Raw genomic sequence first — 144,179 nt, forward strand, 5'->3', positions numbered from 1 at the left:
AAATTGAATCTTGAACCGTGAACCGGCGGTTCCGGATCTGATTCGCGGTTTTGAACCGTCTTTATTTTAAAATTTTATTTTTTATTTTAAAATAGTCTAAATTCAACAATAAATGTATTTTATTTTTTTTCGGAACATGAACCGTCCGTTCCGGTTCACGATTTTAATAAACTCTAAATATCGAATTTCGATTCTAAATTGTAATTGGAATATTTCGGTTTGGTTGCTATAGTGTTTGTTTAGTTTGAACCAAATTATGGTCATAATTTGTTGGAGAAAAAAATAAATTAAATATTTAGTTTAAGGGTAAATATGTCCATTTAACATTTCAGGGGGAAAAACAGCCACTTCAATAACTTAGGGGGAAAAAATACTATAGGTATATAACTCAGGGGAAAAAAGTGTCATTTTCCCTATTACATATTAATTAGGATACATGGTAATTATTTAGACTCAAATTACCATATTAATATTATCTTAATTAATATTTAATTTGTTTTGGCAAATGGTAAAAATATGGTAATTGTTTGTTTTTGGATGATGCCTTTAAGCCTTTTAATTTCCTTAATTTTGGCATTAAATTTCTTATTAAATTATTATTCACTTTTTGGCAAATATTAAGTTTTAAATTTGCTATTTGAATTTTAATTTAATATTAAAGTTATATTAAATTGCCTGAAGTATTGCAATTTATTTAGGATATATGGTTAATAATATATTAATATGCAAATCCAAGCATGCTATGTATATTCATTAGTATTATGACCTACTAAAGCAGCTTGTTTGGTTTCCCTTTAATTTGAGCACATTTTAGTTTTATGTGTATCTGAGACTTTAATCTATCAATAGTTTCAGGCCTTAATAATAATATTAAATCTTTAATTTTATGACAAAAGCAATATAGTTGTTATATTGATTGTATAATGGTAATTTGGTTATTACCTTCACTTCAGTCTCCCTAAGTATCATAATAGTCATGGTTAATTATTATGTGGTAAATTGATATTAGTATTTGGCATCCCTTAATTACAGTTTTGCCTTTATTGTAGTTATTAGTAATTGGCAATATTAATCACTGTTATTAAGTTTAGGGGCTAATCTCATTTATTACCTTCCATAATAATTATTATTTCATGGTAATCTGCTATATTTGGTACATTGGCACGATTACCACTTCATTTTACATGACTATTAATGTTGGTAATTTAGTCCTACCAATAAATTTTTAAATGTACCATTGGACGCTACATCGAGGCTATTGACACCGACAGTGAAGATGAGAGAATTCTGGAGTTTTTTCTTTTCTTGTGGATCATCATCGTTGTTAGCGCAATGGAGAGATGCGGTTTGCATCATTAAGGTTAGCCATTAATTATCTTTTATGGTTATTATATTGATAATTAGTGCTACAGTTACAGTCAACTGCTAATTTGGACTAGTCACATATTTTATCTTTAGAAAAATAGGAACATTTAATAGGTGCAGAGCCATACTTTAGTTTGTTGTTATTATTAATGTTAATAGTGATTATAATGTTACTTATTGCTATTAATAATTAATTAGTGACAACATTAATATTTTATGGTATTTAGTTATGCATCTGAACTGTTTCTAAATAAATTTATGTGACAATATTCCAGTTAAGGAAATAGTTTTCTTGACATTAATGTTTGTCGGACTTCAAATTTTATTAAGTTTTCAAAATTTAATCCGAAAACATTTATAAATGTTAGCGGTTTTAACCATTGTTTTTCCATATTTAGTCTTTTATTTAATGTGATAATATTATTATGGCTATTTATTGCTATTTTGGTTATTTGCAATTTTGTCATTCATAATAATAATATTATTATCTGGGTTACGGAGAGTGATTTTGAATCAATTTAGTAATTTTGGAAAAACATGTTTTCTAGGCATTTGACTATTGCCATTAACTCCATAATTCATTTAGGTCTTTGAATTATGATTGCCCATATTTGGTTAAGTATGAATAGATGAATATTTGATTTAAATTCATATTTTTTAGTTGGTTCATACTCTTTAGATTGTTTTATGCATTCGATCACATTAAGTGCAAAATATTAAGTTTAATTATGTAATTAGGATTTATGAGATTTTAATTTACAAATGCTAGCATATCCTTTTGGTTTGATATTGTTTGAATTTGTAAATTCAATTATTTCTCATAAATTTGATCTTTATGCATTAAAACATTTTTCCATGGGCTTACAGTTTAAAAAATTTTAAAGTACATTCAGTACATTATTATTCAAAATGTTGGGTCCCTTTTTGGTTTGGACTCATTGTGTTTGAATATTAAGTTTATACTTTGAAATCTCATATAGTAAATTGCTTTAAGTTATGCAAATTATTTGGAATATATGAGTTTAATGTTTAATTTTATGCATATTTGTCCTAAGCATAATATTTTGTTTTAAATTATGCAATTTTATTATGGCTTTAGCAATGCATACTTTGAGATGGAATTATATTAGTTCCTATTTAAGTTGGACTTACGCATAAACTTTAGTTAACGGAATATTCTGTTACTAAAGTTTATACTAACGGAATTTAGGTTATTTAAGGGAAGAAAATAATATAATAGAGGATAAATAAGGAAAATCATTAAAAAAAATACTAAAATCAAAATAATATGATCATTCATTTTAAAAAACAATAGGGCCGACATTTTTAATTTTTTCAGTTAAGGGCCTAACATTATTGGCTCTTATTAGAATTGTAGATGTAGACAATAGGACCGACATTTTTTTTCCCAGTTAAGGGCCTAACACTATTGGCTCTTATTAGAATTGTAGATGTAGATGTAGATGTAGAAATAATAATTTTGTAGCTACAACAAATAATAATAATACATATGCATTTCTTTAATTTAGAATTATGTGTCTACAATGTCTTTATTCAAAAAAAAAAATATTTATTATCAATAAATTAAATAAGAGAAATAATTTATATTATAAAAAAAAAGAGAGAAATAATTTCATTAGTTAATTATATTGTCTTTATTTTTCTCCAATATAAAAATTCTTTACATTCAAATTTGTCAATTGATTATATTTGCTACATTGTCCCTACAATGTCTTTATTCAAAAAAAAAATATTCATTATCAATAAATCAATTAAGAGAATTAATTTCATTAGTTATATTGTCTTTATTTTTCTCCAATGTAAAAATTCTTTACATTCAAATTCATCAATTGATTATATTCACTACATTGTCTATTATCTTTTTTGTGCACTATTTTTTAATTAAATATCAAAGTTATTATACAAAATAATGCTATATATATTTATGAGTTTTTTCCCAAAATGGTCCCTCGACTATCGCTCATTCTCAATTTTGCATTTCGACTTTTAATTGCACCCAATGTGGTCCCTTGACTTTTAAAAACTCCCCCAAATTGGTCCTCCGTTAGAAATTTCGTCTATTGAGTGTTAAAATGAAGGGCATTTTTGTCCGTTTACCTATTATATGCCTAATATACTCTGAAAAATAGTTGAGGGACCATTTTGGGAATAGTCGAGGGACCATTTTGGGAAAAATTCATTTATTTATTTTCATTTTTTAAGACTATCATATTAGAATTTCTATAGATTTTTTTTCTTACAAATATAAATAGATTTTAAACTTTCTCTACAATTTTTCCTTCTGTCTAAACATACAAATTTTTCCTCTATCCCTATCAAGTTTTACATTAAGTTTCGTACTTTGGTAAACAAGTTTAACTTTCAAATTTAAGTTTATTAATATTCATATATAAAATACAAACAAACTTCAAAATGACAAGAACTTGTAATATTGAAAAATGATGAGGCTTTAGGTTTAGAATTGCTTGTTTTGTGCTAATTATTTTTGCATTTGGTTTATTTTACTTGTCCTTTAACACATAAAATTGATAGCCATTAGTTTCATTCCAAAGTTAGTACAAATCATAACTACCATTTCCAAATTCCTATCTACCAAAAATGATGAGGCTTTATTAATATTCATATATAAAATACAAACAAACTTCAAAATGACAAGAACTTGTAATATTGAAAAATGATGAGGCTTTAGGTTTAGAATTGCTTGTTTTGTGCTAATTATTTTTGCATTTGGTTTATTTTACTTGTCCTTTAACACATAAAATTGATAGCCATAGTTGTAGACTCTCTTTAGCATGATGTACTTCTTGGTAGATAGGAATTTGGAAATGGTAGTTATGATTTGTACTAACTTTGGAATGAAACTAATGGCCTTGCAAGTTAAGTTAAGCCAACTTTTAAAAAATATTTTCTAAATATTTTCCCAAAATGATTCCTCGACTATTCCCAAAATGGTCCCTCGACTATTTTTCAGAGTATATTAGGCATATAATAGGTAAACGGACGAAAATGCCCTTCATTTTAACACTCAATAGACGGAATTTCTAACAGAGGACCGATTTGGGGGAGTTTTTAAAAGTCAATGGACCACATTGGGTGCAATTAAAAGTCGAAATGCAAAATTGAGAATGAGCGATAGTCAAGGGACCATTTTGGGAAAAAACTCATATATTTATTTACCAAGTATTTTATTAATACCATGAAAAAATTAAAAAAAAATATAATTAATAAATCCAATCATATTAACTAGTTGAGGGATTTGTTAACAAAAAGAGTATTCAAAACACACAACAAATTGAAGTGGGAAATTAACTCGCAATAATGTCCTTGTTTGACAACTAGCGGTTAGCGTTAGCGGATTTTACCAGCGAAGTATATCAACGGTTGGTAAAAAGATATTTGAAAAAATTAGTGATTTAGATTAACATGTAAAATGACCTAAAGGTATACATATATTTCATAATAATAACAATAACAACAACAACAACAACAACAACAACAACAACAACAATAATAATAATAATAATAATAATAATAGTTTTAAAAATATAATTCTCAAACAACGTGCTCAGAATTTAGTAGCTACAATAAAAAAATAATACATATACATTTAATTAACTTAAAATTATAGTTAAACACATTGTGTTCAGATGACACCTTTGTGGCTATGCTTGAGGGAAGGTTATAGGATCGAACTCTAATGAGGGAAAGTCACAAGATCAAACTCTGATGGTGGGGTATTCACTCTTTGGGCTACAATACGTTAAAGAATTGTTTTTATTCAAAAATAATTATTCATTATAAAAAAAATTAAAAAGAGATATAATTTTATTAGTTATATTATCTTTATTTTCTACAATTCAAAGATTCATTACCTTCAAATTCATTAATTAATATATTCACTACATTGTCCATTAGTTATATTATCTTTATTTTCTACAATTCAAAGATTCATTACCTTCAAATTCATTAACATTGTCTTCCTTTTACACTATTTTGTAATTAAATATCAAACTTATAATACCAAATATGTTATATATTTATTTACCAAGTATTTATACAAATATAATAAATATTAATATTTTGTTCAATACTTCCACACGATAATCTACGACACACATCTCACAACACATGAAACATGTAGAGAAAAACTACCACGGTCAAATATCAACAGGCGCTTGCAAGATAAAGAGTTCATAGGACCAACTAAGATCTCAATCATATACTATACACGGCAAGGCAAATATAAAACTTCCTACACCATAATCTCATTGCATAATGTTGCCCTCTATGCTACCCCAAGTAACCTAATTGCACATGACACACTACCAATAAAAAAGAAGAGAACAAGTACAATGACAATGCTACTCAAAAGATAATTAAGAAGACTTAGAAAAATTTAAACCAAAAGTAATATTTATTTAGACTATCATTTTTAAACTAAGTATTTTGACTAACGTTATTACAAAGTTACAAACATGCATTTATTTTAATTTAGTGACAATAATAATCAATCTCTCATATTATCTTGCATTTATATACTTTGAATTACTGATTTAAATAAACAAACTCAACATTCAATTACCTATCCATAGACGACGTCTCCTATATAATCTTGCATTGATATATTTTGAAGTATATATATATATATATATATATAGGGACTTATATTATGCATCTACGTAATAAATGTATAGTACATACATGTTCTTAGCCAAAACAGATAGGACGAAGCCACCATCTCAAAGGATATATAATAAGGGTGTACTCTTAGCTCTCTCACTTGCACACACTTATTACATAGATAGATATATATATAGAGAGAGAGAGAGATATGATGGGCAGGTGCGTGGAGAGAGCTTTGCCCGTTGTGGTAATGGTGTTGGTCGTATTAACACAAGTGATCAATTTGATAGTAAGCAAAATGGCAATGTCAAGGGGCCTCAACTTCTTTATCCTTGTTCTCTATGCCGATCTTCTATCCACCCTCATCTCTCTCCCTTTTGCTTTCATCTTCTCCAGGTATATATATATATTATGTAATTAAGAACTGGTTTTTACTTCTTTTTTTTTTTTTTTTCTAAAATTTCTTTTGAAAATTTTGTAAATTAATTTTGGTAGGTCAAACAACTGTCCGGTGACCTTTGCTGTCCTCTGCAAAATCTTCCTGCTCGCTTTAGTTGGGTTAGTATTAGTATGTACAAAGAATTATAGGTGTTGTTATATTAATATAATTATATATATAATATATAACTATAACTATAATTATATATATTTATAAATATAATTACAATTATTAGTATTATTTCAGGTGCGTTGTGCAGATTTGTGAATATGCGGGTACAAACTACGGCTCCCCAACACTAGCTACAGCGATGATGAACCTCATTCCAGGCTTTACATTCGTGCTTGCTCTTATACTAAGGTTCTCTCATCTTCTTATTTTTATATTTTATAGTTTACTTACATAAAAGATCACTTTTAATTGATTAATTACAAATTTAATTTAGGTTAACTTTCTTTAAATTCTCAAGTAATGACTGAGAATTTCTCTAAATGAAAATGTAATCAAATTGGATAGGAGTAATTAAGGACGTTGATGGTATTGTGGAATTTTTTGACGACTCGACGGTATTGACAAAAAAAAAAAAGATGGATTGTACTACTACTTGGTGACTTTTCAGAAGGAAAAAACCCTACATATGGGCGGTCAATTAATTAATTAATTAATTCATTAATTTCACTATACACTCAAATAATATACTTTCGGGAAAAGTAAATTATTTGAATACTGAAAGTACATTATTTTATATAATGTACATTCAGTACATGTTTAATATATTTAAAATGTACTTCTTTTGTTATATATGTTCCAACAGCACTGTGTGGACCATGGTCCACACAATAATTTACCATAGTGGAGTGAAGACAGTTATTTCAAATTAAGTACATTCTAACTTCTAATATAACTATATTCTTTACTAAAAAAAAAAAAAAAAAAAAAAAAAAAAAAAAAAAAAAAAAAAAAAACTATATTCATATTTTATCATCTTAACTATAATAAAGCTATATGGTTTGGGTAGTAATTATATTAATGTTACAATTATTATTTTGGTGAGTAATTATTGTTATAATTATTGTCTCTATCCTTATTAATATAAAATAGCCACAACATCCTTTACTTTAAAAAAAAATTGAAAAATAAAATAGCTATATTTTTCTCGCCCATAACAAAGGATTACATTTATTGAATTAATGGAGTTATTAAATGTTATGATATTATGATTAAGGATTCCGATTCTCGATTAATAGAAAATATGAAACGATGCAATATTAATTAAATCTTTGGCTTTACAATGAAAGTCTATTTGATATGCTTTTGTTATTTATGGTGCTTCTTGGGATTACAATATTAATTAAATTTTCGATGAAAGCCTATTCGATATCTGAAACAGTGCAATTAATGCAAGCCTCTACATATAATTTTTCTCCATCTCAAATGCTTCAAAGAAATGGCAGAAGCGAGAAGGGATGAAGAAAGCAAATGTTGCGGGCCGTGGGTCAATTATTGGACTTCAAAATTAAAAAAATAATAATTCATTTGAGCCATAAATAAAAATTTAAATATATATAAATGTATATATCGTATGGGTCTTTAATGTTTTTCTGGATTTCTAAACTTAGAACTTTTAAAAGAAAAAAAATACATTTGAATTATCTCCACAAAAAGTGGTCTTGTGCTTATAGAATGACATTTAGGTTTATGGAATGACATGTGCATAAAGAATATATTATATAATCATATAAAAAAATGTGTTCAATTAGAGTTTAAATTTACTCATACAAAATTTGAAACTTGCTTTCTAAATGTAATTATCTTAGTTATTATTCGTATTGTGAAAATTATAATATATATGAAATACAATTAAGAATAAATCAATGTAATTATGTAAATTCTCTCTATAAGTTTATTTGAATATGTACATATATAATTAGAGATTATATTAACCATACAAAATTTTAATTTTAATTTTAATTGTAATTTTGTATTCTATAAAAATAATAAATACTTGACCAATGGAAGCTCAAAAATATTATTATAGTAAACAATTTAAAATATTTTTATTTTTTCTATTTTTTTATTTATATTTATAATAACATAATTTTTCCCCAAACATCGTGCGGGTGAATTACTAGTATAATATATAATATAATTAAAAATAAAATAAAAACAAACAAAATAATTTAAGTGAAGTGACAAGACAAGATATAACTTGTCTCCTAGTCCTACGTACTACATACATTAATTCTATGTTTTTTCATCTACCAACTACTTTTTTTTTTAATGAAATGTTGTAGAGTGAGCAGTAACTAGAATTGTCAATTCATGTTGGTAAGGATGAGCAGGCCAAAACTCACTATCCGACGGACTGAGCCTTTAAGACCGGCAAATTATGTTGTGCATCCGATGGTGCATACGAATGCAAAAACGACGTCGTTTTATTAAAAATGTGCGTCTCACTTTAAAAAAAAAAAAAAAAAAATCAGTTTCGATTCCCAGCAACAATATTATATTGTGCATAATTTGAACTATATATCCAGAATCAATGAACTAAAAATCCAGAATTGATGAACTAAAAATCCAGAATCTATGAACTAAAAATACAGAATGAATGAACTAAAAATCCATAATGAATGAACTAAATATCCATAATGAATGAACTAAATATCCAGCATGAATGAAAAAAAAAATTAGTTTCGATTCACGTCTAAATATCCATAATCAATGAACTAAAATTCCAGAATCAATGAACTAAAAATCCAGAATCAATGAACGAACTAAAAATTCAGAATCAATGAACTAAAAATTCAGAATCTATGAACTAAAATTCCAGAATCTATGAACTAAAATTCCAGAATGAATGAACAACATAATGCTGTTGAGGGGAATCGAAACTGAATTTTTTTTTAAGTGGGATGCGCGTTTTTAATAAAACGACGTCGGTTTTGCATCCGTATGCACCATGCATGGTGCATACGGATGCACAGCATAACGATCCCTTTCTTGGACATGTCCATATAGCCCAAACCCAGTATACCATCCATAAGCATTAATTCGACATTTTATTTCAAACTTAGCTTGTAGACTTGTAATTTTTTCACCAAACATAACTTATAACCTATTGATAACTTAAAATCTAAGTTATAAACTCTCAAATAATTAATGTCTCCCAAAGAGCTAGTCTTATTAAAAAATAGAAGCATTTGCCCTAAAAGGGGTGATCAAGTGGGTGCGGGAGCATGATTCCCGTATATAATTGACCATTGGAACTTATGTGTGGTATATTCCTAGAATGGAAACTGTGAATTGGAGAAGTTTAAGCAGCCATGCCAAGACCATTGGAACATTGGTTTCCATTGCAGGGGCTTTTGTGTTAACTTTCTACAATGGGCCACCAATTCTCAATAAACCAACCCTCCTCTTCTTATCCTCAAAGCAAGATTGGATTCTTGGAGCATTCTTGCTAGTCATCACAGCCTTATCCAATGCAATCTGGTACATTTCTCAGGTCTGATCTGGACTTCAAAACGCTTAATTGCTTCATTTTAAATTTCATAATATATATATGGTGTAAATCCAGCAGGATTATTAGAATAATTTATTTTTCTGATTGTAATAATTAATGTGGTATATATCTGCAGGCTGCCATTCTGAAGGTATATCCAGCAAAGATGATGATACTATGCTTTATCTTCTTGTTTTCGACTATCCAATCTGCACTAGTCTCATTGGTAACAGTGAGAGATTGGACTGCCTGGAAGATAAACCCTGACATTACATTATTCGCCGTTTTCTATACCGTAAGGTCCAAGCTCTCAATATTACATAATTAAATTCTTTTTCAATCCTGTATAATTAAGATAATCAAGCGCCCTTTCGTTCTCTGTCCAACAATTTCTAGCTCTAGTTGGTACTGGACTGAACCATTACCTCCCCTAACACTTACCAGCCCTAATTGTACTTGTGAGTCGTGAGCTGGCTCTGATACCACTTAAGATCAAGCACTTACCACCATGCAAAAAGTTATAACTTAGGGAATACACAATTTTATTTTCTTATACCATCACATTTTGAAGAGATAAGGTACTGGACTTTACCCTTCAGACCTTCTTCCAACATTTATTATTACAATTTCTTCTGTGAGGCTAACATATTATATATTTAAATTGATTGAATACATTTAAGTGGTGGAAGAGGTTAATGTATTTATAATAAATATTTGTTGGATATATACATCTATACATGCAGGGGTGCAGTACTGCATTTCGTGTGTATTTGATATCATGGTGCATTGAGAAGGAAGGGCCTCTCTTTGTGTCTATGTTCAAGCCTTTGGCCATTGTTGTTGCTGCTGTGGTTGGAGTTATTTGGTTTAGTGATACTCTCTATCTTGGAAGGTATTTAATTAATACCCAAATATATGGTACAATATTCATTACGATTTTTTTTTTTTAATATTATTGACTTGATTACAAAGTAACCATTGTGATTCGAATCTGTGACCTCCAAATTGGGACTGCCAATGAAATGCTATAGAGCTACAAGCTACTTGGCCATTACGCTTTTTAATCTTAATTTCTATAATATTATATTTTATATTAATTCCTATACAACAACAAAAATTGAATTTTCTATTTTAGTTAAATTTTTTACACTAATTTATATTACTAAAAAAAAAACTCAGGTACAATAATATTAACCCTAATGTAGTTTAATGGTTTTGTTGCCCTAAAGACTAAAATGTAATTTTTTTTTTAAACTAAGGATATATTGCAACTACAAAAAGATAATGACTAAAACTATTATTAAGAAAAAGTTGTGTCATTTGTCACAAACCATAGCATTTGTATAAAAAATAAATTAATTAAAATAAATATCTTCTAATAGAATATAAAAATTAATTAGAAAATAAGATTGAATAGTTGTTTGAGTACTATTGACTATGTTACAATGCTGTAGATTTTTTATTTTTTTTTGAATTATACTAGCTCTATTACAATGTAGTATCTGTTCATATATATACTTTCTCAACCTACTGAAACACAAAGAGCCAATAACGCCTCCCGTGACAATGCAGTAGATTAAATAGTTGTTTAAGTTAAATTATATTGCAAATAACATAATTGGAATTTGATTGCAGTATTATTGGAGGAGTGATAATTGTGGTTGGATTCTACGCTGTCACGTGGGGAAAATTTAAAGAAAATATTTCTGAAGTGGAAACGCTGGGAAACTCTGCATCTTCAACCCCGAATGCCCCATTGTTGCAAGTCCATACACAAAACTAGCAATACTTATATTTTTTTTTCAAAATAAATTTATCTTATTACAAATAAAATTAATGTATAAAAATATTTAAAAATTCTAATTGAGATCTTTTAAATTACAATCAAATTGGTATTTTAAAATAATAATGATAATAATAATACAAATAATATGCACTCTATTCAATGTTTTTTTTGGGGTATTAGGATTTTCTCATTTGAACTTTGCATATTTAATGTAATTCTTATACCATGGATCAAAGTTCACATTGCACCGTCGACATTGGTTCAAAAAATGAAAAATTGCCACATTTTTCTCATCTGTTTGATTTGATCTCATCTTATGATTCTAATATATCCTCACGACTGCACAGGAGAATATGATTGCATTTGAACCTAAACATATATCTAATCTAAAAACATAATAAATGTGAAATAAGGTTATACCCTTCATTTATGTCCGTTTTTCCGTTACATTTTTTTAACACTATGCTATAAAAGTTGTACTATACAATATTTTGAACAAACATACCTCCATCATTATAACTTCCGCTATATTTTCTACTATTATATTATTATTACCATGCACATTTGTCCACCATATATTTTCTTATCTTCTTCAAATCTACAACAACAACAACAACAACAACAATAATAATAATAGTAATAATAATAATAATAATAATAATAATAATAATAATAATAATAATAATAATAATAATAATAATAATAATAATAATTATTATTATTATTATTATTATTATTATTATTATTATTATTATTATTATTATTATTATTATAAATTGAAATTATATGTTAGCCATTTCTTAAAATATAAATATCAAATTTATTAAAATATTTTACATTATTATTATTATTATTATTATTATTATTATTATTTACAATAATTTAAATATCTAAAGGTCATGTTCGGTAAAATAGTTAGCTTATAGGTCAATTTTGGTTTATTTAACCACTATTAACTTTTTTATTTAGTTAAAAAATTTATATAAATGTTTGGTTAATTAGTTTTTTGTAACTCTAAAATGCTAAAATTTAAAAAGCTGTTCAAAACAACTTTTTCGATTTGCTTTTTAAGAAAGGATATTATACTAAACACCTATCACCTAACAGTTAATTTACCAAACATACACATTTCTACAATCATCTAATGTTATTAACTAGTTATACCCTCTAAATCTCTAATTAACTCAATCAGCTAACAGCTAACAATCATTTACCAAATCAGGCCAAAATCTAAATAAATTTAGAATTTTACTATAAAGTAGTAATATTGCGCACTTATTTTTGCGCATCGCGCATAAAAAAATACTAGTTAGTATATGTATATTGGGACTTATATTGTTCACCTACGCAGTACATACAAGATACAACACACTGACATACATATATTCTTAGCCAAAACCGATTTGAAAGCACCATGCCACCATCTCAAAGGATAAGGGTGTGTACCCTTAGCTCTCTCACTTCCACTCTTATTACATACATAAATAAATACACCAAAAAGAGAGATAGAGAGAGAGATGATGATGAACAGGTTCGTGGAGAAAGCATGGCCCTTTGTGGTAATGGTGATTGCAGTATTAACACAGGTGACCAATTTGATAGTAAGCAAAATGGGAATGTCAAAAGGCCTCAACTTCTTTATCCTTGCTCTCTATACCAATATTCTATCCACCGGCAAATTATGCCCTGGACCCATGTGGACACGGGCCCAAAACGACGTCGTTTTTTAAAAAAAAACGCGTCATTAAAAAAAAAAATTACACGCGTTTTGCCGTTAACGGTGTTATTTTTTTTTTGGATTATGAATGTACAGTTATGCCGTTATGAATGTACAGTTATGCCGTTATGAATATACAGTTATGCAATTATGAAATTATGAACACAGAGTTCTAATATTATGAACTTACAATTATGAACATATATAGTGATAAAATTATGACCATGGAGCTTTAAAATTGTGAATATAGAGCTTCGAAGATTATGAATGTACAGTTATGGAGTTATGAATGTACAGTTATAGAGTTATGAATCTACAGTTATGGAGTTATGAATCTACAGTTATGAGATTATGAATATACAGTATGGAATTATGAATGTACAGTTATTGATCAAATTATGAACAAAGAGCTCTAACATTATGAACTTACAATTATGAACATATAGTGATAAAATTATGAACATAGAGCTCTAAAATTGTGAACATAGAGCTTCGAAAATTATGAATGTACAATTATGGAGTTATGAATGTACAGTTATGGAGTTATGAATGTACAGTTATGGAGTTATGAATGTACAGTTATAGAGTTATGAACGTACAGTTATGGAGTTATGAATGTATAGTTATTAACATATAGTAATAAAATTATGAACATATACTCTTACAATGAAGCGGTCTGAAATTTAAAAAAAAAAAAAAAAAAAAAAGAAAAAAGAAAAAAGAAAAAGGAGATAACAGTGCCGTTAGGCACTGTTACCCGTGTCCAGCAAGCATGCTGGACACGGGTCCAACGCATAACGATTGCTATCCACCCTCATCTCTCTCCCTTTTGCTTTCATCTTCTCCAGGTATATATATATATATATATATATATATATATATATATATATATATTATGTAATTTCACCCACCAAATTTACTCTAAACATTATACATCAGTTTCATTAAAAGTTCTATTTTTTATTTTTTATTTTTATTTCGCGGCTATGATTAAAGAACTGGTTTTTACTTTCTCTTTTTTCCTAAAATTTATTTGCGAAATTTTGTAAATTAATTTTGGTAGGTCAAACAACTGTCCGGTGACTTTTGCTGTGCTCTGCAAAATCTTCCTGCTCGCTTTAGTTGGGTTAGTATTAGTATGTACAAAGAATTATATAGGTGTTGTTATATTAATATAATTATATATATAATATATAACTATAACTATAATTAATATATTTATAAATATAATTACAATTATTAGTATTATTTCAGGTGCGTTGTGCAGATTTGTGAATATGCGGGTACAAACTACGGCTCCCCAACACTAGCTACGGCGATGCAGAACCTCATTCCAGGCTTTACGTTCGTGCTTGCTCTTATACTAAGGTTCTCTTCTTGTTTTTATATTTTATATAAAAGTTCACTTTTAGTTGATTAATTATAATTTATAATCACATTTTTTTTAAAATTTAAATGGAAATGTAACCAATTTAGATACAAGAAATTGGGGTTGGCAGATACAGAGGAGGGAAGTCCACACGGGCTTAGCTCACTGATCAATCGTTATGCGTTGGATCCGTGTCCAGCATGCTTGCTGGACACGGGTAACAGTGCCGTTAGGCACTGTTATCTTTTTTTTTTTTTTTTTTTTTTTTTTTTTTTAAATTTCAGACCGCTTCGTTATAGGAGTATATGTTCATAATTTTATTACTATATGTTAATAACTGTACATTCATAACTCCATAACTGTACATTCATAACTCCATAACTGTACATTCATAACTCCATAATTGTACATTCATAATTTTCGAAGCTCTATGTTCACAATTTTAGAGCTCTATGTTCATAATTTTATCACTATATGTTCATAATTGTAAGTTCATAATGTTAGAGCTCTTTGTTCATAATTCGATCAATAAATGTACATTCATAATTCCATAACTGTAGATTCATAATCTCATAACTGTAGATTCATAACTCTATAACTGTACATTCATAACTCCATAACTGTACATTCATAATCTTCGAAGCTCTATATTCACAATTTTAAAGCTCAATGGTCATAATTTTATCAGTATATATGTTCATAATTGTAAGTTCATAATGTTAGAGCTCTGTGTTCATAATTTCATAATCGTATAACTGTACATTCATAACGGCATAACTGTACATTTCATAACGGCATAACTGTACATTCATAATCCAAAAAAAAAAAAAATAACACCGTTAATGCTGTTAACAGCAAAACGCGCGCGAATTTTTTTTTTTTTATTATTACTAAATGACGCGTTTTTTTTTTAAAAAACGACGTCGTTTTGGGCCCGTGTCCACAATTCAGTGTGGACACGGGTCCAGGGCATAATTTGCCCTCACTGATTCAGTAGATAATATTTGGGAGAAGTAATTAAGGTTCGATTATTGACAGTCATAGTGTAGGGATTATGTGTAAAATGGGAGTGAATTACCGTGATTTACATATTTCTAAGTACTTTGTTAGGTAGGAATGTGGGGCCCTTCAATTATCGACTTATTGGGAAAGTTATTATGTGGCCCCAGGTTTGAAAATACATAATTTGTATACTGATTGTTCACAATTATTTCACATACTGAATGTTCACAATTTACATATTGAATGTTCATAATTTTACACATTGAATGTCCACAATTTACATACTGAATGCCTGAATGTACACAATTACCTACCAAATGTTCACAATTGAAAGTGTAAAAATTCATTATATAAATTGTAAACATTTAATATGTAAATTGTGAACATTCAGTTTATAAATTGTGTATTTCGATTCAAATTTATCTTACAAGGTGAACCCGAGTTCATGTCATAACTATTGCGACTTGACGGTATAGGCCCGGCAATAATTGTCATGCGGTGGCTCCTACCAAAAAGATCGAAAAGATTGGGGCGACTTTTCAAAAAGAAAAAACCCTACAAAGTACAAATGAATGGTCATATTATTAAAGAAAATGTCTTTTATGACAATAATAAAATTATGAGTTAATACCCAAAATGGTCCCTTGACTATGCCATAATTACCAATTTGGTCCTCAACTACCATTCTTACCCAATTAAGTCCTCAACTATGTAACTTTTACTCAATTAAGTCCTCAACTATACAATTCTTACCCAATTTAGTCCTCAACTATATAATTCTTACCCAATTTAGTCCTCTGTATTAATTTGACTGTTTGTTGACTGTCAAAACTCGGGATAAAATTATAATTTTACAAGATTTTTCCTTCCTCTCCATTTAGCAGCGCCAAACCATGCAGCAATACACTCCGATCAGATTTCGATCGTCAAAAAATCGTTGGAAATCAAATTCATGGGCTATCCGATGCATAACCACTACTTCGATACTGACAGGTTTAGAACCCAACCCGAGCTTATTGCTACATGGTTTGGCGCTGCTAAATGAGGAGGAAGGAGAAAACTTGTAAAATTACAACTTTATTTCCACTTTTGACAGTCAACAAACAGTCAAATTGACAAAGGACTAAATTGGGTAAAAATTGTATAGTTGAGGACTTAATTGGGTAAGAATGATAGTCGAGGACCAAATTGGTAATTACGACATAGTCGAGGGACTATTCTGGGTATTAACTCTAAAATTATTTTACATCTACCTTACTTTACTTTCGTTCCCATCAATTAAATTTCTGAAAAAGTATTTTCAAAAAATATATTTGATGGAAATAACTTTATAAGAAAAATTAATTAATGCGTTTGGTGTTACCTTAAAAAATAAGAATTAAATTACTTAAAAAATTAATTAAGATGTTTGATTCGTTTAATTTTTTTTTAATATCTAATATATTCTTGCTATATACAAACATTAAACAAGTGTAATAAATAAATCATATGTTAAAAAACTCTAGTATAAACCAATCTGGCCAGCACGTTGCCCCTTAATTGGGCCGGCCCAGTGCGAACGAGGATTAATCTGAGTATGATACGGGCTTAAAATGTCTCATACAGTTAGGGCTTGCTCAGGATACCTCGTAGTCTGACCCAAAAAAAAAACTAAAAAAAAACTCTCTAGTCTACAACAATAATATTCAAAATGCAAAATATTACGGAGTACTAGAAAGACAAGTTTCTTCGATAAATAGTATTGTTATACTTACTAATAGTAGGAGGGACAAATTTATTATATTTTATAAGACACTTTTAATTTGTATTTTTTGGTGTCAAAAAGATAAATACGTAATTGAATAAATTTGATAGATTTTAAGAACGCAGCAAAATTGGATTCTTGGAGCATTCTTGCTAGCCATCTCAGCCTTATCCATTGCAATCTGGTACATTTCTCAGGTCTGGACTTCAAAACATGACTTTGCTTCATTTTAAATTTTATGCTACTTTTCTAGTTGGTGCTGGGAGGGAGAATAGAGGGAGAATAGTTAAGCGGAGGCTGTAAAGGTCAAGTCTAGCACTTGGTGGCTGGGAGTTGTTAGACGGAGGTTGGTAAAGGCCAAGTCTAGCACTTAATTGGTGGTTGGGGGTTTTTTGGCGAAAGCCGGTAAAGGCCATGTCCAGCACCGCGTCTCGAAAATGTGTGGTGGTATAAGGAAATAAAGTTGCGCATTTGCTACTACCTATAGCTTTTGGCGTAAGTGGTGAGCGCTTGATCCTAACATTTTCTCTATTGGCAAATCTTGTGTGAGACCTTCTCACAAATCCTTGCCCGTGAGACGAGTCGGGTGGTAGACAACTAGGTGAAATGCTCAATGGAGGTATAATTTGTAAGTATCACAATTTCAATTATAAGTATTACAATATTTATAATTAGTAACAATCAATTTTTTCCTAAAATATTATCACAATTTCACATATAAATAGAGTTAATTCCACCAGAAGTCTCTTGTCTTTGGTAGCAATTCCAAATTTAGTCTCAGACTATCGTTTTTGTCAGTTAACATCCCAGACTATTTTGTTTGGGCACATTTAGTCCTTCGTTCTCATGACTTTTTCTATTTTTAATAAGGGCATTTTTGTCTCTTCATATTTTTTTTTGTTATTTTTTCAGTTTTAACCGATTTATTTGGTTTAGGACATTACTAAAAACCGGTTGAAAAATATGGTCCAAAAAAATGAGAGGTTACCTAAAGTTCTAAACCTATTAAACCTATTGAAATTGGAAGAATAACAAAAGAAAAATATGAAAATACAAAAATGCCCTTACTAAAAATAGGAAAAGTCATGAAAAGGACTAAAAGTGTCCAAAAAATAATAGTCTAGGATGTTAAATGACAAAAATGATAGTCTAATACTAAATTTGAAATTAACTCCATATAAATATTACAATATCTATTATAAGTAGCAGTTTATTTTTAATTCAATATTTATCCTAAGTAACGATTTTATAATTCAAATTAGTATTAACTCAAATCCATCCACAATTCAGTAAGTAATTTGATCACATCCTTAACCAAATGTCAAGGGTTCGAATCTTGATTTTGAGTATGGACCAATTTTAAATTTTCAGACCAACTGTCACACTTAATAGATGTGCCTACAATTCAACCTGGGGGTCATTGTGTTCAATAAGTTAATTTTCTGATGGTAATTAGTGTGGTATCAGGCTGCCATTCTGAAGGTATATCCAGCAAAGACGATGATGCTATGCTTTTACTTCTTGTTTCTGACTATCCAATCTGCACTAGTCTCATTGGTAACAGTGAGAGATTGGAGTGTCTGGAAGATACATCCTGACATTACATTATTCGCCGTTTTCTATTCGGTAAGATTCAACCTCTCAATATTACATAATTAAACTTCTTTCTCAATTAATTCATGTTTAATTAGGATCAAGCGTCCTTTCGTTCTCTGTCCAACAATTCCTCTAGTTGGTACTAGACTTGACCACTACCTTCCCTAACACTTACTAACCTTAACTACACCGACTTTTATACCACTTAAGACTAAGATTTACCATCATAACAAAATATACCTGGTAGTGAAGACGCAATTTTATTTAATTTCCTTATACCACCAAATTTTGGAGAGACAAGATGCTGGACTTCACCCTTCAGACCTCCGTCCAACAAACACATTAGCTACTTGATTTTAGATTTGGCCGTTCACCGACCTCCGCCTAACATTTATTAATTATTACAATTCTTTTATGAGGCTAACATATTAAATATTAAAATTGATTGAATACATTAAAGTGATGGAAGATGTTAATGTATTTATAATAAATCCTAATAAAACTTTTTGACAACATCATCAATAAGACAATAACATGCGTGATAGTATATAGTATCACCATTTTAAATGTATCAAGTTTGAATATATAATGTTAAGTACATGCTATCTTAAAATCCAATGGAAAACATTATACCAATTAGGAAATTAAATTTAATTTGTTGGATATATATATACATATATACATGCAGGGGTGCACTCTTGCATTTCGTTTGTATTTGATATCATGGTGCATAGGGAAGGAAGGGCCTCTCTTTGTGTCTATGTTCAAGCCTATGGCCATTGTTATTGCTGCTGTGCTTGGAGTTATTTGGCTTAGTGATACTCTCTATCTTGGAAGGTATTTAATTAATATCCAAATATATGGTACAATACTCATTACGTTATTTTTTTTTATTTTTTTTTTAGTACTACTGATTTTATTACAATGTATCTGCTGGGGTTCGACATGTGACCTCCCAATAATACATTGTAACAGAGTCAGTAATACTAAACAAATTTAATTCAAATAATATTTTCTAATAGATTATTAAAATGAATTAGGAAATTGGATTGAATAGTTGTTAAATTTAAATTGCAAATAACATATTTGGAATTTGATTGCAGTATTATTGGAGGAGTGATAATTGTGGTTGGATTCTACGCTGTCATGTGGGGAAAATCTAAAGAAAATATTACTAAAGTGGAAACGTTGGGAAACTCTGCATCTTCATGCCACAATGCCCCATTGTTGCAAGTTCATACACAAAACTAATTAACAATAGTTATATCATGGGTGAAGTGTATATATGTTGCTACATATATTTAATACATTTCTATTTTTTTTTTCTTTATATCGTTTTTTTTAATATAAATTTATCTTTTTTACAAATAAAATTAATGTATATATATATAAAAAAAAAAAAACTCTTTAAATTACAACCAAATTGGTTTTTAAAATAATAATAATAAAGCTTGGCATCGTCCTGGCCATCAATTTTCTTATTGAGTTATGGTGATTTACATCCTTTCAAATACTCTATCCGGTCGGAGTATGTGGACCTTTAGGATTGGGGATTCAACTTTTGAGAGAAAGATAAAATAGAATCAAAGCCCGCATGGGTAGCTCAACTGGTCATAGAGGTGAAACTTTGGAATAATGACCATGGATTGAGTCTCACCAGCAGCAGTGTGGGAGCAACCTCTCAAAGTGAGGGGGGCTCCTTGTGCGCAGTGAGCACCGGTCTAGTCTCTGTCGGGCCCTTAGGGTTAGGGTTCAGCCTTTTAGAATAATAAAATAGAATCAAAATATTAGTGGAGAACTAAACTAAAAATATTATTATAATTGAGAACTAAAATTAAAATTAAATTCATTTAAAATTATGTTTTGAATTTTTAATTCGGATGCCGGCGAACATATATTCTCAGTATCTGGACCATGTTATAACATCAGATTCAACTTTTCGACGTTTGACTCAAAGTTCCCAGAATGATACTGTACTAAATCAATCTTCCACCACTTATATATACGTAAGAGATTCCAGTGAAATGCCTAAAATTTGATATGGCTATGGCGGCTAAGGTGGAGGGAGCTTTGCCTTATCTGGGTATGGTTTTAGCCCAGTTTGCTCAAGTGGGGTTGATGATCGTAGGCAAAGCAGCCATGTCTAGTGGAATGACCAATTTCACCTTCGTCTTCTACTCCAATGCTCTTGCGGCTCTTCTTCTCCTCCCCGCTTTCTTCATCCAAAGGTATATCGTACTTCCATTTATGTCTATAAATTGTAACTTTTTCCACCTTATTTATGCTTTTCCTAATTGTGCGTAGGTCAACTCGTCCTCCACTCACCTTCTCTCTCATCTGCTGGTTTTTCTTGCTGGGAATTCTTGGGTATGTTATGTAATTCTGCCATGGTTCATTAACTTTTTGCTCTTGTACTGGAAATCTGGTAAAAATTGTGTGTTTCTTACTTTCTTTACAATCAATTGTTGTAAAAATCTAATCTTTATATTGCTATTCCACTTTTTGTTCTGTAGATGCTCAGCACAGCTTACTGGGTATACTGGAATCAACTATACTTCATCATCTTTTGCCTCCGCAATGCTCAACCTCATTCCAGGTTTTACTTTTCTTCTTGCCATCATTTTCAGGTTTTTACTCCTCTTCTAGCTCTTGATCTTGTTACTTTTGGATATCAACTTGTTTATAGCTCTAGTAATCCTTTGGCTAACAACAGCCCTTTATATGTTTATAGCTCTAGTAATACTTTGGCTAATTGAAGCATGTGCTCCATCTCAACTAAAAGCTTAAGCTGATAGTTGGATTGCACATTAATGGTTATATGCTCAACATGGCTAAACCTGTTAGTTATTTATTACTCTGAATAATTAGAACAGCCCAACAATCTGATGTTTTCTTTCAAAAATTGTGGTGGTTTTAGAATGGAAAAACTGGATCTTGCTAGCTCAAGCACCATGGCAAAATGTATTGGGACTATTGTGTCAATTGTTGGAGCATTCATTGCTACTCTCTGTAAGGGGCCGGAGATTTTCACAAACTCTGCCTCTTCAAGAGCCAACTTTCACCATCTTCGTTTACCACAAGTAGACTGGATTCTTGGAGCAGCGTTCCTGTTAGTTGACTGTCTGGTGTCTTCGGCATTTCTAGTTGTACAGGTATTCTACTTCTTGAAAGTTGGAACGTTCTGGAAATGCGGAAACTAGTGCGAATTGCAGCAATATAACTCTCATTTGTGTATGGTCACTTTCCCAATGTTTTTCTCGACAGGCATCCATCCTTAAGAATTTCCCAGCAGAGCTTATTGTGGTCTTCTTTTACTTCTTCTTTACGGCCATTCTATCTGCAGTCATCTCTCTTATTGTGGGCAGGGACTTAAATGCATGGATGCTAACGCCTGATATGAGGTGGCTTGCTGTTCTATACTCGGTCAGTTATTTGCTTCCTCTATTACACTTATTTCAGGTTACCCTCTTGAAGCAATTCGGTCAAAATTGGGCAATTTCGTTAGAAAATTTAAATCTTGTGTGTAAGTGTCTTCATCATCGAGAGAATTAAAGCAGCCTAAGCTGATAGTTGGATTGCACATTAATGACTATATGCCCTATTCGAACCATGACCTTTGGTCTGGCTCTGATACCAAATTAAAGCATGTGCTCCATCTCAACTAAAAACCTAAGCTGATAGTTGGATTGCACATTAATGGCTATATGCTCAACAGAGAGTACCTCAACTAAACTTTCCAATGTATGTTTCCCTTCTTAATTCTGCTTTTTAGGCGGTTTTTGGCTCTGCGTTCCAAGTCAGTGTAATGGTCTGGTGCGTACACAGGAAGGGACCTGTTTTTGTTGCTCTTTTCCATCCGTTAGGGATTGTGATCGCTGCTGCATTGGGCATCGTCTTCTTAGGGGATATTTTCTATGTCGGAAGGTGTTTGTGATCTCCTTTGTATAAACTTTCTGCTCCATACAAATTGACATTAACATTCCTGCTGATCGAACTCGGGAAATTGGTTTTCCCTTTACACTCAAATGCCTGTGTGCAAGAATGTTTTCTGCTTATTTACTAATCATTAGATTTTTTTTGCAGTTTGGTGGGCTCAGTTATAATTGTTATTGGATTTTACTGTGTGATATGGGGAAAAGCAAAAGAAATGAAGGTGACTAATGACAGTTTGGTGATAAACATCAAGTCCAGCGGTGAAAAGGCTCCTCTCTTGGAAAATAAAGGTGGGGAGACGGGAATTTAGTGCCGAAGTCACTGGACCTTGTAAAATTGGTATGCTTTTATTTGAATATGCATGGTTTATTGCATTTTTTGCTCCACCAAAAATGTGTATAGAACTTGGAGGTAAAAGCATTATTATATGTGCTTCATTGTTGTACTCTAAATGCAACACAGATATCTTGGAGGACTAATATACGACTCGTAAATTACTTCAATGCAATGCTTTTAAATCAAAATGTAGTATTTATGGGTTTAAGAGTTAATTATAAGAGAAAGTGTAATACTTATAAGTAATTCAACCTGTCTCACGGGTGAAAACCCATGTGACGGTTTCATAGGAGTTTTTGCCATTTTGAGAATATAAACTCTTTACAGATTTAGATATGTTTGGTTGCATCATTATTTGCAATAAGTAGATCATTTACTGCTGGTATTTCAGACATACAATATCATGACTCACATTTCTGAACTCAAATGAGACCATAACTGGCCTTATTCATAACCATTCATCGAAATAAACACACAACATTTCTAGTGACCCAGACAGACCTGAAGGTGATTCCATCAAGAACAGTTGAAAGTAGAGCATTTTATGCCTTGAGAAAGGCTTCGAGATCCTTGAATGTCTTAACGGCGGCATCCTTGATGAGGTGGGGATCAGGAACCTCGGCACTAGCCTTCTCGAATTCACACCCCCACTTCACCAGGCTCCCGTCTCCCTTTGGAGTCACAGACAGGTAAGCCTTGAAATCCTTGTAGTATTTCAGGATGTCACCCTCAATCACATGGTAGCTCACTGTCTTCTTCTCATCATCTACTGTGTCTATCTTCTCCTTTGAGAATGTGACCAGTGGAGCTCCTACAAAAACCCAAAAATGTTTCTCAATTCAAACAAGCCCACCTGTTTTATAAACTAGCTAGATGGAATGCTGATTGGCACCGGTGCCTTTTGCATTAGGTTCAACTATGTATGCACTGGTTTGAGCCAGTCAGCTATGAACAACTTAGGTTGGTTTATCCCTTATGGTCCTTTGTCGACTAGGGTCACAATCTAGTGCACATCCTCGGGTAGTGGCTCTGAGTTCCCCTCCCCGGCCTCCACCAAACAAAAGACACTAGCCCTGTGGGGCTAGTTCAGTTGGTTCGATCGATAAACTGGGAACACCTAATGTAAAGAAAAAGAGAGAGACTAGTGGTGTCTTTTGCATTAGGTTCAACTATGTATGCACCGGTTTGAGCCGATTAGCTATGTACAACTTAGGCTGGTTTACCCCTTGTGGTCCTCTGCCGACTAGGGTCACAATCTAGTGCACATCCTGGGGTAGAGACTGTGGGTTTCTCTCCCTGGCCTCCACCAAAAAAAAGACACTAGCTCTGTGGAGCTAGTTCAGTTGGTTCGATCGATAAACTGGGAAAACCTAATGTAAAGAAAAAGAGAGAGACTAGTGTCGATCAACATCGTAGACTTACCATCAACATATTTGATCAAGCGGATTGAGCCAACGGCCTTTCCATCGCCTTCAAGAACCTCAATACTCTTGTAGACATCAGGGAAAGCCTTGGGGAAGAGGGTGGTGGAGTCCCTGATGCTATTCCAGAACTTGTCAGCACCAATGCTAACCTCCAAGTCCACTTCAATCTTTCCTTGAGCAGCCATAGCTAAATACCTTGAAACCAAGCTAAGAATGGGTTAGAAAAGAGATAAGGAAATAGGTAGAGAAGTGTGTGCTTAGGAAGGTAGAATGAAGATGTATATATAGTAGAGGAGAGGGGTGAGAAAGGGGTGGGGGGCGATTTATTGCCATTAGTTCACCCGCCGTCGGTATTGTGCATGCTTCTTTATTAACCGTTCTGACTAGTACGTATTGATTGTTGACTAACTATGACCAGTCGGTGCTTTAAAACTTGTACTGTATTTGGGTGTTCGGTAAATAGTTGTTGGCCGATAACTATTAACTGATTGGGTTAGTAGGTTTGATTAGTTGATAGTATTGGCTGATTGTAAAAAAATGTAGTTTGGTAAATTAGTTGTTAGCTGATTATATGCAAAATGACTTTCTTAAAAAGTTGTTTTGACTAGCTTTTTGAATTTTAACCTTTTAGAACAATAAATTGTTAAAAAAAAAAAAAGCTAATTAACCAAACAATAACTATTTTACTAAACATGGCCATTGTATTATTGTTACCTCTTGCCCACATAAGGCAAAATAATCTCATCTCAAGGCCCTACGCTCTGACCCGACATAATAGTGGATAGGTAAACCATGGTACTTCAACGGTCCATTAGGTGAGAGGATCAGTGTCTGGTGTCCACAAAAAATTCATCACTCGATCTTGTGTGCCCTTACTGACAAATATTGTTTTTTCTTTCTTTCTTTCGGTAATAAATGTATCGTAAATTTAGGAGTACAAGACATTTTTAAAGTGAGTATTAGATGTACAAGTAATGAATATTAATATTTCTGTTAAACAAGGTATTTTAGGTTTTTTTTTTTTTAAGTAATAAAGTGCATAATACATTTTGGGGAGAATTAATTATTAAAATAGTCCCTTGACTATTGCGAAACTACCAATTTAGTTCTCAATTATTTTTTTACCTAATAAAGTCTTCAACTTTATAAAAATTAATCAATATAGTCCTCCGTCCGGAAAAGTGTCAAAAATTGCGTTAAGTCGAGGGTAATAAAGGAATTTGACTTTGATTGGTCCTTTTTTTCCTCTTATTTAGGCAAAATAACCCTAGCTCCGATTGGATCCATTTAACAAAATGGGTTTTTCTCTGATTGCTCCTTCAGGCAATTCTTCTCCTCGCGGATGTTCCAAAGCTCAAAATTCTCTGCTGAATATTCTTTGGATAATTTCAACTATTATATCAGAACCAGAGTATGATGCGAAGAGGGAAGTTAAAGTGTTTGGTATCGACTTGAACGTCGGGTTTCTTGCGCCGCCTGGATCGGGGGCGGAGTCTGATGCTCAGGTGGATGAAGGCGTTAAAAATGGTGGCGCTGCGGCGGATTGCAAAGGCAAAGGAGAAGAAGGGTTCATGGGTTTGCTTATTGAAGCCGCAAGATTGATCTTTGGGGAGTTCAACGATAAGAAATACGGTGGGGCCGTCAGCGCTAGACCAGAACAAGAACCGGAGAAAAACAAGTCGGAATCCTAGAATTTCGACGAAACTAAGATCACGGTGGTCAACTCGGAGAAAAACAACTCCCTTCGTAGCTGTGTCCACCGCACCTCACTCTGATCTCCCAGGACCCCTTCTGGCAGCACACGACGCTGCTGACAAGCTCCTCCTTGCTCTCCGGCGTGAGCAGCTCAAAGAACCTCCTCTACCACTGCTGCCGCCGTCACTCTTCAGGCAGAGAACAAAGCTCTTGACACCAACATCAACTAAACAACCAGAATTAGGGATTTTACATTATTACTAAAAAAAACCTCTAAATTTTGAAGTAAAATACGTGGGCAGCCAAAAAAAAAATTGTGGGCAGCCCGGGCTGCCCGACAAGTGACTTAAAATTCCTTTATTGCCCTTGAGTTTAACAGACGTTATATGCCAAGCCTAGCGAAGGACCATATTAGTTAACTTTACAAAGTTGAGGACTTTATTAGGTAAAAAAAATAATCGATGACTAACTTAGTAATTTCGTAATAGTCAATGGATCATTTTGGTAATTAACTCTTTTGGGGAGGAAAAGGGAAATATCAAGTGAAATCACATTATTACCCCTTGTCTCCAAAGTTCTGAAGTATAATGTTTGATTTTGACAAATTGACCATGGCGAAATCTATTGTGTCACTTCAGTGACTTGACTTACAACTTGAGGACTAATTGGAGTGACATCTGTAATATAATAATTAAATTTAGAGTTAAATTCTATTTTTTTTCTAGATTTATAAGTTATAGTTCACTTTTCATTTTTTATCAAAACATCTCATTTTAGTCCTATTATTATTGTGACATGATCAATTTTGGTCATCTCTAAAAAAAATCGTTAAAATTTTGTTAAATACAAAAACATTTCTATCTTCAATTATGAATTTTTTCAAAAAATCAAACATAAAAAATATAACGGGTCAACACACTTTGTATTAAAAAGATCGAGATGTCCTTCTATTTAACAAAATCTCAACGATTTTGTTGATAGAAAACCAAAATTGATAATGTCACGATAATACTAGGACCAAAAGCGGATGTTCTGATAAGAAAGAATTAAAAGTGAAGTGTCACCTATAAATCCATGATAAAAATAGAATTAACTCTTAAATTTATTACTTCTTCAATTCAATGATTAAAAGTTTAAAAAAAAAAATGAAACAGAAAATATGAAATAGAACAAAAATTTTCAGAAATTTAATGCGAGTGGGTAAAGCATTTATTCTGGGCATCTGGCTTTTGCAGTTATTAAGAGGTTGTCTGCTAACAAAATTTATTGTTGGTGGGTAATGGTTTCCCGCTTTGAAAACTTTAGGGAGCAGTTAATAAAATTGGTTCCTTGAACAAAATTATTATACAGAGCAAATAGATTTTTTTTTTTTGTTTGGCAAATAGATTTCTTAGGATCCCATGAAAACACATCTTAGGAGAAAACTAAGGTTTAAGAGTGTGTTTAGTTCGCACATGAGAATCAAATACTTAGTAATGATAATGGATTTTGGTGAAAGTATTTTGCATGTTTGGTAATATGGTGGAATTGGAATGATTACCAATATTGATGTTTGGTTATGTATAATCTTATAATGGAGATAAAGGTTTTAAAAATACAAAAAACAAAAAAAAAAAAAAACAAAAACAAAAAATTAAGACAATTGATCCTAATATAATGACATTCAAAGCACAAATATGAACAAAAAAATCAAAACAAAAATCTAAAAGTATACATCCAAACTTAAAAATTAGATTACCAATGAGATGGAATGATATACGTTTTTAATTAGGGAATGAAGTTTTTACTTGAAGGAGTAATCAAATTACATAGTTGTGTTTTAAAAAGTTGTCAATCAAACGCTAACGATGATTTTGATTCACATTTCTAATGTGAAAACTCATGAACTAAACACACTTTAAGAAGTAATCTCAACGTTACATTCGTAAAAATCGGATGAATCATATCAATTTTTTTTTTTAAAAAAATGTAATAGCATTTTTGTAATTATCATTCCCTTTACTTTTCAATTTTTAACTTAGAACACTATACTGTGAACTTTGTAACAACTAAATGTGCATTCCTGAATAACTTATAAAAAATATCAATGGAAAAACTAAATTTTAAATCTAAATCGTAAATGTTAAACCCTAAGCAGTAAAAGTGAACCCATAAACCAAATAAAATCAAAAAGCTTAGTCATAAACTTTACCGTCCAAACCCTAAGCTCACATTTTTGTTTTCTTTTTCATTTTTATTAATAAAATCTATTTTTTTATTTGTGGGTATGTACATATAAATTTTCCAAATTAAATAGAACAGCGGGGCAATTGGCTAACACCACCGAAGTAGTTGTTGATGTGAAGCATTAAAGACGACCCATAAAAGATCTGGTCCAGAAACTCAGAACCTCACCTTACAAGAGTTTTTTTTCTTTAAAAAAAATTAAAAAAATTCAAAGAATAATATTTTGATTTTTGGAATTTTTTAAAAATTGAGTTACTTTTAAAGTTAAAAAAATTTGCTTTTATTTTAAAATTATTTAGTTATAGACAAATAGCAATGGAAGTCTCAGCCCAATGTATTCAAAGATATGGAGAGTGAATACACAAAAGTCGTATGTTTAATCCTGAGTGATTATATTTTTTTTTAATTCAATTTTAAATTCTTGTTGTTTAATTTGTAATATATTTCTAAAACTTGTGTGGAATTGTTTTGTGTAAAATATGTAATACTTTTTAGTAAAAGTGTGATAGGAAATGCAAAAAGAGAGACTGAGATACTCTTTCTCGGAGTAGTTGTTATAATTATTTGGACTTAGTATTATTAATTGTTAATAATAATAATTTTAATGTTTATGATTATTTAGATTAGAAAATACAATAGCATCAATTTTTATGATTGTTGTTAGTGTTTAGACGTATTCTCGTGTGAATTATATTGTTGAATGGTTCCAATCGCATCCCAAGAAGTAATAGATAGGAGCAACAAAGAGAAAGACGAGAGAAAAAGAAAGAAGAAGAAGCAAGTTAAGTCAGAAACTTCAAACCCCACTTTCATTAGACAACTTCAAATATATATATATATATATATATATATATATATTGTACTTTATTTTTTGTATAAGCCACGAATGGTAATTCAAGTTTCCAGGCCAGGGTATAATAAAATTGCGGTGAACGTGGATCGAACACGTGACCTTCAGATCTTCAGTCTGACGCTCTCCCAACTGAGCTATCCCAGCTTTTAAAACGACATTCATTCTAGAACTAATATGCATAAGACTGCTTACAAAATCGCTTTACCACATTTGTACAGATGGAATGTGATGGGAGGAATTTAAAATTTGATAATAAATGGGTTGGGTTGATATATTAATTTTGGACTTGATTTGGATTCAATAATCAATTAATTATGTTAATTAAATTAATGTTTAATTCGATTTCGACCAATTAATTATACGTTGAGGGCATACAGGGACAAATTATTGTTTGGATCACAGTCCACATAGTTGTGTAAGAATACAAGACACATTTTTAATATACTGAATGTACATTATTTTGATAGTATATAAAATAATGTATTTTACGCACATAACTACTGTGCTTTTTATTTATGGTTCAAACAGCGGTGTGGACTGTGGACCATGGTCCATGGCATAATGATTGGAACCGGCAAATTATACCATGGATCAGGGTCTACCTTGCATTGTAGACCCTAGTCCAAAAATAACCATCAAATTCTGTATCTGTATCTACAGTTGACACATTCTGTACTTGCAGTTTTTCTGTACCTATAGCTATCATATTATGTGTCAGCAATTATCAAGTCAGATTCTGTATCTATAGTTGACACATTTTATACCTACAGTTGATAGTTTCTGTACCTATAGCTATCATATTATGTGTTAGCAATTATCAAGTTATTTATTTACATGTATAGAAACGGTTAACTGTAAATACAGAATATGCTAACTGAATATACATAATTTTTGTATCAGGGTTCATAATGCAATATGAACCAACATTCATGGTATAACAATTGCTCAGTACCTCACCTTACGTGAATTTTTTTTTTCTTAAATAAATATTTTCAAAGAATAATATTTTGATTTTTGGTAATTTTTTTAAAAACGTCAGAAATTAGTTTTTATGGTTTCCGTCCGGAACCAATCTTTGGTTCCCGACGAAAACCATTGATATGGGTTTGTCTGAAGATGGAGCAGGCTGTGGTGGAAAATGACTTCTCCCAAAAAAGAGAAGTCATTTTTCAAAAAATTAGCTTTATTTTTTATCGACTAGAAATCAATTTCCATTGATTTTAGTATTTTCCCTATTGTCAAACACGGGAAACCCAAAAATTATTTTCATAAATCATTTTTCAACTTTTCAAACATACTCTTAATTGATCATCGGGGTTCGAATTGAAAAAAAGAATAAAATACATTAATTGTTGAATTTAAACTATTTTAAAAATAAAAAATCGAATTAAAAAAAGAAAAGTTTAACAAGCAGATCAAACTGGATCCAAAACCGTGAACAGACAATTCAAAATCAGAACCCAATCGTGGTCATATCTACTTATATGTGAAAATCATAATAAATACGATAAATAACATACACTATTTGCAAATATTATAATTCTAATTTGAAGTTAATGCTAGTAGTTGTTCCGATTTTAAACCGCCGATTCACGATTCAGGATCCAGTTTTTCTGATTCGCAATTTTAATAAATCAAAACCCAAATATTGGGTTCCAGTTTTGAACCATAACCAAAACCTTTCAATTCGGTTGCTACAATGTCCAGTTCGAGCCGAATCGAACCGTAATCATCCTTACATATAAGTATATAACTATATAAGTAATAATTTATTGGAGAAAAAAAAATGAATGAAATATTTATTTTAAGGGTAAAAATGTCCGTTTAATATATCAGGAGGAAGACCATCACTTTTAGAATAATTGAGGGGCTAATATGAATACATAAATAACTCAGGAAAAAAATGTTATTTTCTCTTTTGTTTTTAACCAAAAAAAATAAAAATAATAAACTCAATGCAAATAAACCTTAATCAAATCATAGGTTTACATATTGATTCTCGTTCCTTCCCATAATGAAAAATTCTATAATGTTTACCTAACGGTGTTATAATGTATTAAAAATATACTTTTTATTTATGATTCACACAACGGTATAAATTATGGTCTATGTAATAATGATTGATGCTTTCAGTTCTCTTTTTAGGGTTTAAATATTCAGTTGGTACCACATGAGCATTGCCTGTTTGTTCACATGCAAATTAAAAGGCATGGTTCCATTGTTAAGTTCCTCTCTTTTGTACTCAACAAGAGTCCATTTTGTTTAAGGTTTCTTGCAGGCTATGCATCTAACTTAAAGCTACAAAATGCTTATACCCCCACGCTGACTGTCCACTTTGGGCATAATCCCCACACTACCGCCATCGAGGTTCGAACTTTGATCTCTTCTCCCAAATACTGCCTACTGAACCATTGTGCTAAGTTCGTGCAAGCTGCTAGTCGTTTTTCTCATTTGTCTTCTAAATGGTTCCTACTAAACAAGAATTTTAGTAGCAATTAGCAAACAGATTATCATCAGCACAAGGTGGTCTGTGGCTTAAGGAACAATTTGCAGCAAAACATACAGCCAAGAAACGAATGATTACAGAAAGCTATACGAGAAAACGACCACTCAACAAAAGCCTTCTCTGGTTCAGAGAAACTACGAAAGCAAAAGAGAATATAAGGAGAGACAGCAGTTCCTATTTCCTTTTCAAGCACATCCAGTTACCCCCACCAATCACTTCTCGTTTGAAATTAAGCAACATGTGGGCTACCTTTTTTCTCTTTCGATCATTTTCTTATCCTTCAAGTGATCGAGAAGTTAAAGGTGTGGCAATGGCGGTGGGTGCTGGTTTCGTGAAGTATTTTTCAAAGGCTAACCTTTTTCTCTTGCTTTATCCATACTCCAACCTGGATTCTCAGGGGTCATGCAGTAATATTTTCTGGGCAGTGTCCTCACAGATGCTTCGTTTCTGTTCATTTGATATACAACATAACATCATTTTAATCAGAAAACTAATAATAAGATCCGATTGAAGAAGAAAACGGGAAAGAAATACCATAATGCCTTTTGGTCTAGTTACAGCATGGAACAAACGCAGGAGAAGCATGTCCGAGGGTCAGATCAATCCTTGTATGCATGTTTCTGCTTTCGCTTCATTATATTCATCTTTACAATTTTTACAATGCCATTGTTTCCTTCCAGGGGTATATAAACCTGCAGAAGATTGGCAAATTGAAGACCTGAATCCCCCTGCAAAAAGGCACCACCGATCATCAGTTTATACATTCAAAGAAATGGAGGAGGCAACAAATTCTTTCAGCGATGAAAATCTGCTTGGTAAAGGAGGATTTGGTCGAGTTTACAAGGGAACACTCCGATCTGGAGAAGTATGTTATCACTCACCATTCTGTGTGTGTGTGTGTGTGTGTGTGTGTGTGGATACATATATAAACAAGATTTTGAATTTTTGATAGACAGTTAATAATAACATAGTTTTCTTGGAACCCAAAGATTGTAGCAATCAAGAAGATGGATCTACGACGCCCATTCAAAGAAGTGGAAGGGGAGAGAGAGTTTCGCGTGGAAGTAGATATCTTAAGTAGACTGGACCACCCGAATCTGGTTTCTTTAATAGGCTATTGTGCAGATGGGAAACATAGATTTCTCGTGTATGAATACATGCAAAACGGAAACCTTCAAGACCACTTAAATGGTTGGTTTTTGGCTCAAGTTTTGTTCACCAGCTAAAGTCTCTGTATTTAACTCTTAGAACTGGACTGCAGGAATAGGAGAAGGGAAGAAGATGGACTGGCCTTCGAGACTAAAGGTGGCTCTCGGGGCAGCAAGAGGACTCGCATATCTCCATTCGAATTCTGCTGTTGGGATGCCGATTCTTCACAGGGACTTCAAATCTACCAACATACTTCTAAACACCAACTATGAAGCTAAGGTAAACGATGAAATGGTGTTGTTTTAATTGTTTTAATTGAAGCATGTGCTCCATCCACGCCCCCTCACGTGTGCTCTGATACCAAATTGAAGCATGTGCTCCATTTCAACTAAAAGCCTAAGCTGATAGTTGGATTGCACATTAATGGTTATATGCAGTTTTTACATAGTACTCCTATTATCATCACTGCTATCTTTGCAGATATCCGATTTTGGGCTAGCTAAGATGATGCCAGAAGGGCAGGAAATTTGTGTGACAGCAAGAGTTTTTGGCACTTTCGGCTACTTTGATCCCGAGTATACATTGGTATGACTAAACATTCCAAGAAAACACCCTTTCTTTTCCACTTCCTTATGAACTTAATGTCATTATACCTACAATCTCGCAAGATTTTGCTTCCTAACACACACCAAACAGACAGGAAAACTCACTTTACAAAGTGATGTTTATGCTTTTGGTGTTGTTCTACTTGAGCTATTGACGGGACGAAGGGCAGTAGACCTCAATCTTGGTCCAAACGATCAGAATTTGGTACTACAGGTAACCTTTATCACCCTTCTAATAGGCTCTACAACACTAAGAATCGGTTTTTCAAGAACCAAGTGAAAAAACGGATGATTTGGATTGAAACAGGTGAGGCACATTTTGAATGACAAGAAGAAACTACGTAAAGTGATTGACCCCGAGATGAGCAAGAGTTCATACACAATGGAGTCTGTCACCGTGTTTGCAAACCTAGCATCACGATGTACCCGAATCAATAGTAGTGAAAGGCCATCAATGGTAGAATGTGTAGAAGAACTCCAACAGATTCTATATACAAATACGAGAGGAATCAGATGGACTATGCATGGTTTCAGAATGATTTGAGGAATCGTAACATCAAAATTTATTTGTTCATGATCCGAGATCCCAAGTCACAAAGTTTATAACTTGGCAATAGAATAAACTACCCTATGCATCAACTAGAATACCATGACTTTTCATGATAACTTAAAAATACTTAGAATATATGTGTAAAGAAAAAGTATTTTAAGGTCACAAATGAATTACCTTATTCTCAAGTAGTGTTGATTTTCTATCCTAATGTAATTGTAGATACAAAACATCCTTGTAGATATCATCATTTCTTACATTTTCAGAATAATAGTCGAAGAAACACTTTATTGTTTGATTCATCTTCTTTACTTTCCCAAATCAATTAATTTGATGGTTTTAAAAGATAAAACCACAAACACATATAGCATTTACTGAAGAATGGAAGAACATACCGTAGGACTTTATCCTCTGGTTTGTAGGGCAAGGTCTTAGAACAAGCCCCAAACTTGTCCCATTCCCCTTCATAATGTACAATGGCCCCAACTTGTCAAATACCCATTCCCCATTTGTATAGTCACATACACTTTCATCATCTTTATCTGCACAAGTAAGATCCAAGAGTTAAAATTATGGAATCTTGGAAAAATGAAATTTTTTTCAAATGGTAAAACAATTGTGTACCTTTTGGAGGGCTTAGGGAATGCAGGGGAGATGGAAATGTGGAATTGATGATAAAGGGGTGGTAGAAATACAAGAAAATGAAGACTAAGAGCATCTTCAACCCATCTATCTCCAAAACACTAAATTTTTTCAACAAATGTTACATCAGAAGGAATATTCTCACACCAAATTTTATTTATCTTCAACCTATTTACACCAAAACACCAAACTTTTACACTAAAATAATTTAATTTTTCAATTATTAGTTCGAATTTAGTTAGTTTAATATAATTTAGTTACAACTTAATTAGTTTAATATAAAATATAATTTATAATGTAAATAATAATTTTAATTAACATTAATTTTTTTATAACATTAATTATTTTAAAAAATCAAATTTAACAATATTTTTGAAAATTTAATTTATTCCACAATAATAATACAACATACAACATCTAATACATTTTATTATGTTCTAATTATGTTTAATGTATTTGAGATTTTAATTAATATACATTCAATATTAGTCTTGTTTCGATCGTCTCAATGAGATCTTTCAAATGCTATAATTTATATTTAATAATACAAACTTTAATATAAGTATTTAACAAAACAAAAAATTACATATAAAATAAATAAATGATATATTTATAATTAGAAAAAGAAAGAAGGGCAAAAGAATCAATTTTCTCTCCCTTCTCCATTTGCCGTGAATGAACAGTGTCACGCCAAATATGACGTTCATTAACGCCAAAAAGAATGGCGTTATAGCGATATGGCGCTCCATCTTGGAGTGGCAAAAGTTGCTACTTTGCTGATTTGGCGTTGGAATATGGCGTTATGCCTCCCACATTGGAGATGCTCTAAAGGAAGTAATGCACACAATGGCCAAGGGAATGAGTTATTTTGCAAAAGGAAGTAATGCACACAATGGCCAAGGAAAATTCCAAAATGGTTTTTGTAAGACTATAAAATGCACTATTTTTTAGAAATAGATATATTCCATCCAGGGGCGAAGCTAGAAATTTCATCTAGTGGGACGAAAGATTAAAATAAATGGAATATTTTGGAAAAACAATTAATCAAGTAAGGAAATTCAATCTTTTGACCTCTATTACAACTCAACTGAACATAAACCACAGAGGCTAGACCTTTCACCTCTATGACCAGACATACTATTATTTATACTTAACCATCTAAGCACTTCATCTTTAAGTAATATATATCTATATTATTTAGTTATATCTAAACAGTTAGTACATAACTACATATATACAAGGGTCCCTAATATATAAGGGGTGACGTGGGGTGGGGAAGGGGGGTAGCTGCCCCCACTGCCCCCATACTGGCTCCGCCCATAATTCCATCATTTAATAGTGCATTTTATAGTCTTAGAATTTAGAAAAACTATTTTGGAATTTTCTTTTACAATAATAAATTGAATAAAGGAGTTCCAAGATATGTCATAGGGATTGTAAGAGGACGTAAATTACGGATATGCCTCAATAAAATTGTATCCAAAATATCATATATGTTTAAACCTTAAACTAACTCAAGAATTGTGAGATGAAGTAAATCACAGAATGCGTCCCAGAGAGGCATGACCTGAGTTCTTGTTTTTTGTCATAAAATTGAGATCATATCTTCTCATTGAGAATTTAAACTTTAAATATTTACTGAGTCACTACACTACCAGCTTGAGGGCTTGCAAAGTATCATATGAAATTAGGAAGCATTGAGTCAATATATTAATAGAAATATATGAAAAAAAAAAAAAACAAGAATATAATTTGATTGGAAAATCAGATTTACAAATTACAACTGTGCCTGCTATGCAGCACGCCAGCACTGCATCCAGTCAGCTGCAAAAACTTTACCAGATTTTGAAAAGACCGGACGAATAGTTTCTCAGTAGTACAAAAAAGTTTTATGCAGATAATCTGTGCCACGTGTCAGTAATATGCGCTTGAATTGCGTGGACCCTGAGTATATAGAAAACGAAAAATAACAAGTGTCCGGTATGAATAAAATCTTTGCCAATCATGTTATTTTTATCACTTATTACTCACCTTATAATATAATAATTGTTATAAATATATCATTATGCGAACATTATTATAGATTATATAACAGTTGTAACGGTTATTGTATTTATGTCTCTATTATATTCTCCGTTACGTTTGTATTCTATATATAGAGATGTTGTGATTGTATGATAACATACTGATGAATAAATAAGAGATTTTTCATTTTCTCCCTTATCTCTCTATTATGTTTTTCATTTTAACACATTTTCTTGCTTATCTCTCTATTCTGTTTTTCCTTTTCACAATAATATAATTTTTATTCATTAATTATTGAGAATCGATTGACCCAATTTAGTGTTAAAATTTAAAAATTAATTATTAATCAAATATAAAAAGAATCAATGAATCAATCAAATATTATCTAAAATTGTAAACAAAAATATAACATTAGACCATATGCATCTCAATAATAAGATGGGATTGTAGTCTTACATGGCTTTGCCACATAATTTTTTTTATATATAAAAAATTGAATATTCATTTGGCATGAAAGATTTACAAATTAAGTATACTATACCCAACCAAATGTATGGCCTCACCTTGTTTTAATTAAACCAAACTGAAACCATTCGATTTATAAGATATAAAATCGATTGGTTTTAATAATAAACCAAAATTTAACTGTTCAGTTCTCTTTCGGCTCGACTTAGCTTGGCTCATATTACCCGAACCAAAATGGCCACCCTCAATTTTGACAATCAAATAAAAGTTATGATATGTGACAATTTTTTTTAAAAATATGATTAAATATGACAATAATAAAATAGTTAAGGACTAAAAGTAAAATTTGGTCAATTGTTATAACTCATGAGTCCTGACAAGATTTTTTTTTTTTTTTTTTGACACTCATAATTCTTTACAATAATATATATTTTATGCCCGCATGGGCAGCTCAACTGGTTATAGAGGTGCAAAAGTTAAAAAGAATAACTAAGGATCGAGTTTCACCAGCCACAGTGTAGGAACAACCTCTCAAAGTGAGGGGCTCCTTGTGCCCTTAGAGTAATATTTATACTAAATTACTTTAATAGTGATTATGTGTTAGTTTTTGATAAGCAAGTTGGTACATATTTCAATAGTAATATAAACAATTGTGTTATTCACCAAAAAAATAAAATAAACAATTGTGTTAAATGGAGAGATACTTAACTTACCCAATTACCATTTCTAGCCCGTAGGTCAGGAGTGATATTTTTGGCAAATTTTACTGTGGACCAAGTTCTAATGTTCTATATAGCAGCGTAAATTATGAAGTAAGTATCATTCTAATTACACTTAAGTTTCTTTTGATAATATTATTTTATTTTTAGTTTTATTTTTCACACAACCATACATACTAGTTTCATTATAGCAATATCAAAATATCTTCTTTTTTTTTTTTGAAAACACAAAAATATCATTTTAATTCCACTACAATTTATTTGACAATATGCATTATTGCATGAACACTATTTTTAGTTTCATCTACCCCACACTATAATTTAATTATAGTAATGCTAAAGTATAATTTTAATTACACTTCAAGTTCACTTGACAATATATGTTATTGTATGAATTCTGAATTTTAGTTTTATTTTTTCACACACATTAGTTTCACTATAGCAAGATTAAAATATTATTTTAATTATACTATAATTTCTACTGATTCTATTACAATGTAATATCTGAGGTTCAAATTCACAACCTCTCATATGGGAGTCCAACCCGGGTGCCATTAGACCACAAGATCTTAGCTACTATAGTATCATTTTAATTCAACTATAGTTTCATTTGACGACCGTGATCTACACAACGTTGTGTGGATCTTAGTCGACTGTATAACAATTGGATATTTTTAATTAATTTGTACATAAATTATAGATTATAGAGTCAAATAGACCCATAAACATTATACGAAAGAACGATTAGGCTTCCAAACTAAAAAAAAAATAATAATAATTAAACACTTCAACTTATTAAAATCATTCATAATTATCAGTAATCGTCAAGTTACCAATCAAATTTCGATGATACACCTCCTTCCTTTAAGCTACTGTTAATTGTGACACACCTCCTTCCTTTAGAAAAAATGCGACCACTGGTTGCATTCTCCAATCGACGAAGAAGGCTATCAGACTGATTGCCTGTCAACTTCTCCGATCGATCTGGTCACCTTTTTCATTGACAATGGTGATCGACAACCGTTCGTTAATCGTCGGCTATTTAGTTGCTAGAACTTAATGACCGGTTATTCTAAGTGAATAATTTAGTATTGGGTCCAAATGTACCAAAATAACACGTTAGAGAGTTTAATTATTCTTTTTAAAATTTAGAGATTTAATCATATTTATTCTTGTAATGTTTAGGAGTTTATTTCAAACATTTTAACCGTGTAAAGATAAAAGAAATATGACAGTAGAAATTGATAAAGGCCCGTCAGTAGATGTCTACGCACGCATTGGTATTACAGCTCACTCCGATTTGTCATGCAAAACTGCAATGGCAATGGACGCCAGCGATTGTTCATTTTGTACAGATTTTGACGTTTCACAAATGGAATTGAGAATGCAAAAAAGAATAAAGGAATCTTGAAAATCTGCTGTCGTAAATTTTGTTTGACTCTCAAATTGTTTGTTGCAGGACTCTTTTTTTGTCTTTCACAAGAAATGCCTAGAAGAACTAAAAGAGAAGCCAGTTGGCCGTCATTTTCATTCACTAAACGGGGAAAAATTACTCCGTTTTCAGAGCAATTATGGTGTTTAATGGAGGAGTAAAGAGAATGTTAAAGGAGAAGAAGAGATGCTTTGTTAGTTAGCTTTATCTTTTTCGTGAGCCAAGAGAAAGAGGAAAAGTTTCGTTGATGTCTGCAAACCCAAAGCGTCAAAAATTGAATTTTAAATTTGTAGTGAGAGAAGTTATAAGAGATTCTCTTCTTCCAGTGTACTACTTTGCTCGCTTTCTCCATTCTCACTCCTAGTTTTTGTTTAGCTTTTCTCCACCCCCACCCCACATTGTCTCTCCCCGTCAATGCCACCTTCCTAGTCCACATTTGCTTTTCTTCACGTTTTCTGGGTTTTCTTCAATGAGGGTTTTAAGAATTCTATAACCTCCTGCGATCTTCGTTTCCTGGCATTTCTGGGTTTTATATGATTTGTTCTTTTATTGCATTTTTCTAGCTTCTTGGACCTGCGCTGTTATTATAGCTGGTTTTGTTTAGGGATTGAGATTTTTCCAGGGTGGAGAGGGTATAGGGATTTTTGGGTTTTAGAGAAGTTTCTGAACCGGGAGAAGCTAAGGACATGGCAGGGGGAGGAGGTGCGGCGGCGCCGCCTAAACAGGACGAACAGCCACACCCTGTCAAAGATCAGCTGCCCAATGTTTCTTACTGCATTACCAGCCCCCCTCCCTGGCGTAAGCCCCCAATATCTCTGTTTTGCAGAAAATGTTTTTTCTTCTTTTTAATGGAGTAATAAATTTTGTCTTCTGTTATGTATGTCATTTCTTTGTGAATTTTCAACTTGCATTAAATAATGGTTTCTTGGTTATGGGGTACATTTTGGTAGAAAAGCTGATGTTTCCTATTTGTGTTCCTTTCATGTAATGGGTTTTTGCTAATGCCATGAGTTTTGAAAGCTCAACAAATTATCTAGGGTACTTTCATGGGGTTTTCTGCCTTTGTATCTTAGGCTTTGAACATTTTATGGATGAATATTTTAATTGTGGTTGCAGCTGAGGCCATATTGCTTGGGTTTCAGCACTACATTGTTATGCTTGGCACAACAGTACTCATCCCCACCACTCTGGTTCCTCAAATGGGAGGAGGAAAGGTGAGGTTTGGATTTTAAAAGAACATTATTGTTGTAATGGTTGAGAGGATGGGTTTCCCTATTATTCTGGTGTTTCGTCTACCTGATTGGGAATTGATTGTCGTTCTAATCAGGAAGAAAAGGCAAAGATGATTCAGACACTGCTTTTTGTTGCTGGTTTGAACACACTGACTCAGTCTCTGTTTGGCACTCGGTTGCCTGCTGTGATTGGCGGCTCTTATACTTTTGTGCCTACAACACTTTCAATAGTCTTGGCTGGTCGATATAATGGGATCATGGATCCTCAAGAGGTCAGGTGACTGGAATCCATTAGTGTTGTTGATTGAAAAGTGGCCTTTTAGTAGATTTAATGATCTTATCTTTTCTTTCCCTGTCGCTTGAGCAGAAGTTTGAGAGGATAATGCGTGCGATTCAGGGAGCACTTATTGTGGCTTCAACTCTTCAAATTATTCTCGGTTTTAGTGGTCTTTGGCGAAATGTGACTAGGTGGGTTAATCCTTGTTAGGACCATAACTTTATATTTAGATGCCAATGATTGGGTAATATCAAGAAAAGAAAAGAGAAGGAAAAGTTTTCTCAACTTCAATTCGTCATAATGATCTGAATTGTTGTCTTGACCTTTTTCATGTCATTTTATCTTGTGTAATAGCTCACTGGTCATTATTTTGACTTTCAGGTTCATAAGTCCACTTTCTGCTGTTCCATTGGTAGCTTTATCAGGGTTTGGGCTGTATGAATTTGGTTTTCCTCTGGTATGTTCTTACAAGTGTCATTTGGGAGTTTATAAAAGCAAAAAGAGTGATTGCATAATTGCAATCATAAACTTATTATTGATTGTCAGTTTCTTACTTTCAACTTTTACTTGTAGGTTGCAAAGTGTGTGGAAATTGGACTGCCGCAACTCATCTTTCTTGTAATCTTTTCACAGGTATCTTTTAAGACTTGATGTTGCACTAAACCTCTATGAAGCGCATTCTAAACATACCCAATGTGTGTGTGTGTGTGTTTGTAATTTTTATTTTTTACTTTGTGCAGTACATACCCCACCTGATGAAAGGAGACCGGCATGTCTTTGACCGTTTTGCTGTCCTATTCTCTGTTGCCATTGTGTGGATTTACGCTCATCTTCTCACAGTCGGAGGAGCATACAAGAATGCACCAATTAAGACCCAACTGAGCTGCAGAACAGATCGTGCTGGAATTATCAGTGGTGCTCCTTGGTAAGACATCGGGAAATAGGTTCAACATGATGAAGGGAAATAGGTTCACGTCTTCACTATTGTGAACTTTCTTGTTGGGCGGAGGCCAGTGAAGGGCCAAGTTCAGCACCCTGCCTCTCGAAAATGTGATGGCAGTCTATAAGGAAATAAAGTTTGCTACTAGCTAAGACATCGGGAAATAGGTTCAACATGATGAAGGGAAATAGGTTCACGTTTTCACTATTGTGAACTTTCTTGTTGGGCGGAGGCCAGTGAAGGGTCAAGTTCAGCACCCCGTCTCTCGAAAATGTGATGATGGTCTATAAGAAAATAAAGTTTGCTACTAGCTATAGCTTCCTGCCTCTCGAAAATGTGATGGTGGTCTATAAGGAAATAAAATTCGCTACTAGCTATAGCTTCTGGCGTAGTGGTAAACGCTTGATCTGACATTTCTGCAGGATACGGGTTCCATATCCATTTCAATGGGGAGCTCCCACATTTGATGCTGGAGAAGCATTTGCAATGATGGCAGCCTCGTTTGTTGCTTTGGTTGAGGTGTGCTTTAGAGAATCCCGATTCTATCTCTCTTCTGCTTTACACATTTTTTTTTAGCTCGATATATACTATGCAGAAGATGCGAGTTTTATGACCTTTATTTACTCTGTCGACAGTCCACTGGCGCTTTCATTGCCGTCTCCAGGTATGCTAGCGCAACCCCAATACCACCTTCTGTTCTTAGCCGTGGTGTTGGCTGGCAGGTAAACCCTAACACTCACACAATAATGTTCGACACAAAATTAAGAAGAGTTTATATTCAACTATCCACCTTGTAGCTTAATTGTGGTTAATGTATTTATCATATTCTTTGTAATTTCCTAGCTTTTGAGCACTGAACAATTATTTCAATTTGTTCCAGGGTGTAGGCATACTGTTTTCGGGATTATTTGGGACAGGGAACGGGTCATCTGTCTCTGTGTAAGATTTCTATATTCCTTTTCGAAAAGAAGGTTTATTCTATTTAGTGAAACCAAAGGGAAGTTGCTCGCTCTTTCTATAGGGAAAATGCTGGTCTGCTAGCATTGACTCGTGTTGGAAGCCGGAGAGTTGTGCAAATATCGGCTGGTTTCATGATATTCTTCTCGATACTCGGTGAGTGCTGAATCGGATTAACAACTTCTCTTTACTCCTGCAAAAATTACTAAAATCGTTCTCTCTTTAGCAACACGCTTATTGGTTGCCTCTATTGCACTCGATCTTGCCTGTCCAGGAAAATTCGGAGCTGTCTTTGCATCGATTCCAGCACCCATCATTGCTGCATTGTATTGCCTGTTCTTCGCTTATGTCGGTATGTATCTAAACACGATTTTTTACACCCTTCGTGAGCCTTGACCGCTTAACAAAATAAGGGTAACACATGCTTCTTGCAGGTTCAGCAGGCCTCAGCTTCCTCCAATTCTGCAATTTGAACAGCTTTAGGACTAAATTCATTCTTGGATTCTCGGTTTTCATGGGTTTATCCATACCGCAATACTTCAATGAGTACACTGCAATAAACGGGTTTGGTCCTGTACACACAAAAGCGAGATGGGTAAGCACCCCAACACCCTGTTACAGTGCAGTATCTGTTCATAACTACTTTCTCAACCTACTGAAGCACAAAGAGTCAATACTGTCTCCACTAGGCTCGAATCACAACCTCTCATATGGGAGAGCAACCTGGTGCCACTCGACCACAAGGTCATTGGCAGACCGACTTGGCTATTAAACCTCCAGCATGTGTATGTCTTCCTAGAAACAGTTAAAAACCGAATCTTTACATGTATGTATATTTCTGATCTTTTTTCCAGTTCAATGATATGATCAATGTGCCTCTCTCTTCGGAACCATTCATTGCGGGGGTGTTGGCGCTGTTCTTGGATGCCTCGCTGCATAAGAAAGATAGTGCCACTAGGAAGGACCGAGGCATGAACTGGTGGGATAAGTTCAGGTCATTCAAAACCGACACGAGGAGCGAAGAGTTCTACTCTTTGCCCTTCAATCTCAACAAGTTTTTCCCATCAGTGTAAGGACTAGTAGTTTGGCAGAGTAATAGTGGTATCTCAGTATATCTCCAGAGGCACATTCGCACATCTGTGCAACAATCATTGATTTTTCTTGTTTCTTATGAATTATTCATCGCTTGCTAATTGCATATATATATTTTCTGCTATGCTTTATGTTCTCTTCTCCCTTTGTCATGATATTGTTATCATAAATGGATGATTTGCTAATGTTGATCCTTCTTTTGAGCTAATGTTTTCTAAATGCTTCATCATATATACACATTGTCTAAATGGGAATGGAAGGAATCCTTGAAAGGGTCACTTGGTTTGTGGATAATGGCTTGGGGTTCTGGTCATTTTAGTTTCGTGTGCGTGCGCACACACATATCATCCCTAGCCATACATACGTGTTGCTAGATTCCAAGCTTTCATGCCAAACCATCAATCGTGTGCCACATTACAAAACACGATCGAGGTCCCCATTAACCACCCTTGGAGATCCCACTACCCTCCCCACCCGAACACCCTGCCAGCCTTGCCCCTCATACACTCCGCCTCACTCCTCTGCCGGTCGACTCCTAGGCGTTTTGCTATGGTCAAAACAAATGCAAACCGTCCAACTACCTCCAAACAGCCTGGTCAATCGAGAACCCCCCTTAGTGGAATCGTGTCAAGGCCGGTTTGCCGGGGTCCACCACCCCTGCTGGACTGGGAGCTAGGGTAGGACCCACATTTACTTTCCTAACTGGACTCCCCTCTAGCAAAATCCACTAACCCTTGTTCAATTGTTCTTGGGTCATGCCCCAAGTTTACTGGTCAACCGGACAAGAAACCCCCCCCCCCCCCCCCCCCCCCCCCATCCTGTGGTATCGTGCCAAGGTCGATCCGCTAGGTTCACCACCCCATTGGTGGACTAGGAGCTAGAGCCAAGTGCGATGTCCCACCTCCTAAATAATTACAACCATGCTCTCAATGAGATTTGAACACTTAATGTCATCATGTTTGTAATTATTTATTTTTGATATATTAATAATGTTATTGGTGATAAAATAATTAATTTTAAATATTTATAAAATAATATATGAGTTGAAATATAAATATCATGATGTGGTAGTGATTCTCAACGCCACATAACTAAGTTAACGATAATATTAACACCATTAACTATTGTTTTTAATTGCACCACTTTTTAAAGTATAAGGACTAAATTAAACAAAATAAAGATACAAGTACTAAATTAAATAAAACACTATAGTACATGAACTTCATGTATTTTGACCAATTTATTATCAAATTTTAAATTCCTCCCATCACATTTCACCTGTACAAATGTGGTAAAGCGATTTTGTAAGCAGTCTTATGCTTGTAAATAGAATGAATGTCGTTTTATAAGACAGCATCTATATAGCTTTAAAAGCTAAAACATTCTCAAAGCGGGGATAGCTCAGTTGGGAGAGCGTCAGACTGAAGATCTGAAGGTCACGTGTTCGATCCACGTTCACCGCATTTTATCTACCCTGGCCTGGTTACTTCAATTACCATTCGTGGCTTATATTAAAAAAACGTACAATATTTTTTTTTTTTTTTAAATACCCTAACTTGAATTATTTGTGGCTTAAATCAGACATACAATATTATTTTGTTGTAAATATATATTTTATTGTCAATATCCTATTCTATCAGATCATGTATGGCTATTCTGTTTACTCCATATTGAATATGTATATTTAAGGTTATCTAATAAGAGTGAGGTTTTGGGGTTTTTGATTTGAGTTAACTCGCTTCTTCTTTTTCTCTTTGTTGTTCCTATCTATTGCTTTTCAGCGATGCGATTAAAACAATGCAACAATTCACACAAGAATACGTCAAAATTTACAATATTCATTAAATTATATTCAGAATTCACACCAGGACTATGTGGTCTAATGGTATCCGGGTTGGACTTCCATTTGGAAGATTGTGAGTTCGAGCCTTAGTGGAGGCGTTATTAGCTCTTTGTGTTTTAGTAGGTTGAGAAAGTATATGAACAGATACTACATTGTAATAGAGCTAGTAGCATTAAAAAAAATATATATTCAGAATTCACAATTCTTTCTTTTCAATTCAATGCATTATATGATTAAAAAAATACTCCGTAACAAATTCTATTTTCAGTTTTCAACTATTGTGGCATAATCACATAAAATTATATTCTTTTAATTTTGTCACATTACATCATTGACTTTCATTTGCTTGTCTCTTTTAACTCTCATTTTAAAATTGTCATTTAACATTTTAATAAAGATGACTAACACGTAATTTTATTATTCAAGCTTTTGCCCAACATTGTAATATGACTATTTATATGTGTGTGTGTGGTGTGTGTGTACATACATAATGGGTGGGGATGGGGAGGGGGCAGTTGCCCCATTGCCCCCCTTTGGAACTATCCTTGATCATGACTATACATCGTATACTTTACAAGGTGAATGTTAAATTATATTATATATTTTTTTTTAACTTAAGTTTATTTTTATCTTTTTGTTCAAATGAAATTAATATAAAATTATATTATTAAAAAGTCCAAAATTTCTAATTAAGATATTTCAAATGACACATATTTGTATTTATATTTCAATATTATAAATTAACATATAATTATGTTAAGTCATTACACGCGTTATGTTTATTTTTAATATAATAAAGGTTCATTTTTAATATACTGTAAGTTAATTTTTACAATACTACAAATTCATTCTCAAAATATTGTAGATTCATTTTTACAATTGTAATACAACTACATTATAATAATGGATCTCAAATGGATTTATTTTTACAATATTGAATGTTCATCTTTACAATAATAATGCAACTACAATATAATACAAATGAACCTAAAATATATTCATTAAAAGAATACAAGAGGTTCATGTTTACAATACATGAGATTTATTTATCAACTTTGCAAGTCCATCAATAAACAACTAATATTCAAAATATATTAATATGAGCATCATTCAAAATATATCAATATTATATTTTTAATAATATATTTTGTAACATTGATTTTATTTATACAAAAAAATATATGTAAATAGATAATAGACAAATTGATGTCATTTTAATGAATCTACAATATTATAATAATGAATCATAGTCAATGATACTTTATAATGAATTTACAATAATATAATAATGAAGCATGGTTCATGATGCAAAGTGTATCATGGTCCATGATATAATTTGTCAAAAACAGAGAAAGCAGGCATGTGGCAAATTATAATATGGATTATGAATAAATGTTCATTTTTGATATACTAAAGATACATTATTTAATTTGATATACTAACAAATAATATACATTTAGTATTCGAATAATATATCTTTAAAAAAATAAATTGTTAGTATATTAAAAATGTATCTTGAATTAATGATTTATTTTATAAGGTGGATCATCTTTTATAGTATAATGATTGACAATTAATGTTAGTTGGAGTGGGGTATGCAGCAATCCATTTATGTTGTCCAAACATCGGATGATGACAAAAAACATGAGGCATTGCCTGTTCTACACAACTCCCAATTCTAGAAATTTCATGCCGTTAGTTCGTACATTCATACCTACTAGTTTGGGAATTGGGATTGGCAAATTATTGCGTGGATCATAATAAAATATACATTTTTAATATATTAAAAGTATACTATTCATGTATCGAATGTATTTTTGGTACAAGTTTTATTATATAGACTTTCAAAATTTTACTCCCTCATTTATATTCTCTGAGTTGGCAAATTAAGATTGGTTATTTTCAACATGTTGGTCCACTAAAATGTGTCTATATCAAAAACATATGAAAGCGAGTACGAGTTGGGAGTTTAAAATGGAAGTACACAAAGTATTTTTCTTTTGGTATAATAGTTTCATACAGCTGTGTAAACCGTGCTCCACACAATAATGATTATTTTGGACCATATCAATTCACTTGAAATTAAATGTTGAGAATTCATTCTCCATATTAAATAAATAAATAAATAAATAATTGTCATGTCCACGTACAATATGATGTCAAGAAATGAAGACATATATTGATAAGGATTGTATGGCATTCAAGTGTTGCAAATACTTTTCAATCCATTCTCCCCACCACCTCAATATACTATATACATTTCACTTGCAAGGTGGACATAATTCCAAAACTATTCATAATTATGAATATATAGTTCAAAAATTATGAACATATAGTTGTGCATATAATTATGAATATATAGTTCTGTAATTATGATATAGAGATTCAATAATTGTGAATATAAAGTTCAAAAATTATGAATATATAGCTTTATAATTATGAACATATAATTCAGTAATTATGAACATAGAGTTCTATAATTGTGAATATAGAATTCAATAATTATGAATATGAAGTTCAAAAATTATAAATATATAACTTTATAATTAAGAACATATAGTTCAGTAATTATGAACTTGCATTTGACCCTACCAAACATGAAAACACAACTCCTAATTCCTCTGAGTCTCTGACGCACAGACTAACCACAAAGTGGGTCCACTGAGGCTCGACCTCATGACCATTTTTGGTAGTTGGATGGAATTAGAATGAGTAATCTTATAATGGGAATAAATGTTTTAAAAATACAAGAATAAAAAATTAAGACAATTAATTCTAATATAAAGATCTAAAGCACCAATATGAAGGGGGTAATCAGTGGCTTTGAATGTCTTTATATTAGAATTACCATGTTCAAGAATTACCAATATATTACCAAAGCACAAAAAGTCAAGACATTTAAGTAATTCTTGAAGTCTTTTCAAGCCCGTGGCAACAAGTTGATAAATGAAGCCACTTAAAAAGCTTCATTCAACACCATGCCTTTGTCTCGTATCTTGTTAAAGGTCATCTAGATTTCCTCAACTCGACTTAGCATGGTTTTGGAGTTCACCATTTTATAGTCAATTCAAGGAATTAACCCACAATAAATTTCTTTGCCCCAACATGTTCATTTTATTTATATACTTCTGATCCAAAGGCTCACACAACTTTTTAGTTATAGTTATTCTTAACTTGTTGTATACATCGTACGATGAATCATGCAAACCATTTAACATGTAATTTTAGCAAAGGAAGTTAGACTACTTCCAAGTCTCAACCGGGCTAATAGTTTACACATTAGCTTCAATTCTTGTTCCTTTACATCAAGAACCATCTCAATCAAGAACCTCACAATGCCACGAATATTCAAGTGGGACATTATCTTTTGCTGCCACATCTTAAAATTCAAACCATTAAACTTACCATTTAGCCGATCCACTTAGTACTGTAATAGGCACCTACACCATAGAGATAGACCCTTGGGTGCCAACAATCATGTGAGTACTAATTTGTAAACCACCGATCACTAAAGCACTGATATTAAAGTTTTATAATATAATGTTCATGGAAACATCATTTTCACGTGCCATTAGCTTTATTGTCATTGTTGCCGTTGTTTCCACCATTGTTATCAATTTATAAAATGTTAAAATAAACTCCAACTTAAATCGTCCAATGACAAAGAGATAGCACAAGCCATGTGTACTACTTCCCATGAATGTGATAATATTGTGCAATAAGCAGACATTAATGGAAAGTAAAGCTGAAAAATAAAAAAGCTCAAACCAAACATGAAAATTAAAGGGAAAGAAACCAAATGCCATGGCACAATAAAGGCAAACCAGATTAGAACCAAACACTGAAATGGATAGAAAAAACTTTGGCAAAATGTTGGGGTTGTGGCTATAAAATCACTCCCACTATGTCTTTTTTGATCCATTAATGTCGGTAAATAGAGAGGCAATACATCCAACGATTTGATGTGAAATCCTCCTAATCATTCTCTACGCCAAACACCTCTATATAAACTACCACAATTTCACTTCTAATCATGCTTAACCAAACTATTCTAATCAATCAGCTACGTGGTCATGTTCCCACCTATGATAATGATAGCACCCACATGTTCCTAGTGTGAAGTAATTTTATAAAATTTGTCACCAAGGGACTATATCTACCACTGAGATGATAATTAAGAGGCTAAATGTGGAAGCTCTCATAGAGACTAAGTAAGCTATTTTCTCATGATTGAGAGACTAAAGACAATATTTTTCTAATAATCAATATTAATGCATAGGGTTAAGCTAATGAATAATATTTAGAAATATACCCATATATATATATATATATATATATATATATATATATATATATATATATATATATATATATATATATATATATATATATTTCTAAATATTTATATGTTTTCTCTCATTTTTGTCCTATATTTAAAGAAAAAACTATTGTTTCCCTATGTCAAGTGTTACTGTTTCTCATTTCTTGTGACAAAAAGTGGAATCATCAATTCCAGGCGCCCCACACTCCGGCCTGATAATTTGTAGAGAGGTAAATCATGGTCTCAACTGACTAACAGAGGTTAGATTGCGCATAAGGAGCCCCCATCATTTTGAGAGGTTGCTCCCACACTGTCGCTGGTGATACTCGATTCTTGGTATCTTGTGAAAAATTTCATCTTTGAACCAGATGAGTTGTCCATATGGGCAACCGTTTCTCATTTATTTACTACCTAGGCTCGGTTTGACAAAGCTTATTTAGGAGCTTATAGCTTATTTTAAGCTACTAATAAGCTATAAGTTAAGTTTGGTAATGTTCCCAAAATAAGCTCGTAGCTTAAAATAAGAGCTTATTTTGGAACGCTACTTTAAGTAGCGTTTCAAAATAAGCTAGTTGCTACTTAACTTTTTTTTTTTTCCTATCTTTGTCCTTATTATTTTAAAGAAATGACATCATTTATCCTTCCCAATTAAAATTCTTTTCTCTTCTCCTTTATCCGCAACTTTCACCGCAATTATTATTATTATTATTATTATTATTATTATTATTATTATTATTATTATTATTATTATTATTATTATTATTATTATTAAATTCACAACAATATTGCTACTTCATTATGGGATGCTAAATCATGATTATGCTAATAATTTTATTTCAAAATGTTAATTTTTTTTAAAGACAAAATGTTAAATTTTAATATGTAAACAAACTAATTTAAATTTTATGAAGACGTTATTTTTTGTCGTTTTACATTTATCTAACTTATAAAAAAGTTAATTTTACCAAAAACTTTCAAGCATAACAGCTAGCTAACTTAACAGCTCTTAGCTTATAGCTTTTCAGCTTTAAGCTCATTTTAAGTTTTCAGCTACATTTTCAGCCAGGTTTGCCAAATATAGCCCTACACGTTGATTAAAGCTAGGCTAATGGTGCAAGTGTGTTTTTTTTTTTTTTTTTTTGGGTTTTAGTGTGGCCAGTGGAAGAAAGAGAAAAAGGTGAAAAATATATATTTTTTTTAAAGAAAGAAAGAAAAGGGCGATCGTCGCTAGTTGACAATCACCCAATGCTTCTTACGGGTGTGCATGATGAAAGTCAAGTTAGGTTTAGCCAACGAACCCACACACACTCTCCTCTTTCATCCAAGTAAGCAAAAAAACAAAAAAAAAAGGGTGATCGTCGCTAGTTGACAATCACCCAATGCTTCTCACCGGCGTGCATGATGAAAGTCAAGTTAGGTTTTAGCCAATGAACCCACACACACGCTCTCATCTTTTATCCAACTAAGCAAAAAAAATATAAAAAAAATCACAAAAACCAATGAAAAATCCTTCAATGAAAGTGCTCTTACATCTTCAACAAATTAAAAACCTCATTAAGTAACAACATGAAGTTTTAAATTCAAAAGAACACGTACAGAACTGTTGGGTTTGGAGCCCATAATAACAGAGGTAGGGCTCCAACGAATACTACATGGAATTGAATGGAAAGTGAATGAAACAACTTTTTATCATCTTCTTGCATTTATACAAATATATATGATTTCTCTCCAGTACGTTGCTATAGATTGCACCCTTTTTTCTGACTGAATTATTATAACTTAATAATTGTGTTACCCTTATTCATGAAAAGTGTAGTAATTAAGCATTACAAAAGTGCTCTGATCTGATGATACATGAATTGAACTTTTGCTTTTCATGTTATGCACGTCTTGAGAGTGTTTAACTTGAAACATGAAAGGTGTGGATTGTGGAAATACAGACTATGGGAGTTTGAAAAGTGATTAGAATGGTTTATTATTTTAAATATTTTTTTAAGAAAATTGTTCAAATGAATTGTATTTTTAATTTCATAATTGTTGATCATGTTGAAATGTCAAATATATTTTTTTAATTTATTTAAACGCCGTCTCTCAATTATCAGGTTATTAATTTAATCTATTGTTCGTGTGATGGGAGTTAGTAACATCAATTATTCTCAATTAAGATTTTATGATCTGAAACCTTCCTTGTAAATTGTAATTTCACATTTCTCCCATATTTAAATTTCCAGTTTGTCTGGTGTTGCCCCATGATCTTCTACATTATTTGTTTCCAAATCAACGAGATTTTCCTATAGTTCTACATCCTTGTGGTCCACAACAATGCAACCTATTAAGACAAACACACTAGAATCCATTTCTCTATCTCTATTAGGAATATTACCCTTTACCATTTCTATCCTAGCTGAGACTCTTTGTATCCTTATAAATACATATTTTCATCATGTACTTTATGTCTTCATATCACATAGATTGATCACAATAAGATTATTCTTAGAACTATTGTTCTCATCGGGTATCAGTAGACCAAACGATCCATGACTACAAAAAAAAAAAAAAAAAAAAAAAAAAAAAAAAAAAAAAAAAAACCATGCCGCCGCCACTAATTCCCCACCGTTGGTCGATGACAACATACACATCATCTTCTCGCATCATCTTCGATATTGTCTATCCAACTATAGCCCTAATAAGTACCCTACTAACAACCTATCACTTTATCTCCATTAAACATACTTCCTCAAACCATCTATTCTGGAAGATTCAACTTGTTCCATTTCTCCGTGGTCAAACTCTCGGTGGATACGTTGAAGGCATGTTTCTGTGTCCGACTTCATTTATTAAGGTTCCGGATGAGTGTTCCGTTGTAGCTGCGCTCTGGATGAGTGTTCCGTTGTAGTTGTGCTCTAGATAATTGTTCCATTGTAGTTGCGCTCCGGATGAGTGTTCCGTTGTACCCGATCCCATGGTAAAAAATTTGTCTGGTCAGGATTCTTTTATTTTACTCGTGACAAAGTAGCATCAAAAGAACTACATCTCTACAAAAAGACCAATTGGCAGACATCTCCACTAAGTCACTAACCACAGGCTAAATGATCTAAGGGACAAGCTCAATATTCTCTCTAGAGAACCTTAAACTTGAGGAGCGTATTAGGACTCTGTTTTTATTTTTTATTTTTTTAAAGTTGCACTCTGCATTGTAAGCACACTAGAATTCATTCTCCCTCTCCCTATATTATCAGGAATATTATCATTTATCATTCCTATCTTGGCGGGACTCTTTGTATCATTATAAATATATCTTTTCATCATGTACTTTATATCACATGAATTGATCAATAATAAGATTATTTCTACAACTATTATTCTCATCCAACCAAACCCCTCTACCAATTTGTTAATAGAGCATGAAGAGCTCAACTAAGGAGGGAAAAAGTAAGTCTGTATGAAATGTAATACATTTTAGTTAAAATGCAATACTTTTCTATGCACTCATAAAAATTATTAGGGTGTGTTTGGTTCATGGGTTTACGCATTAGGAATGATAATCAAAATCATGCATAGTTAGTGTTTGGTTGACAATTTTTTAAAACACAACTATGACCTTCAATTTAAAACCTCATTCCCTAGTTAAAAAAAGGTATCATTCCATCTTATTGGTAATATGATTTTTAAGTTTCGATTAGTGATTTTAGGATTTTGTTTTATTTATTTTTTTTTTGTTCATATTGGTGTTTTGGATGTCATTATATTAGGGTCGGTATCATTCCATCTTATTGGTAATATGATTTTTAAGTTTCGATTAGTGATTTTAGGATTTTGTTTTATTTATTTATTTTTTTGTTCATATTGGTGTTTTGGATGTCATTATATTAGGGTCAATTGCCTTGATTTTTTATTTTTATACTTTTAAAATCTCTATTCTCATTATAGGGTCATACATAACCAAACATCAATATTGGTAATCATATCATTCCAAATTCTACCATATATACTACCAAACATGCAAAATACTTTCACCAAAACACATGTCATTATTAAGTATTTGATTCCCATTCCAATTCTGAATCCCATGTATAAACTAAACACACTCTTAATTTTTAACTAAAAAGTATTATATGTCTCACAATGAGATGGTTTCACACAAAATTTATTTGGAAGGAAAAGAATGATAATAAAGTGAAATTACAATAAAATCTTTATGAAACATGAAATTAAATTAACAACTCAAATGATAATTAATAGATCACATTTAAACAATTAAAAACAATAGTTTTGTATTAGACTTGGCAATGTGGCAATGTTAACTAAGCTAAAGCACAACCAATTAATGTGTTATTATACTTAGATTGGGCTAGCACAACTCCATATACGAGACTGCGATGGGCCACCTTAAATATAACATGACAAATTTTGCTGTACACTACAAATACAAAATATATATATATATATATATATATATTTATTATAATATAACAAAGGTACATTATTTATGTACTAAATGTACTGTTTTTTTTTAGTACTATTGAAGCACTGAATCACAAAGAGTTCATACCATCTGACCTCTCATTTTGGGAAGTCAATTCGTGTCACTTGAAATAAAAAATTTAAAAATTATTTAAAAAGACACATGTCAACTTTTTAAAGAAATAACTTTCTAAATATGTCAACTTGAAATTAATTAAATAATTTTACAGATTTAAAAGATCTTAATGAAACTTTTTTTCTTTTTTATTTAAAAGATTCAATTGCACTATTCAATCGACTTTGGGGCCAATTTAGCCCTTTTTCCTATAGATTATGGCATAAGCAACCTACCTACGCGAGTTATGTGCTGTGTGCGTTATTTATTAGGCACACATGACACACTAAAAAGGAGAAGAGAATTTCTTGGGGTGATATTAGGATAATTCATAATGCAATGTCAATTATGACCAAAGATTCTGTTCTCAAAAGCATAATATTATTTAAAATATTATATAATATTATTTAATTTTCTTTTATTTTTTTTTTCTGCCTGTAATCGATTACGTGGTCATTTGCATTTATTTATAAATTTTTCTCGAGCTAATCGCCTAAGGATTTGACCGACCTTTTCTCAATTCAAAGTTTCACACTTTTCATAAAGGCATGGTGACACGTACGGTATGCTAATCAAATCATATTTGCTAAATAATTGAAGCAATTTATGTATATAAGAAAGGGAAAATGACACTTTTTCCCCCTAAGTTTTTTCCTCCTACTTATAACACTTTTTTCCCCTGAATTATTTAAGTGACTCTTTTTCCCCCTGAAATGTTAAATGGACATATTTATCCTTAAAATAAATATTTCATTTATTTTTATTCTCCAACAAATTATTACTAAAATTTTGTTCAAACCAAACAAATACTATAGCAACCAAACAAAAATATTCCAATTACAATTTATAATCAAAACGCGATATTTAGAGTTTATTAAAATCGCGAACTGGAATGGCCGGTTCATGTTCCGAACTGAAAAAATAAAATACATTTATTGTTGAATTTAGACTATTTTAAAATAAAAAATAAAATTTTAAAATAAAGACGGTTCAAAATCGCGAACTGGATCCGGAACCGCCGGTTCACGGTTCATGATCTAATTTTTTTTATTCTTAAATTTAATAAATTGAAATTCAAATATTGAGTTTTAAATCTGAATCATAACTGAAAACTTTTAATTCGATTGTTATAGTGTCTGGTTCAGTTCAAACCGAACCGTGGTAATCGCTACATATACGCAATAATTTGTTGGAGAAGTAAAATAAATAAAATGTTTACTTTAAGGGTAGAAATGTCAATTTAATATATTAGGGGGAAAAACCACAACTTTTAAAATAATTAAGGGGGTTAATGTGCTTACATAAATAATTGAGGGGAAAAAAGTGCTATAAGTATATAACTTAGGGAGAAAAAGTGTCATTTTCCCTATAAGAAATTAATGACTCATTTCGTTGAATTTCCAACGCCAAAGACAGACAAGTATCTGAGAAGATGTAGGTTATGTTTGGCAAATTTAGTTGAAAAGTAGTTAAATGTTGAAAAGTTATAAGTTAGAAGTTAAAAATTGAATAGCTCTTAATAGGACGTTTGGTTGGAAAAAATTTAAATTTCATTCCCATTTAATTTCAAAGGCCACTAAATTTCTTAGTTTAGTTGGAAGGAATTGCAATTTACGAAAATTGCAATTCTCTCATTTTTATGGAATTGAAATCCCATGTCTCCCCCTAAAATTTAATTCAATGAATTTTAGAAAGAACAAAAAGTTAATTATGAGACAAAATTAGCCCTCCATTTTTTTAACTTAAAACTGATGCCCACAACAACAATATGCATTTTGAACTTTATACTACTTATTCTCTTCTAATTCCCATGTATACCAAACATTGGTATTGGAATTCCCAGGAATTCTATTATTGTAAACCAAACACTGCAATTTAAATTCCTACTTTATTCCCAGTAATTCATCTCTCATGAAATTGTAATTCTTTTCCCACGTAATTCCCTCCTTCCAACCAAACGCCTCGTAACTAGCTGATTATGTTTAAAAGTGTTTGGTGAAATTAATTTTTTTTGATAAGCTGATAAATGTAAAAAGACTAAAAATGACATTTTCATAAAATTTAAATGATATGGTTATTATATTATTTTTATATTATTAAATATATGAGATATATTTAATTTATAAAAAAGTTGTCGTTTTTATTTTATATTTGAGATATATATTAAATTAAAACGAAAGAAAAAAAGTTTTTAATTGGTAAGAGTAAATGATATCATTTATTTATGAACGGACGATTAGAGTTAGAACTTGGAGTTGCTGGGTGGTGAAATGTTGCAGAAGAAGATGAATAAACGTATAGGAGAAATGAAAAGACCAAATGTGTTTTAATTGGTAATGGTAAAAGAAGTAATTTATTTAAAATAATAAGGATAAAGATAGAAAAAAGTTAGGAAGCTCTTAACTCATTTTTAAAACGCTAATGTAGCTTTTCAAAATAAGCTATTGTTTTAAGCTACTAGCTTATTTTGGAAACTGATCATTCTTCCCCATCCTTGCTATATCCCTGGTCATTATTCCTAAACATCATCCCTGTGATCAATTGAGTTGTCTATGCGGACAAAAATTAATAATGATGACTGATGAAACACAAGTTCATTTTAAATAAGGCAAATTTTGTTTTGCTTTATTTGTAAATTTTGTAAATTTTAGCTCATTTGACATAGTGTTTATTTTTAAGTTTATAACTTATTTTATTTATAAATAAATTATTGATTATATTTGATAAATAAAAAGGGTTTTTACGGTATGAATATATTTTAAAATTTATGGTCTGTTTGGAAACTTAAAAAAATAATTTTCGAAAATTAATTTTTTGATTTTTTTTTGTGTGTGTATTAAAAGAAAACAAAGTCAAATGAAAATATTAATTCATATCGACTGAAAAAATGTCCAATTTAACAGAAAATGTCTTCCTAAATTTTTAGTCGGGTGATAGTTTTCACATTCTTTATTTTCTTGTTTCTCTCTCCTTTGACATATCTCTCTAGACTAGTTTCTGAATTATTATTTTCACCACACTACACTACCACTACCACGTACTACCACCACCACCACCACCCCACCACTACTTATTACTGTTGTTGTTGTTGTTGTTGTTATTATTATACCAAATAATATAATCATTTTTAGGAAAATAAACCAAACAAAAAAACTACAATTTCTTAACTTTTAGTCAAATAGAAAAGTATTGTTTTCTGACTTTCAACCAAACACTAAAAAATTAAAATATTTTTCAAAAAATGAGTCATTTTCTATAATCGTTTTCTGAAAAATATTTTCCGTGTTTCCAAATGGAAACCTAATTCACAACATTTAGTTAAAGACTACAAGAACAATTAAAATTTTCGTAAGTAAAATGTTGAAATATATATGTACAGAGTATTTTTTATTTTATTATACATAAGGTTTCTTAAGACTTTATGGTATGTAATTGGTTGAATCAACTGAGCCAATCCCGCGAGGCTACATATGTTTAATTTATTAATGGATATATGTAGGTAAAATATTAAACTATGTAGATATTTAAGTTGTAGCTATTTAATATATTGTTACATTTGTTAATATATATTTTTTTGTAGTGACGTAAATTCTAGATTTTTAATTTTTTCACCCATTAATAACACTCTTTCCTCCTTGTTGAGCATATCATATAGCTATAATTTTAGTTATGTAAGCCAAACTTATTAGAGCAAATGTATGTCAAAGTTATTGAAAAAATGGCGAGAGCCTCAAGATCAAAAGTCTTTGTCATGAATATATTTGAATATTAATTGTAATAAAGATTATTTATTTATTATAGTAATGCCTACGTTTATTAATTAGTTTAGACTATAATTATAATCATAATACATTCTTTTCTAAATAAGAGATTTAAACTTTGAACTTTATTTTAGAATTTAGATAGTGGCCTTTTTTTTTATGCTGATGCTCAATATTAGTATTTAATGTTAAAATCATAATTATATCAAAATATTGTTATAAAATAATAGTATATAATTTTTTTTTAAAGTCATAAAAATTATATTTGTAGAATTCATATTATATTACTCAGTCTGTCTCATTTTATCTGTACTACTTATTATTCATTGGTCCCATTTTTAAAGCTAGAAGTCTCTATATATCATATATGTTATTACATCAAGAAGTCATTAATTTTTTTTTTAAGGACTAAAGTAATGTACCATTGATATATCCACTAGCATGAGTGCAAAAAAGATGCTGCATTATAGTCCAAAAAGATCATTGCACCTTATGTTAGATAATATTAAAGAATAATTATACCTTAAAATAGACAATAATAGAGAATATAGTATAGTGTATATGTTGAAGAAAATATTGTGATGATTAAACAAAAGTTTAATCATAGTTGAACGGAAATAATATATTATGCAGCAACAATATAATTAACAAACAAAAAGGTTTTAATTTAGCAAACTTTTTCTCCACTTGGAATAATGTGCAAGATTTGCTTAATGAATAAAATTTGTAGAGTACAGCAGTATACTATTAATAAGTTGGGAAGAAGTCGCCCGCACGGGATTAACTCACTGGTTCAGTAGGCAGCGGCAATGTTAAAAGATCAAGGGGCAATGTGAGAATTATACCTCAAGTTGGCAGATCCTTGTGCACACCAGCATTTGACTCTGTGTCTCTACCTATCTGTTGATCCATTGATCAATCACCATGATTTACCTTTCTAACTTCTCAAATTACATATAAAAATATAAAATTTATTTGCTGATAGGTCATATGTGTATGACACAATTTTATTTATTTATTTAATTTGAAATGTAAAATGAGATGATTGGCACAATTTTATTCTTTAATTTTCATAATTTTTAATATACATTTCGAAAAAGAGATGATTGGCACAATTTTATTCTTTAATTTTCATAATTTTTTAATATACATTTAAAAAAAAAAAAAAAAAACTTAGCATTGTAAAGAGCATAAGAGGGACTCCAAGATCATTGGGAATTTGGGATTCAAATCCTAAGAGAATGTCGTATTTTAATTTTTACTAATTTGTGATTGTCTTAGTGAATAAAAAAAAGCTAGTAAAATCTTTTGTGGTTCCCTTGAGGGAAGGTCACAGGATCGAAATCTCTGGTGGTAGGGTATTAACTCTTTCGTCTTTAACAGTTTGAGAAAGTATAGAACAGATACTACCTTGTAATAGAGTTAATAGTAGTATTCAAAAAAATCTCATATTTAACTCTCATTTTATGTATAAAATATAGTGATCATGTTCAAAAGAACTCTTATTTGCTAAAAAAAAAAAGCTAGTAAAATTAAATAATCAAATAAATAAACACATAAGTCTTATAAATATTGGAAGATATAATTTAAAATTTTGATGATAAAAAAAATTACGGAGTATTATCTAGCATATGTTTTTTTTTTTTTAATGCATTAAACATAGTAAGTTTTGTATTTCAAAACTACACATGAGTTTGTATTTTACATAGTGAAGGTAGAATTATTATATTGATAAAAACAAAATATTGAGGATAAACTTGGTAAGAAATTATAAATGTACACAAATACACAAAAGAAAAGTATTTAGGTTCCGTTTGAAAATCCGAAAAATGTCTTTCGAAATTCATTTTATGGATTTCTATGTGTTTAGATATTCAAAGAAAATATAGTCAAAGGAAAATATTCATTCTGATCAATAGAAAAAAGACTAAATTTGGCGAAAAATGTCTTCCTAGATTTTTAGTCGGAAGACATTTTTCAGATTCTTTATTTTTCCATATTCTAACTCATAAAATACATTATCTTATCTCAAAAATTTCATTATTCTAACACATAAAGTACATTATACATTGACCCTATTTGGTAACATAGTTAGCTTATCATCTGATTTTGACTTGTTTGACCACTATTAACTGTTTGACTTGGTTAAACAACCATTATGAATGTTTGATTAATTAGTTTTTTGTAACAATTTATTGTTCCAAAATGCTAAAATTCAAAAAACTACTCAAAGAAATTTAAAAAAAAAAAAATCATTTTGCATATATATATAATCAGTTATCAGCTAACAGCTAATTTAGCAAACGTCTTTCTACAATTAGCTAATGATATCAACTAGTCAAACTCACTAACCCAATCAACTAACAGCTATCAACTAACAACTATTTACCAAACACCCCATTATTCTAACTCATAAAATACACTATTCTAACACATAAAGCACATTATTCTAACTCATAAAGTACATTATCTTACCCTAGAAACTTCATTATTCTAACACATATAGAGAACATTATTCTAACACATAAAGTACATTATTCTATCTTATAAAATACATTATCTTATCCCATAATGTTCATTATTCTAACAGGCGCAAGGAGCACGAAATTTTTTAAAACATTAAAACGATGTCGTTTTGGACCGTGGTCCATACAATAATTTGCCATGTTTTGAGTTATGGGCCTAGTCGGGTCGTTTTTCCTTTAACTGGAATTAATATTTTTTGTTAATAGTCAAACACTCGAAACTTTCAGAAAATGACTAGAATTCTAATATATACTAATTGTATATCTTATTTAATATTATTTTGAAAATATATATATATATATATATATATATATATATATATATATATATATATTCCTCTGTTGTTTGGGTGAAAGCTTAACTTAAGATGTAGTGTGGGTATCTAGAAATTAAGTTTACTTTCAAAGTTGAAGAAACCGAACCAAGTTGGTTTGTGAATTTATTTAGTAATTACAAAATTTTAACTTCAATTCTTTATCTGAACTAGCTCTGAGCAATCTAGGTTGGTTTAACTTTTTGTGATTCTTTGTCGATTAGGATGATAAGACATGTTTAACTTAGAGTGCATATTTAAGTAGCGAATATGAACTTTCCCATAAATCAAATGTTTAGTCTTAAAGCTAAAACAAAATCAAATTAAAGAGTTTGTTGATTTCGTTTTTTTTTTTTTTTTTTTTTTTTTTGGTGAATATTTGGTATGGTTAAGAGAACTGTAAATTACTAAAAATTATAAAAATAATAGTGATATACTGATATTTAGCATTCAATTCGGACCAACGTTTGCTCAATCATAGAACATCATGATTACGTAATATTAATTACTTTAAATTTGAGTTAGTTTTAGTTTGGATCATTCAACAGTTGTGACTTTTCTTTTTTAATTATCAAGTTTAAAATTAACGAAATTAATTATTGATTATTAAAAAAGTAATAAATGTGGCAATTTTTTCAATAACCAGAGATCAAATTTGGAGGATAACTTCAATTAAGTTAGTTGGACAACTAGCTTGATAATTAAAAGGTTTCAAGTTTAATTCATCATATCGTGAGAGTTGTCAATTGGCCATCTTGATTTATTCGACCAATTATAAACAATCTAGACTGATTTATCTCCTTATGATCCTTTGTTGTTCAGCTATGGCTTATAGGCAACCTAGACTGATTTACCTCGTAATGGTTCTTAATCGACTAGAATCACAAGGCGGATTTCATTCACAGTGCACATTTGAATAACAATTAAGGACCCTTCAAAAAAAAGAATAACAATTAAGGATTTTCAACTTCAAAATTGAAATTGAATACTCAATAATTGAAAAAATCAAAATAAGAATATAACTCCTTTAAATTTCAAATAATTAAATTCATAATATATATATCTATAACTTAGAGTACTACATACCCTATAAATGGATGAAATTAAATGGTGTTGATTGATGAATTGAAGTCGCAGGTTATTGGATCTGACTAAAGGCATATCAAAGACAATATGGTACAACTTTCTAAGGCTAAAAAACACTATCTTTTACAAACAAACAACAAGAACAACCCCACCTACAAAGGCTGTAGTGTTTGTTAGGTTCAGAGTTGTTAACAAGAAAGTAGGAAAGTTGAGAGCTCCTAGTACGAACTGACATAACAGGACCTTTGCAATACAAGGTGATCTCACATGGCTATTACATTCAACACATAATATGTCCATCCATATATATATTTTGACATCAACAACTTATACTGCAAAGGTCCTGTTATGTCTTTTATGTCTTTCTCTTTAATGCCATCCCACTACAATTTTGCATTCTCCCAATTGTCCAAAAATTATTGACGTTATGTAAATAGTTCTTACTTATGGTTGATAGGTGATAAGTTTGAATAACGATATGATACACTTGTGAATTAGTGTTAATGATGAAAAATATATACAATCTAACCTTATATATTAAGCGAAATTTCATTATTAGATTGACGTAATACATGTTATTAGATGTGAATGAAAATCACATCTAAACTATTGTAAATGATGATGAAGTGAATGACAATGTTACTCCTTGTCTCACCACTTCAAAGCATACTGATCCATCCAATCAATGAACACTTAAACTCTGAACTCGCTCATCCTTTTGAGCACATGGATGTGAGAATCAATCAACCACTTTTTTTAATATTGTTATGATCAACTGCTTATCACTACGCCAAAAGGTATAGCTCATAGTGAATGCGTAACTTTATTTCCTTATACCGCCACATTTTCAAGAGGCGGAGTGCTGGACTTGGCATTTTACCGGTCTCTGTTCAACTATCACCCCCCCCCCCCCCCCCCCCCCAAAGCACCTGTCAGTCTTAACTACACAATTTACTCATGCTAGGACCTAAACTCATGACCTGACTCTGATACCACTTGTTAGGATCAAGAACTTATCACTACGCCAAAAGTTATAGCTTGTGGTGAATTGATGGTACATCTTTATTTCCTTATATATACTGCCACATTTTTTAGAAGTAGGGTGCTAGAATTGACCCTTAAGTGGCCTCTGCCCAACAAATATGCCTCAAGCAATCCACACCAATCCTTATGCCCAAAAGCCATATAGTGTAAGAGCACTCACATTTTTTGGCTCACTCTTTCCCTTAAATTTTAAAATTCAACTCGATTTTGACTATGTATCCTTTATAGTATAGAATTTTCAGTAATTTGTTCTAACTAGCTGAATTGCGTGAACTACTTTCTTAAAGCTTGGTTTGTTCGTCGAATAGTGTCCTCACTTAAAATTGATTCTTACAATAAAATTTCAAACCATCCATCATTGTGAATATTTAACAATGAAAATTGAATCTAAACTATTTTAAACGAAACCAACATGTAGCTATTCTTTCCAATTTAATCAATAATATTGTCAAACTTCTACTACTCATGTTTGATACCATTCTTTCATTTAATATTTGCAGCCAACATCTCACATGGCTTACTTGGACTGACAATTACTCAATAGAGAAAGAGAGATTTTGAAATTTTCACTTTCATGTGAATCAAGATTGAATTGGAGATCTATCTCTTATATCTAACATTGGGTTTCCAAGTAGCAATTAGAATATTAGATTATAGGTGAATCAGATTTACATGAGTCAAAGATCCTTAGTAGATTAAGGTCTTATGTCAATTAATTAAGCTACTTATTAGTGTGGACTCATTGCTTTGCTTCTAAGCACTCTTCTTTAGTTTAATATATAAGATCTAGCTGCAGGGTTTGATCCACGTTGGGACTTAATCTTTTTGGAGTTTGGAAGTTCAATTTTACTAATAAATAAATATGAATTTGTTAATTAATTAGCACCAACAAAAGTTTTACAATATCTTTTTTGAAATGACGATTGTATAATAGAATTTAATTACAATATACGATATTCAAGATATAATTTTGTTCATAGTGCTTCACATGTTTAAAGTTAATTGATTTCTTGGCATTTAGATTTCTTAAGTGCAACATAATCCATCTAGAATCATTTGTAAGTAAGATAAAAATAAATAATTAAATATGGGTACAATTTTTATTCAAAAATTCAGGAAGAGAATACGTTGACTCAAGGCCTCAAGTAAATGAGATTTAAATCAATTAAACATGAGGTTAAGAGTTCCCCGTAAAGAGTTTGCTTTTCTTGGAAATCTAAAAGAGAAAGCTAAGGAGTAGTTCTATGTAATTTTCCTTGGGGGAGAGGAATAATATGTTTTTGGGTAACCAGAGAAATCTCTAACCACTATTCGAAGGTATGTACTAAGTAAACATTGTTGTTGTGTAATAACCCGTAAACGGTAAACCACACAAGCGAAGTAAACTACATGAAAAAGATTCTATACAATGGGTTCAACTTAGATGGACAAACGAATAATCTTTTTTCAGTGAGTGGTTGGTGGTTTCAGAGAGAGAAAGCTCCCTCCTCCACCCCCCTCCCCCCCTTTATTATTATTATTATTATTATTTTTAGCTATACTCCAAATCATAGGCAAGAAGAAAATCACTCTTTTAGATTTCATATAAGACTCAAGCCTTAGTTTAGTAATTAATTTAGTGGTTAGTTGTTAGTAGATTGGTTAGTAATTAGTAAATAGTAGATTGTGTTAATGACAGTGTTGCAAAAATCGTGCCTAGGCGCTAGGCGATCGACCATCTAGGCGCCCGCCTAGGCGCTCTAGGCGCCGATTAATCGCTCTAGGCGCCCTAGGCGGTCCCCAGGCGCCTAGAGGGCGCCTAGCGATTTTTGCAACCTTGGTTAATGATTATGACCAGCATATTGTATTAACTGTTTATAAAAAAAAAATGTTTAGTAAAATTAGTTGTTTATTTTTAATAATTAACATGCAAGAAGACCTATAAGGTTATAATAACAACAACAACAGCAATAATATAACAATTACATTTAATAAATAATAACAATAATAATAGTAATAATAAAATTTTTAATTTTTATAGGTGGAGAGGTTTTGAATTGAAATCCTCCCCTATAATTAGTTAAAAGTTTTAAACTTTTTTTTTTTAAAAAATTATTTATAAGGGCATTTTGAAAAAAAATATATATATATTCTCCAAATCATTTACTGAAAACATTGTTTAAAGCAACGTTGTCAATTTAAGCTTTTTAGATTAAAAAGAAATATAAATAACAAGACAGGTTATTCTAAATTTTAGATTTTTTTTTAAAAAAAAACAGTTCTTTAAAAAAAAAAAAAGAAAGAAAGAAAAAGATAAGTTATACTAAACACTTATTTTGTTTGACTAGTCAAATAACTAAACTGAGTCATTATCAAAGGTGTATTCACACACACCAAGACTCAAACACTAGACACCTCACATAAAGGGCCAAACCAGATAACAGTGGACCACAGGTCACTTTATATGATAGAATAAATGATAATTATAAGTAAAGTACATCCATGTATAACTTTTCGCAAATATATATTCCCTAATAAAAGAAGTCTTAATAAAGATGGGATTTTAACAAAGTTCTTTGCTTTAATTTGTTGATAATATTTAATTATTACTAATAATTTGGTATAGCATCTTCCACAAAACACTTTAGATCATCTATGCTGATACACCACCCTTTAGAGTGTATCTAACACACAAGCTTTTGAAAGAAAATTGAAAGATTTTCTGTTATGAAATTAATAATTTGTTTTTATTTTATATTTAGAATATTATTTATTTATTCCCATGCCATCAAATAATAGCATGGCAAAAGTATGTAATAAAACAAGATAATGAGTATCAAAACTCATAATAGGGTACAAAAGTCTCCAATCAAATTAAACGCAACCTAAGTTTGATCAATCAGAAAAATTGAATGGTCAGAACTCAGAAGTGATTGAATTAATATTTAAGGATTAATTAGAGGCACGGGTGTCTTCTAGCAATCATTATGCTGTGCAACTTTATGCACTATGTATGGTGCACACGGTAGCAAAAACGATGTCGTTTTGACTAAAAACGCGCGTCCCACCTTAAAAATAATCAGTTCCGATTCCTGTCAATAGTATTATGTTGTGCTCATTCATTCTGGATTTTTAGTTCATTTATTCTGGATATATATATATATATATATATATATATATATATATATATATATATATATATATATATATATATATATATATATATATATATATATATATATATAGGTTGTGCACGAATGTGACTTTAATTTGCTTTATTAGAAGTATAAAACTATGGGTCTAACCTTGTTTTTTTTTTTTTTTTTTGGGGAAATATTCTTACTTTTGGAGCTGCATCACTATTACTCTACAATTGGGGCTTTTGTTTACAGAAATGATGTCGTTCCATCATATGGTATGTATATGATTAAAATAAAATAAAGATAATCGCAACTTTAAGTTGTGTTGCTTTACCATTTAAGAATAAAGATTAACCAATTAATTAAAGTGGGTGCCAACACCACCATACATCAATCAATTTGAGCTTAATCTATGGATGAGATCAGAGTGTGTTAATTAATAATGTGATTACATTAATTATTGAGTTACTGCCATTTTAATCCTCCAAGTATAGTGACTTGTTATTTAGGTATGTAATTTTAAAATCGATAAACTTTAATTTGCTTCTCAAATATATGTAAAAAGAGGTTATTCAAATTCAAGTTGAGAGCATATAACAAATTGACTTTCAAGAAAATTTGCATTAAATTAGTAGGTTGTCCACGTACTAAGGACTTCATGCTGATAGTAAATGAAAAAAAATAAAATAAAATGTCTGTCTTATTTAATTCATCTCGGGAAATGTATATATACTAGTGTAAGATATTTTTATGTGGGGTGCAATGTTTTAATTAAATCACTATTTCTTACTGTATACAAGGACATTCCCAGGAAAAATGAAATTTAAAGAATTCAGCGGAAAGTGAAATGTTGAGTTGAGAGAATGTGAATAATATTATTATCCATCTGGACATTTAGCAGTGAAAATCTTACTGATGTTACATATACTATACATTGTTTGGCCTGCTGTAAGCAAGCTTATCATGCCCAAAAGGCCAAAAGTATCAGATGTGGATATGGAGTTGTCGTCTTTGTTGTTAATATAATAAAAATAATAGCAAAAAATATAATAACTTATATAAAAAAAATTATATTCTCAAAAATAAAAAGCAATGAAGGCATGGCTATAATTTTGTATAAGTTATCTGATCTGAGTAGGTAAATAGAGATGACAATTTAGTAATTTATCCCGTCCAAGACGAGAACGGAGATGAAAAAGTTTTTGGGGAACGGAGTCAGGGGCACGGACGAAAATGTGTGTAATTTCTCGTCGGGGATACCTTTTCCCGCCCCACACAACACCGCCCCTGAATAATAATAATAATAATAATTTTATTATTATTATTATTATTATTATTATTATTATTATTATTATTATTATTATTATTATTATTATTATTATCACACATATATAGGAGACGGATTAGGTGAGAACCAACTGTCCGGGAGAGAACTGAGAACCAATCGCAGTCATCCACGTGTCCATATTAAACAGATCAGAAACACTTTTAAAAAAAATACGGTGATATTTTCGTAAATAATTGAACTTTGAAGTGCAAGTAAATTGTGTTAAAAATGCAAGTAAAAATTTTATATAGTGCACCTAAGTACAAGTAATTAAAATGTATTAAAAGTGTGACAAATAATGTACACTAAGCATCAATATTAGGTGAACCTAACGTTATCATTAGTTGCATCAAACGTTATTATTAAGTGCACAAATGTGCACGACGTTATCATTAGGTGCACTCATATTTAAAAAGGTAAATTACTTGCACTATTAAGTGAAAATAGTTGCACTTTTAAGTGATTTTATTTGCATTTTTTTACTTGAAGAGTAAATATTTATCACTTTTATTTTTTATGTATGACATTTTTACACAGACAAGACTTCAGTAGATCTCATATTAATATTAATATTAATATTAATATTGTTCTCATTCTTCCAAAAGGCTGAACCCCAACCCTAAGGGCCCCCACACCTCGACCCGACAGAGCATCTGGGAGGAATTAATATTGTTCTCATACTTGTTATGGTAGTTGTTATTATTATGCACCTAACATTTGTTAAATTTGTACTGGATTGGACCTTAAGATAGAGAGGTTAAACAGAGTGGTCCTATAAAAAAAAAAAAAAAAAAAAAGTTGATTTTTATGAGATCATGTGAGAGTAAGTTATTCTATGAGAAATGAAAATTAATATGATTCATCCATTATAAAACAATTGACATATGAGATTTATACTTTAACTAAAAATATGTTTTATGTCGCGTTTGGTTGTAGAGAGTGAATCAGGGGAGAAAAATTGCAATTTCGTGGGGGAGGAATAATGTAGGGAAAAAAAAAGAATTTAAATTCCAATATTTGGTATCAATGAGAATTGAAAGAGTAGTATAAAGACCAAAATTGTCATACATATTATAGCAGACAAATTAAACATCAATTTTAGGTTAGAAATGATAATTATAATTTTGTCTTAAGGGTATTATTGTTTTCCCAAAATTTGCGGAATTGAAAATACCAAGAGGATACATGGGATTTTAATTCCGTGAAACTGATGAAATTGCAATTCTCTCCAACCAAACGAATGAATTTGTTTGACTTCAAAATTAGGTGAAAGTAAAATTTTAATTTCTCCAACCAAACAGGCTATTAGTATTTTTGTAAAGGTATATTACTTTCATTGCATCATCGGTGAAAAAAAAAAAAAAAAAAAAAACCAACATACTTACTAAGAAAAAAAATGATTATTGCTTTGAAAATTTTAAATAAAAAAGGTTACATCATTTTATATATGTGAGAGAGAGAGAGATCAATATATATGTGATCAATAATTTAAATATTTGTCCGATCCAATGATAAAAAAAAACATCGAAAGTGACACTGCGCCAATTAAATTCTCTTTTTTTATATACCATATATTTTCTTTACATGTAGAATATAATTTAATTTTAAGTATTTGAAGTAATAAATATATTAAAAAAAATATAAATACAAAGTCACAATTGCAAGAACCAAATACAACACTCTAAATCAAGAATTATTCATCAACAGAATTGTTGTAGTGGAAAATTAATTGTTAACCTAACATGGAGCAGTTTTAGTTTTATCAACTTAACAGTGGTCATGAATTTTTTTTATTATTTATTTATTTTTATTTTTTATTTTTTATTTTGGAAGCACAAAGAAATCCAAAAGTACATGTGCCCACAGTTACAGAGTAAGTCAAGTGGTTCGGAATGTAGCCAAATGAATGCCAAACAATTGATAAGGTGGTCACACAGTACAAATGGAATTTTCAAAATTCATTTACCAATTAATAATTGAATTATAAATTTATGCTTATATATTATATGCTCAACACGCTCACTGATTAAACCCATGAATCTTTTGCAAGGGGTTAGCTTTGATACAAAATTAAAGCATGTGCTTCATCTCATTTAAAAATCTATGTTGGATGGAGGCTGGTGAAGAACCAAATCCAACAATTTGTGACTAAGGAACAGATTGTTGGGCAGAGGCCGGTGAAGGCCAATTAGTCCAATACAATGCCTCTCGAAAATATGGTTGCGATATAAGGAAATCAAGTTACGCATTCGCTATAAGATATAACTTTTGACGTAGTGGTAAGTGTTTATCCTGACAATCTAAGCTGATAATTGAATTGCATATTTATGTGTTAAAAAACTTTTATTTATATAATTGTTTTGTTTTGTTTATTTTGTGATAATAATAATAATAATAATAATAATAATAATAATAATAATAATAATAATAATAATAATGTTCAACAATTATTGTTGTATGTTTCTAGGAATTGACAAAATTGCTGATTCATTATATTTGTGATACTCATTGCAACTGTGATTAAGATTCAGCACGTATAAACTTAATGGACAACAGTCTAATTTGACTTCAACATATTTAATTAAGTAGTCCACTACATAAGCCTGCAATCTGCACCCTGTAGGTACACTCGATCAACGATTTCTTGACCTAATAATTTTCGATAAAAATTTTAAAAATGTTCTATGCATATTTATTTATATGTAAGATATTTAGTCTTATATATATTTTAATAGCGTTTAGTTTGTACTTCGATTTTTTAGCTATTATTACTAAAGTATTCTCATTATATTCAGCACATTGAAATGCTTATAAGATATTAGTATATTATATAATGTAAAACTCATCGTGTCGACCAACAAATAATAATAGCAAGGAATTAAAATATAATTGGTGAACTCACACTAACCAGTTATGTCGGAAGATGCCATTTGTTGGTACTATGATTTCTCAAAACTATAAAATACTAATTTAATTTTCTTAAAAATTAATGCCACTTGTTCCAAAATGTTAAGAATTCAAATTTACATTGCGTCAAAGCCCTTTCAAGATTACCACCTCATCGCCAGCATATAAGGAACCCTGCCGGCCGGCTAATCCGGCTATTCTAGTGGATGGCATTAAATATTTAGTAAAAATGATTTTACCATTTATAGTCTGGTTATTAAGGAACGAGTCCCTAGAACTACTACAGGAGTAAATCGTTAGTTATGCAATTAGTTCATTGGTCAAACTTTAGTCTTCGTACCTTCACATTGTTAGTTATTAAGGAGCCCTGTTCCTAGAACCACCACAGAAGTAAATCGCCAGTTATGCAATTAGTTCATTGGTCAAACCTTAGTCTTCGTACCTTCACATTGTTGGTTATTAAGGAACCCTGTTCTTAGAACCACTACAGAAGTAAATCGCCAGTTATGCAATTAGTTCATTGGTCAAACCTTAGTCTTGGTACCTCCACATTGTCGATTATTAAGGAACCCTGTCCCTAGAACCACTACAGAAATAAATCGCTAGTTACGCAATTGGTTCATTGGTCAAACCTTAGTTTTCATACCTCCACACTGTACGTTATTAAGGAACCCTGTCCCTAGAACTACTACATAAGAAAATCGTCACAATTAGTTCATCGGTTAAACCTTAGTCTTCGTACATTCACACTGTCACCTTAAGTCGTGACATTAAGTCAGGCTATGAATCATTACGCTAATCCCGATTATGATTATATATATATATATATGAAAGAGGTGGTTGGAGAGGGAGGGAGGGTGGGAGGGGACTGCTTTGCTAGCTTGAGTGAGACCTATTTTACCATCCAGCATGTTGGTGGGCACTCCTTAGAAAGAGACTCTTTATTGTTAACTATTTCATCATCTTCTTCTTCCTCCTTATCCTCTCTCTTCTTCTTCTTCTTCTTCTCCATTTTCTTTTTCTTTTTGAGGTGACAAAGATTGCATACCCAGAAAACAATGGGGAATTGCCAGGCTGTAGATGCCGCAGCATTAGTTATACAGCACCCAACTGGGAAGATAGAAAGGATGTATTGTCCCATACTCGCTAGTGAGATCATGAAATTGAACCCCGGACATTATGTCTCCCTCATAATCCCACTCCCCGTCGCCGCCGCCGCCACCACCGCCGCCGCCGATGAGAAGACCGTCCGGTTCACCCGCGTTAAGCTTCTCCGCCCAAACGATACGCTGGTTCTTGGCAGAGCTTATCGACTCGTCACAACCCAAGGTTTGTTCTATTCTTTTTTATCTCTGATAACAGAGATTCAAACCAATGAACTTTAGCATGGGGTTGGCTGATTCTGATATCAAATTGAAGCATAGGTGATATCTCAATTGAAAGTGTAAACTGATCGTTGGATTGTACATTTATGTTTATATATTATATATGCTCGGGAGGCCTGAAAATGTGGATAAATGCTTGTTTGTTTTGATCATGGAGGAATTGAATTAAATGTGGAAATAAATTCTTGTTTGTTTGTGTTTGTGGGGGTTTATGTAGATGTGATGAAGGTGTTGAGAGCTAAGAAGTATGCAAAGATGAAGAAGAAGCAGCAGCAGCAGGAGGCTGCAGAGATGTCAGAGGAGAAGTTGCAGGCAGATGCAGAGGAGCACAGCTCAAGCTCGCAAGTATTAAAACCTGGAAACTCCGACTCAGAGAAGGTAATTCATAATTTCAATATTAGTAAAATGGCTGTTTGCGGATAGTTATTAGCTGTTAGCTGATTGTGTTAATTAGAGGGTATAAATATTTGATAATATTAGCTGATTGTAGAAAAGTATTTGGTAAATTAGCGGTTAGTTGATAGCTGTTTGGTATAATTTCTTTTCTCAAAAAGGTAATTGAAAAAGTTGCTTGAAGTATTTTTTAGATTTTAGCCTTTTGGAGTTGTAAAAAACTAATTAACCAAACATTCATATTGATATTTTAACTAAATCAAACAATTAATAGTGGTCAAATAAGCCAAAATTAGCCTATAAGCTAATTTTTGACCAAACCAGGCCTAAATCAATACTATTTACTTACCAGGCCTAAATCAATACTATTTACTTACCTACTTATTATTATAGACAAATTTTATTTTTTTAAAGAAGACCATTTGATGTTGCCTACATATATATATCCCGGTTGGGGTCCATTTATATGAGTGGTCAATTATGTTAAAATATAATTTTTCTCTATAGGAAATATAGTAAGGAAAATATATCTATCTCTAAATAAAATAGGAAGAGACTATTTAAACATGTCAGAATTATACTACAAGTTTTAAAATCAATCTAAGCTAGTTGTGGGACTTGATTTTCTCCTCTGCTGCAAATCTGCAATCCCTTTAGACAGATAATAAGAAGAATAATTATTATCTGTCGAGACGAAATGTAGGGTTTTTAGGATTGGGGTTTAATCTTTTGAACAAGATTAAAAATAAAAATGCATTACAAACTCTAAATAGACCGTGAACCTTTTTTGGGGGGTATTATACAAACTAATAGATCATGAACCTTTTTTTGGGTAATTTTGTACAACTATAATTTCTGACACAAAGATGCATGAAAGCAAATAAAAACTGAACTCCAGCTATGGCTGAACCTGACAGGGAATAAACAATTGTACAAACCAAATGAGTGAATAATATATATGCAATTTGGCAGCACAAGAAAAATCAGTTATTAGTATCCAAAATGAAACTTTTAATCATTTTTTTTTATTTAGTTAAAAGGAGACATTTACATCATGTTTGGTTCATTAAATAGGTAATAACATTTCTAAAAATAGATCTATATATTCTATTGTAAGCTTTGGTCATCATACAATCCAAAATCCAATCTTGTGACCACCCATTTTGAATGTAATAGAAGCGTCTTCAACTTATGTGTAGTTGGCTTTCTTCTATTAATATGAATGAGTGAACGAGTTCATACCATCTGAGATCCTTCGATTTTGTCACATTTAGTCCTAAATTTTCAAATTGATCACCTTTGGTCTTTCGAATTTTAAATTATTATCCTCTTTAGTCCAAGTTAACCACCTAGGGTCCTTCAATTATCAAAGTAGCTGGTTATTTTGAAAGTTGACAGATTCTAGGTGGTTAACTTAGAACAAAGATAGTAACAATTTGACAATCAAAAAACCTTGTGCAGTTAATTTGAAAGTTTAAGACTAAACATAACATTAGACCCCATATGACATTAAGGATAATATGAACATAATACTCGCGTCCTTACTATTTTGTCGGAAGTACACATTATCTCAAAATTTTCTTGATTAATGATTGGGAAATTTTTCAGGCAGTGAAAAATGAGATCAGACAAAGAAGGGGCGGCGGGCTGACAATCACGGCGGCGGCGGGTTCAAGGTCAAAATCGTGGCGCCCTTCTCTGGATAGCATTACAGAGTCCGGGAGCTAGTTGCGGCGGCGCGCGGCGGCGCTGGATTTGATTGGACGACATCAGATCAGGTGATCTTGGAACATTATGGAAAACTAACCTACGTTGTTCCGAACGGTTTCACGAGGAACTCAGAATCACCTGCACTGCTACTACTTTGCTTAATTCGAGTGATGTTTGAGTAATTATTAATAAATTAAATACCTTTTTTTTTTTGTATATATATGAACAGGAATCAATGCAACCTTGCATGACTGTTTAACACCATTTATGAGCATGGAAAAAATGAGTATGCTCCCAGAGTGCTGTATATATCTCCTTTATGCAATATTGCTTTATATTCCGTTATAAAATGTATAAAAGTAGATATAAGCAGTTGCAAAAATCGCGCCTAGGCGCTAGGGGTCGGCCTCCTAGACAGCCTAAGCGGAGGCACACCCCTAGGTGTTCTAGGCGCTCTAGGCGATCCCCAAGCGCCTAGCGATTTTTTCAACATTGGATATAAGAGCTCAAACCCGTAACCTAGTTTTAATACTTCTTATTAGAATTAAACGCTTATCACTATACCAAAAGGTATAGTTCAGTTACATTATATTTTTGAGAGGCAGGGTATTGGACTTGGCCATTTATTAGCCTCCACCTAACAATCCTCCTAACCACCGATTGTTGGACTTTACCCTTCACCGACCTCCCCCCAACAATTCTCCCTCCCAGACAGTCAATTTTAACTGTGCAGTTTTCACTCTTGTTGGCTTGAACTCGTGACCATACCACTTGTTAGCTAGGATGAAGCATTTACTACTACACCAAAAACTATAGCTCACAACAAAGGCTCAATTTTATTTCCTTATATATGTACTGCCACCACATTTTCGAGATACAAAGTAGTGGACTTAGTCCTTTACCGGCCTCCACCCAACAATCTTCTATCCAACAATTACTGGACTTGGTCCTTTATCAGCCTTTTCCACAAGAGATTTAATGTTGGAATAGCTCAATCGGTTCCTACGCGACAAATTATGGATAAAAACACATGATTGAACCTGAGAATCGCAACGAATGTGATTATTTTCTTGTGGGTACTAAATACTGATTGAGGGAGGAAATTTGGCCATCTGTGGGGAAGGTTTAATGTTGGAATGATGAAGCAAAGCATGAATAAATTAGTTAGAGATGGCATGAAAGGGGGAAGTAGTACAGCTTAATGATAGCTGTTTGTGTGGTGCAGCTTTGTTTCTTTTGAAGTCACACATCTATATATCTCATATTATTTCCACCAAAAGTCAATCATTGAAGTATTTCCAGGTCAGATCACTAGGCTAGCTAACACGAACATGTTTCTTCATTACAGCCCAATTAGATTTGGTTTGCATCATTACTGCAACAATACAATGTATGTACTCTATCATACAAAAATAAATATATTTTTATTATTATTTATTTATCCAAACTCTCTTATAATAATAGGTTTTTAATTATTAAAAGTTCGCATTCAATGGTACCCGGGTTGGACTTCTATTTGGAAGGTTGTGAGTTCGAGCCTCAATGTAATAGAGCCAGTAGCATTCAAATAAAAAAAAATTGTAGATAATAGAACAACTAGAGTTTTGGATTTTTATTAAAAAAAAAAAAAAGGTCTTAGGATTTCATCCATCTTCTTTGCCTCTTTAAGTTTATTACATTTTCTAAAAGTATGAAAAAGATATATGTGAAATGTACTGAGAAAATGTAGTCAAAGTACCTAACGTTGCATTGACATCATCACTATCTCGTCAATTTAATCACTGATGTGACATGTCAACTCATATCTTATTTTATTAATGTAATATTTAAAAGAATTAATTCTACCAGATGTCTCGTCTTGTCTTTGGTGACAATTTCAAATTTAGTCATAGAGACTATCGTTTTTGTCATTTAAAGTCTCGGATTACTATTTATTGGATACTTTTAATCCTTTTTATTATTTTTTCTATTTTTAGTAAAGACATTTTTGTCTCTTTATATTTTTCTTTTGTTATTTTTTCGATTTCAATTGAAAATATTAATAAAATACAATATGAGGTGAGTAGGTGACATAACATGTCAGTAAAATTAACGATCATTTTAACACCATTTATTTTTCTAATTATACCAAAATTTAGAGTAAATAGATTAAATGAACAAAATGCCTATTTAGAAACTAAAAGAAAAAAAAAATTACAGAGACAAAAGAGAAGAATCAGTGTATGAGACTATCTTCTGTAATCAATATATATATATATATATATATATATATATATATATATATATATATGTTACTATCCTAACATGAGATGATGAGAGCTATTAAAAGGGGTTAGGTTGGGCATATTTAGCCCATGTTAAGGCGGACTTGTCTGGAGTAACTTCCAGCCAATTTACAATTGTTATACGATGGATTAGAATTTATATTGCATTGTAAATCTTGATACAAAAAATTTTTATATCTTCAGTAAACACATTCTAGCAGTACATTGAAGTGTTTATATAGTTGTAAATGGATCTAAGATGGAAGCAAACCACACCAAAGTTTGGAATGTCTGGTTATCATTTTTTGTTTTTGTTTTTGTTTGTTTTTTTTTTTTTTTTTAACGTATGAGTATATTGTATGAACCTCTCATAGAAAAAATCTCATATAGAGTAAAATTATCTATCACGTTATAATTAAGGAATTGTAATTAAAAATTAAAAAAATTTCCAACTTACATCTAACATGTGTAAGCCCTGTCGGTAGTCAGGCATGTCCGCTCCGCCTCACATATAAAAAGTACATTAATTGCTAGTGGATCGGAAGGAATTTTTGAACCTTGAACCCACCTTAGAGCATCCACATTTGTTGGGGAGAATAGGGGGATAATGTAAGAGTGATTAGGAAAGAGAAGATGGGAGGGGAGAGAAAAAAAAAAAGGAAAATTAAATTTTTAAAAAAATAAATAAATAAAATTCAGACTGTCAGGCGCGCCTGACGGGCGCGTGCGCGCACTGGTGACAGCTACGCGTGGCTGTCACCAGTGGTGGCTTTTGTGGTGGGTCCCACCATTTCTGCATTATCTCTTCATTTGCAGACCAATTATTTCTCACATTATCTCTTCCCCACATTAGTTATTATCTTGGGTGGGGAGAATTCATTCTGAAATATCTCCCTATTATCCACAAATATGGATGCTCTTAGGCACTTCTGACCACAATATATTCACTTGCCACTCTCATCATTGCATAGTGGAATAGAAATATCCTAGATTTGAGGTTCACGAGGTTATGGGACTACGCTCCGATCGTATACCCTAAATTATGTGCAATTTATCAAACACGAATGTACACAATCTAGTATTTATGCATTCGTGTAGTAGTTTCTGTGTATTTCTAAAAGGTCTCACGAAACTCATGGAATATGTGGTCTCACTTGTGCACGTTAGATGAATTATACAATCATTATTGTGTGGACCATGGTCTACACAAATTATGTAGACCATATTTTGTCTACTGTAAAATAATGTAAATTTAATACAACAATAATATATATTCAATACAAAAATAATTTACATTGTATTCAAGGGATGTACATTAGTTTTGTTCTGAGTGTACATTATATTGTATAATGTACATTCAGTACAAAAATAATGTACATTTAGTATAATAAAAATGTACTTTTTATTATGGTGCACATAACATTGTGTGGACCATGGTCCATAGAATAATTTGCCTGAATTATAGGTATGAAGATTCGGCTCTAGACAGGCCCAATAAAAAATGGACCACATCAACATCAAGGCTAATCAATTGAATTTGTAATTCTTGGAGAATAACTTAATCCATCAACTTTAGTAACATTAACTACAACCAAACATAACACTTGAACATATTGTTGGGCTCCATGTTAAACCCATTTCACTTTCTTTGATAATGGGTTATAGTATTCTCTCTCTTATACTCCGTAACATTTATTAAGCCCAAAATTAGAGAAAAGAAAAATGACAGCGTAGAACATAAACTAAAACGACGTCATATCATTTTAATATTATACTTCAGTTTCATTTGATAATATTATTATATTTCAATTTTCATTTTCCAACATAGTAACACTAAAATATCACTTTAATTTTACTACAGTTTCATTTGATAACTTTAATTCTACTAAAGCTTAATTTAACAATATACGTTATTGCATGAGTTCTGTTTTTTAGTTTTATTTTTCACACACACTAGTTTTATTTTAGCAAACACTAAAATATCGTTTGAACTCTACTATAGTTTCATTTTACAATCATATTGGATCATGGTCCTTTCATTTGATACATAACGTTGTGCATGTGAACCATGGTCCACTGTATAACAACTTATTTAAAACTTCTAATGTAATGCAATACAATCCACGAAATTTTAGTCAAGTTTAGATATGAGATTGTGAATTGTGGATTATTAAATTAAACATATTTTTTGAGAAGATGACTGATGACTAATGCAATACATAACTGCCAATGTTTAACAAAAACTATCACAACTAATTTAAAAGTATGTATATATATATATATATATATATATATATATATATATATATATATATATATGAGAAGATTCAAGCTAAGTTAAGTGAAAACATATTCATGTAAAAATTAGTGTCAAGAAAATTTTAAAAGATAATAAAAATATATTTAATTTAATAATTCACGTAGACGCCACCATGGCAAGGTAACCTGTTGAGGAAGGGATCAACCTGTTAATTAGTATAATTGAACAGAGTTGGCTAGTTGAGGAATCTAATTGAACATTTTTTATGTTCAATGGCCTGATTGCATTTTTGTGTTCAGTTCAATGACTAATTTAAACATTTTGTTTTAAGAGAATTGTACTTAAGATTTTTTTATTAACAAAACCAAAATAAAATTTTAGTTAAACTAACAAATTAAGTGCGTGATACATAAAATAATTAACTAGTTAGCATGCTGTTAATAGAATAACTAATCTAGTCTTCTATGCACCCGCATGCCGAACTACCTATATTATATTGTAAGATAATATGTTGATAATTTTTACAGTATTATATGTTTGATAAAATTAATTATATTATGTGGTTTGTTAGGAAATTGACTATGTATAATTTTATTAAGTACAAATTACATTCATGAAATACCTTTTATATATATATATATATATATATATATATATATATATATATATATATATATATATATATATATATATGTGTGTGTGTGTGTGTGTGTGTGTGTGTGTGTGTGTGTGTGTGTGTGTGTGTGTGGATAGCAAACTAAGAGCAGTTACGTAAAATAAGAGGCCACACAGTCTTACATAATCAGTTATGAATAAAGGTTTATGTCATCTAAAGGAATATCAAACTCATGAAATCTGAATTTTCGATATCCAAATTATGCATAAGTTAGCTTTACAATAAATGTGGTGATAAGAATAATTTTTTTTTTTAAATTCATTAACTAGTTGTAAATTAATTTTTTTTATATAAATTAGAGAAAATTGTAATTTTAATCGCTGAGTTGTAATGCATGTTTAATTTTCGTTCCTAATTAATATGGAGTTGTAGTAATACCCCTAGTTAGTTTAGTACTTATTTTGATGGATCGGAGATTGTTATTTTGGATGGATAAATCTACACGTGGTTTGGCATGAATTGTATAAGTATTTCTTTCAATTATTAATACCCAAAATTCTCCTTGACTATAGTGATTTTTCTCAATTTCGTCCTAAACGACTTTGGTGACCTAATATCGTCCCAGACTTTTGTGTTTCGCTCAATTTAGTCCTCCATTTGTTATTCCGTCAAATTGGTGTTAAATAAAGGGACAATTCAGTAATGTCAATATTGATCTCTCTTTACTTTCAACTTGTGAAGTGCGAAATTCCTCTTTCTTGTACGAATTACACTCAGAATTACTCCCGGACCTGCAAATCAAATTTTATATTCGCAGTTTTAGGAGTAATTCTGGGAGTAATTCGTAAAAAAAAAAAAGAAAAAAAAAGATTTCACAGTTCACATGTCTATGAGTAAAGAGATGCCAATATTAAAATTATTGAATTGTCTATTTATTTAACACCAAATGGACAGAATAACAAATGAGGGACTAAATTGAGCAGAAACACAAAAGTCTGGGACTAAATTGAGCGAAACACAAAAGTCTGGGACGATATTAGGTCACCAAAATCGTTTAGGACGAAATTGAGAAAAACCACTATAGTCGAGGACGATTTTGGGTATTAACTCATTAATAATTCTAATTCTGACATTAAAAATATCCTAAACCCCAACAAATGCTCTCTCTCTCTTCTCCATCCAAAATCGACTTAATCATTCACGAAGATCCTCTCTCGTGTATAGTTGAAACTTGTTGGGTGTTAAGTTGTTTAGATTTTTCATATCTATATTAGTGTTGTTTAGGCTTTTGTGAGAAATAACTCTATCCATTAAAACAAGAAATAATTACACATTTTGATGGCACATTAGGAGGTCAATTGCAATTCCATGTTAATTAGAAATGAAAATTACATCTGCCCTATAACTCAATCAAGGACTATCTATCTAAAACTGTAATTTTTCCTATAAATAAATTATTACAACTTTTAAATTTGTTTTATCAACCTAGCTATGTCTCACAATTCAAATAATTAATATCCCTCACCTCACCATAACCTTTAATTGCCAAATCAAATTATGTATTATGTATGCTGCCAAAAAGAAATAGAGAAAGTAGATAGGCTAGCTAGAACAAAAAAATAATAAAAATAAAAAATAAAAAAATCAAACAATGAGAAGAGGACATGCATGCATGCTATAATTAGATCATCTTCAAAAGTTTACAAAACAGCTGTCCTTTGAAAAATTCTTATATATAATTCAAGCAAAAACAACACCCTTTACTTAATCTATTCAAAGTATTTGTTTTAAAAAAAATAATAAATAAAAATCTTGTGTGGCAGCAGGCTGCACTTAATTAAATGGAAAAAATGAGCATAAAATACATTAATTATTTGGTCAAGATTCATTAGTCTTTCTTTTTACATAGAATGTTGATTTATATGCAATAGGGACAGTATCCAAGAAATGATCATTTCAAAGTGCTGGATTGAATAACCTGCTTGATGTGTTCATATTAGCTACTTAATTGTGAAATTGGGACAAATATCTGCAGTTTCTTTTAGGGTATACTTGGTGGGATTTTGATGTGGCTACCACTATGAGTCTTCTACTTCATTTCTATAATTATTTCTTACAAAATATTTTCTTTTTCTTACTGAAATCGCTGTGTTAGGACTCTAACAATCCTAGTTGTAGTATAATACACCCACATGTATATATATATGTATTGTATCCTTCTTCCAAAAGGCTGAACCCCAACTCTAAGGGATCTGTATTGTATCCTGAATAGGTTGATCATCAAACCCTAATCTGGTATTAGCAACTTAGGTTGTTCCTATGTCTCAAGTTGCACCGGACTGGATGTGTCAAAGAAGTCCTGTCTAATCACTTGATCGGCTGAACCCCTTGACCACCAGTCGCGCCCTAATCCGTTACTTCAAAGATTTTAAAAAGAAAAAATTCTTGATTTTTATTAATTAACTACTCATAAATTGACTATTTCACCGAGAATTGACAAGTATTGATTTTTTTTTTTTAAACGTTCACATAGTAACTAAATATAGAAGCATAGTGATGTCACATTTGTAACTCACTATGATTCTGTTTATTTATCTTTAAACTCTTTTTTTTTTTTTTAGTATACGCATGTAATTATCCGAAAATACAATTCTCAAACTGCTATTTTAACTTATATTTTGTCATCTGAATAAAAGATTTCTCAATTGTTTAAGAACATTGGTAATGGCGTTGAGTTTTTTTTTTTTTTTTTTTTTTTTGAGTACGGTCTTTGTTACAATGTAATATCTGTTCATAGCGTAATTACTTTTTCAACTTACTGACGCACAATGAGTCAATACTCAATATTGTCTGGGTCTCTAACCCATGACCTCTCATTTGGAAGAGTCACTTTATGTCACTAGACGACAAGTTATGTCATTGACGTAATGGTGTTGAGTTAAATAAATAAATAAATAAATAAATAAATAAAGGAGTTATAAGTCAATACTCAATATTGTCTGGGTCTCTAACCCATGACCTCTCATTTGGAAGAGTCACTTTATGTCACTAGACGACAAGTTATGTCATTGACGTAATGGCGTTGAGTTAAATAAATAAATAAATAAAGGAGTTATAGCCTTATAGGTTAGACAAATTAAAGTCACTTTGAACAAAGAAAAAACAGAAGAAAAAAATAATGAAAAAGACAGAAAGACATCCAACGCTCCCCTGAAACAGACCCTTTGATTATCTTTATGTGTGTGTGTGTTTTTTTTTTTAATTATTATTTAATAAAAATAATAATTTCCCACACGCTCCTTACATGTCTTCTTCTTTCAACTTCTTTTCATGCATCGCATCGAAATATAGAAAACAAAAAATCCATCAATTCCGCTCATCCTCCAATATAATGCTAAAATTTCTTTCCTCTTCTTTGTGTGTGTTCTTTTAAAAAAAAAAAAATTATAAAAATTAAACACATGTTTCATGCTAGCTTCTTAATTACCTATGTTTTATTTGTGTATCTGGTTTATTAGCCAGTATTTATAGATTAAATGTTTTTTTTAATAGTTTTTAGATTTAATGTTTTGTGTTTAATATACTATTTCTCTTCATTATCAATAAAATCAGTCAAAAATATTATGTTTCTTATTTTAAAAATTGAGGTACAACATTTACATCACTACTAATTCATGAGTGACATTGATAATTGACATATTTGTGAGGGCATAAATTACAATTTATAATAATAATAATAATAATAATAATACCCCCGGCCTTAGCGTAGTGGTTCGTCGCTTGACATGATGTTAGGACTAAAGACAGTAGTGTGGGGGTTTAAATCTCACTGGTAAGATGAATTAGAAATTCCTTATGCGCACATGAAGACTAAATCTGATCTGTTTGTTGATTGCACGTGAGTTTAAAATTAGTCTGACAAAATTGAGACCACACAATAATAAAGGATTAATATATAGAGGAACAATTAAAATAAATGTCAATTGTTGCATGCTAATCCATATTTTAAATTATAATCATTTTAGTTTGTGATTGGGTAGGCATGAGCGTGATAATCACAAAGATTAATTCAAAGATGCGGGCCTATCTATGTTAAAGACAAAACATAAATATCTCTATATAAAATAAGTTGGCAAAAAGCTAGCCAATGAACCCGTTTTCAATTTTATTTTATTTTTAAAAACAAAACAAAACAAGAACAAATTGAAGTTCTGAAAATATATCATTATTCTTTTCAAACTGAAGTTGCAATTCATCCCTATCAAGAAGATCTCCCAAAGCCCTGAACACATAATCAAGTGAGTGGCGTATAATTTCCGTACCTTTTGATTGAGGTTGTCACTTAAGCTCTTCCTAATTCAGTTCACCCATTGTATAATTTGCGAACTGTTATAGTGGAGTGGGGTTTACCCAATATCCATTCTCAAGTAATGACGACGAGTTTCTCTTATCACAAAAAAAATATAATAATAATAATAATAATAATAATAATAAAATCTCTCAAAACCTACATACCACTTCAATATGAGTTTAAGAAATTTATTTTTAAGTATTTTAATCCATTGTATATAGAGAATGTGCATTTAGATATTCATTGATGTAACATACATACATACATACACACACACACACACACACACACACACACATATATATATATATATACACACACACACACACACACACACACACACACACACACACACACACACACATATATATATATATATATATATATATATATATATATATATAAAGCTATAAAAAAAAGGTTATATTTTTGTGCTTTTTGTGGGAGAAATGAGGATAAAAAGTGAGAAAATAGAGAGAATGTTGTCTAGCATTCAGCAAAAACTGCACACCCTCAACTGAAAATCATAATTACTTTTGAATCCTTGAAAGCTTGAATATAGCAATTGAAGGGCCCTATTGATTTTGCTTTGTCGCACTCTCTTTTGCAGAAACCCCACGACCATGTTTTATCCCCACAATTATGCATGCTTCAACACCTGAATAATACATACATAACCTTTATTCTAATTTTTTTTTTTTTACAACAATTTCAATCTCATAAAGTGATACTTTTCTATTTTATTTTATGTGCCTAATTCTATTAATAAAACTTGATAAAACATTTTACCCGAGTACAATTCAACTTTTTTATAAACTTTAGTGTATTAGTGCATAAAATTTTTATATATTTAATTATAGCTATTATCAAGAGTACTATTAAAAATAAAAATAATGATTTTAACAATTATTTAAAAATAAGCGATAGAAAAACAAACTTTGAAAAAAAATGAAGTCAAGAAAGCCCCGACCACCTTCATTTCAAGATCTAGATAGTCATGACTGTCTTGTCTCTTAGTGAACAACTTAGGGCTATCCGACTATTCATCGATTAATAGAAACAATTGTTTGTTACGTTGTCGACAATAGTCGATGACTGTATTTTTTAAATAAAAAATACAAATGTATAATTAGGATTTGTGTAAGTATCAGGACATCACATATTAGCCTAGTTAGCGTGACATTAGTCGTAACATGTTGAATATGAGATATTAGAACTTAATTTCACTATTTTACTGATTTATGCGACTTCATTGGAGTTATCTTGACCTGATTTAGGCGACTTCATTGAAGTTGTATTTCATCAATGGTTGAGGGTTTTAGTTATATATATGGTCAATTTTATAATCGTTACAAACTTACAAAGTAGTATTTATAAAACTAACCTCGCCCTTTTTTCTTTAATTTTCTAGGTAACCTTCAACCATTAATCTATTCAAATGGATGGATCAAATCGGTCACACACTTTTTACCTGGAATCTGTTTACACATGAAGTATATATATATATATATATATATAACCAAAAAGTATCACAAAGTCATCAAATACGTACACCCAAATTTGATATGAGAGTGATGTGGACTTAACATTTTATTATGATGATTGTAGAATCCAAAAAAGTTGTTAAGTAGTGTGAAAAGGAACATACATAATGATATGATTTTATAGAGCATAAATAATATATCACAATCTTCTCTCTATGCACTCTGCCACTCTCCTCAATCTCAACCTTCCATTGGGAGAGAGAAAGTAATTTTGGCTTTTATGAGGGCTTTGGTACTTTGGATTCTCTTTATAGTAGAGATAAAAAGGAGATTGTGAGTGCCACCTCTGAGTATTAAGCTAAGATTGGATATCCCAACAGATACTTTCCATAATTGAGATTAAAATAAAGTTGGCATTAGGATTCCAAAATATATATATATATATATATATATATATATATATATATATATATATATATATATATATATATATGCTTCAATTTATCCATTTTCACAATTATATTTTACTTTTCTCTCTATTTTATCTGAAGAACAAAATTTATTAAGAGATTATTTAATATTTTCTCATCAAATATTATAGGTCTTGAAAATTGATAATTGATGAATACCCATTATAGAAACCCGATTAGACCACCTAAACCCAGCCAGACCACCTAAACATCTCCGATCCATAACCCCCAAAGTAATTACCCTACTAATTACCAATAATAAATCCCCTTAACCCCCATCAAATTAAACCGCGCTAACACCAATTAATTACCTATTTATTCCCTTCTATTATCCATAACCTCCCATCCCATTATACAACCCATAAACACCCTATTTATTACCCATTAAAAACCCCCATTAAAGCCCCATTATGTTGGGGAGCCTACACTACACTCATCCTGGAATTATAAAAGGGGTGAGGAAACAAGAAAGAGGGGAGATTTCTCACCCAAAAAAAAAAAAAAAAAAAAAAAAAAAAAAAAAGAGATTATTCTTCCTGACACTAAGGGGCTGATTCATCCTCCATCTTCTTCTCCCAAAAGGTTGAATCAGATAGGGTCAAATGTTGGTGCGCAAAAGAAATTTGACCTGCACACTTTCCCACACTATCGCCGTCGAGGTTCGAACATTGGTCTCTTCTTGCAAATACTGCACACTAAATCATTGAGCTAAGTCTGTGCGGGTAATTCATCTTCATCTTCACGTGAAGAAGGCTCCATTCTTCTCTCAACAAACAGTCCTATCAAGTTTCTACTTTTATTTATTTTTAATATCATATTTTCTAATAATTCACCAACTTTTCCGATTGTATTGAACTTCCGGTAGACTTCTCAAAAGTCTAGAAACCAACCGTAATGATGCTTCTATATATACAAATAGTACAATGTATGTATGTTACAATTGGATGTGGGGCTGCTAATCAATTGCATTGCTTTAAATTTATGATGGTGTGGCAGTGGCACTAACAAAGATGGATAATTTGCTGAAAAAAGTCCAAAACCTTAAAGCTTTTTTTACTTATGATATGTTCCATCCAACATCATATCGACTACTACGCTTGCATGTGCTAATTAATTACCCGTATTGACGTCATACTGAATTGAAGTACTAAAAGAAATACTTAACAAATAATACTATAATTGGAAGTAAAAATATTTTGATTCCTCATCATTTCGCATAGCAATATATGATTTGTATTTGAATAATAAGTAGATTTTTTTTCTTTCAAAAGGTTGAATTCTCAATCTCGACTCAGTGTGCACAAGGAATCTGTCCACTTTGACATAATTCTCACATTGTGACTGCCAAAGTTCAAACCGTGATTTCTTCTCTCAAATACTGTCTACTGAACCAGTGAGTTAAACTCGTGCTGGCATAAGTAGTTTTTTTTTTTTTTTTTTTAACACAAGTTGATGTTAGCCAATTAATGGCAACCAACAAATAAAAATATATTTATTTGAATTTGTTGGCTATGGTCTATGGACAACTCAACTTATTTATACCTTCTTATGTCTTTTATTTAGCTATGGACAACATAGATTGATTTACCTTGTTGGCTTGTTATAGTCTTTTACCAATTAAAGTTACAAGACAGAGTTTACTCGGTGCACATTATCAGGTAGTGACAGCGAATTCCTTTGTCACTTTAAAAAAAAAAAAGAATTTTATTTTCATATTAGACAGTAAAAGATTTTGGTAAAAAAAATTTATCAATGTCATATACAATAAATAAATAAATAAATATATATATATATATATATATATATATATATATATATATATATATATATATATATATATATATATCTAAAAACATAATAAGTGTCAATACAAGTTATGTCCTTAATTTTTGTCCCTTTTTTATATGCTAATAAATGTATACATTGTGCTTTAATTGTTGTACATTCATTTGCATTGGACAAAATCACCCTTACACCGTTAATTTTTAATGTATCTACCAATCTTACCATACACCTACATCTATTATATCTTTTTCCTATTTTTAATTATAATTTTATTAAAATGATCATATAACAATTAATTTAATTATAAATTATATTTTAATTAAATATTTATATGAATGTTAAATTATATATATATATATATATATATATATATATATATATATATATATGTATGTATGTATATTATTTGTGTATCCATATCAATATATCATATATGTGAGTGTTAGCTTAGTATTATTTGTAAATTATTATTATATAAAAGTATAATTTTTTTTTTTGTTTTGATCACTATATTATTCAAATATATGATAATTCAAAAGTATCATCAGTTTAAGAAATTACAAAACATAATTTTAACTAATTTTTTAAATTTTGTATATATATATATATATATATATATATATATATATATATATATATACCATACAAGATCGTCTAAACCCTTCCACAATCTAACTAACAAAATTGACGGAGTATTATTTAATGGTGGGAACCACAATGTTAGAAAAAACTTCAAGGACATTAAATTGAACTTGATGGTAATAACTTTTTTTTTTGTGAAAGCTTCTGGCTCTATTACATTGTAGTGTCTGATCATATACTTTCGCAACTTACTGAAACACAAAGAACCAATAACGCCTCTACTGAGGCTCAAACTCATAATCTTCCAAATAGAAGTTCAACCCGAGTACCATTGGACCACATAGTCCTGGTATTAACTTAATTCAGTTAATTGCTTATAAGAGTTATCCATCTAACATTTTTAGTTTGAGTCGATTAGTTATGTCAAACTTAGATTAGTTTACCTTCTTGTGATCTTTTCGCCAGCTAGAATCATAAATCAGGTCTCATTATTCTTCAAAGCACACTTTTCAATATTTGTTGTGGACTTGTACGTAAATCAAAGGCAATAACTTTATTAATGTTTGTAACTTTGTTCTTCCTAAAATTAATATTATAGCAATTTGATTGTCCTAAGCATATGCGATAATAGGTGTAGGAGAAGAACCGAGTCAGTATACTCAAAAAAAGGTGTAGGAGAAGAGGGTCCATAGCAATGAGAAATTGGCATAGAATTGGAAGATCATTTTCCTTTGTTTATCTGACCAAAAAATGTCAATTTTTGCAGCCATTAGGCGGTCCACCTAATTTTAGGCACCATAATCAATATAGGGATTGAACGCCCTTTCGGCATAATCAATATAATTCATCATATTTCTTCCTCATATGTAAATGTTCACTCCAACTTTCATACTACTTTAATTTTTTGAATTAATACAATGCACCATGTGAAAATTAAAGGCCAACGAGTTACCATTACTCACAACTTTTAATCGAGGAAAAGATCATATAATCCCTAAACCTAAGGTCCAAAATGATATTCAAAGTATGTGCTTGCAGTCCTTGTAGTTAACATATTATATACCTTCAGTTAATAGATTATGCACCTATAAATAAATTAAAGATACATAATATGTTAACTGTATATACATACTTTATTAACTGCAGACACATAATATATGTTAATTGTAGTAGGTACATAATCTACTAATTGAAAATCACATAATATATTAATTACATACACATAATCTAAATATAATGTTGTTTTGGATCAGGATTCACAGTGCAAAATGGATCTGGTCGCCTCCCTGGTATAACCATTGTTAATCTTTTATGCCAATTCAAAGTAAGTCTCGAGGTTATATGGTTTCGCCCACACTTACAAACAAACATGTCCTTACTTTATTGTTATATGGTTTCGCCCACACACTTTCACTGGCCTTGAAACCCTAGTCCATCTATGGATAATCACATGATATATGTTGATTATATTCATATAGTTTGAATGATTCATTAGTGAATCAAACTGATGGATTAAATTGATCTGAGTGGCCCGTATCAAATAATCCAATTAATTAAACAACAAGGATAAACGAATGAATATAGTAAATACCAAGTGACAAAGACATGAAATATATGCCACAGATCGAGACAAAGATTGTATTGATGTTTGTGCATGTAATGCTATTACAATTAATTATAACTACTTGGATCTTGCCTGGACTCGTAGTCAGGCCCCCGCCTGGTGCCATTGACCGAGGCCTTGGGCCGGGGCCCAAGCCGAGCCCCAGGCCGAGGTCTATGTTGAGCCCGAGGTTCGGCCTAGCTAGGTGACTTAAAAAGAAAAAATAAAATTTAAGATGGAGGCTCTCTATATATGTAATGGTCCCATGAATATGGAGAGGGAACATGAAGGATATATGAAGATGGGACAGAGTTTTAGTGCGTGGTAGAGCATATGTGTCAGTGGCTAACCAGAATGCCTATCTTTTTAATATATATGGTTGGCTCATATTCACTGGATTCAATCAACTTTTCTTGCACGAGGGGCCAACACCTTGCTGGCTATCTTTATTTTTAGCGGAAAATTTTTTGTTATTTTTCACCACTTTTGTTTTACCTCTCTTAAAGCAGTATTATATATCTATAAAGTTTTTAAAAAAAATATTACATAAAAGAATTTATATACTCGGTATGAGTTAATTCCCTTTTTTATGGTTCTTTCCAAAAGGTTGAATCCCTACACCCTGATTCGACAGAATATTTGAGAGGATGTAAATCATGTAAAAAATTTATATACTCCGTATGAGTTAATTTCATTTTTTATGGTTCTGTATGAGTTAATTTCATTTTTTATGGTTCTTTCCAAAAGATTGAACCCCTACACCTCGGTCCGACAGAGCATTTGGAAGGATGTAAATCATGATAACTAAACTGAACATGAACCACAGAGACTAGACTTTTGCTTACTGCACACAAGGAGCCCCCTTCACTTTGAGAGGTTGCTCCCCGATCCCTAGTCGTTCTTTCCAACTTTCACCTCTATGACCAGTTGAGCTGTCCATACGGGCATTTCATTTTTATCATAGATTTATAGGTGGTAGTCCATTTTAAGTTTTTAGCTTTTTTTTTTTTTTTTTTTTCAGAACATATCTCTTTGGTCCTAATATTATTGTGTCATTATCAATTTTTGTCTTCTGTCAAGAAAATCGTTGAAATGTCCTTAAATACAAGCTAAGGACATTTCGATCTTTTTATACAAAGTGACTTGACTGGCTATATTTTTTTAAAAAAAAAAATCATAATTGAAGATCTAAATGCCCTTGTATTTTACATAATTTAAACGGTTTTGTTGATGGAGGACTAAAAATAGTTATGTCACAATAATATTAGGACTGAAGAGGTATATGATAGATCTTAAAAAATGACTAAAATGGATTATATCACTTATAAATGTAGGACAAAAATGGAATTAACTCATTGGTCCTATAGTAATTAAATATATAAACTAATAAAAGAGATTAATATATGAGATGAGAAGGGATACAAATTAAAAGGTAAATTTTAAGAAAAGAATGTAATAGGAAGATACTATTTGTAGGCTACTTTTGATTCCATTATTACCATATTGAAACTAAAGGACTTAATTTGATGATATAAATCTGTAATCTTGTGCATAAAGTCATAAACTGTTATTGTTAGATAAGGTCTTTAATTTGACACAATTTATTATATAATGAATCTGACATGCATTTAGATGCATGTTCTTGACTTTGAGGGATTGAGGTATCCTAAGAAGAATACACTTTCTTAAAAGTCCTTCTAAACCTTGTAATAAAACAAAGAGTAAATATCCAAAATAGTCCCTCGACTCACTACTGAAAATTATAGAATTTCCGACCATCCGAAAGTAATCTTAAATCAAGTCGAAAACCTTGTTCCTATCACTTTTAGTATCCAGAAAAACCTTTGTTGCTATTTCCGACCACTTTTTGGTATCAACTTGATTTAATATCACTTTCAGGTGGTCGGAAATTTCATAATTTCCAGTAGTGACTATAGCTAAATTCACAAATTAGTTCTCGACTTTCAATTTCAACCAATTAAGTCCTTAACTTTGTAATTTTAACACAATTTGGTCCTCTGTCTATTTGACCGTTTGTTGACTGTGATTTTTGAAGATATATATGTAATTTCATGGTTCATCGTTAATTTTTTAAGGTTCTGGTTGCATTTCCAGACTGCACTGTTACATTTGAATCCACTGCCGAAAGCAATCTACCAAATCCGGTTGCCTTTCTTCATCCTCCCTTTGGATTCAATGTAGTTGAGTTCGTACCAGGGTGAAGAAGACGACGTGTTTCCGAACCAGTGCAACGTCATCCTGGAGGCTTCCACATGCTTCGACGAGAGCTGGAGGTTCTTTTGGAGATTGTTGATCACGGTCAACAAACGGTCAAATAGATGGAGGACCAAATTGTGTCAAAATTACAAAGTTAAGGACTTAATTGGTTGAAATTGAAAGTTGAGGACCAGTTTATGAATTTAACTATAGTCGAGGGACCATTTTGAGTATTTACTTTAAAACAAATAATAGAGCTACAAAGTCTCCATTGCCATTCACGTGTATTTATGGAATTATGGCGCAGGGAAAGAAAAAAGAAGAAAAGAATATTGACATGTTTGATAACATAATTAGTTTATCAGTCAGTTTTAGCTTTTTTGATCAGTATTAGTTATTTAACTTGGTTAAACAATCAAAATTCAAAAAGCTGTTTAAAGCATCATTTTTGATCAGTTTTATTTTGAGAAAGTCATTTTGCATGTAATTAGTTATCAGCTATCAACTAATTTATCAAATATCTTTCTACAATCAACTAATATTATCAACTAGTCAAACTCACTAACTTAATCGGCTAATAGCTATTTACGAAAGAACTTATAGAAAGTGTTGAAAAGCATGGTGGAAGTAAAGTACAGATCCAGAGAGATATATAACCCCAAAAATAATTTGCTTTCATAAATCAAGATACATCACGCGTTAAAAAAGGCCCCAAAGACCCACTGTATACATATGTTTAGGCCTAATGTAGGCCATCAAAGGTACGAAAACCACTCAAATAAAGAAAAATTAAATTAAAACCCAAAAAAAAAAAAAAAAAAATCTCCAGTATATATCCCTATATGGTTAGGACAAAGGAAAAAAAGGGATAGAGCACATATAAAACCATCGGTCACCGTCACCAAAACGAATCATCTCTTATTTTATATTTGTCATGTCTGAGAGAAGTCGAGAACGATTAGGATGTACAGAATAAATGGTCTGTGAACCTTACCCTGGGACGAGAAGTTGAAGGCAGCCATGATTGATTCAATCTTCAAAAACCATACTTCAAGATGTGAATCAATTCATGATTTGATATTGCCAAACTCAATTGATTTTCTCATCACCTTTCCACCATTATTCTCCATTGGTTTTTCTCAACCGGTCCCCACCTTCTCCTCCTTAATTTCATACCTTCATTCAACAATCAATGCTCCCTTTGAATTCATCAACTCAATCACTTCAATTCCCACTTCACACACTCCATCACTCCCCACTAATAATAATGTATAGTGGTTACATATATTATTATTATTATTAAATAAAACAATCTCCCCTCCCACTTTTCTCACACAAAAAATAACACTATGTACCAACCCCCTTCCCTCGGGAATCTGCACACCATTAAAAAAAATCCAAATAAATACTTATTATATTATTATAGAAAAATAAAAATCCTACTTAGCGTTATAGGGTACCGTAAATACTCCCCATTATTATATATGTATACCGGCCACTATGTAGTAATCTACATTATCACTCTTGTCAAACTTCTATCATCAACCCACCCCCCACCACTAAAAAAGTATTTAGGATTATAGACCTTAAGTCCAATTTTACTTTCTTCTTATCCCGAACTTTCTCTATCGTCATTAGTCCACAAACTGTCACCCAATTTTCTTCGTTTATCATACGTTGAAAATGACGGCGAAGATGACAAGTCAGGACATGCAACACTCGCACGAGCCATGACTCTGACCTTTGGTAACACCTTAGGGAATCTCCTTGGCCTAATGTCAATGGCGCATTTTTGCATTAATTGGTAGCAGTTGATGATATCTTCCTGCCCAAAATTAAATTAAGAATTATAAATTGTTTCCGTACAAAAATTGGAAATAAATTGAATTTATAACATGTTAATTACTTTGGGAAGTCCATTGCACCAAGACACAGCATGTTCAGCGTTGACACTAGAGAAATCTGGCAAGTCATTGGCTGCACAAAGGGTGGCCGCTGCAGCTATACATGATGGCCTGTACTCCACCAAGCATGCCTCTGCAACATAACTCCATAATGAGTAAAAACTATGTAATAGTAAAAAAAAAAAAAAAAAAATTAATGTTTGAGCATATATATATAATACATATAAACGTAAATATACAGTCTAATTATCCAATTATCAATTTGAAACTATGGTCCACATATTATTTGAAATTCATCAAAAAGTAATTGAGAAGGGGCACGTGTTTCAACTCACTAGTGAACTTTACCTGAAATTATTACAATTGATTGTAGAAATTTTAGGAGATTTAGAAAAGATGTGGTGGATGTACCTTGGATATTTGATAAAATAATGTTTGTGGCCCTTGAGATAAGGGAGCGTTTAAAAGTCCCAATTGAATCAATTTTGCAGGCGAAGAAGTCAAGAAAGCAAAAGGGTGTAATTGATCGTAGCCTCCAATTCAATACACTCAGCACATGAAGCTCCATTCTACGGACTGTCTTCGCTTCAAATATGTATTTTGCACCGTCAACCTTTTCAACAAAAACTTATAAGAAACTATCATGTTCAGTAACATAAGTTAGTTTATCAGTCAATTTTGATTTATTTAATCACTATTAATTATTTGATTTGATTAAACAACTCATATAAATGTTTGATTAATTAGCTTTTTGTAATAGATTATTGCTCCAAAACATAAAAATTGAGCAGCTTTTTTGTCAGCTTTTTTAAAAAATCATTTTGTATGTAATCAACTATATTCTAACAGTTAATTTACCAAATATTTTTCTACAATTAACTAATGTTATTAATTAGTCAAACCCATTAACACAATCTGTTATTTACCAAACACCCATAAATAGATTTTCATAAAGTGCAAGTTAAATAATTACCTGAAGGTCTAAAAGCAGGGGAACTAGAGGTTCCTCCATCTTAGCAGCTAAAGATAAGCAAGCAACGGACAACAATTGAATAGCCCATCCCTTGGTTTGCTGAAATTATGGAAGATCAAAATTACATTAATAATTACACTTATTTAATATATTTCCTTCTTTAAGAATAATAAAATTATGAAGGAAAAAAAATAAAGAATTAGAAGGGTTAATTTATATTAGATTAGGAGAGACAAGGGGACCTATCCTTGCATATGCTTTAAGGAACCCGATGGACGTGTCACATGTCCTATAAATTATTAACACTGCTAGTGAGGCATGCTTCTTTATATTTTATGCACAAATGACAAAAAGAAAATGATTTTTAAAAAAAAGCTTTACATAAATATAATAACAAGAAAATTATTGTGCATTTTGCTTCATGATTATAAGACTAGTGAACAAAAAAAATATCTAAAATTATTAGTGTGAATTTAGTAAAGTTGCTGACACACAGAGTGTGCGTCAAGACCACACCAACACTATACTTTAGCTAATAAGTTAAGACTTTACACTAAAGTCCTTGTCATATTGGTTGATTGGAAAAGTCAAATTTGGAGATTAAGAATTTAAGAAACCAATTTGGTATTATATTATAAAATATAATTTAATTTATTTAATGATATTTTAGTAAAAATAGAAGGTGTGATAATGTATGATAAATTATGTTAGATAATTTATAAATAGTAAATAAAAATTTATGTTATTGATTAAAAGAAAATAATTTTAAGAATATATAAAGGTGTGGGGTCTTATATATAGAGGATTTTATTACAATGACAATGTTAAGATTTTTGTAACTTTTATTTTCTCTTAGTATGAAAAAAAATAATTTTAAAAACACATCTGACATTTTTTCTTACAGGTAACTTAAATCTATATTGAAAAAGAAAAGGAAAATGTTTTTTACCCTTCCTAAATTTTTTCCTAACGTGGCTTATAATCTTTGAATTTCATGATTTTTTTTAGTCTGATCATGAGATGTCCTGAGCTGAGCAGGTCCTACCATACTCAGACTAATTTCTATTTGTATCGGGTCAGCCCAATTAAGGGGTAAAGTGCGGGATAATATTACTCTATAAAAAATATAGGGAATCTTGTTTTGAAGTATATATCCCGTCCTCACAACTTGGGTGGATTTGTTTTTAGAAGAAAAAAAAAAAAAAAAAAAAAACTACAGTGATAAAGGTTAAAAATGAAAATATTTGAAAATGAGATCTTTAATATATTTTTATTTATTTATAGAAATAATAAAAGAAAACTACTATAGGCCGTATTTTCCCGGGGTGAAAATTACCGGCAAACGATGATGGTTGAGGAAACGGTCAAAGTAATTGACGGCGAGATACGCCGTGAGTGGCTGGAAGCCGTAATAACGGTGAACCTGCATAGAATCGGAAAAACGGCGTTAGCCAAGCGTCAACTCCGGAACTTATTATTGTACGCCGAAAAATCTGAAATGTTGCGCCGCCTAATCCAATTGATCGCCGATACTAGGAAAAAACCGGTAACTTAAGATACGCTATCAGGTTTAACTAATCGCCGATATCTATGCCGCCAATATAGCTACAAGCTTCTAGATCTTTGCAGAAGCTTACCTTGAGAATCCAAGCAATAGCATCTTCTCTCGCGGCGGCGTCGAGCGGTTGAGATTGGAAGCGCTCGACGTAGTCGATCCCGGGGACGAAATTCTGCTCGTTCTCGATAAGGCCGGCGATGGATTCATCGAGCTCCGCCGTAGGAGGAAGAGACTCATATTCCGATGTGGAGCATTCCGGCGAGTTCTCACCGTCTCCGGTGATTACGACGTCGGAGTCCTCACGACAGAGTAGGTCGGAGAAGCAATCGGAGCACGAGATTGACATGATGATCGGATCAGAGTATGCGCGCCGACTCTGCTAATCATTCACTAATCGTCGCCTTCGAGACGACTCGAACCAAAATTATCACCGGAGATTGGTCGGAAAATTTCCCGCGAACGTTTGATATGGAGGAGGGATTCGCCGCGTTAGGATTTGGCGGGGTTTGATGGTGGCTAAACTAGCAACTTCTTTCTGACGATATTTCCAACCATAGTATAGTATATATATATATATACAATGCTTTTATTTTATCAGTGATTTTATATTTTTTTTTTCTTGATTATCAAAAAATTAAAGTAAAAACATTTGGGAAGTTTATCTGTTAAATTGTTAATTAAGTATAGTATTTTACTTAATATAGTGTCTCCGGTCATTTGAATATTAAATAATTTAAATTTAATATTTAACTTGGAATAAGGTCCAAATTGGCCCCTGAACGAAACGTGAAAGTGTAATTTGGTCTCTGAACATAAAAGAAGTGCAATTACCCTCCTCAACATCTCAAATATGTGCAATTTGACCTGATAACATGTTAACATTCCATCCAACCGGTTATATGATGATGTGTATGCTGACTTGGCATTTTTTTTTTAAAATTTCCTTTTATTTCCTTTTCTTCCATTCACCGTGTATTAAGGCAAAGCTTCAATAGGAATTCCCAAATCACGCATCAAAATTCCCAAACCCGCATCAGAAATTTCATTCATCGTGTACCTGCACTAGAAATTCCATTCACCGTGTACCTGCATGAGAAATTCCCAAACCACGCCCGCTATTAACTTGTTCGTTGTTAATATAACTATGTAAAATTGAATATTTCATGAAATTTATCCTGCTTGTAAATTTGAGAGAAGATATCGATGGTGGAATACTACAACTGCTAGAGTTAGTTGTTTTGTAAAGAAGAAGACAAAAGAAGGAAATAAAAAAAAAATGCCAAGTTATCTTTCAAAAAAAAAATGACAAGTCATCATCCACGTCACACATGCAACCTGCTAGATGGGATGTTAACTTGCTATCAAGTCAAATTGCACATATTTGAGGTGTTGAGGGGGGTAATTGCACTTTTTCTTTTTTTTTTTTTACGTTCAGGGACCTAATTGCACTTTCACGTTTCGTTCAGGGGCCAATTTGGACCTTATTCCTATTTAACTTAATTGTTATTAAAATTACCAGTATTGAAACAATTACTCCCTCTGTCATATTTTATACGGAGTATGTCTTATTTAGTATTTATTAGTTAAGTTAACTCTTTCTTCATTGCTTATTTCTATTAGAATGTTCTCAAAATTTTTAATTTTTTTTTTTTAATGTTTAATAGCACTTTTAATGTAATTTTAAAATATACAAATTTTACATACTATTTTAAACTTAATAATATAAAAATTAACTTATAAATAATTTCAGTCAAGTCATGTTAATTGAATCTGACATATAAAATGAGTCGAGTATAGTATTAAATTTGTCAACATGACAATGCTGTAAAAACTGTCCTATCAAACTCTGCAAAATGCTAAAGTGATCAGACCATAAAACCATTTAATATTTTTTAAAAATTAAAAATAAATCAATTAGTAATTTAAACTTTGATCTTTCAAGTACAATAATCTTCTACAGCATACTTGTTTCAAGAATGAATATACTAATAATTTTATTTCATTGTTTGATTGGCAAAATTAATAGATCTTAAAAATTATATTTTAATATTTGGTTGTCTTAAAAAAAAAAAAGAAATAAATAAATAGTGTGTAATAATTAATTAATTACTATACATTAAAAAAATGATAAAAAGGAAATTATGCATTATGAAAATATGTTATTTATGAGAACTCATGAATAGCCTAATATCGTCCAATTTGGAATAGTCGCAAATTATACTATGGATTAGGATTCACATTTCATTGTGGACCGTGGTTCAAAATGATAGTCAAATTAACAAATTATAATAAATAAAATGAAGGTACATAATAGGTTAACTGCATGTATATAATATGTTAATTGTAATAAATACATAATTTATTAACAATATGTACGTAATCTAGACAAGATCTAGACAAAATCCATTATACGCATGATAAACCTCGGTCTACAATATAACAATTGAGCTATTCCTCTTACAAAAGTAATAACATTACCCTTGAAAGGGTAATAGTCCATTTCCGTGAATACTATTTACATGAATAAATGAACTTACCAGATAATGAAACTATTTGATAAATGAACTTATCAAAAATGTTTTTCCCATTCCTAACTTGTTCCTTGAGACAAAAGCCTATCATATTGTTATACCAATAGTCTTTTAAATCTAATGGTAAGAGGTCATCTGGTGTGATGGCATGCATTCCAGTTACACTTGACAATTATGGACACGACACAAAAATAATGAATTAGTGTTTAGTATTAATGTGTCCTCGATGATTAACGGATTGAACCGTTATGTTTCGTGTCTTAATGGGTCAATTCGTTAAACATATTAAAAACCTGTTTATAACTTGTTAAGAATCATTGTCATGAATGAGATTACAAAAGATATCACGAACATAACTAATGATGAATTAACTACATTATGCCAAGATACTACGCCAATTATTTATGTTCAGCAATATGAAATTTGGGCGTATAAAAAATTATTGTTGTCCCTTAATAATTCATGACAGATTGTTTTGGTTCTCATTGTCAAAAATAGTAAAATATATGTTCGATTGACTTTATGCAACTGTAGTAGTTTTGAATTTTGATCCTCTAGTAAATGAAAATGTAATATAGCATTAAGTTTTAGGAAATTCAGCGGACATTTTAGTAATTTAAATGGATGGTTTTATTGGGACGAGTCCACCATAAATTGGATATGGAAACATAGAATAGGGGTAAGAAAAGAATAGCTTTATTACTCGGGACGCGAGGCCCAAAATAGTACGTACAAAGCCCGAGGTACAGGTCCAGAATGACAGCCCAAATACAAAAATTACGGCCCAAGGAATGGAATAGGGCCCAAAATAATAACTAAACGAGCTAAGGGAACTAATAAATGAAATAAAACTAACTCGAACAAATAATTTTAAGATAATTAACCACTAAAACTTAAATTCTCAATTTGCAATTGTCACACTTTCTCGTCTCTCCTTGTTTTTCCCATAGCGGAGTAGTAAACTCATCCTTATATATTGCATAGTAGCAATAGTGGAAGTAGTGGTGAGACATTTGATTGATCAACAGTTGATCTTGAGTTATTATCTTATTTTTTATTTTTTATTTTTAAATTCAATTGAAGTTGAGGATGCTTATTGTTGTCACTACTTGCACACTTATTGCCCTTGTTGTGACTTACGAGTGCAAATGTTCGTCTATTATTGTTATATTATATTTAATTTTTCTTTTACAAATATATAAGCCTTATAAAGTGTATAACATGTAGATCTTAAACAGACAAATCTATTTAAAACCTACAATATAATCTCTTTAATGACCTACATATTAAATAGACTTTTACTTAATGACCTATATATCTACCTTTACTTATTGTTCAGTAATTTACATTCCTAGATTACAGAATTTATTAGCTCATACTTTAGCTACTTCAACACTTGGTTTCGCTACTGCTATGTACTGGGACAATGTCCTACCAGACTCTATTTTAACTCTTCTATAAATACAACCGCCAGATTGACTTTAAAAAAAAATAATTTTAAACCATTACATTTTTAGACTATAAGCTAACAAAAAAAAAATAACAAATAAAAAAAATTGGGCATTAATCGGCCCAACTTATATTACATAAAAGGTGACCTAGCAAGGCCCAAATACAATATCACGTGATATATAGTCGCAAATTATGCAGTGGACTTGTGTCCACGATGCATTGTGGACACGGGTTCAAAACGACGTTGTTTTCAGGAAAAACGCATCATTTCAATTAAAAAGAATTTTTTTTTTTATTTTGTCTCGCCGTTAACGCTGTTAACGGCGTTATTCGTTTGTGCCATTATGAATGTACAGTTATGGCATTATGAATGTAAGTTATAAAATTATGAACACAGAGCTCTGACATTATGAACTTACAATTATGAACATATAGTGATAAAATTATGAACATAGAGCTCTAAAATTGTGAACATCGAGCTTTGAAAATTATGATTTTACAGTTATTGCATTATGAATGTACAGTTACGGAATTATGAACGTACAGTTATGCAATTATGAATGTATAGTTATGCAATTATGAATGTACAGTTATGAAATTATGAACACAGAGCTCTGACATTATGAACTTACAATATGAACATATAGTGATAAAATTATGAACATAGAGCTCTAAAATTGTGAACATAGAGCTTCGAAAATTATGAAGTTACAGTTATTGAATTATGAATGTACAGTTACGGAATTATGAATGTACAGAAGTATGAATGTACAGTTATGGAATTATGAACATAGAGCTCTGACATTATGAACTTACAATTATGAACATATAGTAATAAAATTATGAACATATACTCCTATAACGAAGCGGTCTGATTTTTTTTTTTTTTTTTTTTTTTTTAAAAAGGAGAAGGAGAAGATAACAGTGCCTAACGGCACAACATAGCGATTGATATATAGTCGCAAATTATGCTGTGCAACCGAATGCACCATGCGCATGGTGCATTCGATGCAAAACGACGTCGTTTTGGTTAAAAAACGCGCGTCCAACTTAAAGAAGAAATCAGGTTCGATTCCTGGCAATAACATTTTTATATATCCATAAATTCATAACTATATATCCACAGTGAATGAATGAAGTAAAAATCCATAATGAATGAACTAAATATCCACAATGATTGAACTAAATATCCACAATGAATGAACTAAATATCCATAAATTCATAACTATATATCCATAAATTCATAACTATATATCCACAGTGAATAAATGAAGTAAATATCTACAATGAATGAACTAAATATCCACAATGAATGAACTAAATATCCATAAATTCATAATTATATATCCAGAAATTCATAACTATATATCCACAATAATGCTATTGCCGAGAATCGAACCTGAATTTTTTTTTTTTTTTTTTAAAATGGGTCGCGCGTTTTTAGTCAAAACGACGTCATTTTGCATCGTATGCACCATGCGCATGGTGCATTCGGTTGCACAGCATAACTATTGATATATAGTTGCCTAGGTCGGTCCAAGTGAACTTAGCCCACATTGCCATATCTACTTTCCTAAACAAAATAATAATAATAATAATAATAAACAACAATATAATTATATTTTGCTTGTTTTGTCATAACTCAAACTCACTTAAATATGCTATCATTATTATTCTTGCTGGGTAGATATTATTGCCAATCTTAGTGGTGAAGTGGCATCTAAATTGTAAAACAAGTTTTTGAAATATAAAACATATAGGGTTCCGATTTTATCATATGCATATAAATATATAATCAGTCATGTGGGTATTATTGAGTTTTTATACAAGTTGTTGCAATGGGTTTTCATTAGCAATATTATATTACTATATTTCGGTTGGGCTATTGATCTAACATTAAAGTTTTGAATTGAAGCATACTGACTGCAATAAACAGGCGAAGAAGAAATATGAACGGTCATTCACACTACACCTCCCACACGTACAAATCAAGTCCAACAATTAAGGGTGAAAATAGGCCAAGCTCCTTTGTAGGGACCTATAATTTGGGTTATTTTGTGCTTAGTTAGACTTAGCTTATTTAGGAAATAGGCCAGGCTTAAGTCCATTTTAAAGCTTATTTATTGAATAGGTCCAGGCTTATATCTATAAAGCTTAACTTAAAAGCCTACAGGTCTGGCCTATATTTTATATATATATAAATATATATATATATATATATATATATATATATATATATATATATATATATATATATATATAAAATAACCTAAGTATATAATGTGAATTTGAAAACTCTAACCCCAAAATTATTTCCTATTTCGCTATTTGGCTATTACATATTTCCATTCTCACAAGTAAACACAATAGTTTTTCCTGACTTATTCTATTTAAAAGTTCATAAGACTTTATATATGAGTGCTTTTAATTGTTTTACTTAATTATGTACACATGGACACTAGATAGTCTTCAAACTCTATTTATATTTTAACATGCAAGATCATTTGATTCCTTTCTAGTTCCAGGTTAGAAATATTGTCAATAAAGAAGCAAATAAAACTAATTCAAGTGTGAAATCTGTATTTGCTTAAAGATGATTACTTATCGTGTTAGCCTTTGAAGTACCTAACCCAACGTAGATGTTCAAATTACTCTTATAGATATGCTTTTTTTTTTTTTTTTTCAGGCCTTTAAATAGGCTTACAGGCCAAGCCAAGCTAATGGTAGGCTTAAGCTTGAGCCTAAAAAAAAAAAACCTACATACAGGCTCAGGTTCAAGCTTAGGCCTTAAATTCCTATAGCAGGCCCAGGACTAATTTTCAAAAACCTAGCTCGGCCCGGCCTATTTTCACCCCTACCGACAACAACAAAAATAGTACGTGCAGATTCATAGAGAAAATAAGAGTGTGTTTGGAAACTCAAAAAAATAATTTATTTATAGTTTTCAGTGTATGGATGTGCCTGAAAAATCAAGTCAATGGAAATCAGTTTCTATTGACTTGAGAAAATAAGGCTGTTTTGGAGGAAAATGACTTTCGTCAAAATTTGGCAGAAGTCATTTTCGACAGACCAAAATCGTTTCGTGGTTGAAACAATAACCCACAGCCAGTTTTCTTGAATGCAACCAAACATTGAAAATGAGACAATTTTTTGAAAAATGACCCATTTTCTAAAAAATATTTTCCAGAAATCATTTTCCGGGTTTTCAAACACACCCTAATAGTATTTGATGAAGGTTTGAGAACATATCCCGATGACAATATGACATCAACATCCAATAAGGGATTTTGGGCAATTTTTATCGTGGACCAAGGTCCACATAGCATTGTGGACCTATATTAAAATGATGTCACTTTGATATTTAAGTTTTAACATATTCTATAATTTATTCTATGGCACAGAATCAATACTCTTAAGATACACAATTTCATAACACGAGACACAAAAACTCACAACACAAGACACATACACATGTTATATATTTACTTATTATCATCAAATCTGATTTATGTAGATAATATATGTCCTATTGGCATATAACTTCATAATACACCACATAAATTCGTAAAATAAGACACACAATATGGTGTGTGTTACACACCTACTAATCTATTTCAGGTACAAAATTGCATAACATGAGACACAGAAACACATAACACAAGACACATACACATGTTTTTTATTTACTTTAGTTCAAGTACAAAATCAATATTCTTAAGGTACAGAATTGCATAGTATAAGACAAAAACGAATAATACAAGACACAATAACGCATTGTACAAGACACAAAAGTGCATGTTATATTTACTTTATTTCAAGTACAAAATACATACGATTAAGTTACAAATTTGCATAACATGAGACACAGAAATACATAACACAAGACAGATAGACATGCTTTACAATAAAACGAAAAAAAAATTGTATAATAAATTGAACAACAAACAATCATCATCAAAATTAAAATTCAAAACTACGTTCGTTTGAAAACTAACATCCAGACACAAAAATGATACATATAAATGGATTGGAATAAATGGCATGCATAAGTGGGTTAATTAAGTTATATTAGTCCCTAATCCTTATATTCATTAAGGATAGTGTAATATACTATCATAGTCATAGAACGAGTTTGGACTAACTACTTATCTAAAGTCATATATAGCAGGAGAAGACCAATTTAGGTCTAAGGTCATATTCCATGAATTTTAGGTGAAGTTGTTGTTCTGATTCATTAATGTTGACAATCAAATAAGATCATAATACCCTTTTCCAAAACCACATGCACATAATGCCACGGACGACAAGAGTGCATGTTCGAGAAATGGACCGATTCGGGATCCATACATGCACTTGTAATCTTAACTTATTGTTTTTCTCACTTCATTTAAGACTTAAAAAATCAACTCATAATTATATAAAAATATATTTGTATCTAATCTAATATTCGACATGACTCACGAGACTGACCCAGGGTCGGGCAAACTTAGTATGCACTAGACATGCAGCCATGGCACTATAAATATTCTTTACTCAATTCATTTTTACCAACAAGAATTCTCAATCCAACACTCTCTTACTCTTACCCACAACAATTCTCTATACATCCTTTTACTCATTACAAATTTTATTACTCTTATTTATATTTCATTCTTTGATTTCTTTCAACCTCTGAAATTTCAATACTTCAAATTTTTCAATTTCAATTTATACATTTTTAATTCCTTATAATCATATATTAATCTTATATTTTTAATTCTTGTACTCCTAATCTCATATGGCTTAGAGTGACAATCCCAGCAAGATGCTAATTGATTTTTTCTAATGTAGGAGAAAATTCACAAGAAATTGATCAACGTCATTTTTTTCTCCTCAAGGATCAATAGGTAGTGATGCCAATCTTCCTCCTATTCCTCCAACGGATAATGGGAGGAAACCAACATCATGGGTTGACAACACTTTGAAAAAATATGCGTTGAAGGATTCTCCGATCAATATTTAGTACATTGTAAAATATGTACAAATATGAAGAGGTGTCAAAAACCATTTTCTTAGCAATATAATTTAAACAATCCAAATATAATCACTTATAACTTAAACAATTCAAATGCACTTACAAGTTGAATGACAACTTTGGCATGAGGTGTTGATCTTGTGGTATACGTAGATTGAGCAACTCCATCTAAAACACCCTAACGTCTATTTCTCGTATCCAATTTTGATTTTTTTTTCTTATTGTCTTCAGAATTCTAAACATCATTCCACTTAGCCCATATTTCTTCGGTGATATAGGAAGATCTTGACTTGTTCTTCATGCTACTTATATAATCAACCTATCTTCTTTTTACCTATACTTACAAAGCATTATACACTAAATATGTTTTAGTAGCACTCCAATCAAAATACTGTTACAATACACAATATAAATAAGGAATAAAGGTCAAATAGATCATCTAACTACACACGATAAAATAATCAGGCCACTGAACTTTAAAAATCAACAATTAGGTCTCTAAACTAATCAATTTCAAACAATTCTTCCAATTTGAAAGTTTCCAACAGGTCAACAGATCATCCTTTCAAATTAATTATTTTTTAAAATTTAAATTTTAAAAATTAATTATTTAAATTAAAAAAAAAAAAAAAAAAAAAACTTGTTCCGGCCAGAGACGACCGTCTCCGGCCGGTTTCTTCGTCTCCACGGCCGGAGACGAAGAAACTCTTCGTCTCCATGGCCGGAGACGAAGAAACTCTTCGTCTCCATTGCCAGAGACGAAGAGTTTCTTCGTCTCCGGCTGGATTCCAGTTTTTTTTTTTAATTTAATTTAAAAATAATTAATTTTTAAAATTTAATTTTTTTAAAAATAATTAATTTGGGAGATGACCTGTTGACCTGTTGGAAACCTTCAAATTGAAAGAATTATTTGAAATTGATTAGTTTAGACACCTAATTGTTGGTTTTTTAGTTCAGTGGCCTAATTATTGTATTGTGTGCAATTGGATGGCCTATTTGACCCTTATTCCTATAAATAATATTAACCATCAAACGTTTTCCACCTAGAAAATCCAACTACTCAATGAAAGAGAATGAATCAAAGTAGGCATTTTAGGGACACATTGGATAAAAATTGGTATGTGAATGAAAATTACTACCTTTCGTTAATTACTTCAAGACAATACATAAAAATTAAATTATGTAAATTATCCAGACTACGTCATTTTCGATTAATGATTACAAGAAGTATACATCACAAATAATTGAGAAAATTAATTATTCAATTATTTTAGCATTTTTGCATAATCAAAATCTTATTATATTTAAATATTCACACAAATTTTAATTATTATCTTTAGGAGTGTGCACAATTCGGTAAAAAATTATTAAACGATCGTATCGAAGAATTTCAGTTAACAATTTTTTAATCAAAATATTTTAGTTCAGTCAATGGCTAAAGATTTTTAAAAATTTTGGTTATTGATAGTTTGATTATAAAGTATAAGTTACGTGAATTGTTGGTGTGTGTGTGTGTTTTACTTTTCACGACAAAAGAAACAATCATTGCAAGTTCCGTCATTTTGTAACGAAAATAAACATTAATTAAAAAATTAAATATTTTCACGACGGAAAAAACGATCGTTACAATTTCCATCGTCACCCTCCACCGTCAATTCATTGGCACAAAGATTATGCGGGAGTATTTCCTACTTTGTGCCAAATGTTGCAAAGGAAAAGTCAACTTGAACCGGACCGGAGTCCACCTAAAAGGCTAAAATGAGTGTAATTACCCACCCACCCACCCACCCACCCACCCCCTACCTAATCATCACCCACTCCTCCTTCCATTGTTTCTCCAACCCTACTCCCACCCCGCACCTACTCACCCCACTACACTCTCTTCTTTCTCCACCCCCACCCCCCACCCAACCCCCCCACCTCCCAAACTCTACACCCTCTCCTCACCCATGGAGAAACACTTATAATTTTTCACGTCTGCGTCAAGAAATTCACGGTATGTTTCATATTTATTCCCTAATTGCCTCGATTTTTTTCAAGAATCCTTTTTGGTAATTAGGGTTCTGGTTGTTACACTTTTGTGTGGGGTTAGAGTAATATATTCATAGCAAAGTTGACTTTTTTAGGTTTGGGAAAGTTTCAATCGGTTTTGTAGCAAGTCCTTGCTAGTTATTCGCGAAAATGTTGAGAAAATTTGAGGTTAAATTGGTCAGAGTTTAGTTCTCTTAGGTAAAGTTGCGATTTTTGAGGTTAAGAAAACATGAATAACGCCCAAACCACTTGTTTGGTTTTGCTGTTAAGTATACTGCGTTCTTACTTTTCTTTCTCAGAATAGTTTATAGGGGAAAAGTCTCAGACTGCCTTAGCTTAAATTTATATACAAAGGAAGCCTTTTCTTTCCTTTTATTTATTTATTTATTTATTTTTTTCACACAAGTGAAAAAAAAAAGTTAATATGATGATAAAGATTGGAATTTGGTAGATAAAAAGTATAACTTTTGTTGTGTGAAGTTGTGCAATGTACCAAATTTTGGTTTTTCACCGCTTTTTGTTAAGTTTCTTTAAATATAAAGGGGTAAAAAGAAAGAAACAGATCAGCAAGTCAATATCTTTCTGTGTGTGTATCTGTTGAATAAATGTAGATGCTTATTATTTGATATTTTTCGTGTTTACAGAGATGGAGTCCAAGGGATGTCATGTGTAAAGAACAGATTGTTTCATGTATGCCCGCTGCTGTGTTATCGAATATTCGCTGACTTTTATGGAACTGTTCAATTTGCCAACTTTCAGCTTTTGTTCGATTACGCTCTTCAGTCATGGCGGGATTAAAAGCATTAATTTGAACTCGTTTCTGGGAAGAGTTTGTATTAGGTCTTATTAATTATTAATCTATAAGTTTAGGGTGAAGAGTTATTAATCCCGGAAGTTCGACCCCCCACTCGTACTCCAATAATGAGGGAAGAGACCGGCTTCTTTGTCGTCCGGAAAGGAGATCTTGTTGGCGTGTACAAAAATTTGAGTGATTGCCAGACTCAAGTTGGATCATCGGTAACGAATCTTTTTTCTCTCATCTAATAGGATATGTGAGCAAGATTATTTTTTTTTTCCTACAATGCCCTTACTTTCGTTGCGAGTGCTCAGTGTTTTCCCTTCTTCATTCCCTTGACAGATATGTGATCCTCCTGTTAGTGTTTATAAGGGATATTCTATGCCTAAGGACACCGAGGAATATCTTCTTTCTTGTGGGCTTAAGAATGCTCTTTATTCTATCAGAGCCCAAGATCTAACTGAAGATCTTTTCGGCACTTTGGTACCGTGCCCTTTTCAGGTGAGACATTGTATAATTTTGTATGCAATTTCAGTTAGTCCATTTATTTTCTTCTCACATTAAGGTGGTGGCATATGTTGATGTGCTTCAAATCGTAACATAAGATTCTTTAGAATGTTACTGTGACGAGTTTTTTGAGTTCTTGAATTGGAGGTGTGATAGCATGATGGATGCCCAATGTGATTGCTACACTGATAGTAGGGAAAATTGTAATTTATGCCCTTCCATAATATGTCAATTATCAATGTCACTCCTGAATTATTAGTGGTGTAAATATTGCCCCTCAATTTTTAAAATGGTACATATATTGCCCTTCCCGTACTGTACGGGAGGGGTAATATATGTACCGTTTTTAAAATTGAGGGGCAATATTTATACCACTAATAATTCAGGAGTGACATTGATAATTGGCATATTATAAAGGGGCATAAATTACAATTTTTCCCTGATAGTATGATACTAGCTGGGAAATGACTAAACGAAATATCCTTATATTACCTGTCTTTATGACTTTCTTTAAACTTGTTATGCCATTTTGTTAACGTTTTTCTTTCTTCAGCAACCTTCTTCTTCCAAAGGTGGAACATCAAACGAGCACATTGCAAAGAAAAGGCCACCGGAAGCAATGTGGACGGACTATGCGGTAAGTTAACCTGCCCTAAAAACACCTCTTTTTCTAACGAAAACTTTCACTCCATACTTAATCTACCCCGACTCCTCTTCTAAGTAGTCGTAGTTACCAGTAATATTTGCTATTTTTGGTTAAAACGAATTTCGGTTTTGCCTGATATTAAATCACACGGTTGCAGGATGCTGTTGGATCAGCAGTTATGTCAAATGATTCTCTAAGAAAGCACGTGAAGTTAGAACATAAGGCTGACCCAGCTCTATCATCGGGTGTGAGTGGCTATTACGATGCCTAAATGCAAAAAAAATAAAAATAAAAAATCTTTCTGTATTATAATTAACTACGTTCAAATGTCTTTATACTTTTCGTAACAGCGCTCATGTTCTCTTGAATTTGACGGTGCCTCGAAAGGAAATCCTGGACCAGCTGGGGCAGGAGCTGTCTTACGAGCCGATGATGGAAGTTTGGTAAATAGTTCTTTTCGTTGAAGACTCTCTATTAGTCTACCCCCCCTGTTGGAAATTATGGAATTTCCGACCACCTGAAAGTGATTTTAAATTAAGAATTAAGTTGAAAGCAAAAAGTGGTCAGAAATAGCAATAAAGGTTTTTACGGACACCAAAAGTGGTCGGAACAAGGCTTTTGACTTGATTTAAGATCACTTTCAAGTGGTCGGAAATTCCATAATTTCCAGTAGTGCCCCTCCAAACATTTTCATTTTTTACGCATTTGAAACTTATTTGCTGTACAGGTCTGTCGGCTTCGTGAAGGTTTGGGTGTAGCAACGAGTAGTGTTGCTGAATATCGAGGCTTTATTTTAGGCTTAAAGTATGCGCTTAGCAAAGGGTTTCAAAGTGTTCGTGTTCAGGGCGACTCTAAACTCGTTTGTATGCAGGTTTGCATATTATTTCATGTTTCCATCCTTCCACCGATCTTCTTTACCTAATACGTGTAAAATTAAAATCGCGTTTCTGTCAAATAGATCCAGGGTCTTTGGAAGGTTAAGAATCAAAACATCTCGACCCTATATGAGCAGGCCAAACAACTCAAGGATAGGTTTATTTCCTTCCGGATAATCCATGTTTTGCGGGTAAAGAAAATCCTTTCATGTCTAAATTTAAATTTTCTTTATCTATCTTGTGACAAAAAAGGTGGAATCGCTCACTTCAGGCGTCCCCACACCTTGGCCCAACAGTTTGTGGAGGGGTAAAACATGGTGACTCAACTGACCAATAGAGATTAGATCATTGGTCTTTTGTGACAAATTTGACCTCTGTGACCAGTTGAGCTACCCATGCGGGCTTTTCTTTATCTATCTGAGTCAATTACATGTTTTTCCGTGCTTTAAAGAAAACCCCTTTTATGGCTATCAAATTTTATTGGAATATTATTTTATAGGAGTCAAACTCCGATGCTGATGCACAAGCAAACATGGGTGTTGATTTGCCTGGTGAGATTAATACATAGTTTCCGATCTCTAATGTAGAGCATTTCATCAAAATCGTTATTTGTTCCGTTTATAACAGATGGACAAATTCAAGAGGAAATCGACAAATAGCCCGGGGACAGTGGGGGGTCGATTTTAAGGTCCACTCCCGACGAAGAATGCAGAGAGAAGGGTTTTATGCTTAGCAGCCCGACTTTCATGATGTAACAATTGCTCGTTTAGCGAGATCTGCTGATACTCGACGTTTCTTCCCCAAAAGGTGGTGGTTGCACATGTGTTTTTTTTTTTTTCGCCCTTTTTTTTTTTTTTGCAGATATGGCTTAGCGTCCAGTTTTGTTAATGTTATTGCAATTCGATGTGTAAATGTTATTGAAGCGAAGTGGCTAGTAGCCGGCACCGACAAGAAAACACCATTCTTAAGCCTTGCATTCTCTCTGAATGGCACAAATCGAGGTATATCTGAGATATTATAGAGAAACACGACTTTAATGCTTGGCGGGAAACGTTTGGTAGTAGTAATTTCTTGTGTTATTTGCCATTTCTGTGTAGTTGGAAGATTTGTCGATCTCATTTTTCGTCGATGTACCATATAAGTTAAAAAGCCTATCTTGAACACTACCTTTGCACTGCAATATTGTCTGTGAATCTCATTGTGTTCTACTCATCCTTGGTGGTAGTAAACTTTTCTACCACAATGTGTTTATGTGCCTGAATTTTCACAAACTTCTAGTATCAAATTAGGGCGATCTTATCATACCCAATTTATTTTTGCACCAAATCTTGTTTCAAATAATATAGTTTATGGCAAGTGTCAACTTATTGGTTTTGTAGGTTGTGTTTAGGAGAGCAAATGGAAAAGTTAGCAATGTTAAGTATATAATAATAATAATATATAAATATAAATATGCAATCTAACTATCAACTTAAACTTTTTATTGAGATTGATTATATATTTTAATTTTTAATTTGGTATTAGAGTTAACCCATTATCACGTGTTGTTTAAAATCGATCAAATTATTGGCTTTTCAAGTCGTGTTTGGATGAACGAATGGATAGCAAGGTTGAGCGCATATATATAATATAGAAACGTGTAATTCAATTATCAGCTTAGACTTTTAATTGAGAAGAATCATATGTTTCAATTTGGTATTATAGTTAATTCCATGATTCATGTGTTGCTCGAAACCGGTCAAATTATTGGCTTTTCAAGTTGTGTTTGAGAGAACGAATGAAAAAGTTAGCAGTTTTTATCATATATAATATGTAAACATAAATGTACAATCCAACTATCAGTTTAAATTTTTAGTTGAGATAAAACATATGCTTCAGTTTAATACTAAAGTTAACCCAATGGTTCACGTGTTGCTCGGAGGCTTGAAAATCCAGCAGTTGACGTCCAAAATCATCTTGTGGTGTACAGATGTGCAATAGCAAGCCATTCAAAATTCATAGATTTCTTTCATGTGGTTCAAGCCAAGGAAAACCAAGAAAATCAAATATTTCCTTCTCTGTGTCGAGCTTTAAATTAGCGCGTTTTATACCACCCTGTATCATCGTCTACAATGTTAACGACTAGAAACACAAAATTGATAAGACCAAATCTATAACAAGCCATACCTGTTTCCCTTCAGAACCTTGAGTTGAAGGGAATAACCCCGTATCATCCAACCGGAAACCCTTGGCCTGTGCTAATATTCGAAGCCTGGGGAGAAACAGATGTGTCACAACAAATATAAACGCTTGATCCTAACATATGGTATCAGAGTCAGGTCACGGGTTCGAGTCCTAGCAAGAATAAAAACTGTGCAGTTAAGCCTAGCAGGTATTGGGAGGGGAATTGTTGGGTAGAGGCCGGTGAAAAGCCAAGTCCAGCACCAAGTGGCTAGATGGATTGTTCAACGGAAGCCTGAAGGCCTTGCCTCTCGAAAATGTAGTGGTATAACTGTATAAGGAAATAAAGTTATGTCTTCGCTACTAGCTATAGCTTTTGGCGTAGTGGTAAGTGTTTGATCCTAACAAGAACATCACGTGTAAATCAGGATATGCCAAGTAGAATTCAAAGAGAAATGGACACGTACCGCCTGTTCACAACATCATTCCCCGTCCAATGTACTAGCCCAAATGCATATATATTTCTTGGATACACCTAAAGACATGAATATATTAGTTGTAGATATAAAACACGACAGCCACACATGATACGAGTGATTAAGTGCAACACTGAAAACAAATTAGGTATGGTGATCACAAAATAACATTACAACACCTATTAGAAATTGCAAAGACAGAGTTACTCCATTGAATCAAAAGAAGTGTTTGAAATTTGACAATTCTGTCCAAGAATGGAAAATAATAATAATTATAGTAAGGGAAAATTGCACTTTTCGTCGCTAAGTTATAGGATAATTATAGGATTCATCCCTCTACTTGTTGGTCGTGCTCACTTCTCATCCCTAAGTTATAACTAACGTTGCAAATTTCGTCTTTTTTCTACGAAAACATTAGAGACGAAATTTTCAATGTGAGTTATAGCTTAGGGACAAAAAGTGCGCACGACCAGAAAGTAGGGATGAATCCTATGATTACCCTATAACTTAGGGACGAAAAATGTAATTTTCCCTTATAATAAAAGGACACCCCAAGGTGAACGTAAAGTCGGATTGTGTAATACCTACCTTCAAGTCAATGCGACGTCGCAGTTCTTGACCGGGATAGGTGCAAAGACCAAAATAGGTATCTACTCCTGAATCTGTACCCTGTGTCCATATAACTAGTTACAACACGAGACATAAAATCATTGACAGAAATGTAAATTAATATATCGATTTGGATGCCCATAAGGATGAAGAAAACAGATTTATTATTACTAAAACATTGAGGAGAGCCTAAAATCATAGATAAACAATAAATAAATACATGGAGCATTAGAAATGGATAAATTACCTCTTCACTGTGAATACTGAAGACCAAATCTTCCCTCAAAAACTTCATTTCTTTGAGACGCTTTACAAACCGAGGAAGAAAACCTATATGACTGAAAGAAGAAGAACCAGAAATATCATATTTTTCAATAGGTTTAAGAAAATGAATAAACCCAAATAATTAGCAAGAAAGTTACCCCCACCCCCGTTTTTTACCTCTTTCCATCAGGATGAGTAATAACAATGTCCATATCCCCACAAGATGACTTTCCGCGTCTATATGATCCTCCACACACAATAATAACCTGTGGTATAGTATTCATAGTAATGAGCGACCAGCACAATAAAGATTGAAAGTTCTACGATACATATCTTATTAAATTGCTAACATTATTACTCAATAAGCTATAACTTCGAAATTATGCACATTTTCCATGAATGGATATTGGACAAAATAAGCCATATTTGAAACCATTCAATCAGATACAGTGCTTACCCCAGGTAAAATCTCTTGTCCAACCTTCTGTAGAAGTTTATCCATCTCTTCAACCTACACGATTCATTACGTGAAAAAAAGAAAAAAAAAAGAAAGTATTGGTTTGATTTAAAATGAAAAGCAAAGGTGGTTGACCTCCTGACGTGGAATTCTTGTTTTGATGTCTTGAAAATATTTCAAGCCTAATCTTTGGGCATTTGTTAATGATTCTTCATTTTTTAGGTCATCTAGAGTTCGATGCCCTTTCTCGTAAAATTTTAAGGCAGTTGCTGGACCAACACCCCAAACATCTCCAAACAAGCTGATTGTCCGGACCTGAGAAATTCTAAAAATGTCAGTTTTCAAAAATAAGGATTAGGCTTTGAATGTGACATGAATATTCATAATTTAGAAAAAAAAAAAAAAAAAAAAATCTTGTGACTATGTTTCAGAAAAAAAATTATTGCATGAGAAATGCATCTTTAAAGTAGATCACTAACCTCAATCATCAATGAGCTTTTGGTCAAAGAAAACAGACAAAAATTATTAGTGAATCAAAGCGAAAAACTCTCAACTCTACCTTTTCATCCTTCTCAAAGTGCTGCAATTTGGAGAGCTTCCCAGTGTTCACTATTTCCTGAATCTGCAATTACGAAAACCGTTCCCTTTTATCTAGCATCCTTTTGCTTAATAATGAAGGCACTAGAGACTGGAGACTCGACAAACATAAAGAGAATATTCCTAGCAAAGAAAGTTAAAAAGTAACAATACAGTTTACTTACATGTTCTTGTAATGACCTTCCTATAGTAGGAAGCTTTTTAACTTGGTCTATACTCTCAATTTTGAAAGGAAGTTTCTCAATAACTTGGATGGCTTTGTAATAGCTAAATGACCTTCGATCATCACCAAGTGCTGAAATTGAAGATTGATGACTTCACATAAGACTTCAATAGCTCATGACATAATTTCGAGGTATAAAAAAGAATGGAAAGAGCACAAGAGTGTTATTTACCCCTATAAATGTCAACAAGTTTTCCAAATATCTTGGTAATATTCCTGTTTAAATTGGGAGGCTCATAAAGCAACGATGATTTTGATGTTTCAGCCTGTTCAATAATGGCACAAAAGTACAACACACAGTTCAGCAAGATATGCGAGTATTTCTGCTGGAATCTTGCACGAATAGTATCTTAGGGAGAAGGGATTGCCTATTCTTACAGCCTCATCACAAGGATAAAAGACCGCCTCACTGAAGATTTCTGGGCTCGATGAGCGTGATGAACATTCAGAGGTGTTTGCAGTATCTACTAACTGATGCCCAAAGTGGTCCTTTGTGTCAACCTTGTTTTCTTGATTCGCAATATTGCCACCCTCAAAAGAGATTCTGCTCTTTTTTTGAGTAAATTCACTATTAGTACAATCACTTGTGTTATCTGCCTTACAGATCTCTTTATTTTCCCCTGATTCTAGGGATACGATATACAAATCTTCAGCCACCTTTTCTCCCTTTGTCAAGCTGTCCTCCACCCACTGATATAGGAGCACTTTCTGGATAGCATATAAAGACCAAAACAGCAATAGTTCAGACACTTCATCCTAATAATGGTTTCAAATTGAAACAACATAAAACCGTGACAGAACTTCAGAAACCCTATTCTTACACTTCCAACCAACAACAATTTACTCAACTATCCCTAATGAATGTTATCCAAAGCTCAACGTGGAGATTTGAACCCATGACCTTTAGTCTGGCTCTGATACCAAATTGAAGCATGTGCTCCATCTCACTAAAAGCCTAAGCTGATAGTTGGATTGCACATTAGTGGTTATATGCTCAATAATCCATATGCCAATTTCTTGAATAGAATAGCCTAAGAAGCTAATAACCTCGACAGATGGGGGAATGAAAATCAGAATGTAAAATTACTTCTCACATCTCTGCTAAAAACGAAGGCAACATAAATTCACGATATTAAATGGCAATAAATTGACAGAAAAATATGAGTTAGAGAACATATATAAGCATAGTAGTATTCCTTTAGTACTTTCAGTTCCAGGCTCACTGATCCTTCAATTCATCTAATTGAGAATATTTTAAAAAACTAACAAGTTTACAGCTATTGCAAAGGGAAAAACTCCTATCAAGCTCAACAACACAGTTCCACATGCAATTTTCAACAGAAATTCATGGCTGAAACAATACCAGAATTCAAATTTTAAAAATTTTCATATACAAAACAAGAAATAAATGGCCATTGTTGAACTATATGTAAAGATAAATATAAGGGATCAAAGCTTACAGCTTTTGACCTAATTAACCGCTGGTGATCAACTTTCTTAAGAAGAGAATTTGCATCCACGGCAAAAACATGAGTGACATTTTTGGAAAAAGTGCCCTGTATGCTAGCCCCCATTTGCGTCAATCTCTGCTTCCATATCTACCCAAAAAAAAAATTAAAAAATTAAAAACAATTCAAAAAAATGAACAAGAAAATCTGAGTACAAATATTTAACTAGTTTTAATGAAATTGTCTAGTAAACAGAAAGAACCTGTAGCCGACGAGTTTGGACTCCGTCTTCGACTAAGAAGACGACCATTCTGCTGAACATTCCCTGAGGATCAGAGGGCGGAGATTTGATCTTCTTTGGTGGCATATTTGGGTCAAATTCGAAGACGAAGAGTGTTAAGCTTTCCGGAGAAGACACTGGAGAGTGAGAAGAAACACAAATTGGAGAAATTTATTTTGTGAAAAACAGAAAAAGCGCCGAATTGTTTTTGTGAAAGAGTCATTAATTTATTTTCCCAACTTACATCAAAGTTATCTTAAACCTTTAAAATTTTTGTGAAAGAGTCATTAAATGAAGTAAATCATGAATTGTTTCGCCCGTCTCCAAGTTTTCACCTCTTACCTATAGGTTCTTTTATCTGTGAATTTGTTTATTACAAGTGAATCTTACAATTATATCAACATATTTTTAATTCACAATTCTTTAATAATAATAATAATAATAATAAAGCTTTAAAAAAATATTATCATTACTTAATAGTTTTGGGCAATTTATATCATGACCCTCCACATAACATTATGGACCCGATATCAAAACGACGAGTTACAGAATTACTACTCATAAGGTACATATCAATTTTATTTTAATAGGGGAGAGAAGATAACTTGTTACAAATATTCTTTTTTTTTTTTTTAATGATGAGAGAAGCCGCAGTCATTACGTAATGATGTCCACTAGGAAAACTCTGTTTTGGTCCTCACCTCTATGCCGCTTACCTGGAGGATGTGCGTGGATTACACCGACCTCAACAAGGCTTGCCCCATGGACTCCTTCCCCCTGCCTAACATTGATTAGCTCGTGGACGAGACAACCAGATGTGCCATCGTGAGCTTCCTAGACGTCTTCCGAGGGTACTTTCATATTTTTATGCATGAAGAAGACAAGGAGAAGACGGCCTTCACGAGTCTTCTGCTACCGAATTTTTTTTTTTTTTTTGTAAGTCTGTAACTCTTATTCAAATGTTCTCTTTAAATAAAGACAACGTTAATTTTATGACCTTAAGCAATTATATAGACAAGTTAACACAATCACTTGATTTTGTTAAGAAAGAATGAAATGTGGTGGTTATATTCTTTATTCGCATCAACATTTGGCCTTATGTGTTGAGTCATTGAGTCGCCGTGATTTACATCCTCTCAAATGATCTATCGGATTAGATGTGGAGCCTTTAACATTGGGAATTCAATATTTTAAGAGACGAAAAAACATGAAAGGTAAATCGATTTAAGATTTTAAGTACAAAGAAAACTTTTTATTGCCTTTAAAAATTAGAAAATCAAATCATGAACCCTCTCTTTTGCAAATACTTATACATTTACATCGCACATAATTAAACTCATAAATTCTACTAATTATTACACATGAACTTAAGAGAATATCAAACATCATTTAAACATATATTATTAGAAAAATATACAAATATTCTATTGAACTATTTGGGGATAGCAATTAAGAACCGATAAAAAAAATAGTATAAATAGTTAATTAGCTCAAATTTTTTGTATAAAAAAAAAAGTCAATAACGCTACTACAGTGATGTTTGAGGAATTTTCACATTTGCTTTGTGCGTATCCAGAAAGAAGGAAAAAACTTTAAAAAAAAATTGTTAGTAGGGCAGCTCGAGGGACCTGAAATCAAAGCATATTGGTGGGCAAATTATGCCCTCGATCCGTGTCCACAATACATTATGGACACGAATTTAAAATGATGTCATTTTTTAAAAAAATGCGTCATTTCAATTTAAATTCTTTTTTTTTTTTTGATTTTGTCTCGCTGTTAACGACGTTAACGGCATTATTTGTTTGTACCATTATGAATGTAAGTTATAAAATTATAAACACAGAACTCTGACATTATGAACTTACAATTATGAACATACATAGAGCTTCGAAAATTATGAAGTTACAGTTATTGAATTATGAATGTACAGTTACGGAATTATGAATGTACAGTTATGGAAGTATGAATGTACAATTATTGAATTATGAACATAGAGCTCTGACATTATGAACTTACAATTATGAACATATAGTAATAAAATTATGAACATATACTCCTATAGCGAAGCGGTCTGAAAAAAATTGAAGATAATAGTGCCATTAACGACACTGTTACCCGTGTCCAGCATAGCATAACGATTGATATTGGTGTCGGTTGGACTTACAATACCATTAGGAAAACAAGTCAAACTACAATAATCAATAATATAATATAATTTGAAAGAATAATACTCGGAAGACCAATTGAGAATTAAGTGATTAACTCATAAAAATAATTAATCGACTATGGAAACTTTCTAAAAACCTAATAAAATATAATGAATTTAAAAAAAAAAAAACATATATCAAATTAAACATGAAATATAAAATAAAACGAACTCAAAAAAACACATAAAATTAACAATAAAAATTAAACTAATAAATAGATCAGAGCTCATTATGCATTTGAATTAAGCAACTAATTAATGTCTTGAAATTTGAACAACACACAAAATTGAAAACAGATTTATTCATCATTCTTAAATGTCATGACGGAGCCTTCAATTCTTGGATTAATCCTCCTTCTTCTTCTTCTTAAGAGTGTCGTGTGGGGTTCTTCCATTTTTAGTGTCCTTGTCTAGTTCGAAATTTGGGCCAAACACTATTTCACCAATCTTCTTCTTAATAGTGTCGTGTGGGATTCTTCCATTTTCGTCTAGTTTGAAATTTGGGTCATATAATATTTCAGAAATTCTGGACAAAAACACATGCTGACAATCCAGTAGGCCTTTACCAGGCCCGCCTCTAATGTTAGTTCTTCTTCTTTAGACCATATATTTCAAAAAGCTTGAACATAAGCACATACACACAATCCTGCAGGGCCTTTTCCTTTTTCACATCTAATTTTACTTCTTCTTCTTCTTCCCTAGAAAATACTTCAACAATCCTGGATACAGTCACATGCATATAATCCTTAATGAACCTTTCGAATTCCACCTCTAATGTTACTTTTTCTTCTTTGCTATGCTCCTGTGGGACTCGATAATCACCGCCGGGAGGAGGAGATGAAGAAGGGCTGTACGGATATGGGTATGAAAAAGGCTTGTACGAATTAGAAGGACGATACGAAAAATGGACATACCATGGAGAATATGGAGGAAGAGGAGCACCGCCGCCATCAGGTATTCTCACATTAAGGTATCGTTTAAAATCTGCCATGCGTCTCAATATTCTTCTACTCAATGGCTTCCTTTCAAAAATATCAAAAATAAAAATAAAAATCTAATAGATAAGTATTGATAATTGAGTAAATTAATCTAAGAAGGGTCACAACAAAATATTTTAATTCACTCAGTGATTAATCGGTAAGTAATAAGCGAATATAAATCACCTTGGATCAAAATCGCATAACGAAAAGTGACATACAACACAACCAGTGAATCACCATGTAATAGCAATTGACATGTAGTTGATGAAATAAAGAGTAACAATCAAAAGCAATAATATATGTAAAATATAGAGAAAGTACCACAGAGGAGAGCGAGAAGATGTCGAATTGAAGCTGCGACCGAGAAGAAAGAGCAGATGCGTTATGTTGGCTTATATAATTACTAGTATTTGCGTCTTGCAATGCAAAGAATAGATTTCTTGTAATATATTAAGAATATTTAATTGATATATAATTATTTAAATTTGAACATCAATTTCCTTTTTCAATTTACATTCTTAATATTCGATAATCTCTTTTTCTATTTTAAGTCAATTAGGGATGTTTATTATTTTTAGTTAATTAATAAATAATATTCGTTTCCTTTTTCAATTTGACTATTTTTCAATCGGTTTCCTTTTCCATTAAGATCCTTTTATATTTTTAATTAATTAATAATATTAGTTTTCTTTTACAATTTACATTTCCAAGTGTTTGGGCGGAAATATATATATATATATATATATATATATATATATATATATATATCAATTGTAAATAATATTTGTGTCCAATGTAATAAAATGGGTTAGATAGAAAGTAAAGTAATGAAAACATTATTATTATTATTATTATTATTATTATTATTATTATTATTATTATTAAGGTAATAACATCACAGTGAATATTTGTTGGAAACTAAAATAGGATAACCATATGAGGATTGTCACAATACCATATTACTCATTACTCAATATAAATAAATATAGGTACTCACTAGAAATACTATAATTATGAAATGTTACTAAATAATAGGTTTTAATTAATTACCATTATATATTTGCTTACCAAATAAGATTTATTAATTATTTGACAAAAAAAATATTTAATTAATTGGGTAAAAAAGTTTGGACAGAAAAATGAAGGAGGAGGAATTATATATATATATATATATATATATATATATATATATATATATATATAGGGACGCACTCAGGTGCGAATAAATGCCCAGGAAGGAAATGCGAACGATTCAGCGCGCGACACGTGTCCAGATCTAATAACTTAAAAAAAACGCGGTGGCATTTTCGTAAATAATTGAACATCGAAGTGCAAGTAAAATCTCTTATAAGTGCACCTATTTTCACCTATAAGTGCATGTAATTTTGCCTTGTTAGCATTCACTTTCCACAACCATTCATGCACCTGGGTGTGCTTATAACTATATGTGCAACTATTTATAACTATAGGTGCAACTACTTATAACTATAGGTGTACCTACTTTCACCTATAAGTGCATGTAATTTTGCCTTGTTAACATTCATTGATCTGAGTTCAGCGGGTAGTAATACTCCTGAAAACCACTCGCAAACATTCATACACCTAGATGCAACTACTTATACCTATGTGTGCAACTACTTAGAACTATAGGTGCAACTACTTAGAACTATAAGTGCAACTAAGTATTGATGCTCAGTGTAAATTTTTACTTGCACCTATAATACATTTTACATGCACTTGTAATACATTTTACTTGCACTTCGATGTTCAATTATTTACGAAAATGCCACCGCGTTTTTTTTTTAAAAATCAGTGTTTCTCATCCATTAGATCTGGACACGTGGACGAACAGAATCCATTCTTATTTCGCGCCTGGACGAGCCGTTCGCACCCGAGTACAAGACTATATATATATATATATATATATATATATATATATATATATATATATATATATATATATATATATATATATATATGTAGGGAGAGAGATATATTATTATTATTATTATTATTATTATTATTATTATTATTATTATTATTATTATTATTATTATTATTATTATTATTAAGGTAATATCACGTTGAATATTTGTTGGAAACTAAAATGGGATAACCATATTAGGATGGTCAGAATACCATATTATTCATTACTCAATATAAATAAATATAAGTACTCAATAGAAATACCATAATTATACAATATTACTAATTAATAGATTTTAATTAATTTCCATTATACATTTACTTACCAAATAAGATTTATTAATTATTTGACAAAAAATATTTAATTAATTAGGTAAAAAAGTTTAGGTGAGAAAATGAAGTAGGAAGATTTTATATATATATATATATATATATATATATATATATATATATATATATGTATGTATGTATGTTGTATCATGTTAAATTTGCTGATTGAATTCAAATTGCATCATGTTGAAGTGAGAAGATAATGGATGTTGTATGGAAACAAAAAATGGCAAAAACTTGTGTGAGACCATCTCACGAGTCTCAATCGGTGAGACTGGTTGGATCTTTGATTAATGAAGTCAAAGATTAGACTCGTCTCACGGATTAAAACACGTGAGACATTGTCACACAAGTGTTCTCCTTTATATTTTTATTGATTGGTTGTTAATTAATCAACCTTGTTTTTCGTTAACAAAAAATTCCTAAATAATAAAATATTGAAAAATAATGCAATAATGACCTACAATTGATATTTAAAAACATAATATGAATCAATCCATGTTACGACACCATTTTTAGATCCATTTAATCTTGACAACTAAATTAAGACCGTCAAAATGAACTTTACCCACTCGCCCCTACCTAAGTAGGCGTGGGTTTGAATTTAGCAACTTGTCATGTACACAATCTAAAATTTCAGTCACACAATCTACAATGGAGTAATTTGCGTGCATCCATGTTAACGTTAAGTCTCACAGAGGGAGATGGTCTCATTGGAACATCACCATATATATATATAATAGTTATTGAATTTTAGAGTAGCTTGGTGGTAATAAGTGTTATGTTATTGAATGAGGTATTGGTATTAAATCCCACTAACAGTATATATCAAAATAGTTATTTAATGTTGGGGGTAGTTTGATGGTAGCAAATACTTCGTATTTTGTTATTGTATGAGGTCTAGGGATTGAATTTCATAAAATATGTATTTTTACACCCATACAAAAGAAAAGAAAAAGTTCGGCTGGTCTGCAAATTAATTAAGATGTTTGATTCGTTTTACTATATACAAATATTTATATATATATATATATATATATATATATATATATATATATATATATAATTAATTAATTAATAAATCATGTGTCAAAAAATTTCAGTCTACAGCAATAATATTCAAAATACAAAATAGTACATATGTAAAAACATAATACAAACTACTACTATTACTATTACTAGCCTGCGGGTTAACCACGGTCTGCATAGACTAACCCACATAGCCCGCCAATCTACACGGATAAAAAATTTTAAACCCTAACCCATCCCACCGCAAGACTTTAGGACGACTACTACTACTACTACTACTCACTTTAGCCTGCAGGTTGACCATGGTCTGCGTAGACTAACCCACATAGCCCACCAATCTACACGAATAAAAAATTTTAAACCCTAACTCATCTCACCGCAAGACAATTTAGGACTGATTCGTGAACTTTAGCACACATTGACACCATAGTTCATGCAATTGTATTAATGATTACATTTTCAACAAGTAAACAAATATATTATTAATTTTAATCTGAGTTGAAATACATTGACGAATGACGACCAAAAGAAAATGACAAAAAGATACAGGAAAGATGGTCTTCCAAAAGCAATGTCTGGCTAACAGTTTCTGCTTTGAAAAAGGATTGTATACCGGTATATCCCAATAAAGCATTTATCAACTTTTATTTTATTCAACCAAACTATTTTTTGGTTTATATATTTGTCGATATATATATTATTTAAAGTCATCATAAATTATTATATTTCTTTTTAATTTATCTTTCTTGGATTTTAAATATCAATTCCATAGTGTATCACGTCAACAAGTTGTAATTTAACTTTAACGAAAAATACGCTATACGCCTTAATATTTATTATGATAAAACTTATAACGAGTTATCATTCCTTTTTTATTAAAATGTATTATTATTATTATTATAAGAATATAAATTGACATGACATTATCCCAGTCTAGAAAATATGATGAAATGCAGCATAGACTTAGCTCACTAGTTCAGTAAACAGTATTTAAAAGAAGAGATCAAGGTTCAAATATGGACAGCGGCAGTGTGAGAATTATGCTCAAAGTGAGCATATTCTTTGTGCACACTGGCATTTAACCCTGTCTGCTGGAGCTATTGAGTTACCGTAATTTACATGTACATCCTCCAAAATGTAGTGAAATGCAAATTTAGAGTAAAAAAGTGCGTGAATGTGGTTAAAACCTATTTAGAGCACATAAATAACAGATAGAGAATTTATCAATAACAAATTATTTGATGTCTAAGTAGTCTCTCATTCTGTGTTTTTGATTCGATTAGCGAAAACTATGTTGGCAGCACATTACTAAAGTTGACAAGTTCAGAGAATGAAGGTATGGGGAGCATAGTAAGTTTTTTAAAAAAAAATAACTTCCGATTAATAATGGAATCCATAAACAGGCAATATGGCTAACAAAAGAATGCAGAGGGAAGAATTCTACAATAACGTGTGACGATGCTTCACATGTAGGAGTATAGGACCATTACACGACATACCAGTATTCAATAACGCACTGTTGATGGAAACCGGAGCTTACTTTTGTGTAGACCAGCAACGGGCTCATTGCTTGGACAAGACTAATAACCGGAAAAACAGAGAACTAGTTGAGATCTCCTGTGCTTGACAAACACAAATAGTGGGACGTGTTTTGGAAAAAGAAAAGCCCATATATTGACTTAGTGGCAAAGGGCAAAAGCTCTCACCGTGCTTAGCAAGGCTTCCTTTTGTCCACCTTTAAGTGAATGTTGTACCATTTTTTCTTCTTCAGTCGTTCCTTTGTAGATTTCTTCGGTCTTACTGGGCTGCCTTCGTTGGACTCCTTGGAGGCGCTACTACTTTTGCTACGACCACTGCTGCTCCGCTTCATCGGGGGAGCAGTTGTATATGAGGCGTGTATTTCATTCCTCTGTTTAAGAAGCTCATCAATCTGTTCATAAGCATAGAGTATGGTAAGTATCCTTTACCCTAATTAGGGACTGGGTAGGGTGTAAAAATTTTTAGGTTTCAACTCACTGCTTGCATTTCTTGGGCGTATCTACTAGTCATCTCTGTAAACTGTGTAAGAACCTGCAAGACATAATGTGAAAAATCAATTAAATAGAATGCCTAGTAAAATTAGCAAATACCGATTCTTCTCCCAAAAGGCCCAAGGGCCCCCACACCCACACCCCTGCCCGACAGAGCATGTGAGAGGATGTAAATCACGGTAACTCAGTGGCTCAGCAGATAGGGCCAAATGCCGGTGCGCACAAGGGCTCTGCCCACTTTAGGCATAATCCCCACACTACCGTTGCCAACTTTCGAACATTGGTCTCTTCTCCCAAATACTGCCTACTGAACCAGTGAGTTAAGCCCGTACGGGCAGATACCGATTCTGCTTAGAGGGCATACCTCTCGATATTCTGTTTCAAACTTGGACAACTCCACCCTCTTTGATAAAATTTGAGTTTCTACAGCTTTTAGATTCTCTTTATCCTCCGCAAAAGTTTCGGCACAAACAGCTTCAATGGTGTAGCTTACACTTTTGAAAAAATTGTCACCTGCACAGGTAGTCACGAGCAAGGGGTGTTAGAAAGTAGAAACATTCTTGAGAACAAATGAAGAGTATATTGATCTACAAGCAAAAGAAGATACCATATACTGCAAATACGTGTGTTCCAGGTTTTAGTTCAGTTATTTCACATGGCTGAAACCCATCTAGTTTCTTAAATAAAGCAGAGTCTTGATCCTTTGCAGCTGCCATCTGCACCAACCCAACAAGCTAAAGAATGGGGGACAACTATAAAATGAAGAACCAGTTAGCATAACAAAATATGCACTCACCGAGCTGTGTGCTGGATCCATGTGATAAACAGTGAATCCAAAAAAATACATCCCAGCAGAAGTGACTTTTCCAGTCTTCGCACTATCCTCCTATGAATAAGGCGACAAAGTTATTGAAACACCTCAAGGAAGTGGTATCGTTATATGGAAAATGTCAATACATATGAGAAGTCGATTTGAATCGTGTAAGCTAAAATTTCTGTAAAGAGCAATTAATGAAATTGGGCTAACATTGTGCAATGAATCTCAGTACAGAGTCCTAAGGTATAGATGAGAGCTCAACATAAAAAAGGATGGTCTATTCCTGTATCTTGACCATAAATTGATGCTACATTTGCTTCTGTATTCATAAAAGAACAAGGACACATTCAGAATGCATAAGAGGACTCGGTAAACTACTGAAAAGAATAGAGGTAGCTCAACTTTAATCAAAAAACAGGTCCACACTGCAGAGACTGAAGTTGAACTGCATCATATTCACATCAATATAAAAACTGCATTCCAATTTAGACTTTCAATTCCAAAATAACTACAAAAATTAACTTTGTAGCTCTTCTACACATAAAACACCCATGAGTATATCCTCTGAAATGCCTAGAAACCCACAATTTTTGGCCTTCATTCAAGGAAGAACTTTTAGATTAGGGGTCTATACCTGCAGTGCAAGGCTCAGTCCACTATTTTCTTCTTGATCAAAGTACAATAACTGCAGATGAACAAAAATGCACATTAGAATACTAAAAGATACTATATTTTCATATATTGTTTAGTGGCATTTAAAATGCCAGACAAGTATATGCACCTTGAACTTGCTTTTATCTGATGACTGCACCCTGCAAACAAAGCCTCCCTTTGCTTCCTTTTCTGTGATTGTAACAGAATAGAAGTGAGCACACTGCTTTTCTACCTGTTATGGAAAGACAAATTACAATTGTAGGAAACATGTTACAAGAGAACAATCAAATGTGCTCAGTAGATCATACCTTCCTACAGATGGGCTGCCCAAGTGGAAGGGGACGAATGGACACTGAGCCATTTAATGCTTCCTCCAAGACAGTGGCTGAGACAGCAGTTTTAATTGGTACCCCAAGCTTACTGATAAGAGATAGAGAATGTATTATTTTATGGCAAAGAATGATAGGATTATAGATCAGTAAGAGCAAGAAAGTAAGTCAAGTATAGCAAATAACATAAACTGACCTGAATAGCGCAGCAAACATAGTATTTACAGGTCCCAAACTTGAAAGGTCCAACTCCATATCTTGGTTATCAGACTCCACGGCCTGAAAAGTTAAAAAGTTGTCAATATTGGTCACTATAAAAGTTCAAAAGAAGAAGAAAAACTACGCTGAAAATTGGAAAATACATAATTTTAGAAACAGTTCCGTCAAATTAAAATGAAAATAATAGTGTGTTTAAGGTAGAAATCTTAAATTAGCAACAACAACAACAAAAAAAAAAAAAAAAAAAAAAAAAAAAAAAAAAAAAAAAAAAAGGTGCTTTAGGTGATTGTGATTGAATAAAACATAGTTACAGGCAATTGTTATTGGTGACTATATTATTGTAATCCGGCAGAATTAGGGAATCCATGTGCTTATGGGAATCCTTATCAATCTGGTAAATTGTAGATTCTCCTGTTACAGATCCATAGAGACTCTGGCACATAGTTTTTTAACTTACTTTTATCTAATATAAGTATATAACTGTATCACTGCAGGCTCCGCTTTTATCAGTGAAAGATGAAATGTAATTAGAAGTAAACAAAGAGATTGCAAACCTCAAAACCAGCAGAGTCATATTGACGCCTTTTGTCTGGATTAGACAAAATGTTATATGAAAATGTGACTTCCTTGAAAATATCAGCTGCTTTAGGGTCATTTGCATTCTTGTCAGGATGGTACCTTCGCAGGTTTAGCAAAGAAATCAGATTCTCAAAACATATATACACAGAACCATACATCAAGAAACAACGTTTTATAATATTGAATCGATTCTCAGAATGCAACTTCCAACTTCATCAGTCAGATTCTTACTTGCCGAAGGCATTTTCTCCTGAATCCTGATTACATAAACAACTTATAAATAGTATAGAAATTTCCTATGACATTTTCAACCTATAATTTGATGTACAATAGGTACCCAAAGGAAGGCATCTCACATCAATAATTTGATGTACAAACGCAGATTTTAAGAAATAGAATATACAAAGGCAATAGGAAGCAATATAGGCAATGGAGTGGTTTAAAAGATAAAGATTCTACAAAATAATAATGATAATAATAATAATAATAATAATAATAATAATAATAATAATAATAATAATAATAATAATAATAATAATAATTTTATTATTATTATTATTATTATTATTATTATTATTATTATTATTATTATTATTATTATTATTATTAAATAAAAGAAAGACATTTTAATTTCAATTGTTCAGATGAAACTCTATCCACACATCAAACATTGAAACAAATAGTAAACTAAGGAGCAACAATGTCTATATAGTACGAGTAGAATTTCTTCCTAACTTAGGCACACTGCCATTTCTCCCTTGTTACAGTAAAGCAACCCAGAAAATGCATCTTTCAGAGTAAATTCTGTTCCTCTCCCAGTTATGGAGCAAAAATAGCTACATCTTTCTTCCAGAAAATTCTGCATCTTTCTTCATAGTGGAAGGAAGTTTCTTATCTTTGTAAGAAATACCTTAATCTGAATATATCATTGGTTGAGTACTTGAAGTTCTATTGCACAGTTATATTCTTCTAAAACACTTATCTTCAAGCCAACACAAAGATGTTCAATTTTGAAAATCAATAAAATTCCAAACTGAAACAGCAAAAAAGAAAAAGCATTGACAGCAAAAAGCACACTGAGTACAATGGGGCCTGAGATCAATAACAAGGAATGAATCAAGAAATTAAAGATTCTCACTTCCTCTTCACTGCTCTCAGTAACAAAGTACACAGTTGCATAAATTTTTCATAAAACTACATATTAAAATTTCAAAACCAGCTCCAAGAACAAAAATATATATATTACTTCTCAGTTCTGAAACAATAATGACTTAAGAAATAAAGAAAGAAAGCAAAAAAACGAAGAATACACATACTTCAAAGCTAATTTTCTGTAGGCGGTTTTGATTTCCTGATCTGTTGAGTACTTGTTGACTCCGAGGACCTCATAAGGATCCCTCCGCGGAGGACTGGAATCTTCTCTCTTCTCCGATTTCGACTTATGTGCCGGCATTCTCCTCGTCTTCCCACTCTCAGGACCACCTTGTGAAGAAAAACCTAGAAACACTCATAAAATTCGAAATTTAAGCAGAGAAAACCGAAAATTTCTCATCCTCCCATCAATTTCTCCGGAAACTTGGATAGATGAATTCTTTAGACACAAAGAATCGTTGCTCAAGCGGCTATTCAGATGCCCTAACAATGGAGGTAGAGACTGGAGCTCTGTGGAGGAGAGAGAGCACTGAGCAGAGAGATTTGGGTAGAGAGAGAAAATTAGGTGGCATTTTTATTATTCTTTTTATTTAAATACGCCAATTTTAAATTTTCAAATCCGGTGCACAATTCGGCTAACGTACGCCGTGGGCGCAAATTTTGGCCCTGAACCCTCCCGGTCAAATTAGAGTCCCATGTATACTTATTGACAGCGGAGAATCTAATGATGATAATTTGTTACCAGTGGGATAATGTAACTAATTTTTCAAATTTTAATATAACATTTTGATTTTAAAAATATTACAGAGTATTTTTTCATTAAAAAATATCACATTTTTTCTAGCATTACACTCTTCTCATAGTATGTGTGTGTGCGCCCATCACTGGGGAAGGCGAAGGCAACCAACGGGTCGCTTTCCCCAGTCGCCAGAGAAGATGACCAAACTGGTCTTCATCTCCAAATACAATCGGCGATCGTATCATCAGTATTTGATGCTGGAAACTTGCTGAAGGTTCGTCGGAACCCTAGCGACATGTAATTATAGGTCACCAACCCGGTTACTAGGCTTCAATGCTCCAAAATAACATATTTATGAGTTTAATGCAACTTTTGAAAGTTTAAGTGTCTAATTGACCTTTTGAATAAAGTTCGGGGGCCTATTTAACCATTTTTCCTATGAATAATAATAAATTGTAAAAATAATGTAAGTGTTAAGTAATAGCACAATATAATTATGCAATTATAAGTTATTTTACATGTATTCAACTAACAGTAAACAATTAATTTACCAAACACATTTTTTATTACAAACTAATATTATCATCGAGTTAAAACAACTAACTCAATCATCTATCAACTATCAGCTAATTGCTATACAATCCCCATATATTAATAGTTCGTTCAATTTGTGAAAAAAATTGATAATAAATTATATTCAATTTTATTTTAAAAAATAAATTATTTGATAATAAACTATTTTCGGTTCGGGAAGTGGAGGCCATGGGGGTGCAGGAGGCTCTGAGTTGGGTGAAGCGGAAGGGATGTAGTCGTGTGGTTGTTGGGACCGATGCAAAGCTCGTAATAACGGCGGTTGGTGGGGGATCGAACAATGCACCTTTTGGCCTAATTATTCAATATATTCATCAAGTTCTGGACCAGCTGGTTTTGGTGAGCTTCAACTTTGTTAAAAGGGATGCAAATATGCCAGCCCATGCTATTGCTAAGAAATCTTTAGACGATTCACGGATGGGCATGGTTGAATATTTTGATTGTATTCCTAGTTTTATTTCTTGTATTGCCGGTTTGGACCTTCGGAAAAATTAATATATTCGGGTTTGTTGGTTTTTTTTAAAAAAATATTCGAAATATTGATTCCAATTTGTTATTTGGTTGAATTGTTTAAAATAAGTTGTTGACAATAATTAATATAAATGCTCAATATCCCTACATAATAGAGATGTGTGAGTGTAATTTGGGAGACTATTATAAATTTTCTCTTAAAAAGTGTAAAAATAAAATACTAGTAAGGAATCGCTTTTCCTCAAATTTGAAGGAAAAAATTTATAGATTCCTATTACTCAAACTAGGTGGGTCTTCATTGGCCCGCCAAATTTGTGAGCCATAAAAAGCAAAGTCTACCCCGTCATTTTTGTAGAATAACAGACTAGTTCAGCAAGCTAAGGTCATTTTAACGACTCTAAAAATAATGGTTAATGCAGCATTGAACTCTAATACCCATTTAGTTGGCGGAAACAACCTTTTAAAGTGTAGAATATAGTAAACACAATTTCAAAACAATTGCTAGTTTGCCCGAGAGGTTAAGGGGGAAGACTTAAGATCTTCTGCATATAAATGCGCATGGGTTCGAACCCCATAGCTAGCATTTGTGCATCTGTGTGCGTTTTACTTAAATAAAAAAAAATTATTTTTGATTGCCGTTAGTTACGTAAACATATGTTCATAATTTATGGATGTGTAATGTATAGTTATGAAGTTATAATTTCACAATTTGAATGTATAGTTATGAAGTTATGGATGTGTAGTTATGCAATTCTGGATTTATAGTTATGGATGTGTAGTTATGCAATTCTGATTTTTTTTTTTTTTAAGTCGAACGTCAAAACGACGTCGTTTTTGCAACCATGTGCACCATGCATGGTGCACACGGTTGCACAGCAATAGAAAAAGGTGGATCCCCCCTCCGTCGAAAGAAATGAGATTATCGCGGATACAACACATTAAAATTAACCAAATTTACCCGATGTAGAGGCAATTAAGAAAGCAGCATAAGTGAATATATAACCTACAAAAAAGTGGGCTAATCCAACTAATCTTGCTTGCACAATAGAAAGGGTCACTGGTTTATCTCTCCAGCGAATCAAATTCGCCAAAGGTGTGCGTTCGTGAGCCGATCCCAGCATGTGCCCGTAAACACAATTTCAAAACAATTGCTGGTTTGCCCGAGAGGTTAAGGGGGAAGACTTAAGATCTTCTACATATAAATGCGCATGGGTTCGAACCCCATAGCCAGCATTTGCCCGTTGAGAGAAAAAAAAAAACACAATGCTCTTATTTTGTTCAAACGCATATATACCGTTTATATATAGCAATTTATATCGTGCACCAGGGCGCACATTGCATTGTGCGCCCTGGTGCAAAACGACGTCGTTTTGCACTTAAAAAAATATCTATTATTCCGTGTTTGTTGTTAACTTGTTAAAAAAAATCATATTTTGAAAATGTACATAATTGTATACTAAAATGTACATAATTGTATAACAGAATACACATAAACTTTTAATTGTTAAAAAAATCACGTGTTCGAATGTACATAATTGTATAAAAAAATATACATAATTGTATAAAATAATGTACATAATTGTATACCAAAATGTACATAATTGTATAACATAATATACATATTTATATAACATAATATACATACACTCTGTCGCGCCGACTTCCCACACAACATAACAAAACGACGTCGTTTTGAGATGCACAGGGCGCACAATGCTATGTGCACTGCAGGGGATAACGATTGTTTATATATGGTAGTGTTATATTAATATGCCCATCAACATAATTGAGTATTGCAATTTATTTACATCTTATTATTAGTATTATAAATTTTAATATATAATTTTATTTTAATATAAATAATTATTATTATCATTATTAAAATAATTAATATTTTATAAAAAATTTAATAAATTTATATTCATGTTTAAAAAATAAATCAAATAAAAGAAATATAATTTTAAAAAAATTTAGCCAAACAAAAAAAAAAGATTATTTTGGACTTTCAGCTAAAAATAAAAAATTATATTTTTTTTTTCAAAAAATGAATAGTTTTCTGAAAATTATTTTCTATAAAATATTTTTATTGTATTTTCAAATGGACACATAATGTCCATTCAAATGACTTTATGAAAAAAATAGTAGAGTATTTTAATTTTTTTTTTTTGAATGCTACTAGCTCTATTACAATGTAGTATCTGTTCATATACTTTAGTAGAGTATTTTAATAATTTAAATATTTTTTCAAACTCTTTAATTTATTTTATTATTTATTCATATTATAAGTTTTAAGGTATAAATGTTTTTATTATGATACTATAAATTATATTCTACGAGATAATTACTGAACTTATTGACACTCGGTTAAATTATTTCCGTATGTAGAATGTGAATACAGAAGAAAAAATTATATTAATTAGTATTTTCACTCGTGCGTTGCACAAAATGAATTTGTTATAATATTTTAAGAATATTTAGATCGATATACAATTATATAAATTATAACAACGAATATTATATAGTGCAATTGATGAAATTGGTTGGATCAATTATGTTTTCTGATGTTATCTTTGCTTGAATTTGATCAATTATCCATGCGATGCACGAATAAAATCTTTTATTATATATTTAGATAATAAAATTAAAGATGAAATTACAAACAATTCTAATATGTGAAAGTGCACATTTATTTGATTATAAGATTAGTGCAAAAGTATCACTCAATTAATTGAATAATATATGAATCGTTTGTCAACAATTATCTTAAAAATTGATATGTAATATTATTTATGTAATTATATTATTGCTAAAATAAATATGAGAAAAAGGAGAAATAATTTAATTGTAATTATTATAAAAATAAATCCATGTTTAGCTTAATTACATAATAATTATTAGGCAATTATATTAATATCTGTGTAATTATACTTTTATACCTTGCGTATATTCCTTTTCACCATATCGTCTTTACTTTTTTCCTATCCTCATATTTGAAGAATAGTTTTTTTTTTTTCTTTTTAATTGTAAATTTGTAATACCCCAAAAATAATATTTACGCGCTTTGCTTGTGAAAATAATGCTTCTTGTAAAAAAAAATGTAGATAATATCATATGTCCATTTGAGTTTATCAAATGTTGAAAAATAAGGAGAAAATAAAAAAAATACGATATATTTTTGTAATTAGTATAATGCATTAGGTAAAGTTTTACAGTGCATTCATTGATATGTTGCGGTCCATCTAACTTGAGTAAACTTTTACATATTATAAGTGCACTATTCCATATCATTTGAATGCATGACTGCATTCTAGAGCTTTATCTAGTGCACCAGTCCCTGAGTTATGACTGTATTTATTTTTAGTCCCTCAGTTATGACTTATGAGTGAAGTGGCGCATTTGGTCCCTGGCTGTTAAAACTGACAGAAAAATTAAAAAATATTTACAATTTGAGGGGTAAAGTAGAAAATTCACATTTTATTCTCCTTCTTATATCAAAATCACTTTCACAACATTATTTTTTCACTTCTTAGCCTCTTATTTCAAGATTGTTCAATTCTAAAAGCATTTCAATAACTTTAGTATAACTTGTTAGGAACCTGACTCTCATATAGCAAACTTAAGACTTAGCACAAACAAAGAAACACTTGATCATTGTCTTCAGACGTGTGAAATACACTATTCTATCAATTTTCAATTTTCTTTACTAAGCAACAAAGGTAATCAAATCAGAACTTTTGAGATACAAAATGATGTCAAATTTCTCAAGTTGCTTTTATGAGAAATTCATCAACGGAATAACTTGAGATTTTTAGTATGTAAAAAATTTTCATATGCAACAGTCAATAATCGTTTTTAAAAGTTACAAAAGATTTTAGAATTTTCATAACTGAATCTTAGGTTCCTCATTCATTACTCTGGTTTTTAAGAATACAGATGAAGTGATGGGTATATATATAATATAATTTTCATATATTGTCAGGATATACGATTCTTGATTAAGTTACTGCAGAGTTTACAAAAGAATTTTACATACTAAAAATCTCAAGTTACTCCCTTGGTGAATTTGTCATAAGAATAACTGAGAAATTTGATATCTTCTTGTATTTCAAAAGTTATGGTTTGATTACCATTATGTTTAGTAAGGAAAATCAGAAACTTTTAGGATAGTGTGTTTTACATGCTTGGAGACAATGATCAAGTGTTCTCTTGTTTGTACTGAGTCATAAGTTCCTTATACGAGACTCAGGTTACTGACAAGCCATAAGAAGATTATTGAATTGCTTTTGGAATTGAAGAACCTTGAAATACAATGCTAGGAAGTTGAAAATAATGTTGCAAAAGTGGTTTCAATATAAGAAAGTGAATAAAATGTGAATTTCCTACTTTACCCCTAAAATTTTAAATATTTTTTAAATTTTCCGTCAGTTTTAACAGCCATGGACCAAATGCGCCACTTCGCCCATGTTTTTCATATTTTTCAATATTTGATCAACCTAGCTAGATGAATAACTAAACTTATTTCAAATTTTTCATAAAAAGCATTGTTCACGTATGTTTTTTTTTTTTTGAATGCTACTGACTTTATTATATTGTAGTATCTGTTTAAACATACATCTCATGACCTTTCACATGAGAGAGGTCATTACATGACATCTGAGCACAATATATATATATATATATATATATATATATATATATATATATATATATTGTAAATGATATTTTTGTCTTTTGAATGGTTATTTCATATTTCTCAATTCAACTAATCAAACGCTAGAATACAATTTATGAAATCTATTATTTCAGTGAACCAAATAATATAATATAATTTGTATGCTATTGATAGTCTAGCTATTACATTCACTCAAATTCATTCTTTGAACCAAATTAATATGCTACAACTGTTTAATTCTTTTAATTTTAACATTGTTCCAATGAGTGCCAAAGATCTTGTGGCCAAGCAACATGACTATGGTTCTTTCAAATGGGAGGTCACAAGTTCCAAATAAGAGAAATCTACATGCATTATCTAAATGTGTGTACGTGATAAACATGGGTAGAGTCAGAATTAGATGATGCGGGGACCAATTACGATTTAAGAGTGAATAATTAATTCTTTGTTTCAAATTAATATCTACCTTATATATCTAATTCTTTGTTTATGTAATCACCATCTTCTTTGACTTGAAAGACCGAAGCCTCCATTAATATAGTTATTCAGAGAATGATGTTTGAAGATAAATGAAAATATACAATGTAAGCAAATATAGGCACATATACAGTTATACATGCATTGTATATATGTAATAATAGGGACTAACCTCCAGCTATAGTTGTATGCTATTGATTTGCCTTGAAGTTGATGTAGGATGCCTTAGTTGTTTGCTGCAGTGATTTGGGCAGAGTGTCTCCCACTAGGCCACTAGTCTCAGGTTCAAAGATGGTGTATAATTTTTGTCAGAATGACCGTGTCCTGAGTAGTGTGGGGACCTAGCTTATATAGCCTATTTTACCATTAATATAGGCTTTGTAACAGTTACCGTTACAACTGTTACAATTAGCACTCCTTAATGGCCATTAAGGCCATAATAATCTTGCACCAATATGTTACATACAATACCCGTAATTCATCAAAAGATTCAAAGCTTCAAAAATATATGAAAAAGTGACCAGATTACTCCTTGAAGAATATAAAAATTGATATTGTGAAAAGGCTAAAAAATAAGAAATTTATTCTACAAAATTGATTGGGAGAGGTCAAATATTTTGAGTAGGGAGGACACCAAAATAAGTATTATACTATCAAAAAAAATTTGAAGGAGGCCGAGGGGAGGGGAGGGCCCCTTGCAACATGTAGATGGCTCCGCCCCTGGTGATAAATGCTATTCTTTTGTAATAATTCGTAAATTACACTACGAAAACCATGTACGACAGGTTCAATCTAGAGGATATTGATAAACTAGAATTAAACTCGTGATTTTTTTGTACAAAAAGTCAAAAGTAACGCTCCATTTACTTGGCGGCCCATTTTAGAGCAAATTTAGGGATTTTCAAAGGTGTGACATGTGGAAAAGCCAGTGAAATGAAGTGGGATGAGATCACAAATTAAATATGATTAATTAATGGTTAAAATTAAAGGGGAATTGAAGGCATTCTGAATCGCAATCAGTGAGATGGGATTGTGGGAATGATTGCGAAAGCTGATCCAACAAACATTCATTAGACTACGATATGATTGAAATATATCATCGATCTATTTTATGTTATTATTGCGTAATAATTTCCCCTTCCCACCAATGTTAATTAATTAATTATGACAAAATGTGAGTCCACACTCCACAAGAGTATTTGGCTCATGTCTTTTTTATTTGTATATTTTTTCTTGGAATAAGGTTCAAATTGGCCACTGAACGTAACCTGAAAAAGCAATTAGGCCACTGAACGAAAAAAAAGTGCAATTAGGCCACTGAACACTCTAAAAATGTGCAATTTCACCTGATTGCAGGTTACCCTCAATTTTAGCAGGTTATCTGCTTACGTGGCAGCTGAGTTGGCATTTTTAATAAATTTTAATTAATTTTTAATAAATTTTAATAATAACTTTTTATTAAAAAAAAATTTTTAAAAATAAAAACGACTTTATTTTATTTTTTATTTAATTTTTTCCAATTTTTTATAAAATTTATTATTAAAATTAATTATTAAAAATTATTTAAAAATTATTAAAAATGCCAACTAAGCTGCCACATAAGCAGGTAACCTGATAAATTGATGGTAACCTGCTATCCGGTAAAATTGCATACGTTTGGAGAGTTCAATGGCCTAATTGCACATTTTTTGAGTGTTCAATGACCTAATTGCACTTTTTTTTTTTCGTTCAGTGGCCTAATTGCATTTTCAGGTTACGTTCAGTGGCAAATTTGAACCTTATTCCTTTTTTCTTAAATAAAAACGAATTTATTGCAAACCCAATGAAAAATAAAAATAAAAATTAAGGGGACAAAAAGTTGACACTCAAAAAAAAAGCATAAACCAACAATAAATCAATCTTCCAACATATATGATACTTTATACATATATTTAATTTAATACAAATAGAGAATAAAAAAATTAAAAATAGAGATTAAATTAAATGGACCATAATTTTATTCCCAAGCTAAAAACTAACTTGCACCCTAGAATAGAAAATGTGGAGGAAAAGAAGAATTTGAGAAAATTATACTGTGTAACATGAATAAGTACATGTTTATTTTTAATATACATAAGGTACATTATTTGTGTACGAAAGGTTCATGAATTGGTATACCAAATAATGAACCTTCAGTCTACAAATAATGTACATTCAAAAAATAAATAGTTAGTGTATTAAAAATGTATATTTAGTACGTATATTAAAAATGTACTTTATGTCTATGATCTATCTTACAATGTAGATCTTGATTTATAATATAATAATTGAAGAATTTGAGAGTTAGGCTATGGCCGAACTCCTCGGCCGAGCTATGGGCCGACCTCCTTGGTCGAGCCAAGCCCATGAGCTGACCCCCTCGGCCAAGCCCCTGGCCGACTTACCCGGGCGCCGGGCACGGTCAAAGGCGGTTATAACCGTCCCCTCCTATCTAGGGGGCGGTTAGGGGGTGCATTATGTATAAAATGCCTTCTTATTGTCTCATTAATACATGTTCTATTCTATTGTCCTAAATTATCAATTGTAAATTTGTAATAGCATTGCTTCGTCATTGTAATAGCTTGACAACTCGTTATCAATACAATATTTGGTCCCCGCGACTCTACCCGTATTTTACCTATTTTACCTGTTTATTTACATTATTCGTTATTTATCAGGTTTATTAATTCGGACCACCCGAATTAATTAAATCCATCAAATATAATAATTGAAGAATTTGAGAGCTAGGCTATTGTTCCTTTGTTCGGCATCCAAACCTTTGAGCCCATCATATCATCCCCGTTAGTTATTCGTGGATGGAAAAATTGAGACTTTGACTATGATTCGTCATTCAAAATTTTAGACTCATAAAAAATAGGAAAATATTATTTTGGACTCCCAAGTTTTTCTTACTACTTTTACTCTCTTACTCAAAATTTTATGTTGACATTTTTCTTATGACCCATAAAATGAAGATAACTTATCATCTTTTACCACATCAAGTAATGTCCTGATCTAAAAAAAAATATTACATGCTAACTAAAACGTATTACACATCTTCTGTGAGATGAGATCGCTTCACACAAGACAAGACTTATTCGAGTAGGATAACATGCACTTTTTTAATATATATAAGGTCAATTTTATTATGGACACATATATACTTTTTAAGAATATATACAACATATCATATATAAAACTATTAAAAATATAAAAATTAAAACACTATTAAATTCAATTTTTTTTTTAAACTTTCTTTTCATCCATTATGTAGAACTTCACTCTAGTTTCACATGATCTCCCTCTCTCATATTGACTTTTCTACGCTTCCATTTTTTAAAACTTCACCTATCAAATGAATAAAATAATTTTTGTTGCATTTGCTCAGAAAAATTATCAATGAATTTCACACAATGAAGTCTTTGGAGGTAGAATATTAATATCATTGTCCGCACGGGCTTAACTTATTGATCCATTAGACAGTATTTGAAAGAAGAGATCAATGTTCGACTCTCGACAGCGACAATGTGGGGATTATGCCCAAAGTGGACAGATCTTTGTGCGCATCGGCATTTCGCCCTGCTGGCTGAGTCATTGAGCCACCGTGATTTACATCCTCCCAAATACTTTGTCTAGCTAGGGTGTGGGGCCTGTGGAGACTGGAGTTGGGGAGAAGAATATTAATATGATTCATTTATTGTATAGTAGTAGAATTTTTAAAATTTATTGAAAAACTTGTGTTGTGATGTATCAATTGAAACTGATTGACATAATGTCGAAATTTAAATGTTTTAATAATATAATAATGATTGTCATAAAATTATTATGAGGTGATGTAGAATATTGATTGATAGGTATATTACAATCGATGAAATGGTCATATATAGAAATAGGAGGATTAAGAAATTAAAAATAAGATTGAAATTTTTAAGGTTACTTCTTTCAAATACAATTACAATTAGAAAATAAATGTTATAGAATATATATCAATATACAAAGCAGAATATTAAGAAAGTAAAATATATTTTTTCACAAAAAAAAAAAGAAAAGAAAAGAAAAAGAAGTATATATGTAGAATAATTTTAACAAATGAATTTTTTTAAAACATAAATAAATATAATATATAAAACTGTACATACTAGTGTACAAAATATAAAATTCTTTTATATTCTGCAAAAAATAATAATAATAATAATAATAATAATAATAATAATAATAATAATAATAATAATAATAATGTATGAATTGAAAGTAAAAAAATATAAAGAGAATATATAATATAAAATATTAAAAAATAAATACATAAACATAATATAAAATAGGATTATTTTAATATTCTTAAAAAATATGCATCAATTGTGTTTATAAAAAAAAAAAAAACAGTATTTAAAATGTTGCACCAAGTTGCTCTCCCATATGGGGAGGTTGTGAGTTCGAGTCTCAGTGGATGCGTTATTGACTCTTTATACTTCAGTAGGTTGAGAAAGTAGTTATGACCCGATACTGCATTGTAACAGAGTCAGTAGTACTCATAAAACAACATTCTTTTTACAATTTGACATTAAATCATAAATAGAATATAAAATATAAAATATAAAATATAAAAATTTGTTTTTATATTTAAATTAATTAAAAACATAAACAGGATATAAAATATAAATATTAACAATGAAAAGTATGAACAGAAAGTATCATTTTTTATATTCTAAAAATCATTATGTATGAATAGTGCTTATAAAAATTATAAACAAAATTATAAGAATAGAAATGCACTATATATTATTAAAAATCACACTCTATAATGTTAAAAATTATAATTTTAAAATTGAAGAAAATTATCAAAATGTCAGTGTATTGTAACCAATACTATAACAGAGTTAATAGTACTCAAAAATTGGAGAAAATTATCAAAACGTCAGGTCGTCAATGTATTTTGTTTCCTCAAATTGCATCATATTACTTAGATTGGTTATTAGTTAATGATGGGAATATGTTCTCAAAGAGAAAATTAAGAATAAATCCCAATTGTTTATATGTTTAATGATGGGAATAGGTTCTCAAGAGAAAATTAAGAATAAATTTCAACTATTTATATGAAAAATTTAACGGATTTAATACAATTTGAGAAAAAAGATGTGATATTCTAATAATTGGATGCGTACTGAATACAGTCCCCCCATAACTCTCTTTGGCCCTCCTATTAGGCCTCGCATATGCAAACGAGATTCAAATCACATTCCTGTTAGTACCTGGTACCATCCCGTAGATAGCCTGCGAGTTGTGCCGCACCATTGAGAATGGTCCTTATTCCAAACAAGAAGTAACCCCCCCCCCCCCCCCCGGGCAAAACCCAAGGGCTCCACCATAAACGAAGAATCAAAACCCAATTTGGCAGTCGTCTTAAGCAAGCCATCTGTCGCCTTGATTTTAGTTTCCGGAAAGCAAATTGCACCAACACCGGGGGACTTAACAAGTCCATCACGTGATGCCTCGTCACATGACTCTTCACCCCCTACAGTTCCAAGACACCGCAATCATTGGGCACCAACGAGAGAGGAGGAATTCTGGCAATCGCTTCCTTATGGGGGTTTTGACACAAACCAGGCACTTCCTCAGAATTACTCAACTATCTAAAAAACTGTACTATATAACTATTAAATTTATAAATTGTCCTATATCTATTTTAAGATTAAAATGTGATGTTTACCTTTGATTTCTGAAAAAATCTGCAACTGCTATTCTAATGTGCGCTTTCGGTGAAGTTTACCTTCTGACTATAGCTATCTAGCAAATGACCTTTTTTTGAACTATAAATATTCTCAATTATGGTACACTAGAACTCTACACATCGAGACTAATTACCGTATCGAAGAGGAAAATATACTTTTTTGTGATTGCTATTGTCCATTTAAATTATAAAATTGAGCCAAAAAAAAAAAAAACATTAATAAAATCATGTTGGAATTAAACAAAACTTGTTGCGTGACAGTTACTACTTTCCCCAAACATTCAAGTACACCCACTAGTCTTTTCTTATTGCATCCATATTTGGTTTGCAACTTGTTCTTAGTGTTTCCTGTATTTATTTATTCATTCTTATTTTAATGTATGGAGGTCTGTATACAGTTGGCACGACATCATATATTCAAGATCCTGCTGTTTTTCCCACATTCAGCAGGACAACAATTAAATGACTCGTTAGTTAGCGTTTGTCTTGTCTTTTATGGATCATTAAAATCACTTTTCACAATACAAACTTTACTATAGAATTTGATTCAAATCATTTTATTTGTTTGTTTATTTTTGTTATTTTGGAATGAGATTCAAATTTGTATGCAATGATTGTTGAAAATTTTGAATGAAATTAGGTTGTGAGTAATTATTATGATGCATTATTATTTTAATTTGGATAGAATTTGCTAATAATTTTAATTGGGATTTGATGGTGATGAGAAGTGAGAACAGGGTCGATTTTAAAGAAATAGTGGTAATGTGTGATCATTTAAATTAAGGTTCTCTTTTATATATATATTTTTTGAAATAAGGTTCTCTTTTATATAATTTTAATATATAATAAAAAAATATTTATTAAAAACATATGTTGAAGTACAAAATATTTAATAAAGAAAAAAAAATACAATATAAATTTTTACTTAGAAAGTGACATTCTTTTTTCAAGAACTTTTGAAATCAAGAAAAATATAATTAAAAAACTGAGGTTAATTGTATATCATACATGCCATAAGGTATACCAATTAATATTAAGATTTGATACCACCACACAAGGGGCATTATATTTTCCAAAAAAAATAAAATGAATATATATTGTAAGTCAATGAAAGAGACATGAAACTAAACTTATTATGATTTTTTTTGGGGGGTCCATAATTGATTATAATGGAGATGCAAAATTTGAATACTTTCTCGGTCTCATTTTATCTGGCATACTTACTATCATTAGTCAAACCAACTCTTTCTTCTTTGTTTATTTTCTTTAATATTTTTTTTTACTTATTTTTAAATTTAATTTTTTGTGTTTAATAGTACTTTTAATGTAGTTTCTAAATATAGAAATCTTGTATATTAATACTAAACTTAATATTATGAAAAATTGGATTAAAAATAACTTCACTTAAGCCTCGTTAATTGACGCAGCCACATAAAAGGAGTATAAACTAATTATTTTAAAAAATATAACTTATGATCAAAATATGCTTAACATTATTATAGTAACAATTCATAATGGCTAAAGGCTTATCATTTAAATAGTGTGACTTTGTATCAAAGCTAGGTAGGGGATGTTGATTTCATACCAAATTCAAACAGTAAGTACAGATTAGATGTCTTTTCTAATCAATATTCGGAGAAAACTATAATTTAAGAAGGTGAGGTTTTCATATGTTATATTCCTTGTGACCAGACAGAGGACAAAAAAGTTGAATATGTTCTCACGCAAGAGCCCTAGTTTTGAGGAATCTGAGGAGTTGAGGCAATACTGTTTTCTAGGTAGACATTTTATGGGATGTATCCAATGCATATCATAGGCTATGCAAATGTTTTCTTATTCAACAATAATGATTTGTAAAGCTGAAAATTGTATAATTAGGAGTGTAAATAAATTGATTTAAAAAATCAACTTGAAATTTACTGGCAACTATTATATATAAATAAACTAAGTCTAATTAAAATATGTTGGTGTCTAGTCAAGTTCAGTCTCTGCTCGATTTGAGATGTGACGTTGTGCCTTACCATAAAAGGATGTGGTTAAATGGTTAATATACAACTATCTATTAATAATTGATATCAAGTGAGATATGATAATCAGATAGCCAAAAAATTCTATACTTAAGCGTGCTTGACTTACCACAGTTGTAAAGCTGAGATCAATATGAATAAGAGATTTAAATCCCTAACCTCGTGACTAACAGTGACACACTCAATATTCCAACCCTTTGTCCTTATCATATCAAAGCACCTTTTTTGGTTTTTT

The 144,179-nt window shown here is 31.5% G+C and overlaps 10 protein-coding genes and 4 non-coding genes across 23 annotated transcripts; 9 read left to right on the forward strand and 5 right to left on the reverse strand.

Moving 5' to 3' along the window:
- Positions 1–6,178: 6,178 nt before the first annotated feature.
- On the forward strand, positions 6,179–20,489 carry LOC109160943 (WAT1-related protein At3g28050-like). 4 transcript variants are annotated; one of them, XM_019309202.1, is made up of 8 exons: positions 6,179–6,405; positions 6,505–6,567; positions 6,695–6,808; positions 9,737–9,875; positions 17,688–17,765; positions 19,036–19,194; positions 19,853–20,001; positions 20,268–20,489. In XM_019309202.1, the coding sequence occupies exons 1-8, from the start codon at positions 6,218–6,220 to the stop codon at positions 20,413–20,415; spliced, it is 1,038 nt and encodes a 345-aa protein (XP_019164747.1). In that variant the 5' UTR covers positions 6,179–6,217; the 3' UTR covers positions 20,416–20,489. The 4 variants fall into 4 exon arrangements, with proteins under 4 accessions (XP_019164747.1, XP_019164748.1, XP_019164749.1 ...); XM_019309205.1 differs by having other exon boundaries at positions 6,185–6,405; positions 6,505–6,577; positions 6,708–6,808; XM_019309203.1 differs by lacking the exons at positions 17,688–17,765; positions 19,036–19,194; positions 19,853–20,001 and adding exons at positions 10,087–10,245; positions 10,694–10,842 and having other exon boundaries at positions 9,737–9,953.
- A 572-nt stretch (positions 20,490–21,061) lies between these two features.
- On the forward strand, positions 21,062–23,600 carry LOC109160942 (WAT1-related protein At3g28050-like). The gene is made up of 7 exons (XM_019309201.1): positions 21,062–21,392; positions 21,469–21,531; positions 21,678–21,791; positions 22,082–22,316; positions 22,429–22,587; positions 22,937–23,088; positions 23,248–23,600. Exons 1-7 carry the CDS (start codon positions 21,205–21,207, stop codon positions 23,405–23,407), a joined length of 1,071 nt encoding a protein of 356 aa, XP_019164746.1. The 5' UTR covers positions 21,062–21,204; the 3' UTR covers positions 23,408–23,600.
- Positions 23,601–23,784: 184 nt separating this feature from the next.
- LOC109160948 (MLP-like protein 423) lies at positions 23,785–25,123 on the reverse strand. The gene is made up of 2 exons (XM_019309211.1): positions 24,856–25,123; positions 23,785–24,244 (listed from the first exon to the last, which is right to left on the reverse strand). Exons 1-2 carry the CDS (start codon positions 25,040–25,042, stop codon positions 23,976–23,978), a joined length of 456 nt encoding a protein of 151 aa, XP_019164756.1. The 5' UTR covers positions 25,043–25,123; the 3' UTR covers positions 23,785–23,975.
- A 4,579-nt stretch (positions 25,124–29,702) lies between these two features.
- On the reverse strand, positions 29,703–29,775 carry TRNAF-GAA. The gene has a single exon. It is a non-coding gene; the product is annotated as a tRNA-Phe (tRNA).
- A 2,343-nt stretch (positions 29,776–32,118) lies between these two features.
- On the forward strand, positions 32,119–34,463 carry LOC109160941 (serine/threonine-protein kinase CDL1-like). 3 transcript variants are annotated; one of them, XM_019309199.1, is made up of 8 exons: positions 32,119–32,453; positions 32,624–32,745; positions 32,818–33,002; positions 33,127–33,328; positions 33,399–33,565; positions 33,767–33,871; positions 33,983–34,105; positions 34,199–34,463. In XM_019309199.1, exons 2-8 carry the CDS (start codon positions 32,676–32,678, stop codon positions 34,433–34,435), a joined length of 1,089 nt encoding a protein of 362 aa, XP_019164744.1. In that variant the 5' UTR covers positions 32,119–32,453; positions 32,624–32,675; the 3' UTR covers positions 34,436–34,463. The 3 variants fall into 3 exon arrangements, with proteins under 3 accessions (XP_019164744.1, XP_019164743.1, XP_019164745.1); XM_019309198.1 differs by lacking the exon at positions 32,119–32,453 and having other exon boundaries at positions 32,461–32,745; XM_019309200.1 differs by lacking the exon at positions 32,119–32,453 and having other exon boundaries at positions 32,461–32,730.
- A 5,378-nt stretch (positions 34,464–39,841) lies between these two features.
- LOC109160940 (nucleobase-ascorbate transporter 7-like) lies at positions 39,842–44,369 on the forward strand. The gene is made up of 14 exons (XM_019309197.1): positions 39,842–40,522; positions 40,841–40,938; positions 41,052–41,228; positions 41,324–41,424; positions 41,615–41,690; positions 41,807–41,866; positions 41,974–42,158; positions 42,596–42,692; positions 42,809–42,895; positions 43,054–43,112; positions 43,195–43,286; positions 43,405–43,482; positions 43,565–43,725; positions 43,985–44,369. The coding sequence occupies exons 1-14, from the start codon at positions 40,411–40,413 to the stop codon at positions 44,201–44,203; spliced, it is 1,602 nt and encodes a 533-aa protein (XP_019164742.1). The 5' UTR covers positions 39,842–40,410; the 3' UTR covers positions 44,204–44,369.
- A 1,243-nt stretch (positions 44,370–45,612) lies between these two features.
- TRNAF-GAA lies at positions 45,613–45,685 on the forward strand. The gene has a single exon. It is a non-coding gene; the product is annotated as a tRNA-Phe (tRNA).
- Positions 45,686–71,913: 26,228 nt separating this feature from the next.
- Positions 71,914–74,856, forward strand: LOC109160947. Its single transcript, XM_019309210.1, has 3 exons — positions 71,914–72,377; positions 72,651–72,811; positions 74,435–74,856. Exons 1-3 carry the CDS (start codon positions 72,107–72,109, stop codon positions 74,552–74,554), a joined length of 552 nt encoding a protein of 183 aa, XP_019164755.1. The 5' UTR covers positions 71,914–72,106; the 3' UTR covers positions 74,555–74,856.
- A 17,965-nt stretch (positions 74,857–92,821) lies between these two features.
- Positions 92,822–97,159, reverse strand: LOC109160945 (cyclin-D1-1-like). The gene is made up of 6 exons (XM_019309206.1): positions 96,683–97,159; positions 96,382–96,468; positions 95,046–95,144; positions 94,484–94,685; positions 94,075–94,205; positions 92,822–93,993 (listed from the first exon to the last, which is right to left on the reverse strand). Exons 1-6 carry the CDS (start codon positions 96,947–96,949, stop codon positions 93,778–93,780), a joined length of 1,002 nt encoding a protein of 333 aa, XP_019164751.1. The 5' UTR covers positions 96,950–97,159; the 3' UTR covers positions 92,822–93,777.
- Positions 97,160–107,487: 10,328 nt separating this feature from the next.
- On the forward strand, positions 107,488–111,694 carry LOC109160946. Of its 3 annotated transcripts, XR_002050837.1 has the most exons (11): positions 107,488–107,597; positions 108,277–108,649; positions 108,771–108,929; positions 109,489–109,572; positions 109,739–109,828; positions 109,929–110,024; positions 110,309–110,452; positions 110,540–110,647; positions 110,956–111,007; positions 111,084–111,263; positions 111,380–111,694. XR_002050837.1 is itself a non-coding variant. In XM_019309208.1 (10 exons), the coding sequence occupies exons 2-10, from the start codon at positions 108,554–108,556 to the stop codon at positions 111,113–111,115; spliced, it is 861 nt and encodes a 286-aa protein (XP_019164753.1). In that variant the 5' UTR covers positions 107,488–107,597; positions 108,277–108,553; the 3' UTR covers positions 111,116–111,693. The 3 variants fall into 3 exon arrangements, 2 of the variants coding, with proteins under 2 accessions (XP_019164753.1, XP_019164754.1); XM_019309208.1 differs by having other exon boundaries at positions 111,084–111,693; XM_019309209.1 differs by having other exon boundaries at positions 109,932–110,024; positions 111,084–111,693.
- A 450-nt stretch (positions 111,695–112,144) lies between these two features.
- LOC109160939 (DNA polymerase lambda) lies at positions 112,145–117,143 on the reverse strand. 2 transcript variants are annotated; one of them, XM_019309196.1, is made up of 14 exons: positions 116,953–117,143; positions 116,703–116,840; positions 115,621–115,950; positions 115,415–115,508; positions 115,184–115,314; positions 114,982–115,044; positions 114,558–114,737; positions 114,423–114,476; positions 114,143–114,231; positions 113,949–114,039; positions 113,681–113,761; positions 113,084–113,151; positions 112,656–112,707; positions 112,145–112,556 (listed from the first exon to the last, which is right to left on the reverse strand). In XM_019309196.1, exons 1-14 carry the CDS (start codon positions 117,055–117,057, stop codon positions 112,452–112,454), a joined length of 1,581 nt encoding a protein of 526 aa, XP_019164741.1. In that variant the 5' UTR covers positions 117,058–117,143; the 3' UTR covers positions 112,145–112,451. The 2 variants fall into 2 exon arrangements, with proteins under 2 accessions (XP_019164741.1, XP_019164740.1); XM_019309195.1 differs by having other exon boundaries at positions 112,145–112,550; positions 112,623–112,707.
- A 7,653-nt stretch (positions 117,144–124,796) lies between these two features.
- Positions 124,797–129,782, reverse strand: LOC109161176 (chaperone protein dnaJ 16). Of its 2 annotated transcripts, XM_019309536.1 has the most exons (12): positions 129,386–129,782; positions 128,045–128,168; positions 127,468–127,550; positions 127,251–127,362; positions 127,070–127,174; positions 126,923–126,973; positions 126,268–126,357; positions 126,079–126,187; positions 125,836–125,984; positions 125,458–125,511; positions 125,148–125,371; positions 124,797–125,021 (listed from the first exon to the last, which is right to left on the reverse strand). In XM_019309536.1, the coding sequence occupies exons 1-11, from the start codon at positions 129,520–129,522 to the stop codon at positions 125,153–125,155; spliced, it is 1,233 nt and encodes a 410-aa protein (XP_019165081.1). In that variant the 5' UTR covers positions 129,523–129,782; the 3' UTR covers positions 124,797–125,021; positions 125,148–125,152. The 2 variants fall into 2 exon arrangements, with proteins under 2 accessions (XP_019165081.1, XP_019165080.1); XM_019309535.1 differs by having other exon boundaries at positions 124,797–125,371.
- A 1,740-nt stretch (positions 129,783–131,522) lies between these two features.
- TRNAL-UAA lies at positions 131,523–131,605 on the forward strand. Its single transcript has one exon. It is a non-coding gene; the product is annotated as a tRNA-Leu (tRNA).
- A 567-nt stretch (positions 131,606–132,172) lies between these two features.
- TRNAL-UAA lies at positions 132,173–132,255 on the forward strand. The gene has a single exon. It is a non-coding gene; the product is annotated as a tRNA-Leu (tRNA).
- Positions 132,256–144,179: the final 11,924 nt, after the last annotated feature.

The sequence above is a fragment of the Ipomoea nil genome, unplaced genomic scaffold (assembly GCF_001879475.1).
Source record: "Ipomoea nil cultivar Tokyo-kokei standard unplaced genomic scaffold, Asagao_1.1 scaffold2921, whole genome shotgun sequence".
Classification (NCBI taxonomy): Eukaryota; Viridiplantae; Streptophyta; class Magnoliopsida; order Solanales; family Convolvulaceae; genus Ipomoea; species Ipomoea nil.

Excerpts from the sequence above, each read along its gene's own strand:
- LOC109160948 (XM_019309211.1), bottom strand. The coding sequence starts at position 25,042 with ATGGCTGCTCAAGGAAAGATTGAAGTGGACTTGGAGGTTAGCATTGGT. Across the intron at positions 24,245-24,855 it reads CTTGATCAAATATGTTGATG|GAGCTCCACTGGTCACATTC; the intron begins GTAAGTCTACGA and ends GGGTTTTTGTAG.
- LOC109161176 (XM_019309536.1), bottom strand. The coding sequence starts at position 129,522 with ATGCCGGCACATAAGTCGAAATCGGAGAAGAGAGAAGATTCCAGTCCT. Across the intron at positions 127,551-128,044 it reads ATGACTCTGCTGGTTTTGAG|GCCGTGGAGTCTGATAACCA; the intron begins GTTTGCAATCTC and ends TTAACTTTTCAG. Across the intron at positions 127,363-127,467 it reads ATGTTTGCTGCGCTATTCAG|TAAGCTTGGGGTACCAATTA; the intron begins GTCAGTTTATGT and ends ATCTCTTATCAG.
- LOC109160941 (XM_019309199.1), top strand. The coding sequence starts at position 32,676 with ATGCCTTTTGGTCTAGTTACAGCATGGAACAAACGCAGGAGAAGCATG. Across the intron at positions 33,003-33,126 it reads GAACACTCCGATCTGGAGAA|ATTGTAGCAATCAAGAAGAT; the intron begins GTATGTTATCAC and ends TGGAACCCAAAG. Across the intron at positions 33,872-33,982 it reads TTGATCCCGAGTATACATTG|ACAGGAAAACTCACTTTACA; the intron begins GTATGACTAAAC and ends CACACCAAACAG.
- LOC109160942 (XM_019309201.1), top strand. The coding sequence starts at position 21,205 with ATGGCTATGGCGGCTAAGGTGGAGGGAGCTTTGCCTTATCTGGGTATG. Across the intron at positions 22,588-22,936 it reads GGCTTGCTGTTCTATACTCG|GCGGTTTTTGGCTCTGCGTT; the intron begins GTCAGTTATTTG and ends TCTGCTTTTTAG. Across the intron at positions 23,089-23,247 it reads GATATTTTCTATGTCGGAAG|TTTGGTGGGCTCAGTTATAA; the intron begins GTGTTTGTGATC and ends TTTTTTTTGCAG.
- LOC109160946 (XM_019309208.1), top strand. The coding sequence starts at position 108,554 with ATGAGGGAAGAGACCGGCTTCTTTGTCGTCCGGAAAGGAGATCTTGTT. Across the intron at positions 110,025-110,308 it reads GAGCCGATGATGGAAGTTTG|GTCTGTCGGCTTCGTGAAGG; the intron begins GTAAATAGTTCT and ends TTTGCTGTACAG. Across the intron at positions 111,008-111,083 it reads CATGGGTGTTGATTTGCCTG|ATGGACAAATTCAAGAGGAA; the intron begins GTGAGATTAATA and ends CGTTTATAACAG.
- LOC109160939 (XM_019309195.1), bottom strand. The coding sequence starts at position 117,057 with ATGCCACCAAAGAAGATCAAATCTCCGCCCTCTGATCCTCAGGGAATG. Across the intron at positions 112,708-113,083 it reads AATGATGTTGTGAACAGGCG|GCTTCGAATATTAGCACAGG; the intron begins GTACGTGTCCAT and ends GTTTCTCCCCAG. Across the intron at positions 112,551-112,622 it reads AAGGTTCTGAAGGGAAACAG|GGTGGTATAAAACGCGCTAA; the intron begins GTATGGCTTGTT and ends ACGATGATACAG.
- LOC109160940 (XM_019309197.1), top strand. The coding sequence starts at position 40,411 with ATGGCAGGGGGAGGAGGTGCGGCGGCGCCGCCTAAACAGGACGAACAG. Across the intron at positions 41,425-41,614 it reads CTTTGGCGAAATGTGACTAG|GTTCATAAGTCCACTTTCTG; the intron begins GTGGGTTAATCC and ends TTTGACTTTCAG. Across the intron at positions 42,896-43,053 it reads GCCGTGGTGTTGGCTGGCAG|GGTGTAGGCATACTGTTTTC; the intron begins GTAAACCCTAAC and ends AATTTGTTCCAG.
- LOC109160945 (XM_019309206.1), bottom strand. The coding sequence starts at position 96,949 with ATGTCAATCTCGTGCTCCGATTGCTTCTCCGACCTACTCTGTCGTGAG. Across the intron at positions 96,469-96,682 it reads CTATTGCTTGGATTCTCAAG|GTTCACCGTTATTACGGCTT; the intron begins GTAAGCTTCTGC and ends GATTCTATGCAG. Across the intron at positions 94,206-94,483 it reads TATTTTATCAAATATCCAAG|AGGCATGCTTGGTGGAGTAC; the intron begins GTACATCCACCA and ends GTTATGTTGCAG.
- LOC109160947 (XM_019309210.1), top strand. The coding sequence starts at position 72,107 with ATGGGGAATTGCCAGGCTGTAGATGCCGCAGCATTAGTTATACAGCAC. Across the intron at positions 72,378-72,650 it reads TCGACTCGTCACAACCCAAG|ATGTGATGAAGGTGTTGAGA; the intron begins GTTTGTTCTATT and ends GGGTTTATGTAG. Across the intron at positions 72,812-74,434 it reads GAAACTCCGACTCAGAGAAG|GCAGTGAAAAATGAGATCAG; the intron begins GTAATTCATAAT and ends GAAATTTTTCAG.
- LOC109160943 (XM_019309203.1), top strand. The coding sequence starts at position 6,218 with ATGATGGGCAGGTGCGTGGAGAGAGCTTTGCCCGTTGTGGTAATGGTG. Across the intron at positions 6,568-6,694 it reads TTCCTGCTCGCTTTAGTTGG|GTGCGTTGTGCAGATTTGTG; the intron begins GTTAGTATTAGT and ends GTATTATTTCAG. Across the intron at positions 6,809-9,736 it reads GTGCTTGCTCTTATACTAAG|AATGGAAACTGTGAATTGGA; the intron begins GTTCTCTCATCT and ends GTATATTCCTAG.